Source organism: Carassius carassius, chromosome 47 (assembly GCF_963082965.1).
Source record: "Carassius carassius chromosome 47, fCarCar2.1, whole genome shotgun sequence".
NCBI classification, from domain to species: domain Eukaryota; kingdom Metazoa; phylum Chordata; class Actinopteri; order Cypriniformes; family Cyprinidae; genus Carassius; species Carassius carassius.
Genome location: NC_081801.1, coordinates 7134427 through 7278605, shown reverse-complemented (window position 1 = coordinate 7278605; position 144179 = coordinate 7134427). Strand labels below are relative to the sequence as shown.

At 37.0% G+C, this 144179-nt stretch overlaps 5 protein-coding genes across 8 annotated transcripts; all 5 read left to right on the top strand.

The window, feature by feature from the left end:
* Positions 1–34275: 34275 nt before the first annotated feature.
* Positions 34276–104910, top strand: LOC132130735 (matrix metalloproteinase-17-like). The gene is made up of 10 exons (XM_059542528.1): positions 34276–34780; positions 70311–70443; positions 70631–70766; positions 79236–79522; positions 88120–88296; positions 97790–97892; positions 99260–99342; positions 100000–100152; positions 100858–101115; positions 104291–104910. Exons 1-10 carry the CDS (start codon positions 34640–34642, stop codon positions 104611–104613), a joined length of 1794 nt encoding a protein of 597 aa, XP_059398511.1. The 5' UTR covers positions 34276–34639; the 3' UTR covers positions 104614–104910.
* A 5343-nt stretch (positions 104911–110253) lies between these two features.
* Positions 110254–130424, top strand: LOC132130179 (serine/threonine-protein kinase ULK1-like). Of its 4 annotated transcripts, none has more exons than XM_059541861.1 (28): positions 110254–110885; positions 111266–111358; positions 111451–111492; positions 114717–114749; positions 115209–115245; positions 116269–116442; positions 116839–116912; positions 116993–117094; positions 117259–117317; positions 117411–117493; positions 117631–117681; positions 119843–119931; positions 120984–121152; positions 121290–121350; positions 121951–122040; positions 122493–122624; positions 123326–123468; positions 123598–123675; positions 123884–124113; positions 127114–127244; positions 127543–127658; positions 127921–128043; positions 128124–128293; positions 128388–128566; positions 128769–128887; positions 129283–129440; positions 129593–129728; positions 129812–130424. In XM_059541861.1, exons 1-28 carry the CDS (start codon positions 110796–110798, stop codon positions 129865–129867), a joined length of 3018 nt encoding a protein of 1005 aa, XP_059397844.1. In that variant the 5' UTR covers positions 110254–110795; the 3' UTR covers positions 129868–130424. The 4 variants fall into 4 exon arrangements, with proteins under 4 accessions (XP_059397844.1, XP_059397842.1, XP_059397843.1 ...); XM_059541859.1 differs by having other exon boundaries at positions 128121–128293; XM_059541860.1 differs by having other exon boundaries at positions 110255–110885; positions 122490–122624.
* A 2538-nt stretch (positions 130425–132962) lies between these two features.
* LOC132130096 (pseudouridylate synthase 1 homolog) lies at positions 132963–135847 on the top strand. Its single transcript, XM_059541750.1, has 6 exons — positions 132963–133271; positions 133350–133582; positions 133661–133798; positions 134191–134293; positions 134810–135495; positions 135708–135847. Exons 2-6 carry the CDS (start codon positions 133391–133393, stop codon positions 135738–135740), a joined length of 1152 nt encoding a protein of 383 aa, XP_059397733.1. The 5' UTR covers positions 132963–133271; positions 133350–133390; the 3' UTR covers positions 135741–135847.
* A 542-nt stretch (positions 135848–136389) lies between these two features.
* Positions 136390–141359, top strand: LOC132130079 (nucleolar complex protein 4 homolog). Its single transcript, XM_059541710.1, has 15 exons — positions 136390–136643; positions 136749–136869; positions 137141–137247; positions 138101–138202; positions 138291–138440; positions 138597–138699; positions 138778–138812; positions 138895–138945; positions 139174–139285; positions 139371–139431; positions 139523–139633; positions 139740–139903; positions 140686–140768; positions 140905–141018; positions 141130–141359. The coding sequence occupies exons 1-15, from the start codon at positions 136503–136505 to the stop codon at positions 141244–141246; spliced, it is 1572 nt and encodes a 523-aa protein (XP_059397693.1). The 5' UTR covers positions 136390–136502; the 3' UTR covers positions 141247–141359.
* A 421-nt stretch (positions 141360–141780) lies between these two features.
* On the top strand, positions 141781–143294 carry LOC132130560 (14 kDa phosphohistidine phosphatase-like). Its single transcript, XM_059542304.1, has 3 exons — positions 141781–142025; positions 142428–142555; positions 142642–143294. The coding sequence occupies exons 1-3, from the start codon at positions 141809–141811 to the stop codon at positions 142732–142734; spliced, it is 438 nt and encodes a 145-aa protein (XP_059398287.1). The 5' UTR covers positions 141781–141808; the 3' UTR covers positions 142735–143294.
* The last annotated feature ends 885 nt before the right edge of the window (positions 143295–144179 follow it).

The window sequence follows — 144179 nt, the reverse complement described above, 5'->3', positions numbered from 1 at the left end:
ATCTTTTGAAACCATTATTCCTCGAGTCATCCACCCCACAGAGAGAAGAGAAACGAGTTGATTAATCACTGCGGAGATGAAGTGAGTTTGCAGTGTCTGAAAGAGTGAAGTGCACAAGTGTGAAGATTTACAAGAGTGATTTATGCACAAGTGTGGTGAGATCAAATGACTGCGTTTCCTCTGAAACTTTGATGGATGAATATTGACTTGTGACTGTGAAGATTCCTTCAAATTGATCTGTCTAAGCTGTGTCCAGGTTCCCACTCGAGTGGACGGTGTGGAGGGAAAGAGCTCAACGCACTCAGAGTATCACACTCCACGAGCACTGTCTCTCACGTCCACGAAAGTCCAGTCTCACAAACTCTCCAAACGACGCCGCCCCGCTACGCACGGAACGAGGGCAGAGGCGGGTAAATTACCAAAGTCTTGTATCACTTGTTATTGCCTGATCCACCGTTATTGTCTGTCCCTCAGAAGAGGTGAGGAAGCTGCTGTCATTCGATCGGCTGTTCTATGAACACGTCCACAAGCCGAGTCTGAGCATCGTCACTGTCTGTCCCTCAGAAGAAGTGAGTTTGCAGTGTCCGAAAGAGTGAAGTGCACAAGTGTGAAGATTTACAAGAGCAATTTATGCACAAGTGTGGTGAGAATCAAACGACTGCGTTTCTTCTGAAACTTTGATGGATGAATATTGACTTATGACTGTGAAGATTCCTTCAAATCGATCTGTCTAAGCTGTGTCCAGGTTCCCACTCGAGTGTACGGTGTGGAGGGAAAGAGCTTAACGCACTCCGAGTATCACGCTCCACGAGCACTGTCTCTCATGTCCACGATAGTCCAGTCTCACAAACTCTCCAAACGACGCCGCTCCGCTACGCACGGAACGAGAGCAGAGGCGGGTAAATTACCAAAGTCTTGTATCACTTGTTATTGCCTGATCCACCGTTATTGTCTGTCCCTCAGAAGAGGTGGGGAAGCTGCTGTTCATTCGATCGGCTGTCCTAAGAACATCTTCACGTGCTGAATACTTACCTGCTCTGTCCGTGGGGAAAGCTGAAGGCGAGAAGAAGCCTCTGTCCATCCTACAAGAACTTTCTGACAAGACGAAAAGACGAGAAGAAGCCATTGTCCCACCCATGAGCCAGTAGAGAAGAGAAATATCCCTTGCCCCCTCAGTTCCTCTTCCCAAACCGGGTTCCAGCCACAAACATTCTCAGCACTGTTTTTATTGTTTTAAATTAATAAAAACTTACCTTTTAAAAGCCATTCTGTTGTCTGCCTCTTGGTGCCCTCTGGTGTGTGCTCCTCCGGAGTGTGGTAATTGTCCCTCGGCCCTAACATCGGTTACACAGACACATTTGTGTTTAAGTAAGTGTGTCCCCAAGGTCCTTTACTTCACAAAGGGTTGATTCAAGTGGGGAGGCTTCTTAAATCCTTGTAAATCCATTCCTGGCACTGAGACTTTCCGCTCTTTTTTTTTTTTTTTTTTAAACACCTGAAACATTGTTGGATGAAACCGCTGGATGAAGTAGCTCTCCTCTAAGTGCTATATTTCTCTCTGTCTCTCCCTCACCCCTGTCTTGTTTATAGAAGTGCTATTAGTCTGTAGCTAGTTCAAGTCTGGAAAGCAACATTTGTCCAATGCTAATCTGGAGGAGGGAGATTTGTTGAGGAATTATGGACTTGTAAACAAGTCATCTTATACAGCTCAAGGACTTTGGCTGTACAGTGTCAATAGACTTGCCCAGTTAGCTGAGCTACACTCAAATATATTTAGGCCTACATTTAAGATTTATGCATTTGAATTGCATATCAAATTACATCAATTTATACACTTTTAACAATCTAATCAATTTAATGTCATGCATATTTGTCAGTCAAACATAAGACAGGTAAGATTTATGTACTCAATAAATCAGGACATATAATTATTTGAATCTATTTTTTAATAATTTGTTTTCAAATGCATTTTTTATTTGCTTAGAATTAGCATACATCTGTTCATTGTGGGGGAAAAAATAACATTTATGAAGTTGAAAAGTATGAACATGGTCAAAATATGTAGAATAGGCAGGATTAAATTAAGATATCTGAGATTGAAACAAATTTCTATATCCCATCTATTTCAAATCTATATTGATAGGAGATTCATATGCAATTAAAATGTATAAATTTTAAATTTGTCTAAATTGTTTTGAGTGTACCTCACATCCATTAAAGGGACATAAATAAAGGAAATAAAACATTTGGCCATTTACCATCGTGTCGTTCCAATTCTGAATTATTTATTCTTTCTCTGTAAAACACAAAAGTTATTTAATTACATGAAGGCGAGCAATATTTTTCTGTAAAATGCTTTAAACATCAACTTTTTTTTCTCTTTCTCTCTAAAACCACTCGGAAACACTTAAATAGATTTTAGCATTTGGTGCATTATTAAGATATTACATTTATGATGCATTGCCATTGTATTCAATTGAACTTGTTTTGGAACTACATGAGGCTGGGTAAATGATGGCAGCTTTTTAGTTTTTGGGTGAACTGTCCCTTTAAACATGGACATCTGCTACAGTGAAGGTTAATGATGGCTGCTGGCACTGCCCACCTCACTAGATTGAGGATTCCATTAAATGCCCCCGTCCAAACGCCATACTCATAAATTCTTCTACCCAATGTGCCCAGCGTGCTGCTAAATGTCATTTTAACACATGATCTTGCGGTAGAGGGCCATGTAACGTGAAAGGGGAGAATGTGAGGCTCCAGACGCCTGTGGAACAAGCCGTCTGGTCGCCCTGTGAAAAAATCCCAATCAAAACAAATGGGCTTCAGTTTGCACCTTTCTAATTATCCTCTTATGAATACGAACAAGTGTTTGCCTCCACGGGGTATGCAGAATTGCAGCGAGGTGGCATATCTACTTGCTTTTCTGTTAATTTCTTTGTTTCTGTCATTAACTTCTCACAGCGTCCTGAAAGGATGTTTTCAATCTTGAATTCCTTGTGTTTCTTGTGTAATGAGAGAAAAGAGCATTTAACAGGGTTCGATCCCATTCTTGAGCTTGAGCTGCTGCACTCTGATTTCGCTCTCTTCAGCGCTGCATGTTCAGACTGATTGAACCCTGTGAGAGTGAGCGATTGCCTGGAGCTTTGTTGCGCCTTCTTTCACAGCCCTACAGGCGGATGCTCACTGGAGAAGGTGACCCATGAGATTTCATAGGCTTTTTAAATTCTCTGAACTAGAGCTGACTGAGGAGGACTTTTAAAAAGTAATATCCCTCTCCATTTCTCACATGTCTTCCACTTTGGAGTTTGCAGTACAGTGTATGTAAAAAGGGAGGCCCTGTTCCAAATGGCATAATTAATGTGGGCTTGTTGTCTCATGGCTTTCTTGCAGCCATGGGAACGCAGGGTGATGTAAAATCAAGTCTAAAGTCTTTGAATTGAGTCAAAGTCAAGTTTTAAGTCTTTCAAGGACAAGTTTAAAGTCAAGTCCCAAGTTTTTTTTCTTTTTAGAATACATTGTAATATTGGTGCATCCTTAATAAAACTTTAGGTCAATACTGATAAGCTGACAGCTGATTTTATGTTGGCTGATAACTTACAAATGCCTGATGTTACAATCTATTTTTTCTAAATAAATAAAAAATTAAACAGAAAATAGAATTAGTTGTTCCCATAGCGAATTTAGACATTATAACTATGAATATTATTTTTGAGATGTAATAAAGATTGCTTTTATCAGTGATATTAAATTGTGATTGCTAACATTTTAAATAAGGTCTGATTTGTTAACATTAGTAAATGCATTTTTAGCAGTAACTGACAACGAGCAATACAAGCGTTTAAACTTTAATGTTTGGTAATAATTTTGTTTGTGTTCGTAAAGTTAACATGCGACACTTGATTTTATAAAATGTATTAGTAAATGTAAAATGAACATTAAGAAGAATATATTCTATAGAAGCATTGTTCATTTGTTTTCATGTTAACCGATGTAATTAATTAGTTAACAAATGGAATCTTATTGTGAAGTGCTGTCTTAGTGATTTTAGAGTAATTTAAAATGCAAGGGGAACATAATTTTGTTCCAAAAAATAAATGTATCTAAGTGCAAAGGAAATATAAATGTAAAAAATAGAGCAAATGACTGATACCTGATATACAGGTAACAGTTATTTCTTTATAGAACAGAGTTTTTTCGAAGAATGTAAGGATAGAGTTCATTCCTGCACAGAGGTGATCAGTTCGAGCTTCACTGAGAATGACACAGAAGGTGCAAAAACTTTATAAAACACAAATTATCTTGTTTTATTTCCCAGGACAAGATTATTGCTCTTTTTTTTTTACAAGCTTAGCTTGCTAAGGTTTTGTATGTTGAATAAAACTGATGTAAGATAGACATTGCTGAGGTCATGTAAGTGAACCCTTGACATTTTAACCTCAGAGCGTATAGTGATTTTGCAGCTGCCCTGTATTTTTACACAGTCTGATGAAGATCTCAGACTTGGATAACAATCCACTCTCGTCGGCCACTTTTTACGAAATTATCTGGTGTTAAAAGACACCAAACCTGCTTATAAAAGGAAGAAAAACTGAAGTAAACCAATTGATCATGGGCGGCAAAGTAATCTCTAGAGTGAGCTGCAGTTTTTGAGACGAGATGTGATAGCGACATGATTACAATGTGTCGAGGAGTGTAATTTACCTGCGGTGTGTGCCATTGTGTTTGTCCTGTGGTAAACACCCACCCTTTATCAAGTAGAATAATGGCCTCATCAGTTCTCGTCTTTCTCGCCACTGCACAAGCATGAATATGTCTTACTCTATGGAGCAGATAGCAGGGGAAGATGTGGCATCATTTCACTCAGAGAGGGGCATGTGATGAGGCATGTTCGGCATTTCGAAATCATGCATCTCCCCCATGAGACTGCATTGAGCTCACCTTCGGGCACTGCCACTATCAAAAATAATTTTCCTTTATCTTCGTAACATAGGGAAGCTGCTGATAGATCCATTCATGTTCCAAACTGAATATATAACCGCTTCGTACTCCACCTAATTGGCTTCCACATTTATGCTGAAGGGGGCTTAGATACATAATAATTTTCAAATAATGTTTCCCGTTATGTTTGCCCTTTCATTTTCATTTTCCCTTTCTCTTACACCCTGTCAGATTTCTCTCCCATTCTGTCTTGGTATCTTTTTCTCACTTGCACACAAATTAGCACAATTCCACAGTCAGATTTCAGATGTTCCCAGCGTCCTCAATGGACTTTTGGTGTCCATATGGCTGATGGAACTGAAGTGGTCAGACTCCACTTCGTTTAATAGCTCACTGTGTTTTGTTGTGTAGTGTTCAAGTGTTTAAGAAGATATTCCCTTTAGGACTCAACTGGACTCGCAGATTTTTGTTCGAAATGTTTATTTGACCTTATTGGTTTATAGTTTCTATTCATGTATAAGTGTTGCTCTGTGAGATTTCGTTTTAAAGGGATAGGCCACCCAAAAATTTTTATTAAAGTAATTGTTTGTTTACCCTGCTAATGTATTGTTAGTTTTAGAATTAGTTTTGGTTTGTTTCCTTTAGGGCTGTCGAAGTTAACACACAATCTGGTATGATTTATAAATATTTAATTGCATTCAGTTTCTCAGAACAGTCTAGAATCATTGCTAACTAGTGGTGTACTAATCTTATATATTCACCATTAAAAAAAGAAATCCTTTCAAATATAATTATAATTTTTTTTTAAAAATCCCAATTTTTGAAACGACATGAGTGAGTAAATGATGACAGAATTTTCATTTTTGGTTGAACTAATCCTTTAACAACATTTCATTCCTGTCAGGAGACTACTCCAGTATACCAAAGCAAACCTCTATCTTTCATTTTGTTCTGATATTTCCTCTCGAACCCAAGTCTTACTTTAAATAAATAAATACATATGAAGGGTCAGGACTTCCTGCTGACTGCCAGGGCTAATCAGCACCACTGCCTCTCTGTCAGTCAACTCTGTATTGGGTTTGTAACAGCATAATCCTTTTACGCTAATGCAAAGGATAACGGGAAAAAATAGCAGCGTTGTGACATTGAAGCCAGACAGGCTCTTGTTTTCACAGTATAATTGGCATTGAGTTGAGGTTCCATTCATAATGCTTTATTGTGTGACAGCGGTTTTGGAATATGCATTCCTAGTGACTGTTAAAACAGGCACCAAGAGACATTTTAGAACCTGTTCATAAGTTACAGAGAGGAACCAGTGAAGCAGAGTGAAACTGAAATTAATGTTTCTCTGCAGAGGAGCAACCGAGGCCATATCAGTGCAGGAAGGGCCTGTCATTTAACAGGCCTCGTCGTCTTTAATTAGAATCTGCCCCTCAAAATTTGCTTGAATTTCTGGCTAAACATACAACCGGTTGCTCTGTGCATGAAACTTGGGTCCAACATGGACTTTCCTGAGATGCATGTGTATTCAGAGGTTTCTCTGGCATGTGCTTTGGATGTTTTGGGAGGCATGCATGTAGACACATGTGAACAGGGAATTGAGTTCAGCATAAATTGTGCCCCATACAGCACAGGGGCATGAACTTTGGTACTTGTCTTGTAGTCCGAACCGCTGAAGCCTTTGATCCATTGATTTGATTACACAACACTAGTTATGCAGTGGTATATATCTGTACATGTGTCATGGATGTTCTGGTTTTCATCTGTCATATATTTGTAACTTTTTATTTATTTTCATTTTTAATAATATTGTGGTAAAATCTTAAGATTAACCCTGAATGGCAAGCAGAAGCAAAGTTAAATATGTTCAGTTCCTTTACATGTCAATCAGATGGTCTGTTCAGTTAAGTAGGGGGGTTTTGTCCTTACCTTATAAGTTACCTTAGTATTTGGGTTTATGCTAGGGATGTTTTTTAAAGAGATTTAGACATCAGCTCAGACACTTTTGGTTGTTTTTCATTTTTAAAGTTTGGCACATTGGACAGCATGGACTACAGCAGACAGAGAAATTGATCTGCTTTTCTTTCTTCAAAAAGCGTCAGCTTTGAGATGCATTGGGACTCTGGGACTGACCATTGTTTAACGCTTTTTCCTGAGCAGCTTTGAGGGGTGTGCTGCCCACCATCTCTCAGCGCCCAAAGTCCCACAAAACAGCTCCATTGTTCACTGCATTCTAAACCTGTCCATATCCCCAAACGAAATTCCATTTGGCTTTGTGGATGAAGTATGTGTAGCCACTTGTGACTTTTTTAAACCAGGCTTAGATGGATCAGTTCCCTCTATAAAAAGACCAGCTAACAGTAAATTACTCTCCAACACACATGGACAAAAACTCATCTGAAGAGCTTGAAATGATCACAAATGTTTCCAGACTCAAACTTCTTGTTGCACTGAATGTGAGTTTTCAGTGAAAATGCAATTTCATTCATCCTGGTTTCATCTCAAACAACAACTTTTTGTAGCTGTATGCTGTAGAATTATTTGTTACTCAATCTGTCTAATTAGCACATAACGGCTACACTTTACACATTTTTTTTTATTATCTTTGGTTTTGAAATCTAAACCTTAGGTTATTGTTAGATTGAATACAAGCCTTAGCATAAATGTTTAGCATCTATGTAACCACACATTAAATTAAGCTGGTTTCTATCTCTCTAGGAGAAGGATTTTTTATTATTACTATATTATTTATTTATTTGCTGCCCTCCCCAGATACTTAGGAACTCAATTTTCTGTCAGTCTTTTAAAGAATCTTTGTCTTCTGTCTTATATGCCACACTTGAATGCATTTTGGGTCTTTGCTCCCCTAAGAGGAAAGAGCAAAGGAAGGACTGACTGGGCATTAAGTTGCTTCCTCAGTGCTCAAAGAACAGCCTAATTTTTAAATTTATCATGGGACTGATGCCTCCTCCTACTTCCCCAATGACTCTAGTATCCGAAGGCATGAACAGACTGCAAGGCCTGAATGAGATGTGATGTTATGCACAATGTTGCAATTGTTACCCACTGCTTGATCTTCAGTCAGATGCTGTTTCAGTATTGACATAACATTTGATTACCGGTTAAAAAGGAGTTGATGTAAAACCCCAGGAACTGCATGCATGGATTTATTTTAGCGACAATTATACCAGACATGATGTGTGCAGACGTTTCAAAGCTGTTAGACAGTGAAGACATCCTATACCTGTCTCCAAGGACGTGTCTGCATTATTCTCCTCTTATTCCTCCTGCAGAAATCTGGTAGTCTGAAGGAATTCAGGGAAATAGATAATATCAAGAAAAACATCATATGACACTCACATACGTGTGCACTTGAAACTGGGCATTTGCTGTCAACCTTTTTCTAGTGTTAAGCAATCAGCTTATATTTTTTAATTGCTAATGCAATCAAAACATAATGGGCAGAATGTGAGTTTATATTAACATGAGCCCTATTGCGTCTTTCAATCCTCAAGAGAACAGAGGCTATTAAACTGGTCCTGAAAGAGAGCTGATGTGCCAGTAATGCACATCAGTTTTGGTAATGGATAGATGGATATTGGCCACAGGGGGAGAAAGTTGTAGTGATTATTTGTGGCAGCATTATAGTCAATTCTAAAGTCACTCGATGTATTTCAGCCATGCGTTTTAAGTTTTTAAAAGATGGATCAAGATTCAGATGGCAGTCATAGGAGGCTTGGCTGAAATGCTATTAGGCATTGTCAGCCACACAGTGGCTCAGACCAATGTTTGCAGGCTTATGCAGACATTCCCACATTTAATTTGAGAGAATGCCATCTTATGAAGCAAAAGGGACTCTGTTGGCAGCTTCTTCAAATTCTTGGAGAAATTATGACCGTGACAAGTTATCAATCCTCTCTTTCTCACTCCTGTAATGATAGCACTCAGTTGGATTGGATTTTAGCCAAATCCTCCTCCTGATCCTATTGATTTACCAGACTGCTTTAATTGCAGAGAGGTACTTTTAAAGTCAGAGAGCAAATAGCTTATATATTTTTTATTTTATTTTAATTCTTGTATATAATATTTGTTCTTTCTTGAATTTGATGGCTGAAAGGCATCTTTTTCCACATGTGCAAAGATTTTTTTAGATTCCACAAGTTAAAAAGGCTGTGAAAATGAGAAGCTGATCATTTTGCTTTGAAGCAGATTTTTGATTACTCTGATTTTAATGTTATGTGATGTTGCAGTGAAAGGAGTTAGTTTTATGTGAGTAGTTAAGTGTTTACACTTGTTTACTACAGTAGTGATTGTGACTGTGAGTGCTCCTCTTTAATGCAGATGAATGTGAAGAGTGGCAGGGCTGATGAAGAGCACTACACTTTGTAAATGCAGAATTAAATATAAATATACAAAAAATTAAATATATATATACAGTACAGACCAAAAGTCTGGACACACCTTTTCATTCAAAGAATTTTCTTAATTTTCCTGACTATGAAAATTGTATAGTCACACTGAAGGCATCAAAACTATGAATTAACACATGTGGAATTATATATGGAATTATATATATAACAAAAAAGTGTGAAACAACTGAAAATATATCATATTGTAGGTTCTTCAAAGTAGCCACCTTTTGCTTTGATTACTGCTTTGCACACTCTTGGCATTCTCTTGATGAGCTTCAAGAGGTAGTCACCTGAAATGGTCTTCCAACAGTCTTGAAGGAGTTCCCCGAGAGATGCTTAGCACTTGTTGGCCCTTTTGCCTTCTGTCTGCGGTCCAGCTCACCCCTAAACCATCTCGATTGGGTTCAGGTCCGGTGACTGTGGAGGCCAGGTCATCTGGCACAGCACCCCATCACTCTCCTTCTTGGTCAAATAGCCCTTGATGACTTCAGTGTGACTCTACAATTTTCATAGTCATGAAAATAAAGAAAACTCTTTGAATGAGAAGGTGTGTCCAAACTTTTAGTCTGTACTGTATGTATATATATTATTTCAGTTAAGAAAATGTTGGTTGCTTTGTAATTCTGTAAATTAGGAATGATATTTTCTCTGCCACACCCATATTATCTGTTTGCGTTTTGACTTTTGATTATGTTTTTGTTAAGCAGGTCGTGTCATCATGATTTTCCTGTGTTTTTTCTACTGCATCACTGTTCTTTAATTTGATGTATAGCTGCTCTTGACAAAGCTGCCATCGTAATCCTATCCACCGACCACACAGCCAATTATACAGATTGTTCATCATTAATTTGCTGGATATGGCTCAATGGCCCCTTGCCTTTGGGTGCAGATTAAGAGATATCCATCCAAGAAAATGTCAGTAGATTCCTTTTTGATTAAAGTGGGTGGTTTTCATTTGCTTATGAAGAAGTGCTCCCTGTCCTTTGTGTATGGTATTAATGGGTCAATTCAACGTGATCTCATGAGAATACGTGTGTATTTTTACGTTAAATGTGGTTCTACCACACGTACATTTACTTACGTTTTCATGCACATAAAAACGTACAACTTAGACGTATTTATAGCAGTAAAACGTACAAATACTTACGTGTTAGCAGCTAAAAAAACGTAAATAATCTAACGTAAAGTGTGAATTTCTATGAATTCCCATGTATTAATATTAAAATCGTGGCTTTAATGATTTAAATCTGTTGTATTTAATTGTCATATCAATAAATGTTTTTATTGAATTTATTGAAAGCAGTTTACTCATCTACTTAATAGGAAATAACATTTCTGTGCATGCTGCAAACCATAGATACACAAAAGCACAGCATAAAATTACAAATCACATCCATTTTATTTGTTTGCTGTACTCCATATCTTTAGAATCTGTTTGCAAGGAACATATCCATATCAATCGATCTTCCTCTTCATTCTCAGCAACAGCGTCCGTCACAATCAAAGCCCGCGCTCGTTATGATTCGAATTTGAAAATAGCGCCAGTGCACCACAGGAACGTTACGACATGGTTTATGGCACTAATATCGAACTCTCATTGGTTCTCACATAATTCGTCACAGATTGCGACATGTCGTGTTTCAGTTGATAGACATTTGAAATCAGTACTGCTACTGCGCCAGTGCGCCTTCACGGAGAGAAGACAGATTCATAATTTCACGGATTAATAAATTAAATTCTGCTCTGTACCCTATAAAAACTATTACCTCCAGAGAGGACTGCGACTGGAACTCATTATCATTTGAACTACTTTTGGTACCACTTTTTATATTTTTTCGAAAAAAATAAATGATTAACATTGTTTGTTTGTCTGTTATTTGTTTATTTATAACAGTAACGTTATGTAGTTTTAAGAAATGGTTATGGGTAGGTTTAGGGGTAGGTGTAAGATTAACGTTAGTGGCTCAAAATAACCTTTTAATATATTTTTACTAAAATTGTGTTTTATTATGTTTTATTCTTTTAACATTCTGTATAAAATGGGTAGGTTTAGGTTCGGGTGAGGTATAGGGATCTTACATTTATCCAAAAAAAATATAAAAAGGGAAAATATACATAAATATTTAAAAAATTATTCCGATACGCATTGAAAAGCAGCTTCATGAGCAAATTTGTATGGATAACTGACTGGTCAGAGAACACGTTCTATCTGTACGTATTTGAGGTTGTTTTTACGTAAATTTCGATGCGTATCGAACCTGTAATTACGTCAAGATAATACGTAAATGACACTGTATATACTTAAAGGTACATACGTATTGGACAGTTTTAATTTACATCTAAATATGTACGTTTTGATTGTGAGATCAGGCTGGTCAATTTGGCCCCCTGGGCCTTTATTACACCACTAAAATATGAGTATTTTAATAGATCAGATTTTCTGCTTGTTTTCTCTTTTTCTCTCATTGTCCTCATTTTTCTTTATCATCTTTTTTATATATATAAATGATTTCTGTTGTTTACACAGTATTATACTGTTGATCTCAACAGTTTCTTGCTGTATAAGCTGTGTACAGTGTGTTACTGTAGATTTGGTTGTTTTCACAGTATTATATTGTATTAACAGTTGAGTACTGTGTACATGGTTGACAGTATGTTACTGTAGAATTGCAATGCATTCTGGGAAATTATAAATTACTGTAAATCAAAATACAGCAGTGCAAACTGACCGCGAAAAACACCACACAGAATTTCGCAGGTAAAACTGGTATTCCTACATAAAAAAAACATTCAGGACTGGGTGCTATGCATTAACACTTAATTTCTGTCAGTGGGGGTTGCAAGAGAACACATTTGAAAGAGTTTTTCCTGTAATGTCGGAAACATCGTCTTCCCTGCGACCTGGAAACGTGCTTCATCTGGTGAGTAATACATATTAATATTTTCATACATACAGACATTCTAGCTAATATATTTAATGTTAGTTTAGAATAGCTGACCTTTATTTCGATATTCAAGGTTTATACTCAACATTTTACTAGTGTATGTGTACAGTACTCTTTAATGTAGTCTGCGACATGTTACTGTAAATTTAAATACAGCAATACGAAATGACCGCGAAAAACAACCACAAACTGCCATTCTGTGAAGAACGCAACTTTGAGGGCGCCTTCGCCTCGCGATGCTGTCTGTAAAGTTCGCCGTAAATATCTTGTAAGTGAAAAATCTTTTTTTTTTTTTTTATACAAACCAAAATGTCAGTAATAGCGTTAATGTTCGTTTAGAAGAAGTGCCCATGGCGTTGATGTTAACAGGGGTAACGTAACGTTAGTGAACATCGGTCCTGAGAGCTTGAGTTTTTCTTCAGCCCTAATCAAACACACCTGAACAAGATAAGCAAGGTCTGAAGGGTTACTACAAAGCTACAGACAGGTGAGTTTTAATTAGGATTGGATCTGAACTCTGCTCGCCACCCCGTTCTATATCATCATCTTCGGAATACATATTACGTTATTTTTGATTCAATCCGATGGCTCAGTGAGGGCCCTATAGGCAACGTCATTGAACTTCTCAAGATCCATAAAGGTTTTTAAAACATATTTAAAACAGTTCATGTGAGTTCAGTGGTTCAATCTTAATATTATAGAGCGACGATAAATCTTTTTGTGCGCCTAAAAATACAACGACTTTTCAACAATATTTAGTGATGGGCGATTTCAAAACACTGCTTCAAATCTTTTGTTTCGAATCAGTGATTTGAATCGCGTGTCAAAATGCCAAACTGCTGAAATCACGTGACCTTGAGCTCAGAATCACTGATTCGAAACAAAAGATTCAAGTTCAATGTTCAATGTCGTTGCTGTCTATAGAGGCCTCACTGAGCCATCGTATTTAATAAAAAATATCTTAATCTGTGTTCCGAGGATGAACAAAGGTCTTACGGGTCTAGAGCGACATGAGGGTGAGTAATAAACCCTTTAACACCAGGCGAGAGGGATGTTATTAGGTTCATGAGACTCCATCTTGAAAAAAAAAGATCAGACGACTAGGGTCCAACAAATTTCACTTCCTTCACACACTTTTGTTACAAATTCATTTCCACTAGTAACACCAACGGGCTTTTGCATAAATGAATGTTTAGAGCTTATCCCTTATTGTGTCATGACTTATTAGAGATGATGCTACATATTGTGATCACAAATCTTTTTATTTTTTTTTGTATTTACAGGTTTCTTGTCAGGATAAATCCTGAAAATTCGAAATGCAGTTCTGAGTTCCAGGTGAGCAGAGAGAGCGGGAGGATTGTTGGGAGGAAAATCACAGCCTTAAACCCACAAGTTTCATCTTTCATCGGGGAGTTTGCACAATATGACTGGCAGAATCATTAAGGTAAGAGTAATAATAGGGGTGTGCAAAGGAGCCAATATCTGTAGTAATCTCAGAATTATTTGTCTGAATTTGTATTTAAAAAAATCTTTAAAATGGTGGAAAAGGCCAGAAATAACCAAATGTTTGTGGAAAAAATGAGATGTCTGTTTAAAAATGTAATTCTGTTCCCTTCACAGTTTTCATTTAACAAATATGCTTTTTATTACTCACAGAATTTATATATTTATTTTAAATTCTAATTGTAACATTTCTTTAAACAAGTAAAACAATACCTGATTTCTAAAAGACACACCGAAACAGTAGTGGGGTTATTTGATTTGCAGGTGTGCTGTGCTCATTTCATTCATGGAGTTAACACTCATTTGTGTTTCATAGGGCTGATTGAAATGGACAAAAATTATCTTGATAAAATGTTTCATATCAGTCATATCATATCAGTTTATATATATTCATTAAATGTCTTTCCTGAGGTAAGTGTAAAATTGCTTGACATTATTGCTTTCTGTTTTGGCAACAAGATACATCACAATGCGAATTACTTTTTAACGGATTAGTTCACTTTCAACTGAAAATAAACACCGTCTGAGATATATTAATGAATATCCTGACGAATCCAAATTTATCCCATCATTTAAAGGTGTTGATAATGTGAGGTTTTTGATGATTAGTTGTATGTTTGGCCTCAACGATTGATTTGTGCTTATCATTTCTTGCAGGATTATCAGAAGTGTGACTTTTTCCATATGACACCAGCCCTCCTCACTTGGCCTTCATCCTCACCTTCTTTCTTTGTTCTATTGTGTTGTGTAAGTTTGTATTTTAACTATTAATTTTTGCATGAATTGTTCACTGATTTTAATTACTAATTATAAATTTAGTCGTGTTTAAAAACAGATTTTTATTGTTGCATTATGTCACAGTTATTAAACTTTTTAATTATAAATTGTTCTTTAGTCTTGTTTTTAAAACATATTTTAATGTTGTATTTTATGCTATTCTTATTACTAATGTATTGTTCTGTTTTTTTTAAATAAATTTTTAGTTAGTCTTGTTTTTAAAAAACATTTTATTGTTGTATTATATTCTATTGTTACTAATGTATTGTTCTGTGATTTTAATGATTTATCATAAATTGTTGGTGTTTTAATTTGTTAGTTAGATTTTTGTCATTATTTTTTTTTACTAATGTATTGTTTAAAATGTTTAAATAAACTGTTTTGTGCAATTAAAGCTTCAATTGTTCTTTTTCCTATTTCCCATCAGCAGTTGAAATGGCACTTTTACAGGTTTTCTACAAATTCTAAACGTTATACAGTAGCACTATAAAAAAATTTAAATAACATTTCATAACTGTATAATACTATGCAGTATTATTAAAAATCAACAGTATAATACTGTACTTTGAAATGGTAAAAATTATCCAAATATTCTCTTTTAAGGAGAGGGGGAAAACTTGTTTTGGTATTGTATTTGCCCAGAATATTTTATCATTCTTTAGGGATATATTATATTATATTATATTATATTATATTATATTATATTATATTATATTATATTATATTATATTATATTATATTATATTATATTATATTAATTATATTAGTACTTAAACATACACATTTATTAGTTCAATAATTTAATATACATGATTAAATAAAGTATCTTATTTAATAACAAATGTAATGTTATAAATAATTTATTTCAATAGAGATTCCATACATTGCTTTTATTAATCTTGATTCATCAAGATCACAAATATATATAATAATAAAATAATAATAATAATAATAATGGCCTCCATTCTGTTGTAGGATACGGTCCTAATCTTGAATTAATCAGCATTTTATATTTATGAACATGATTTGTCAAATCTTCAGTTTGATAATGAAATCATTGCACATGCAGTTGGAGTCCAGTTAAATTGCCGCCATTCTTTAAGTTCCCCAAATGTTTAAACCTTTTTTTCCCTTCTTCTTCTTATCTGTGCAGGAGCCGCATCAGAAGTGTTCGGCCGGCAGAGGAACATTGCTCATTTTCAGTACAGTGACGTTTTCAATTGGTCCACTTCTCAAGAAGGCTTGTTTGTGAAACTTCCATTATATTTGCCACTGAAGCCATCTGTTTGCGTCCCATGGCGCTCTGATGAAAATGATCAAATTAGAGATCAGCGAGTAACAATACTAGCATGTGAATCTAGTGGCTGTGCCAGATTCTAACCTTCTTCTTTTTTAGGTTTGTCATGGAAACCTGTTTGAAGAGAGAAAATGATAACAGAAATACAATGGCAAATGCCATAAGTCAAGCGCAGCTGTCTTGTTAGGCGTCTGGCACCAGAAAACCTGCCAGACAGTATGTGTAGATGTGATGTCACAATGAATGTTGGAAAGAGAAACCCATGTGACTGCTACAAATCAGCAGCTTGGATATACACATTGTGTCACCACCAATCTGGAAGATAGATCCACACTAACGTTTTGAGTTTTGTCACACAGATTTCTTGTCATTGTAAAATTGTATGACGACTTCTTTGGGAAGGGATTACTTAATATCCCATCTTTGTACTCTTCAACATAACACATGGGGAGGAGCGCCTCATCTAAAACTAAGCGCCTGGCAAGGGAATATCTGTATCTGCTCTCTCTTTTCATGTGGAAAATTACATGGCATCTTAAATGGTAAAGTCAGAGTCTGAGGAAAGCGCTTGCCAAACGTTGAAAGATCTTCGACTTCTCTTCATTGCACATTGGTGTTATCTCACTACACACAAAATCTGGGGCAGAACCGAGCACCACATGTGGCATGGTTAATTCAGGCAACCATGTTCCTGTATTTGTGTGCTGAGTTAAAGAGCTGTGACTTTGGGTATAATTCACTAATTATTGCATAGAAGTTGCATACGTTTTATGTACATTTTAAAATAATCAATTTATGTATAACATCATATATCATTTAAAAAACTATTGACAAGTAAGGTATGTACTTATGTGTGCAGAAAAGACTGATCAATCATTTTGTTACATTGAAATAAGATATTGTAGGGTAACTTGCTTGTTCATATTAAAATTAAGTATATGTAAAACATTTTCTTTTTTTGGCATGCATACTTAATTTTGTCCTGAATTTATCAATGAATCTTGATTTTTGTGTTTGCAAACAGGCTTCATGCACAAAAGTGCACATCGGCATGCCAAAGAGACTGGAGAACATGAAGGCTTGCTGAAAATAAGACAGGCCCAAGGCCCTTTTCCCTTCTCCTATTTTTTAATCATGAAGGCAACAGTGACTCGGTAATCAAGGGAAAAGCACCAGGCCTCTTTACCGCAAAGATCCAATGGCTAATTATTGGAGTGCTTTGAAAGGGTTAGCCGTCAGACCATAGGGATCCATAAATCAGACTTCCCTCCCGCTTGCTTTCCTTACAGATCCAGTGTCAGTATGGATGCAAAGAGGCCAGCACACCCTAAACTTGCCACTCGTTCACATGGACTGACACGTAAAACACAGCTGAGCCCATACCTATTAGCAGAATGGATTTAGGGAGACAAAGAAGGGCGATGCTGCAAGGAAAAGGAAGCCCAGAGGAGGGAAGAAGAATCTAGAGAGGGCACTAATGTTCTTTTAGGCCTCCAATACTCAGTGAAGGTCAGCAAATGTTTCCAACACTAAAAGGGGGGAAAAGGGAGCCAAACGAAGAAAGAAAAAAAGTACTGTACAGAGCTGGAGTGGCGGCCCCAGCTTGTCAGTGAAGCAAGAGAGATAATCCAGTTAAAATGAGAAATGTGAATGTCAGTGCCTCTCCATTTGTCTACATTAATCCATTGGTAGATCCATGAGCACTAATGGTTAAAGTGATAAGGATTGATATTTTTAAGCTCCAGTAAAGCTACCAGATGCACTTGCGATATCGACAGAATGTTTTGTCGCTTTGCCTAAACCAGTAACAATTTTGAATCCCTTTAAAAATGTGAAGGGTCATGAGCTCATCGCTGGCTAAGTATAGATGCATATTTCAGACCTCAGAGTGTTGTCTATTGGGTGTTGAATGGGAAAGCTCACTGATCTGGCATGGTGACCGGTCTTTGTCAAGTTTCACACAAACTGCGGCATGACATGTTGAAAGCTTCCCACTAAGGGATCCTTCAACCTTTCAACTCTGTATACCTTCCACACTGAGACTCTCTTGCCCTTTTTCCACAACAGCTAGTCCTAGTAGTCCTAATGAAACAATTCAGGGAACTTCCGCCCAAAACTGAATTTAAAATGCCTGTTAAATTACATTTAAACTCCTGAATTTGAAATGAGGTAGCAAACAAAATGCAGAGTTTAATATAGAAAAGCATAATTTAAATAACTTGAAATTCAAAAAACAAATTTAATTTAAGCCACAACTTTTTACTAGAAAAGCCAAATACAAATTCCAAATGTTGGATTGAAGTATTGTTTGAAGGTTTTGAAAAATGTAAGTTTTGCATAGCTGCTCCAGGCACTTTATCCATATAAGATTAAAAGTAGTCTTTAAGTGACATGCCTTGAAGACTGGAATAATAGCTGCTGAAAATTCAGCTTTGACATCACATAATTTACACATTTAACTATATTAAAATAGAAAGTTATTTTAAATTAAAAACAATATAACTGTTTTTACTTTGTTTTTGATCAAACAAAATTCAACTTTGTAGACTTACCTAACCCAAACTTTTGAACATTAGTGAAAATAAATTTGGCTGTTAAAAATGTGTTTCTCAGTTTGTATGGCTTGTGAATGAAGACTATTATGTGGAGTATTTATTTATGGACCGGTTATGTGGTAACATGGGCTTTGAAAAAGAATACCCAAAAACCAATAATATTTAGATGAAAACAGTTTATTCCTAAAATCAGTAGGAAATAATAGCTGATTAACAAAGGTGTAGAAGCACCTAACTCTGATTGTAAGCCTAAAACAGATATTTCCTGAGAAGTCTCAATTCTGATTGGTTGATTGGAATGTTGTTCCAGGATCAACAAGGATGTTGATCCAGGAACATGTTGTACTTGGTGAAATCATGCTCGCCGTCTCTAAACTGTGTGTGTCACTTGTGACAGGGTGTGTGATTTGAAACCTAAGATTTGCAAGAATATCTGTTGCCTCTTCTTCTGTGGCTCTGAAACGGCAGGATGGAGAATGCCGTAAATCGAAAAAAATATCAGGTACTGATACAAAATTTATCATAATATAAAGAAAAAGTGAAATCTGAATTGCTTTTTGCTTCTTCTGTTTTTTATTATTTATGTTACAAAGATTGAAAAAGGTTTTGCCCTTTGACATTTAATACTACATTACTGTGGAATTTCAAATAATTGAAGTAATGTGCAATGTGTGATGAGTAAAAAGCAGGTTGTAATTTCTAAATGGTTGTCACACTGTGAAAAGGTCTTAAAGTGAGTCTTTCAGCCATCTGTTGCATTGCCTTTGACATTTAAGCTCAGATACTGGCTTTGAGTATTTTTGTGAACCTTAAATAGTGTTCTCTAGCACACTGTCCTTAAGAAACACACTCTTATTGTGCCATTTCTTAAGGGTTGAATTGCTGGAGAAAGGTTTTGGGCACAGGGCAATGGAACCTAATTGATAAAAGAAATTGTGTGATAAAAAAATGGCCCATGGCCCAATTCCCAATAGTTGGACAACACAGTGTTCCATGTCACAGTGGAATGTAATTGTTTTTTGTTCTATGAACAGAGTTCTAAAAGGGAACTTCAAACTAGATTTGATCTTTTGAATGATGCTTATCCGTAAAAAAAAAAAAAACTCATCGTCATGATGCTAGGGTGTTCCAGTTGGGTCCCATTTGTTATAGTATCTGAGGTATTCCGAATGGTGGAGAGTGCATTGCTGTATTGTTTCTAGGACATTTTTAGTGGTTTTTAGTTAGTCACTTTTACTAGCACAAGTGTAAAGAGCACACCCTCAAGTCTATTGAAGTTTTTTGCTAATTTTATCATCCGCCAGATCCTTAAATAATCTAAATCCACTTAGAAAAGTAATAGCACAACTTTCTACAAGCCACAAGATTTGGGGGGTATTCATGTCTGTTGCACAAATGATGCATGGTGAGTTGCGTGCCAATGTTTTAAACTTGTAAGAACACTGTTCAATGCTTCTATATTGATGTAATTCATTTCAGAGCACTTTCCAGATGTGCAGTTGGATGCAATGAAGACACACTTGCATACTGAGTCTCAGAGTGGAGCCTAAAAATGCTCTAGTGGCCTTTTTGTTTATACATACAGACTTTTGTTTATACATACTCGCCACCGATATGGAGAGTTTGTTGAATGTGACATAAACACAGATGATTCCAGACCCAGCTGAGTGACCCACATTTCGAGCTGATGAATTTCACTCAATTACATGAGCCAGAATTTTGTTTTTATAATGAGAATCTCTCCTTTTTCTGCGCTGCTTGATATCTCTAAGCTCCCGCTCACTGACACTGTAATTGTTTTGTTAAACTGCAACAGGAGACTGGCACAAGTCTCCCTTGAAGAAAACCATGTAATTCAGTTTCTGCGACCGGGAGCTTTGATCGGCCGGCCATGCTACCATGTCTTCAAAGCCTCAGATTTGCAAAACCGGTCTCTGCAGGGGACTTTCTGCTATTACAAGCTCATCAGCATATGTAGCCTGGACTGAGACATATCTTCATTTAAGCCCATGTGGGATTCTGCCACCATAGATCGTGTTGGTGCTTCACTGCTTTTAATGTTACTATACTTTGATGGGAAGCACTTTGGTTCCCAGGAAACGTAGCTGCTGAAGTCTGTTTTGTAGTTCATATCCTCGGGGAATGAATTCAGAAAGTTTATGCATGAAGTCATTCAGTTCAAATGGTCTCAGACATGTGTTGGTTACTCTGTGAATGCAATATTTTGTCAAACAGGAGCTTGTGTGCTTGCAAAAATAAATAAATATTTACATAATTGAGGGTTTCAAATGCATAATCCCTTTCCAAAGTCTTATTTTGCTGCAGAATGTTTGAATATAATGAAAACATTTTAAACATTTTATAATAGCATTTAGTACTGCATTTTGAGGCAACGCTATTGATACTTTCTATGGTTTTATACGTTGACATGTTTTAGATTTAGACCTGGATAAGTTAGCCTTATATATATTAAATTTTTTGATAAATATAAGTTGTGTTTGGGTAAGGTACAGTAAATATTAAGATATTAAGATAATTATAAAGATGACATAATATTTTAGCTTTTTATATAATTTTTATTATAATGTTTATATTTGTAACTAAACTAACATTCTGTCTGTCTGTCTGCCTGCTTTGACCACCATCAGATCAGACTAATCTCAGGAATTGCATAGCATGCGATATGAGATGGATACAGTTTGATACCGTTTTTTTAATTGAAAATCCTGGGGTTAGCGATAATTACTGTATCTATTCAATGTGAAAAAAAGTACACACTGCTCTTTTTGTATTCGCTATTTTCTAACAAAGCGACGGAAAACACTGGTCAGGCATCTTAATTTGTGCACTGTTCCTGGTGACTTTGACCGGGAAACCTCTAATTAATTAAAACTGCTGTGCACTGAGGTTTTAATTAGGGTGGCCAGTATGTGGCAGTGATCTAAAACATAGCTCCAGCCACTGGTTCATTACTGAAAATAATTGTGTCGCTTCCAGAGCGTTGCGGCCAGAGCCAGTCTGCCTTTCTAAATGTGAAAGAGTAGAAACTTGCTGGAAAAAAAAGGGGTGTGTTAGGATGGTAACAAATGGTTCCAGGTGCTTTCTTGTCAGCATAGTGAGACGATTTCCACACAAGCACGGTGTGAGATGTGGGTCGGCACACTGCCAATGATCCTGTCACCCTCATTCCGCACTGGGAATAAAATAATCCGTAAGCAAGTGACAGGGTCTGGGCTGGTTTAACGAGCTTAGAGCAACCTTACAGAAGCAGGTTGATGTCAAGCATATAAAAGAAAGGAGAGCGGCAGAGAGGTAGAAGTAATAATGGTTTGAATTAGTAGAGCCCATCCTTCTTCCAGACTCTCTGTGCCAAAACTGATATAATTATCCACCTCCTCACCCATCTCCTCCCAGTGCACACCTCCCCGCTTGCTTTTTTGTCTTTTTTTTTTTACGCACCTTCCTCTGATTAGTGTCACACTAAGGAAGCTATATAGCAGTAATTAGCTGAGCTGCTAAAATGCTTTTAACCCCACAAGCTTTCTCAGAGCATTGGTCCTAATATTAAATTAGGTTAATTGGTGTGCTATTAATTATTATTAATTAATGCTATTCACTTTGTGGCCGCATTCTAACCCCCAGGCCATTATATTCACTGTAAAACGAATGTGTATGAAATGAATGCAGATTTATTTCATCATGTATTTACGTCTCACTCACAGGCAGCGCCCCGCTGATGGGTTCTAGTAATGATGCGACATTTGCAGCTGAAATTACCGCATGTGTTTCGGGATGTGGGGTGGTGAATGGCGCAGACTTTACCATCAATTCCCAAGATGCATTTGTTTCCCGCATCTCCTGTGGTGAGCCTGTTTGTTATATGTCAGGCTTGTAACACCATCCTGCTGCTACAGAGCCAGAGCAGTGTTAAGCACCACATGCACAATGCACATGCAGACAAATCTCACTGTACTGAAATTGGAAACAATATGTGCTTATCCTATAAGGGAATTCTAGAGGAACTGTAGCGTGTGCCTAGAATGCGATTACACTTCAAATACATGGATGTCGGCGGAGAACAATCAGTCCATTTGATGACTTTAGCTGAAATGAAAGCTACATATATTACAGCAGACTACAAGAAAAGGGCAACAAGTGCCTTTTTTCTTGATATCCCTCTTTCTTACATTTTCAAAGGCATCACATATGCAAAATAAGGACATATCTACTCTGTTTGCATGTCTGCCATCTCAAATGACTTTTAGTATGTAAGATTGCCTCCAGGGTTGCCCATCAGTTTAATCAGACAAACAGTTGTTTTGTTTCATAAGATGGTACTGGTCAACATTTTATAATCCACAAGTCAACAAAGAGATGTAATATTCAGATCGAAAAGCAACAATCTTGAACAAACCCTTAAAATAATTCAGAGTTGTATAGAGTAATATTATCCTCAAGTGGAACTGAATCCATGGTCACAGCACATTACCTCTCCATTCATCATATTTAATGTTCACAATTTAACAAATATGCCTGCAGTTTAAAATGATTAATTAGATTATTAATCAACATCACAATCAGTGAGAGGTTTATTTGGCGGATTGAATTAATCTTTCGAACAATTATAGCTTTTCACACCATCAGTGCATAGCTTGCTTAATGCAGGTAATATAGTTTTTAATCTCCAGTTTTTTCAGCTAAATGGAGTTTTTTTTAGTAAGAGGGCTGATGTAGATTATAAAGTCTGCAAGAAATTAGATTTGTCATTATGCAAGTCATAACTGAACTTAACTTAACTATGTAATTAAGAACTTTAAAAGAAACATTATTTTAAACCCTAAATCTTCATGTGTTGGCATTCATATTTGTTTCCAGCTTTAAATGCAAAGCAATTCATATTTTCTATTTAATAAAAATAATTTTTGCAATTTTTACAGTAAAATTCTAATTTTTTTGTCCAGTTTAGTCTAATATATTTTTAGTTTATATGATTTGGTAACTAAACTGACACGTCTTTACAATATAATTTTTTACATTGTTTTTCAGTCAAAATTAATATTAGTTCATCAAGTAAATTTATAGATGCATGATTTTTTATTTTCTTTCTTTTTCTTTTGTTGGTTGAGAGAAAATCACTTATCGACGAGGAAAACCTGAATAACTGCAGTCTTGATGTTTACTTGTGTGACACAGTAAGGGGGTCAAAAACTAGTTAGCTACATAACAATGTTTTTCACCACAGCAGTCTTGTTTTTCTCACCTCTACCACATGTCTAAACCAATGTACTGTAAGAACTTTTTAAGTATTGTTTGAATGTTTACTATTTAGAAAGCTACTTACAATACATTAACCACCTTAAGTACCTTGCTCAGATATAATTGTGATGGGATTCACGTCACATATTGACTCCACAACAATAGCTTTACTGGCCCATCACTATGTTGCTATCATACTAGGTAACCTTAATGCTTTGAACAGTTATTCCAGATGTAATGTACTAGCCGCTATAGGCCTGTTATCAGAGGTGAACTACAGGAGATATAGTGACAGAGGAGAATGGAAAAGGTCTAAGCAACCATAAAACAGGAGTCTGGCACAGTTTGAACCTCCCATCATCTACAAGCCAGTATCGCGAAGACAAATGTGTCTGATCAAATCTGCCTCAGCTGACATGCTCAAGCCCTTTTAATTTCCTTTCTTTGATTTGAAATACACAAACTCATCAAGATAGAAGGAGCTTGAAAAAGGCTCATAAATGCAATTAAGTTAAAATGGTCTGTATCCAAATTGGCTCGCTCGAACATTGATGTGTGGTCAGTGGTGAGTTTTTTGTATTAATGTTTTGTTCTTTCTGAATTGTAAGTAGGTTTATAGTTAAGGTTGCACTATAGAAAATAAATTACAATCATTAAATGTTTATGGAAAGAAAAAAAAAAAGATTTGAGAATTAGATTTTTCTGAATTGTATAGTGCTGTTTGGTAATGATGTCAATTTGAAGTTCAATCTGGATAGATAATATAGACTTTAAAAAAGTATATTAAAAAAGTCAGTGTTTCCAATTCAACATGAACATTTGCAGCCTATTTCACTTCTGTAAAGTGCTCTATTTCTGTATTTCATGGATCTTTTATCCATCAGCAACTGATTGAATTGTGTAAAGTGGATCGTATGTGATGTGTGGAACCTCCTTTAAACACGACACATACAGACCACTTCACACAATGTGGGAAAAAAAAAACATTAAAAAAAGAAAGTCCCTTCAGTAGGATTTTGCTAAACATTAAAACATATAAAAGTTTGCAAAATATGCAAAATTACTTTTTTTTTTTTTTTTGGATTCAAGAATAAAATTAGGTCTGTTATTAAACATAATCAAAGACTCTTTGGCGTTTTGTTCTAAACCAATTGCACAGTCATTCCCAGTCCTAAAAATGTTGCTAACAAGTTTCTACAACAGTTGTACAGTATGTCTACACTGTAAAACCCGACAAGTTAACTTAACTCAAACCGTTTGAGTAAACCGATTGCCTTGACTGTAATACCCGACAAGTAAATTTAACTCAAACGGTTTGAGTAAACAGATATCCTTAAGTTATGTTAACTCAAACCATTTGAGGAAACCGATTGCCTTAAACCGTTTAAGTTGAAAAAACTCACAGTTATGAGTACTCTGAACTTAATTCAGTTGAGTTCACTGAAAGAAGATATACATTGCAATTAAGTAATTAAGTGATTAATTGAGTGATAATTGAGCTTTAGTGATGAACACCTGCTGTTAACAAACAGAATTACTGAAGAAAAGAGAGAAAGGAAATACAGCTGACTTCAGACACAGCCTCACTCAAACCTGACAAGTTATGTTAACTCAAACCGTTTGAGGAAACCGATTGCCTTAAACCATTTAAGTTGAAAAAACTAACAGTTATGAATACTCTGAACTTAATTCAGTTGAGTTCACTGAAAGAAGATGTACATTGCAATTAAGATTACCTAAGTGCTGATTGTTAATTAGTGATGAACAGCTGCTGTTAACAAACAGAATCACTGAAGAAAAGAGAAACACAAGAACTACTACAACTGACTTCAGACACAGTCTTAGATGAAATCAACTGAAATAAAATACATGAAATCTCTCAAGATCTGATTAAACAACCCCACAAACAGCATCACCAGCTCCACTCATTAATAACCAGACTGACTTTATTTCTGTCAGACGTCTACAGAAGATCTTATTGAGAATGAACTAAGGTTTAGATGTTGATTTATTGTTTCATTTGAAGTAACCATGTTAGAGATCAGTGTTTGCTTTAGTTGGGCTCTTAACCCTTTACTTTTGTCTTTGCGTTTTCTCTGGCTGTTATAGCCGTGTGTTTCTAAAACACATTTGTTGTAACTCAAAAGCCCAGAAAAAATGCCATCAGGTGTTAACCTGTACCTAGGTGTAGGTTGTTATACTTTATATTGGTGATGATAATTATTCATTATTATTCACAATTATTGAGCCGTACGGAGTCTTATCTTTGATGAAGTAGGTGTAGTGTAATTTGTAGAAGTGGTTCTAGTAAAAAATGACACTAAGAGCCAGTGGTTCTGTGATAATCAGTTAATATAAAAATGACTTTCTAAACATTTTGTACACATACATTTTTCTTCTATGCCAGTAGTTGGTCAAACACAGACATTAATAATCAGAATATGAACCTCTACAATGGTGATGAAAAAAAACATGCTGCAATGCATGCTGGGTACTATTGAAGTACAGAACTCATCCATGGCTCCCAGCATGCTCTGCAGCATTTTTTTTAATGGTCACCATTGTTGAGGTTCATATGCTGATTATTGATGTCTGTGTGTGACTAATTGACACCATAGAAGTCCAAACTGTTTGGAAAGTCTTTGTATTATCTGATTATCACAGAACCACTGGCTCTTAGCATCCATTTACTATAATCAATAAAAAATTACACAACACCTATTTCATCAGAGATTAGACTCCAAGCAGTACAATAATTGATGATTATCATCACCAATATAAAGTATAACAACATACACCTAGGTACAGGTTGGCACCTGATGGCATTTCTTCTGGGCTTTTGAATTACAACAAATGTGTTTTAGAAACACATGGTTATAACAGCCAGAGAAAACACAAAGACAGAAGTATAGGGTTAAGAGCCCAACTAAAGCTAACACTGATCTCTAACATGGTTACTTCAAATGAAAAAATAAATCAAAATCTAAACCTTAGTTCATTCTCAATAAGATCTTCTGTAGACGTCTGACAGAAATAAAGTCAGTCTGGTTATTAATAAGTGCAGCTGGTGATGCTGTTTGTGGGGTTGTTTAATCAGATCTTGAGAGATTTCATGTATTTTATTTCAGTTGATTTCATCTAAGGCTGTGTCTGAAGTCAGTTGTAGTAGTTCTTATGTTTCTCTTTTCTTCAGTGATTCTGTTTGTTAACAGCAGCTGTTCATCACTAATGCTCAATCAGCACTTAGTTAATCACTTTATTACTTGAATGCAAAGTTTCAAAACTTACATGGTTTAAATCAAGGCAATCTGTTTACTCAAACGGTTTGAGTTAAGTTAACTTGTCGGGTTTTACAGTGTAGCATGTCAACTCACATCATTGGTGTAGTCCATATTTAGCCAATTATGATTTTAAACTACACAGCATTCAGCAACATTCACGTAACATTCACGTAACACATACATTTTAGAACAAAACAGGAAGTTTCCATCCACACAGAGGCCTTTGTTAGATTTAAACTTTGATGATTTAAACTTCTTGCGTCCTTTCACATGTTCAAGATCTGAAGTTGTTCCTGCAGGTAAAGGGGCAGGTCCATTGTCATGAGGTATTCTTTTCCCTTACTGCCATGCCGTCTCTCACTGTCCTCTCTCTTAGTGACGTAAGAAGTGTCACTAAACTGAAAAAGGCCTCTATCAATTGCTGATGGAATATGTATACATATATATATATATATATTCCATCAGCAATTGATTAAATTGTGGAAAGTGATCCATGTGTGATGTGTGTGGAAGGGAGGAGTTCAAGTGAAAGGGATTGATGATGTCATCCAAAAAAGAAAAGTCATTTTAGTTGGAAATTACATAGGAAAATAGGGTATCAGATTTGTTTGATTTGATAAAAGTATAATCATATTCATGTAGATATTTGTGCATTTTAAATGTCTATTTAATAAAAAGGCATTTTTGGCAAGTGGGTCTCTGGATGAGGTCATGCTGAAACTAAAAACAAAATTAGTGCAATACTTCAAATCCTTAAAACTTTTTAAAATCACTTTTTTTTAACCCCTCTGCCCTAAGAAGCACATGATAAAGTATCTCCTAGTAATATAATAAAGAAGCAATTTCTTTGTGTGTGTGATGTTTATCTTCCGAATTATCTAAAATGATGCCATTTTCTCATTTGTTGACAGTATTGGAATGGGCATATTCAAGTACAAATATTAATATACAAGTATTGGAGTGACATATTATGCATCAATGAGACATGTGGGCTGTCCCTTTAAGTTTCACTGTGCTTATTTTTTTTTACTTTCATAGGGCAGTTTCGATTTATTTTCTATGCCACAAAACATCTCTTTGTCCTTGAGCTGTTTGCTGTAGCACTCATTTCTCTCTCTCTCTCGTTCCATTTTAACACCCATTCAGCCACAGGAAGAGATTAATTAATGCCCAGGTGACATTTCTGTCTGTTTGTTTGTGTTTTTTACACTGTAATCTTAACCTGTCTAGCGGGATTGCCCATTAGGCTTCTACTGGAGCTGTGGATTAGGCTGTCTGTGCTTCAGGATGAAAATGCTGTGCATGGAAAATATAGAGCAAACCAAGATGAGCCTATGAAAAAATTTGTAATGTGCTGCAGTAAGAAGCACAGAATTATAATTTTATATAAGAATAGATGTATATATCTAATATAAGACGGATTACAGACTTTCCCTTGGAGCAATGACATTTTAGATTTAAATGAATATGGCTGCTTTGTTGCCTATCCAGTTGAGTTTCATGTGTAGAAGCAGAAGAATCCACACAACAATTCCTGCTGTTTTTAGTTCTTTTGTAGTTCTTTAACTGTCATTCTTTAAGTGCAACTGCTCAGTTACTGTACAAGCTTTTGTTTTTATCTATGCATTCTTTATGTCTTACTAAAGAACACATATTGAATTGTTCTCTCTCTTTTCTCTTTCTTTTCTCTTTCTTTCATCAGCCAAATCAAACTCCAGCAGTGCGTAACATTAAGAATCTTTCAATAGAGTTTCAGAAAGGTCTCTACATTTTAAATCCTGAGTATAGCTTGCACAAGAACTTTATACTGTCTTTGTTCAGAAGAGGAAACTCTTCCTATGTATCCTCCACTGAAGACGTCAGATGATTAACAGTCTGTGTTGAATTTACACCTGATTTTAAACTAAATAGGCTAAATGTAGCAATGGATATGCTGTAGTTCTCTGTGTGATTGTTTGTTTATCCAAGCCATTGTTTGCATTGTTATTTTGAATTAATTATTAGCAAGGAAAGTCACCAAGCAGATGGTGCGATTTCTAGTCATTTGTTGATATGACATTTCTCCATATCCATCACAAAGCCCATCTCTGTCCAAAGCATTAGTTACTTTTTATAGTCATGAACAAATATTAATCTTTCACATTCACCGATTTAGATATTTGTTTCTTTACTGGATTTAATATTTATTTATTTAGCAGGCATTACAATCTGGCTATAGTACAGACATATAAAAATTTGACTCTAGGATTTGAAGAAGCATATAATTGGTTAAACCCAAGGTTTTGATGTCTTGTTCATAAATTAAAAAACCTGCTCTATCTGTTTTTGGATGAGGATCTGCTGACTGGCACAGGCTGAAAGAAAAGGAGCAAGTTGTTGGAGTCAAAAAAAAAGGTTGCCTAAGGTCTATTTATTTAGACTATTGTTGCCTTTTTCAATAGCTTTATAAAGTCATGCCAATAAACCCAGAACTTGCATTCATGCAGTAATTCCAGAAATGGCAATAAAATGGTGTTTAAAAAACTATTTGAGAGTCTCTTTTTAGATCTGTATACATGCAATTACATTTTAATAAATAGCGCTTGTTTTGATCATAAACTATTCAGTGTTTGAATCTGTTGAGGAGCGATCTGATGATTAAATTCAAAAAGACACTAAGTGGTACCCAGATACTGATATTGCTAAAAAAAAAAAAAAAAAAGTCTCTTGGTACAGAATCCGAATCCCAACAAGTCGGTTATTTAGAATTTTCTCTGCAAAATTTGTGTAGTTTTTTCCATTTTCAGGGGTTGTACTTTAACAAACTTCTCCTAGAAATTTATTCTGATCAACACCGAAGTTGGTCAGTGTAATTTAAAGGACTTTGCAATGTTAAATTGCAAAGATCTTGAGTTTTCATTAAAGGGTGTGGCCTGACAAATTTCAATCTTTCGCCATGAATATGGAAGTTGCTATAACTCAGACATAAAATGTCCACTCTGACCCAAACTTCACATGTTAGATAAGACTTCTGCCCTGAACAGATCTGCATTCCCATATTCAATTATACAATATTTAAGTCGTGACATAAACATGTTACCCTGTGTTGCATTGTAAGCACTCCAGATTAGTACAGTTATGATGATCATGCCTTTGAAACGCTGATGTGCTTGCCATGCTGTCTTTTGAAATTTAATTATAATGAGCTTGAGAGAAAAAAACTGCTTTGTATTTTAGAGGTACAGACTTTGCAGGCAAAGGAGTTTAATTCTGGCAAAATTATACCTTGTGTATGTTTAATAAGCTGTCAGTGCACTCCTCTGAATCTGCACTAGTACAATTTGATCCTGTCGCTCTTTAAAGACAAAGTCGAATACATTCCTGTTTAACCAACTGATTGGTTGGTCAATTTAATCATTAACCGAAAAGGTAATATATAGAATTACTGATTTGTTTAATCAAGAGTAGCAATACAATTTTTGCATCTGTAATGCCTTTGACTTACTTAGTTGTACTGTAGTTTAAAAGATGCTTGATATTGAGTAATACTATTGATTTGACTGCACTGAAATCAGATGAGAATAAAACCTGAACTGAACTGAGTTGGATGATGGAACTGTTGTCTTCTGTAGAGCTGCTTTATAGCCAGTTAGAATTAGTTTCAAAATTGATGAATTTTGCAAGATCGACACTTACTGAACTGAATAGAATTAACATTGAACTGACTTGTGCTGCTGAATAATAATAATAATAATACATTTTATTTAAAGGCATCTTTCAGAGCACTAAAGGACACCATACAGTTGAGTGATGATAATAGAATCAAGACAACAAACAACAAATATTACACTAAATAATTTAAAATTGATCAGAGAAAGCTAGTGAGTTTTAAGACATGATTTAAAAGTAGTCAGACAGTCATTTTCTCGTATAGATTGTGGAAGAGAATTCCAGAAATTAGGAGCAGCACACCTAAATGCCGTAGACCCCATAGTGGCTAAATGAACAAAAGGTACAACAAGGGAAACAGATGAAGAAGATATGAGAGTATGCTTCGGGATGTAAATATGAAGCAAATCAGAGAGATATTGTGGTGCACAATTATGAAGAGCTTTAAAAGTGAGAATCGGAGTGATATGCTGGATGGAGGAGGTTCTAGTAATTATACGGGCAGCTGAGTTCTGGACCAATTGAAGTTTGTGAAGGATGTTGTAAGGTAGCCCAAAGAGAAGAGAGTTACAGTAACCAATGCGCAAGGAAACTAGAGCATGTACAAGAATAGTTGTGGAATTTGGTTTGAGAAATGGATGAAGGTGGCTGATGTTCCATAAATGGAGATACGCAGACCGAGTAATATTGTTCACGTGCTTTTCAAAAGATAAAGAACTATCGAGGACCACTCCCAGACTTTTAACCTGATGGGGAGATTACAGAGTTACAGTATCAAAAGAAAGTGAAAAACTGTTGGATTTTGACAAATTAGATTTGTTACCAAAAAGGAGAACTTCTGTTTTGTCAATATTCAGCTTGAGCAAGTTACACGAAAACCATGATTTAATCTCTTCTTAGCAGCCCAAAAGAAAGGAATAAAGAAGGGTAGAATTTGGCTTAGAAGACAAATAAAGCCGGGTGTCATCAGCATAGCAATGAAAACTGATGCCACATTTCCTAAAAATGTTACCAAGGGGTAATAAATAAAAAATAAATAAAAGAGGGCCCAAAACAGAGCCTTGAGGAACATCAGCTGTAACAGGTGAAACATATGATCAAAAATGTTTAAATTGAACAAATTGAGTGCGCCCAGAGAGATAAGATCTGAACTAAGAGGGACACCAGAACTTGAGGAATGACAACACTTGACTTCTATGGAGTTGCTTATAACTGAATTGAACTTACACAGAAATTGCTAAATTTATCTGAATCAACAGTGAACTGGCTTGAGCTGAATAATGACACTATTGTATTTTTAGAACTGTTTTACAGGAGAATTTGAATGTCACAAAATAAGTTTGCATCATTGGTCCTGTTTTTTTTTTATTATTATTATTAATTTTTTTTTGCTCTGAAGCCGCTTTAAAAATTTCTGTATTGTACAAAGCACTAGAAATAAAGGTGACTTGGCTTCTACAGTGTCAAAATTGTCCGATTTTAAAAGATTTTTAAACATTCAATCCTATATCACATGTATCATGAATGTTGATTAGGTTCTTTTCTTGTGACAGCAGGCTAAAAGGCTCTCTAGAATTTTAATAATCCCATTAGGCAGTGAAGGCATTGTTGTGGGCTTTCTTTGAAAAGAGAACCTTATTTAACCTATCCATCCATCATCTGTTTAGCTGTGAGATGAATAGAATTTAATGTGATTTGTACTATTCTTTAATTTATCTTTGACTCATCACATTGACAAAAGGTGGCTTAATGTTGGCCCAGTGCTGTTGCTTGAATTCACAGGGCCCAGGAAATCTTCAGACCCAAAGAGCCCCACTTGTCACAGGTCCATGCAACCGTGAACAGCAAAATTTAATTTATTACATGCCTCAGAAAGACAATTAGGCATTCTACATTTAAAATATGCAAAATCAGATACGTCCATCACTGTTTCTCTCTTTGTAAGCAATATACATGGAAGGAGGCGTTCCATTAAAGCTGATGTCAACAGAATGAAGTACACTAAGTTAACTTTTTTCCCCAAAGTGTAAGCTCAGCAGTCTTTTCAAAACGCCAAGTCTAAAGCCGGTAATCACTGGACGCCTGCGCAAAGGTAGGTTATTCATTTGAATAAGAACCCTTGATAAACTTCATCTGGATTTTCCTTGACAGATGTTTTGTTTTGCAGCGCAACAGTGCAGTTGATTAACCACATGTGAAGGAGAAGCTGTCACACACTTGACACTAGTGATCCTCTGTCCTCCCTCTCTCTCTTTCAGTCCTCCATCCCCACACCTTCTCCATTAATCTTTTTATGCCTTCAAACCACCGTCTCTCTTTATGCATTACATCCCCACATGCCAGTCTCCGTTACATGGTGTTTTTCAGTCAACAGATCTGCTCCACCACTGTTGTCCTTCATTACCTGAGGCCAGTGGCTTATATTTCATGTCTTTGCATTACATTTCAGTGTTGTGTCCCTTGAAATGTGCTTAAAGCTTAAAGCCATAACTCTGTAATGTGCAGGCTTGTGATTAAGTGATAAGAGCCTTTACGACCATAAGTTGTCAGGTGTGCCGTTGCCTATGATGCAAGTTTTACCCTCAGCTTTATTTAGATTATTGACTCGAGTGGAGATTTCTAGCAGCACTGTTTGTTATATGCAACAAAAAGTATCTGTACTTTAAACACATACATAGTGTGATATTTAGAGAAAGATCACACTTACATCATAGTATTTGTGTTACCGTGTAAGCTGTTGTCCTGACTGAATACATCTTGTATTTTATGTACAATGTGATTTTTAGATTTTAGGCCTAGAAACATTATATACAGTGGGACATGGCTGATGGTCATTCTTACCGCCTCATGAAATTGCTTAGCAGTGATTTATCTAATACAGATGACTCAGTTCTTCAGTTTTTATTTCATGTTATATTGACTGGAAATAGAGCTTGTAATTTGGTGTTCTTAATACTTTGTGTTCATTGCAGAAGTTAAAGGAATAGTTCATACAGAAAAATTAAAATAACTTACCCTCTTGTCGTTCCAATTCTGTATGCCTTCTCTTTTTTTGTCTGCAGAACACAAAATAATATATTTTCAAAGAATGTAGATAATCAAATGTTGGTTTCAACGTTTTGGTTAAAAAAAAAAAAAAGATTTCTCAAAATATCCTCTTAAAATCCATTTGATTATTGTTTGTGTATCTGAATAAGTGTCTAATATAGGTTTCTTATGATAAATGGTTATTGTAGGACATCCATCCACGGACCTGTCCAGACTGATATCAGATGTAGAAGTTCCAGCCATCTATCCTCCAGCTGAATGTCCCAGAGACGTGGGTAGATATCAAGTTTATTTCAGAATCTTAAAACAGTAAATGAGCCTACTAAATTATTGGCGTGTATGACAAACTTAATATTCATGAATTACGCCTTCGCATTTAGTGACGTCAAAATTAGAACAACCTGTGAACCCCTGTCTCCAAAGTTTAATTTAAAATTGATTATTATTTTAATTGATTCGAATTTTAATATGCTTTAAAAGTAAACGTGTAATGTAGTACAATTAAAAACGCACAGGTCTATGCCCCCGCTGAGCTCTCCACCTCCCCTCCTCCCATCTGGGAAGTGTACAAGTTCTCCGCGCGCTTACCGCGCATCAGTCCGCTGTGTTCGGCGCTGAGCGCTGCACCTCTTCTCTGACAGTAGCCTACACGCACTGATCTCAAAGGGATTAGGATTGAACGAAAACGTTTGACTTTTGGTTTTTGGGGAGTGAATGCGTACACGTTTCATCTTTGGTAAATCGTGATGACCACTGTGAATGATATTTCGTCTGGAGACAGATTTCTGAGGAGATGTATTTTCCCGTATTGTGTTGTATGTGATGTGTTTCACGTGTTTGCGCACCACAGTGAGATAGTTTGACTTACACGTGTTCCCACGGACCGTTAAATGACCGGGATCCGGCTTTGGGTGATCTATACGATGGATGCAGCGAAAAGAAAGACCGTTGTGTGAGCACTGGGAGCGGGGACAATATGAAGTCTCTCAGAAAGTGGAATCCCGCCCGGACCATTTGGATTATTTATCCAGAGATGATTCTTTTTCCAGTTCTTTGGTTTTTATCTCTAACTCGGGCGGCCCCGTCTATAACAGCCGAGCAGATGGATATGGGGGTGGTAGGTGCTCTTTCAAGCCTGTCTTCCGACTAATAATTATCGTGTAGGGAAAAGGCGTGAAAGAAAAACCTGTGGCCTGCGGGTATAGATAATTACACGTATTAGACACGGTTTATGAAATCGAAAATATATTCGTACTTATGCTCCCATGCGTCTGAATATACACACATAACGGATTTATTTAATTTTTTTCACAGAAATCAAGTTGTTTCACCCAGGACGATTCAGAACCAGATCGTGCGTAAAGAGTGTTAAAGAAATAGTTCAACCAAAAATGAAACCATGTCATCGTTTACTCACCATCATTTTTTTTTTCAAACCTGTATGACTTTCTGTCACACACAGAAGACTGGCGTTCTCGGTCACCATTCATTGCATTTTTTCTTTCCATATAATGCAAGTGAATGGTAATTTTATGGCTGTCGTTCCTTTTGTGTAGCCTACGGCTGAAGAAAGTCAGTCAGACTAATCTGGAGTAATAAAGGGTGAGAAAAGGCAGAATGGGTGAACTATCACTTTAAAAATCGAGCCGTTCACTTGTGGGTTAATTTCACATTCCTACCCGATTATGTGCGCAGTAGCTATAACTTACATAAACATAGGCTATTTTATTCACATACGCATAGCAATATTCCTCAATAAGACCGACGAGAAAGGTCGTGGATCGTAGTTCTACTAATAGAGTGTCCTGTTCACGCCGGAGAATGTCGATAAAGTTATTATGGCCAGATGTCGAATTGTAGTAGCCCATGTAGAACGCTGTTTTTGTGTTTGTCTGCAATTGGAGCAATAACCAGACTCTTCTCAGGTACTTTCCCCCTCAAACTCACTTTCATTCTGCGCGCGGATTCAGAGATAATCCTTGACGTGACATTTCCATGCGCAACCAGTTTTGGAGAGCGCGTGAACCGTCCACATATTTTCATTTGAAAGACAAGTTGTCTAGAGAAATGCTTTATTTATTGACTAGGATTTTTTTGGCTGATATTTTGCCCATTGTTCAAAGTATATTTAAGTTATTTTTAAAGTATTTATTTGTACATTTCACACTGGCAATTCCTTCAGAAATGTTTATCAGGTAAAATATATACATAAAAAATTGCTTACTCTTAAGTTGCATTCAATCATCCCTTTTTCATCCCTTTTTCATCCCTTTACATATTAAATGGTCATTTGCCCATTTATTTTTTGATGATGCACTTTGCTCACTTTGTATCCTAGGTAAGAAAGCAGCATTTTTAATTTAATTTAAGAGTTTTGTGTATGATGGATAAGTCTAGTGGTACAGTTTTTTTCTTTTTTTTTCATTCATTCATTTTGTGTGCAGAGAGATTTTATTTATTTATTTAAAATAAACCAATCAATATTTACTTGCAACTTTAAATGCCAGATTTGTTTTCCATGCGGAAAAAATTCTAATATGGTGATGGGTATATGCATTTTAAATTTAAATGTAATGGTTTGGAGAATGTGCGATTCAGTTCAACTGACCAAATTCAGAAGCATTGAATTTTAAACTAGAACTTTTTTTCTACAAAAATCATACTTAATAAAAAAAAAAAATTTAATCCTTTCTTCCCCTAAAATTTTAAAATACGTTATGCTTAAAAATCCAAGGTAGTCCATGTCCCCACACTTTAAATGGCCATAAGTTTGTGTTCTTGCATTCATATGTGTTTGGTATCTCGCTTGGCTATACATCAGTAACAAAAGCATTACGTTGTTCTGCTCTGTATTTGATTTTTCTCTTCAAAGAAATAGATTTTCCTAACCAATATCCTTTCATCTTTCATATCCAGTAACTTTCCATGTATTCATAAAGTACTGTACATGTATGTGTATTGATCACTTGTGGTCAGAGTTCCCTTCACTTAAATAACCTCTTGTAGTAGAAACTTTTAGCAGCATCCAGTAGGATTTTCAATTAAGCTCTCAAATGATTGGCAGAGAGTTTAAAGGCTTCTTTTTTAATGACCTTCAAAAATCTAATCTAGCGCATATAAGGAGGCTGTTGATATCTGTCAGCATGCGACACTGCATGCCATCAAATCTGATCATTAAATGTGGCATAGAATCTCTGCAAAGAACAGCTCTCTGTGGCAGCAGCTGATAATAACATGACACATACAAAAACATACAGACACTTCTTTCAGATCACATCTCCCATATCTCCTGCAGTTTCCATATGACTGTAGATGACAGTGTTGTTGTTGTTAACTTTGCACCCAGAACTATCATGCTTGAATGAAGACTAACAGGGTCATGTCCACCTCCAGGGAGACTGGCCATAGCTTTGTGGGCTGTTGGCACAGAAACACTTGACAGTCGCAGATAATGCTTTTAGAGATCTGAAACCCCGAGGTGATGGCACAGATGGTGGGGTATAGTTGGGCTGGGGTGGACGGGTGTTAAATAAGGGAGTCGTGATGGAGGAGATGGCCATGTGGTATGGTTACTGGTTTTAAAACTGTTGCTCGGACTGCACAGAATGGGACAAGTCAGCACAATAATGATTACAAACCCCATGCGACACAGTGGATCTCTCTCAGCATCCCTCCCCTTGAACAGTGGCACTGAAAATTAAAATTTTCCTACTTTTAAAGGGGTCATATGATGTGATTCAAATTTTTCCTTTCTCTTTTGGAGTGTTACAAGCTCTTGGTGCATGAAGAAGATCTGTAAAGTTGCAAAGACTAAAGCCTTAAATCCAAAGAGATATTCTTTATCAAATTTAAGACTTTGCCATGCCCCCTAAACAAGGGGCGTAACTTTGGGTCTACCATTGGGGGGGTTAAACTCGTGGCATATTAATTTATTTATTTATTGAATAATTTTCTTGTGTAAAAGGTAACATGCTAATTTGCATAATTTAATTATGCAATCCCCCCTGTCAAAACAGGTGACTGTATTGGAGCAAACAGCAACTTAAGTTACAATTCAGTGACACTGGTTCTACACAGTCCCTGGCACCCTCTGGCTTTACCTCATAGGACACTGGACAACGAACATCTCAGTGTTTCTCAAACTTTTTCTGCCATTCCCCACTTCGGAGATAGGAAAGGGTTCCGAGCCCCACCTGTCCCCAATCTCCCCAACATAATGTTAATAAACTAGGCTTTAAGTTGAACTGTTAAAATGTATTTTATTAACATCACATTTTAAAAACTTAACATCAAATAACTGCATTAAAAACTTTAAAACAGAGAAAATGAAAGTGCAATTATATTATCACTTTGCATGAAATAAGACTCAAAAGTAGATACAAAAAAATTATAATTGTGTTTGCATTTAGCCTCTGATAACTTAAAATTCAGAAACTGAGAAAATACAAGTGTGGACTGAACCTTAGTTGTGCTTGGATTCATTTTGTCACTTTGCAAACTCCATGCAAATAAATAAATAAATAAATATATTAGAATCATCTCAAATTGAACCGGAGGTGGTATATTCCTAATTCCTAATATTCCTTTTTTAGGTATTTTAATAAGATAGATACCTAAAATACGTTGCAAATACAGCCCAACTAAAGGTGTTTGAACAACAAAACACATCCACTTGCACATATTTGACAATCGGAATATCAGATATATCCTGCTATAGCTAAAAAATTTGTGAAATTAGAATAAAAAAAGGAAATAAAAGCAGATCATCAGTCATTCAGCGCTGACAAGCAATGAATGATTTGTCTCCATGGGAACCACAAAGCGATACTACGATCAATAACGGTCGCCTTGAAAACCTTTTAAACTTACGTTTGAAAAGGTTAAGTAAGGCTTACATTTAAATGTGTTTTTGTTTTGTTTTGAGTGTATGGTGTATGGGGGGTACATTACAGATTATTTAAAATATGATACTGTCTTTCTTGCTGGCAAATGAAATTAATAAAGAAAACGAACAAAAGTATTCATTCTGAATATTTCATATTTATTTTAATCTGAATGATGTGATATTGGGGGGGCTATATTAGTTGGATCTGATTTTTGGGGGGGTCATGACCCCCATAACCCCCCTGCAAATTATGCGCATGCCCCTAAAACGGCTCATTCAAATATGCCCCCACATGTCTACGTCACTATGTGGAAATATTTGCGTAATACCACCCAAATGTTCACGCAAAAAATGAAGGTGTGGTTTCCGCAGTTAGTGTTGAAGCAGCCATGTCAGGGAGATGCTGTGTGTATCTAGGCGGAAGCAAAAGCACTAAATTTGGCCTTCTGAAAGTAGATGCATTTGGGAATCTTTAGTATTACTTACAACAGAACAGCAATGCATCAGAGAGAGAGACAGGGTCACACATTGTAGTCAGATGTCTTAATCGCCTGTGGCTTGTGTACTGCAATCTTCATACAAGCTTCATCACTATGTCTGACACACGACTCTGTTCCCCTTTCGGGCTTGAACTGATGGTAAAACTAAGGACATTATTAACTGTCTTTACATTTATTTTGAAAGATAAAGCTTGCGATTATGGAAAGGGGCGTTACATTTCCGACGAGTGCTTGTAGTGATTGGCCAATCACAATGCACTGGGACTGTTGGCCAATCAGAGCAGACTGTGCTTGTCAGAAAGAGGGACTTTGTAGAAAACATTTGAGAGAGGCGGGACATAGAGTACCTACAATAATGTACAGTATTTGAAAAATAATGTTTTTTTTGAACATTAAAGCATGTCAACATATTCTGTTACACCAAATACATAAAATAATGATCTTTAAAAAAAGCATCATAAGGCCCCTTTAATTGGTTTGTGGTGCATGCTACAAAGGTGTTTCTAGCTTTATTTTGCATTACGTTGTTTTCTGTTTTAAAATCCTCTGAGTCAAACTAATGTAATGTCTTTAACAGGAGCACCAGCTGGACCTATCAATGGATGGCAGCCAAACTGTACCACATATTAGCTCACAAGTCCTGAATGGCACATCATCAACTGAGCCAAAGAGAATCAGCCACCTCTGCTGTCATGAGCCTGTCCATCATTCACAATGTCAATTTGACCAATGTTCTTATTCTCTGGCTCTCAATTCTAATTACCCAGAAAGACTTCAGCATGAGTGGCGTGGGCCTGCGATTGACATCCAAAGCGAGGTGGCTGAAAGCCAGCGTAGACCAACAGCAGAGTAATCAAGAGAAAGGGATGAGTATGAGAGCACAGCCTTGGAGACTCAAAGGGGCCACAGCATTTAGAGAACTGGTAAACATTAAATCAATAGCATTTCTCTTTGGCTAAGACAGACCTGTCTCTCCGGAATAATGTACTGTGAATTGATTTGCAGCTGCAGTAAATCAGGTGATCTACTTTTCGGGAAAAAACTTCCATTAGTCGTACCTGTCAGTTGGAATTGGCTCCATTTTGCATTTCCCCACTGCTCAGACAGATATATAACAATGCAGCGAGTGGTAGTAACTATTCTTGTGCTGGTTGGGCCTGTAGTTTGTTGCATGTCCTACTTTCGACTGTCATTCTGGATTCTGGTGACCTCTGGTCCATTGCCAGGCTTCTGGAATTTGGGATTTGGGATGAGGAGATTATTTCAGGAACAAGGTCTGTGGAGAGGTGGCGGATGTGTGGATGAGAATAGATTTGGCACAAAGAGGCAGCAGAGTAATATGTCGAATTATGCACCTAAACCTCCATGCCAATAGTCATATTTTAGAATGTCTATTAGTCTGCCTAATTAGATTCTCTCACAACCTAGAAGTTACGGTGCACAATTTCCAGGAAATCAGGTTTAAAGTTTGGGAGCCAGAGTTGCTGTCCAACAACAACAACACTGATGTATCTTTTTTCCCAAGCTATCACACTGTTTTTGATTGTGTCCAGCCCAGAGTGGAGAAAAACACTAGGGAGGAATAGAAAAGGATGTAGGCTCATCACTCTCTTCTCGCTCCTATATAATAACCCATTCGAAAGAATCCGTAGATGGTGTTTGTAGATATATAGAGTGTCAGACAGACAGACCTTTAAAGGGCCTCAGACTGTTTCTCACTGGCACCCAGTGCAGCTCATCTTTCAGAGACAAGTATCTTTTAGGCTTTGTGCGTCTTTATGACCCTGTAGCATATCTAGATAACATGAGCAGCAAACTGGATGCAGGGGCAGGCACATGGTTTGCACTCTTTAAAGGGTTAGTTCACCCAATAATCAAAATTATGTAATTAATAACTCACCCTCATGTCGTTCCAAACCAGTGAGACCAGTTTAAGTATTTTAGATTTAGTCAGTCCCTCCATTGAAACTGTGTGTACGGTCTACTGTCCATGTCCAGAAAGGTAAGAAAAACATCTTCAAAGTAGTCCATGTGACATCATAGGGTCAGTTAGAATTTTTTGAAGCATATACATTTTGGTCCAAATTGGTCCAAATCCAAATTGGCAACAACTACAATTTTATTCAGCATTGTCTTCTCTTCCGTGTCTGTTCTGAGAGAGTTCAAAACAAAGCAGTTTGTCACATCCGGTTCGCGAACGAATCATTCGATGTAACTAGATCTTCTTGAACCAGTTCACCAAATTGAGTAATTCATTTACTCAAACAGTACACTGACTGAACTGCTGTGAAGAGAGAACTGAAGATGAACACCGAGCCGAGCCAGATAACGAACAAAAGATTGACTCGTTCTCTAGTCAAGAACCGTTTCTGTCAGACGCGTCCGATTCGAGGACCGATGAGCTGATGATACTACGCATGTGTTGTGTGATTCAGCATGAAGCAGAATGACACGCAGCGCGTCTGAACCGAACTGATTCTTTTGGTGATTGATTCTGAACTGATTCTGTGCTAGTGTTATGTGCAGTGTCTGTGCTAGTGTGAGCGCGGGTAAACCGAAGGCTTCAATAAAGGGCAATCATCGCCAATGACGCCATTACGACAAGCGCAAAAGAACCGGTGAACTGTTTTCTTCAACCGGTTTATTGAATCGAACTGTCCGAGAGAAGTACTGGTGATCCGAAAACCGATGCAACCGGTTCTTGACTCAAGAACGAGTCAATCTTTTGTTTGTTATCTGGCTCGGCTCGGTGTTCATCTTCAGTTCTCTCTTCACAGCAGTTCAGCCAGTGTACTGTTTAAGTACATGAATTACTCTAGGATATTGGTTTGTTTTAACTCAGAGGGAGTGTCAGCCATGTTTCAAACAATTCAGTTCGATTTGGTGAACTGGTTCAAGAAGATCCGATTACATCGAATGATTCGTTCGTGAACCGGATATCATACAATGACATAATTTAGATTTTCGGGTGAACTAACCCTCCTTTAAGAATATAATATATACATATATATACATATAATACTGTGTGTGTGTTTGTGTGTGTCTATATATATATATATATATATATATATATATATGAAATAAGTGTGTGCGTGTGCCTTGTTTGATGAATACAATTTTTTAAAGAACAGTATTTATCTGAAATAGATCAATTTTTTTGGAAAGAAATTACTACTTTTATTTCAAGGAACCATTAAATTAATCAGAAGTGACGGTAAAGACATTTGTAATGTGTTTTTTATAATAAAAAAGCTTTCTATTTCAGATAAATGCTGCTAAAAAAGTGTGCTACCATTTTGTTCACAATGTACACTAACAAAAGAAACACCTAAAGTAGCTAGTCCTCTGTGCACAGTAATGATGTATTTTTGGTATGGGCCCTATGAACATTACCAGCCAGGGTAGTGATTATGCTGAAAGCCTCAATGGATAAACCTCAGGAAATACAGTGCCCTGTAATATGTCAAATGCATGAGGGAATGAAAAGAGCAAGACCCTACACCAGTTGCTAGGTCTGAGCACTAATAGATCAAACTGTGTGGTAAAGGAAGTAAGAAGGATGTACTGTAAATGCACACAATATTACGTGCTTTCCATTGGATTGCATCAATTTCAGCACTTCAGAACCAATGTTGCTAAAGTCCAAATTACTAAAGAAACCCCTACATTAACTCCATGTGCACCCTTGGTCTTATTTTAGCCCGGGGTACCCCTATCCTACCCGAGGCAGGCTGAGATCAAGGATGTCTTTGCCATGGCAGTCTATGCAATCGACTGGTTCTTGCAGTGGTTTTGTGTTGCTTTGGCCTACTCTTTCTCAGATTAAAATAACCCATGTCGAAACAGGCAACTATGAAACAACAGCAACAACAAAGCTTTTCTTAAATTGCTTGCAGAATTGTATAAACTGTTGCTGTGACGTTTATAAGAGAGGTGTTTTTTTTTTTTTTTGTAATTCAACTGCCATCCCCACCATAAACACCTCGGCAAAAGGCCAAGTGATTTTAAATAGCGTCCTGTAGATTTTGGTGGCTTCCCCATTATGGCATCTACTAAGTCTGTTTACTTTCCAGGTCTTTAGAGGCACCCAGCAGTTGCTCCTATGGTTTGTCTCTCATTTGCATATTTTCAGTTTCTAATGAGATGACAGAGCAAGTGTGGAGAAGGGTGGAAAAAAAGGCCTTCTCAGACGCAAAGAGTGCCAGAGAAATCGTTTTGCGAAAGTGAAGTTTTTGATGTGTGCCAAAAAAAAAAAAAGATTCAAGATGTAAAGTTTAAATGACACGGCTCCTTCCACTTCTGTTTACCATGAGAATGGCAGAGAGAAAGAAAGGTATGCCTGAGCAAGTGAAGCCTGTAGATTTAGACAGATTCAGGATGCATGACTGCACCATGGTCAAATAGATAAAGGGCAGTATAATAAGGTATTCATTCTGTTTCACCATGAATTGATGACTTGCCACAGCATAGAATTTTTCTGCAGTTAAAAATGAAATATCAGCATTGTTAGATTTAATAAATGAGGCTTTCATTGAAATTACCTCATGAATACACAGGAGTTTCATGGAGAAACTGAATAAGGGTGCCACCACACCACGATTTATTGATTTGGTATGCTGTTTTGCAAGAACATAGAAAAATAATGCAAGGGTTTGTGAAAGCGACACTCTCTCATGCATCCCAAAGTTGAGTGTGTTCCCATAATGCACCTTTCACAAATTGAGTGTTTTTTTTTTGTCTTTCCTTTGAAGAAATTAGACTTAATTAAACTGGATTTAGGTAAATAACTATATCATACAGCATTGATTTTATACCAGTACTGTCAATTTTATGTCAATGTCGGGTGGTAAAATAAGGAGCAAGTCTTGATCCTTCATCAGTGTGCCCTTGGCAAGGCTCTTAACCTCAGGGAGGTCACCAGTTCTCTGTACAGTCTTTTAGGATAAAAGCTATAACCGTTTTCTTGCTCAACCTTCATTATTTGAGCCATGTTAAATACATGCATGTTATATAAAAATTATCCCCTTCAAATGTCTTTTGTTATGACCTTTTTTTTAAATTATTATTTACTTAAATCCAGTGAGTACAATTTAATGAAAGTGTGGCCAACATAGTTGCGAGAAACCACTTGACATGGCATTTTGATGGAAATCTAACATCTAATAATTTTGAGTGCACAGTGAATGATCAAATTGCTATAGAGCAGCGACTGACCACTTTTTAAGCAGCCTTGGTTTTTGGAATTTTTATTTTTTATTTTATTTGTTATTCATTTTCATAAACATAAAAATGTAAATAAAAAATAAAGCCATTCCAATAAAGTATTCTAATCCATGAACTGGACAAACCCACTCCAAGATGAAACAGCAGTACAGATTTTGTTTTTTACAGAAAGGTATTTAAACTTTATTGGTAAATATTTCAGAGAGTTATGGTAGACTGACGTATGATTTGCAATGAAAACAGTGTGGGAATTCAGCTATTAAACAATGCTGGTGAGGTAAACTTTCTCCTATTGCACCATATATTATTTCTTAATCTCTGAATTCTGAACTGAAAAGGTTGGTTTTGAAAGGTTAATTTTACTATTTATACATCATCACATTGTTCTAAACCTTAATGACTTGATTTATTCTGTGGAACACAAAAGATGATGTTTTAAATAATGTCTCATGTGTTCTTGTCCATACAACGTCAGTGGGGTCCAAAACAACATTAGAACACACTTAAAAAAAATAATAATCATGATTTTCATGGCACAATAACTCTAGAAGTGTTAAGAACAGTATGGAACTGTTTGGCCCTTGGTCGACCTTTTCACAGCATTTGAAAAGGGGAACATGGGACTGCTGTAGGGGTTCTGCTGAAACTTTGTTGTTTCTGAGTTCAATGATGAGTCAGTTGTAGATGAGTCAGGACTGCATGCTGCCTCCTTTGCCATTTAGACGGCATATTGCATAACGTGCCCCAGAGATCTTGAAATCAGTAGTGGAGATGGGAAGATTATCACCATCATAAGGTTTCAAGCAATTTTCAGGTAAACGATAAAAAGTGTCGAATAAATCGAGCATATGTTCAAAAATATGTTTGACGCCCACATTATCTAGCAACAGCTTTGCCATGATGGTATACAGATGGCGGTGGTACTGAAGACACAAGACAGAAATGATTCAAAAGGCATATGTCCATGTCTGCCCCCACTAGCCAATTACACTTGTATTATTTGTCATGAAATTTGCATGTTTCCAAAAAAAAAAAAAAAAACAAGTAATCCCTACAGAGCCCACCAATGAATATAGAGGTAGAATCATTATTGGATATGATTCAGTAGCATTAGTAGCCAAGGAAATAAATTATCACATTCTTCTGTTTGTTTGTTTATCAGGAGCCTCTTGTGGCTGTTCTGAACTTTTTCGGCTACTGGTTTGTCATGTAAATGTCTCGCGGTTGCTAAAAAGAGGGCCTTTGGGCATTTTTTCTGGTAATTTCTTGTCTCGCTTGGATTGCTGTGATGAGTAGTTGAGTCAATGGGGCTGTCTGGAGAGAAAAATTGCTGTTTTAAGTGTGCTTTTATGATAATTTCTGTTTTTAGCATCTCGGGAAGATGAAATACAGAACCATAAGCAACAAATAAAAATTACAGCTCACAGCTGCCAAGCTAAGGTGAATATCTTAACTCTTAACAGTGTTGGGATGTAACAAAGCCAAGTGCACACTAAAAGACTTAGAGTCTTGTTTTCTGAGTTTTTTCTCAGTTCTTTGTAATTTAGTACAAAAACAAAACCAAAGACCCTTTTCAGTGTTGTTTGATGACACATTGTCATGAATAGTCTCCTATTGCTTTGTGCATCAGTTTGTTTGAGGAGCGCTGTGAGCTAGTTCGGAAGAGAATGATCTTGTAATTGAAACAGCTAGTCTGAGATTAGTTGTGCAGTGTGCACAGAATTAAATATAGAAAACAAGTTTGAAATCTGTAGAGCCTGAGACTAGTATGCATACAAAAAAAAAAGTTTTGTAATGAACATGTGCTGCAGGTTGGTTATGATCAATGATTTTTTTCTTGTTAATCTAGAAAGCATTAGATTGGGCAAAAATTTGTGTAACATGAGTCATCGATATTTTGTACCATTTTATAAAAATTTTTTAAATAAAATAAAAATCTATTTTAAATATATATATCTTCTGTCACAAATTAACTCAAAATGGAAATGTAATAATTTATAATTAATTACAATTATTTATATCATCTGCCAGTAGTAGCTGAAGCAGAATTAATATTACTATCAACTAATCTGTTTGTCCAGCGAGCATTCAGTGTAATTTCATATCAACTCTAAGAAATAATATTTTTCTCACAGTGATAGGGCATTAGAGCATGTAATAAGATCAGGAATTATTAAAGGGACATTATCCAGAGGCAGTGACAGAATCAGTGCACAAAACTTTTATGAACTAAACACTAACACAAATTAGTCTAACAAACATGCACACACACTCACGCATACATACATAAAGTAGATTAATGAAACCAGATAATGCAGTTATGGAAAATGAGTCAGTTAACCACCTGAGCAGAAACCATTTTATAACGGGGTTTACATCTTATGCTACACCTCTGTTTCATTTAGTTAAATGTACAATACTTGCATTGGCTTGGCAACTGAACGAGCATCCGGATGCAGTCTCAGAAGAAAATGTTAATGGTTTGAAGGTTTGGAGGTCTTGGAATTACGATCACGTTCTTCCGGGTTTGAAGAGTGATGAACGCTTGTGGTGATTGCGAGTTCTCTTCCTGTTGAAAATTTGCAACATGGCTTGCTGCAACTGTGATGTCCTGCCAGTGTGGAATTTGTTATCTATTAATACAAATTCATAGATAACAAATATAATATAGGTCATATTAACTAGTAGTTCTATCATAAGCATGCATAAAACAGCATACAATACAAAATACAATATACAAGGAAGTAATAATCATACATATTATGTTCTAGAGACGTTCGTTCATAGAAGGTTTTCTATAATTGAATTGGTAAGAGTCCATTTTATATGCATTATGTGTCTTTCCATGGGAAAATGGAGTGAGAGTTGCACTGCTCACATTCCTTTTGAGCAATAAAACTGCAAGTTATAAGTGTCAGTCAAGGCAATATCAAAGTACGGCAGAAACTGTGTATTCAACGTTTCAGCAACAACATATATTTTCTCCAACTCTTTTTATTTGCGAAGGTCATAAATCTTCTGGAAGTGATGTGTGTACAGTGCTCCATGGCAGCTTTATTGGTTTGGTTTGTTGATAGTTATCTTTGTAAATATTAATGTATAACTCAATGCCACTACTGTATATACTACACTACAGTACAGATATAAATTAAATCTGAAGACACAGTTACTATTTAGAGGAGATTGAGACTATGTAACATGGGCATGTTGTCTAAAGGGATGTAACTAGAGATTTTAAAAGATTTTTATTTTACTTTTTTGCATTCACAAACCTTTAATTACTGTATAAGTTTTAGAAATGCCAGCTTGTGTTTTTTGTTTGTTTGTTTGTTTTTATACATTTCACAACTTGATGTCTCAGTTACAATTTTATTTCTCCCAATTGTTCCTCAAAATGCAATATTATTTCTCTAAATTGTGACTGTTGCTCACTTTACAGCATCTCTGTCTTCATCTCTACATATTGACGTTTTATCTTAGAATGTGAATCTTTTTTTTTTTTTTTTTTTTTTTTTTGGTTTTTAAATTTTTAACAGTCAGGAACAGACTTTCATGCTCTAGATATGTTCAGAAATCGACTTCTTAAAAAATAACACCCTGAGAAGTATTCACTGAAGTAAGAAGTATGACAGCCAGTCTACTAGATTCAAGTTCTGAAAACAATCAAATATAAATTTACCCCTTCCCATGTTTTGTAGATGTTGATGTATTTGTTGACATTTAAACGTCATAACATCTTAAACTGTAAAATCACAGACTCTTGTTTCAAATTTCAATTTTTCATTACCTAGCAGAACCTTTGCGGGCTTTTGGTGATTTCATAAACTGATTTTACTATACAGTTGACCTTCTCTGGTCGGGACTCATTTGGTTGACAAAAGCCACATTAGAGAGTATGTTACTTCTCAGGGCGGCCTTCTCATCCATCACCAGTGAACATCTGTGGTTATGCTTTGTTAAAGTGCCCTGCAGCGAGGCCCAATGATTGTGTCACAGGACTCATGAGTCTGGCCCCAGAAAAGATAGGAATTGAGCTAATGAGCTAATTAGCAGTTGTTAGTAGCTCAGGGCCCTGGGATGATTTGTAAGAGAATGGATGAGAATCCCTCTTTTGTTGTGGCACCTCTCTAATGATATGACAGACTTTCCCTGATCACACAGGCTCATCCACAAAAACACTCACCCCCGTTCCGCTGCAATATAGAGGAAATAGACATCTAATTTCATCTGGTTCAAAACGTCTTGCAAGAACTGATTTACTGATTCTGACAAGGACACAAAAGCTATTTTTACGCCTTCATCACTTTATTCAGCTGTGTGTTTATTTATGTTGTTTGGAATAAGCTGAGATATTATTACAAGAATGCAAAAGCAGTCAATTGGCTCTCAATTCCCACAGGACTGATTTAGCAGTGCTGGAAAATTCTCATATAATTCTCCTAAAATGAGTTATTCAAGTAAAAGTAAAAGTTTCCTTGGTTAACGGGGAGTAAATAATTTATAAAATAATATGTCTTATTACATTGTGCATTTCGTATTTATCAGACAGTGACGCAGAGAACAGTGTCCGCATAAAAAGTTGACTGCAACTTTTCATATCTTCCTAGGCATTTTTTCATTTTTATGAATACACATATTCTCCTGTCAAAACTCAGCCTGTTGCCAACATTCCTCAGGTCTGTCGCTTCCTGGCTTTGTATACTGTGTGTGTGTGTGTGTGTGTGTGTGTGTGTGTGTGTGTGTGTGTGTGTGCGCATTAATCTCCATCACAGTGATAAACAGTATATGTCTGACCATGACAGCTGCTCTAGAACTGCATTGGTACCTCACAGATAGTACCACAGCAAAGGTAATATTTTTCTTTTTTCAAATAAATGCTGTCTTTCTATTTATTAATGAAACCTTGAAAAGTATCACTGGAGTAATGGCTAAAAGAGTTGGTTTTCCCCCTTTCAATTCTCAGGAGCTTTATTAAGAGTATATTAGAGAGTTTGTTGGGAGGCATTGTGTATCTGTGTGACTTTTAATAAAAAAAATAAAAAAAAAAATTAAAAAAAAAACACAGTCAGTGCTCTGTTCCAGACATATTCTTTCCTCCATTTGTGAGCTTTGGCTAACTGCCATTTCAGACTGGTGGCCAAAAGGCAGTGTTGGGGAGTAACTAGTTACATGTAACGGCGTTACGTAATTTAATTACAAAATAAATGTAACAGTAATCAGTTACAGTTACTAAGAAAAAATGAGTAATTAAATTACAGTTACTTATGAAAATTGTAACGATTACAAAGAGGATTACATTTGAATATTTACACACATCCACATACATCTTATTTCTTTCCCAAATTGCACTAAGACATATGGCCCATAATCTCCGAGACGCGGAAAACACATTCGAATCCAGTCATAAAAATGGAATTCAGCCTATAACGCGGACACAATATGCAACATTTTGGACGAATAAATCAAAAGTAGGTCAGTACACTTGAATCAAAACCCGATATGGACTGATGTCTGTGAATATTAAGCCGCAAAAAGACTGAATATGAATCCTGCACGTTCTGCGTGTCTGTGGAAATCAGGCGCTGACTGGACATCGGGAGAACCGGGACTATTCCCGGTGGCCTGGCAGACGATTTGGCCTTCTACTTTAATATTGTTATTGTATAATTGCAGGCCGAATATACTAAAGCGATTATTTCCGAATCCGCCATTCGATAATTAAATTTCTAATAAATCATGAATCGGTTAGTCGTGACTGGCAATGGTTGGGCTCGCGCGCTCTCCGCGCCTCCGCCGAACGGTTTGGATCAGACTCAGAGTAATCAATGCGAGAGATAAAGACCGGAGTGAACTGTGTAAGGGCACAGCTGGAGCAGAGAAGCAACACTTCTGTTCAGGGTTTCAGGTGCAGGTCAGTTTCATCTGTAAAGATGCTAATGTAGTTTTGTCTTTGTTTACTTAGTCAAGCAGCAGCAGCACATTGCTCGCAATCACTCAAAATACTGTATAAACGACGTCATTATTATCTATTGTAATGTTACAGTAGTAAGTTAGCAGACAAATCATCATATTTTATCATAGGTTTAGGGGGAGCTAGTGGATACAAGAACACAACCCTTAGGAAAATTAATATAGCCTATGGTATGGCACTAACCGTGGTTTAATTATGGAATTTGTAGTAAAAATAAATACAAGTGGTAATTCATTTGCCAAAAAAACAAAATTGCACTTACAAAACATGGTAAAAGTCAAATAAAAATCTTCAGTATTAAAGTCATGAGGGAGATGGGTGGATAATGGAAGTGAAGGTGCAGTTCAGGAGAGAACTCTTAATTACGTTGCATGTCCCCAACCTAAGGATTCAAATCTTTTTCATGTCAGATCCATACACAAAATAGTGTTTCCATGTTTCAGAATGGGTTGTGGGTGTATGAGTGTGAGATTTTCCAGCCTATTTTTTTTCCCAGTCCGCCCCTCATGGAAATTAATCTCTAGAACAGTCACTTCATGAGCATTTTTTACTTATTTTGAGAAACTATCATCATATCATATACAAAGAGACAGCAGTGTTTCAGAAAGACACCAATGTTTCAGGAGTTTAGTACACAAAATAGGACACATGCTTATTAGATAACCGTATTTGAGTTGATGTATATGCTTTTATTAAACCATTGTTAGATGCAGTTAGATGCCTGTAGTTATGCAAAGATTTGGTTTCAAAAACAGTATCTATAAACTATTTCTTTTGATTTTAAATCTGCTTTGAACTGCAGATCAATCTCTAAGTAAAAGGCAGTACTAAAGTCTGATTGTGTGGTGGATGTGTTCAAATGTGATCATCTTAATTTAAGTGATGAAGGATGGTGAAAGTCTGACAGTATTGAGCACTACTGTAAGGTTAAACCTGCATGGTGTAAAATGGTTGAAGATGATTAACAGTTGCAAATTAACATTCATTAGAAATTTATAAAAGTAATCAAAATGAACTCAAAAGTAATTAGTTACATTACTTTATTAAAGTAATTAAAAAAGTTACACTACTATTACATTTTAAATAGGGTAACTTGTAATCTGTAACCTATTACATTTCCAAAGTAACCTTCCCAACACTGCCAAAAGGGATGCAACTTCAAGTGCTTTTGAAGGCTCGGACTCACTACGGAACTTACATTTAACCACTGTAATAGAAAATTGTTCCAGGATTCAGGATTTGTTTACTTTAAAACCAATGCCGGCTCTTGTTTACCATTTCCCATTGAAAAAAAAAATCCCAATTATTTCATCTCTCCAATCTAACAAAATATTTGATATGAAATATGTTGTTTGAAACTGTATATTAGCGATGGAAATACCTTCTTTCCAACAGAAGCAGACAGATCAAATGCTGTTAACTTCAGCAGGGATTTTCACCCAGAAGTCTTGAAGTATGTGAGTGAACGAGGTGCCCAAGCTTTGTTGAACAACCTCACTCACTCTCTCGCTTATAAAAGATGAGTAGGAATTAGAGAGAATATGTCAAGTGACGGAAGCAGGAAGCTTGGTGAGGAATACCAAAGAAAATAGGCCTAGCTTATTTAAATGTGCATAGCTTGTGCATAGTTGGCTCCTGCACACCACTAAATATGAATTGATTTTCGCTTTGCGCTTGGTGTTCTCTTTGGGGGAAACGTCAAAAACAGTTTTTGTTGAATAAGGCTTTGAAACTCATTAGCCGTAAATGCAGTTGCCTATCGGTGACCCATCAGTGACCCATCAGTAGGGGCTTTTTGCACCGCCGAAACCTTTTCATAGTACCACAACTAATTGTGGAACAACCCACTTTTGGGCTTTTTTATTTTAGTACCGGACTGCCTTTTTCGAAGCCAAATTAGCTCCTATTTAGTCTAACCAGCACAACTGGTACACGCCGTGACGTAAGTAGACATTGTTTGTCCAGACGTGTTCGAAAACGCCTTCACCCACCATGATTTAAAACCCAGTGTAAACATACTGTAAGCATTCTGTCAACTTATTTTGCAAGTATGATGAACAGCAATAAATATACGAACACTGAAGTGCAGGCACTTGTAGCAAATGTAGCACTGCCAGTTGTCGTTGGAGATTCTTAGTCCTCCTTTCCTTTCTTTCAATCACTATTCCCAGTTTTTGACTGAAGATCAGGGATAGAAATTAACTTTTTATTTAACATAGGTGAGTTGAAAAACTTCATCTGACATAGTCCTCTTCACGTTATTTGTATATGTTTATTTATTGGCCATGAAAACTGTATTTGCTTTATTCTGTCTCTGTCAAATCTCTATATTTGTCAACACAGTGTGTGTGTGTGTGTGTGTGTGTGTGTGTGTGTGTGTGTGTGTGTGTGTGTGTGTGTGTGTGTGTGTGTGTGTGTGTGTGTGTGCGTGTGTTTTTATAGCGTCAAGACAAAAATTTAATATGTTTTAGAATTATACTAGTGTAATGTGATAGAACTGCTGCTAACTTTGTCTGTTAATTATGTCCAGACTTTTTAAGTTGGCCATGACAGTGCAGCTCTGGTAAACCTGGATACTCACACAATATGTGCAAAAACACCAGAACGAGGGAGGGACGCATCTGTAACTATATTTACACAAGTACTGGAGTAAACTCCTCCCTCAGGAATTGCAATGGTATCTTGTAACCAATAGCTCATTCACCTAGAAAAGCTGTCCCCATAACAATGGAAGATATAGACAACTTTCCAGGTCAAATAATACTGGATTTTACCTGAAATATTCATGAAAGTGCTTAAAAAAATTCAAGCTTCACATTTAGGCTTTTAAACACTCCAGAATGCTGTCTTGAATAGCATCCATTGTAAGTGCATTACTGTAGCATTTAGTTAGTTAGTTAGTTAGTTATATAGTTAGTTAGTTAGTTTTCTTCTTAAATTATTTTTAACTAACGGCTAAACCATTATTAGTATTAATAGTAATAAATAATAAATCAGTAGAAATAAATTAATAAATATTATTACTATTCATCTATTTTTACTAAGGGCTAATTTATTAGTAGTCTTATTACGTTGTGCATTTCGTATTTATCAGACAGTGACATCTGTCAGTCTAACGCAGAGAACAGTGTCTGCATAAAAAGTTGACTGCAACTTTTCATATCTTCCAAGGCATTTGTTCATTTTTATGAATACACATATTCTGTCAACACTCAGCCTGTTGCCAACATTCCTCAGGTCTGTTGCTTCCTGGCTTTGTATACTGTGTGTGTGTGTGTGTGTGTGTGTGCGCGCATTAATCTCCATCACAGTGATATACAGTATATGTCTAACCAAATTGAGCTTAATGACAAAAATTGTTTCATTTTAGAAGAAATATCTAAGACAAAGTTGATACTTTAATGAAACATGACTGAGATCTCTATTAAGTCTGTTGAGCTTTGAAAGAGCCACATCTGAGAAATATTTGAAGCAGCTTTCAACTTCAGGGTAAGTGAAAGGATAGAGAGGCAGCATTCTGTCAATTCAAAGTACAGCCACGAGTAAAGCGTAAGTGTTCGGGGGCAGATGGATACAGTACTCTACTACAACCTTTAGGTAAAAAAAATATATATCTCGTTGTACTATATACTTTTGTAATATACATTTACTATTGCCCTGTAAACATGAATTTGAATGAATTATTTGACTTAATTTTGTTCTGTGAGTTAAATTTGCAGGCTAGTCAAATATGCAATGAATATCAAAACTAAAACTAACTTTACCTGCGCTGGAGCAGTCGGCTCCCTAAAGCTCTCAAGGTACATACAACGATCAGCATGCGTAGCACAAACAAAGCCAAAACCCGGATATTTAAGGCAATATAGAAAACCTGGCTAGGAAATATCTGGGAATAAGAGCACATATGATCACCCTTTTTTGTGGGAAATGTGTGGAATTCAGCTAAATGGAGCCTAGCCTAGGAACACTATACATCAAACTCATAATCAAATTAACAAAGTATTAAAAAAAATTGCAAGGATCATTTAAAATAGATTAATTCTGCTCAAATATCTGAAATGTGTTTTTTTTTCTTAGAAAAGAATGTTCTGAATTTTATTACAGTAGACCAAGTGCCAATATGTATATTTGTTATTTCACATCTTAGATTATGATCTAGTGCTTAAAGGGAAAAAATAGATGGCACAGATTTAACACTTTAGAGATTTCATCTCTAAGGACTTTGCCTTTAAAATCACATATCAGAGCGAGTTTCTGTGTGTATTTACTCATATAAATTAAGTTCATTACAAAAGATTATTTGTTTTACTTTTAAATATTCTCAGTTAATGATTGATTCAACCTGGTCTCATGAGAAAATTACTATTTTACAAGTAGTTTTGCATGAATCTGATTTGATTTATACAAAAATTTGACACCAGTTTGCCACAGCATCAAATACTCACTAATTGCCACCAGAGCCTGTTGGTTTATTCATAAACATATGCTAACATTTCAGCTTTGATATGAGGATGAATAAATAATGACTTTTATTTTTGGGTGAACTATTCTTCCTAACATTTTGGAAATGTTTCCTTGTCGCTGTCGCATTAGCTTGTGCTTTCATGTGGTAATAATCAGAGACAGTTTAAGGAAGACACATGCCACTCAATGAAAAATGAATGGGAGTAAGTGCAATGCACAACACAGCAGCTTCAGGGAAGTTTTTTATTAAAAAACTAATATTGTTGGTGAAAGATTCATATGGTCTTTCTTATTCCAGAACATGCGTGTACAGTACCCAACCTGAAAAATGCCTGATGTGAGCTAGAAGAAGCTAAATAATGAAAAGACTGGGCTCCAAAAGTCAGAGAGCACTTAGCATTTGGTATTTTTTGAATTTAAAATATTTTTTATTACCAATTATAATTATCAGCATAATAATTTGAGTGAAAAGTTTAATTGAAAAATTAACATAAACCCACTTTTGGAACCTTTGTTTTTAAGAGTGTTGTCGCTAATTTACTGGATTGGTGACCAGTAATAATTGTATTTATTTTACTTGTTTATTCTAAATCTTTAAACTTTCCTGTTTAATTTGAGGTTAAAATTACATTTGAAATCCCATGTTTTCAATCTCAGCGTTTTGGACGCCACTATATGTTACTGAAATGTATAAGCTTGGCAGGAGATTTCTTCTTTTACCTTATTTGTGCCACCTATCCAGTGCAAGGAATGGACTGACTTGCTTAAAGGGATTTTGTTGTAGTCAAAGCAATGTGCTATCATACTGTGCTCAAAAAGTGTCAAAATGTTGCCTCCCTCTCAGCTTGAGTTACAGCAAAGTCAGAGCCCAAGGAGACGTATCGATCTTGTGTACACAGTTGCTGTCATGCACAGATGCAGTAAAGATGTGTTGTTTTTTCATGTTATTGATACATTGCTCTGTAGATGATTACACAGACACAGACACACACACACACACACACACAAAAGACGTTGTTATTCTATCCTTGCAACGCTCGATTAATATATAACATGGCAGGATGTTAGACACAATTCCTTTGTGTTGGTGTCATAGGTGGTCTGTGTCTGAGAGATGATTGTTTGCTGTCCCTTGATTGTGTATTAACTCAGTTCTGAATGCTTGAAGTTGTTACTGTATTGATTTATCTGGCATGTTTGTTTATGTTGCCACTGCGATGCCATTCTGAATATGGATGAAGAGCGAATTGCAGGTAGCTCAGCTTTATCTCTCTGTCTTTCACTCACTCGCTCTCCCTCTCCTAATCTTTCAGCTTAATCATTGCAGCTCATGAAGTTCAGCAAATATTTCAACAGCAAACTGAATTTCTTAGCCTATACGTCTTTGTGTGTTTATGCACTTGGTTGTGTAAAACAGCGCTTGAGTTTACAATTGGCTCTGGAATTCTGCAAGTGGATAAAACCGGCTTTTTTTCTCTTTGACCCTTCCGCTTGTTTACAATCTCCCAATCCTCTCTTGGTAGATTGAACTGGGCATTGTGATAGATGGATGGCTGGGTTTCCATTCTCTGCTTCAGCTGTGATGTTGCCCAAATCCTTCCTTTCCCCTTACCCTCTTGATTACACACTTTCATCAGCCACAGTGGGACAAGCTAATATTTTTATCTGGATGGAGAAAAGCAGCTAAATCTTTGGTCATGTACACTACCAGCCAAATGTAAGGACACACTTGACAAAATTAGTTTTTTGTGAACTTAAAAATGGTTACATGCATGACATTGTTTTTGCTGAATTATACACTCAGCCTACAAATTCATTTCATTACAACTAAACTTATAGTAAATTTCTGTGTGTTTTGCATTCATTCGTTTTCGGATTTAATACTGACAACAGAAAAAAAAAAAATTCAGCTTGAATTCAGCTTGAATTTTAAGTTTTACAATTTGAGTTGTAAAAAGCATAAGCCGCTTGAATATTCGATTTTCATGATACGACCATTTTTGCTGATTGGTCAACCAAAGGTCATAACCCCGGCCATCATCAGTTTTTTTCAGGTCTGTGCAACAGAATTATCATCATCGGTTTCTATAGTTGTGTGATTTCTTAAAGCATTTATTTCAACTACATATATTTTTAAATTAAACAACCAGACTAACAATGGCTTAATTATTATTTTTTAAATTGCTTTTCCATTTTATCTGATTGAAAAAGGCGCCTTTTCATATTTTTATACTTTCGATATCAAATCAAAAAGTGAATGAGCACAATGTACACAAACCCCCTAATTTTATTTTATATTATATTAATTCATTTTATTTTTAAATGATAAGACGAACCCTTTAGACAGTGAAGGTAAAGCAGCTAACGAATGTCCAGAATCTGTTAAAAAAGTATCCCTGGATGCAATTTCCATTGTCCAGATGGATATTACAATGGATAAAACGTGGCAGCTTTTAATAAATCTAAAATAAGATAGTTTTGATTTGTTTAACATTGGCCCAATAATGTGGAAAATAGTCCAAACTTTTGACTGATGGTCTTACTTGCCATTGATCAGACACTTTTAATCCAAAGCGAGACTCTCTGCTGAGCCAATCAGTCCTGTTGGAGTGAAGTGAGGTTAAGTGCATGAGTCAAATGTGCTTTAACAGGAAAGTGGGGTCAGAAAGGATCCATTTCTTTAAACACTCCTATGTGGAGTTGATCCTGCCTTTATGGTTACAAATACCATTCTATTTTTTATAAAACAGTTTCCTTTTGGCATCTGCAATAATGTGTCTCAACCAAATGACGGCTTCTAGATGTCATTCTCAGAAGTATGACATGAAGTCAACTCTTGAGTAATGTTCAGTTGGGATGGGGCCTTGGATTTCTGCTTCATACTTTCTGTAATCCCAGGAGCTGGTATCAGGAGAGGAATGGAGGTAATATTTGGATAGCCTCACCAAGGATTTAGTCGCAATTTCTTGTTTTGTAATCCTACATAAATCTTATGCAGGATAACAGTGGGCCAAAAAAAAATGCTTTGGCACTTTGCCTCTGTTGAAAAGCAAATTTGATTAATCTTAAAATCCCTGTTCTTTTTAATTTTATATTAATTGCACACTTTTTTTTGAGGAATTACGTGTCTCAAAATGGCCCACAGGGTTTTTTTTAAGGATTAGATGAAGACCTTTCAGTTCAAACATTTTAGAGATAACATTTACTTGAAAAGGAACATAATCTTCAGCTTGAGTTACTATGAAACTGCTTTTTTTTCTAAGATTTTAGATACTTTTGATAGACAGGTGCCAGTTTATGATATATACAATATTTGCCTGTGTGCTACTGTATTACTGTATATTTATGTATTTTTGAGCTATATATAAAATAATGACATTACAACATTAATAATAAGAAATGTTTCTTGATTTCTGAAGGATCATGTGAGACTGAAGATGGGAGTAATGACTGCTGAAAACTCAACTTTGCATCACCAAAATAAATTTAAAGATATATTAAATTAGAAAACAGTTATTTTAAATTGTAATATTTCACAATATTACTATTTTTACTGTATTTCTGATCAAATAAATGCACCCATGGTAAGCATAAGAGACATTTAAAAAGTATATATTAACCTAAAGATATAAATATAATAAATATAATCATTCATACATAATATTATATATTAAAAATATATTGAGCATTTATAAAATATGCTCAATACATAATTAAATAATAATAAAAACATAAATAGTAATCTCAGTTTGTGGGGTCGTGACCCCAAGGTTAAGAACCATGACCTGTGTGCTTCTGGCAGGTCTGCAGAAGTCACTGTAATGGAACTTTGTAGATTGAATATATCGCTCATCATCCACTTTCCCTGACATTTAGCTCTGTAAACAAGCTTTATTCACTGCATCCATGAGCAGACACGATGACAAGCCTGACAGGGATGTCAGTGTCTGGGGAGATCCCGACTAATGACTCACTTCCTCTCAGAATGATGCATGAAGTGGCTTTGTCAGATGAGTCTGTTGACTGGACACAGTTCTCTGGGATGTGCTGCTGTGTGTTTAGATGCTGCCCATCAGTCAGAGACAATTGCACTCTTCATAGGAGAGATGCAGCTGACTGACCGCTGTGATTCTCTCCATGGGGACCGTGCGGAGCACAAGGGAAGTGTCCTGCCATTTGACTCTTCTGCTTGACCTTTCGGAGCTCTGTATGAAAGCTCCCCCTGTGACGACAGCTCTACCCAAACTTAATTATGGCAATCATGTGATAATGTGGGTATTTTAATCATCAGATGCTCTTTAATCAGAAGGTGAATGGGTGAGATGGTGGTCAAAAACAGCTAATTTTAGTTTCTCCCTCTCTCTATCTTTCAGTTGGCAAAGCACTCAAATAATGTAAAAAAGGAAACAAAAAAAAAAGGTGCCAGTAATGTTAGTTTTAAAAACAGAAAGAAAAGAAAAAAGACTGAATTTGTTAAGAACTTTGTAGTATGTTGGTGGTTTCTAATAAGGGATTCATTCTGGGTGGTTTCTAGGTTGCTGGAAATCTGATTACATGTGTTTATAAATGAGGCCCGCAGGAAAACTGATTGCTTTGGTGTTCATGTGGTCGCTAGGCAGTTGTGAGTAGTTACTAGCAACATGCCATTGCTGTTGCTGGGGCAGTCTGGGTGGTTGTTAAGGCATAGCTATGGTGTTATTAATTTGCTTAAAGAGTTAGTTCACCCAAAAATGAAAATTAGGCTGTGTTTTACTCACCCCCGCGGCATCCTAGGTGTATATGACTTTTTTTTTCTTCAGACGAATCCAGTCAGAGTTATATTAAAAATAGTCTTTGGTTTTTCAAGCTCTATCATTGCAGTGAGCGGGTGTTGCATTGCTTCAGTCCAAAAGAAGTTAAATAAAAAACGCTATTTTATTTAAATAAGGGCATCTTTTTTCATTTTTGGGTAAACTAACCCTTTACTAATAAAATAAACATTCAACACAACATCAACCAACACTAGGAAACAGGACTATTCTCTCTCTCTCTATCTTAGTTGGGTACAGGCGTAGCACTGTTGTTTAATAGAAAATGCTGATTTAAATAAAATGTCTGCTCAAAATGTCCATCTGTAAAAAAGCAAACGCCAATGGCTCTCATTCACTAATAATTGTGCACAAGTGCACTAATATGAGCAGAAACAGTACTCATACAGAATCCTCTAAACAGGTGCTTATGCAAATTATTTGAATTTCCACACAACCCTTCCTCTACAGGTATGAATGAGGAGAAAAGAGCTGGTCAGATCCGCTACATGGGTGACTTAATTGTGATACCTCTTAAGACACCTCATTTTAACAAAATTCTAATAAAACATTACATATAAATGAATATTTCAATGAAAAAAAATCCAAGATGGCAGATGAGGTATTAAAATTACAACCCGATCTCACTGCATTTTGTACATTTTGCACGAGGTGGCTTATTCGTACGAATTCGTACGACCACACTCGTACAAATAAATATGATTTTTGCCAAATCGTACATATTTTACAAGTTGCACAATTCATATGAATTTGTACGAATGACCTACACCTAACCCCGGCCTTGGGGTTTAGAAAAATCGTATAAAATCACACGAGTGAGGTCGTACAAATTCGTAAGAATAAGCCACCTCGTAAAATACGTACGAATTGGTCGTGAGATAGCGTTGTAAAATTAACATTTAATTCAAGAGTGATGAGCAACAACAAAAACATTTATACTTTTGTCCATCGTCATGCGTGGTTAGCTTAGCAACATCTTCATGTCAAACTATTGAATTCATCTGTGAGCTAATCAAAAGTGTGTCAAAGGCTGTAATAGACCTATTTCTGCATGAAATGTTCGCATACAGGTTTTACGCACAGATATGAATGAGATGAATGAAACGGAGGGAGAAAATGAACCATTTTCCTTTATTTTGTTGTATTTAGTGTATCATACACAGTTTTAGATTACACAGATGAGATTTGGCAGCACATGAGTTTGGAACTATAATGAGAAAAAGAATGGAAAAGAATGAAATAGAGATATAGGGATTACCACACGACAACATGTGTTTGCTCTGTTCTGCTGCAAACTCAGTGTAACTTTAGAGGATTAAGTCTTATGGCAGTTCCACTTGTGCAGCACTAGATAAGCCCTCGACCTTTGACCTGTGACATTTAGAAGGTTTGATCCTCATAGCCCCAGTAAGGGGATTGGTTATTGCCTTTGAACTTATGTTTTTTTGCTGTTATCTGATGTGAATCTGAATCTGAATCTGAATTAATGAATAACATCCCATCTAAAATACCTGTAAAGAGGTTTTTCTTTCACCATTTACTAATAAACTCTTTTGTTGTGGCTCCAGTTAGTTCCAGTCATCTACTGTAAAAAAAAGATATATGTTTATTGAATAAATGTGTTAACACTGTTAAACAAATGGGTTAACAAGTCTTAAACACATATCCACTGAATAATAATAATAATAAAAAATACATCGCTCTGAATTTGTTAGTAAATTTCACAAATAATTACAAAGAAATGGTAACTCATTGAATTTAATTTGTAAAGACTGAATAGTATTTTCTTGTAAGACATACGCCAATAATCTTTGTTTTATGTACAGTATACCCGTAAAAAGTTTGGAAACATTACTATTTTTAAATATTTTTAAGAAAATCTCTTTTGCTCACCAGGGCTGCATTTATGTGCTCAAAATACATTAATCAGTAACATTTACATTTAATCATTTAGCAGACGCTTTCATCCAAAGCGACTTACAAATGAGAACAATAAAAGCAGTCAGGTCAACAAGAGAACAACAACAGTATACAAGTGCCATGACAAGTCCCAGTTAGTCTAGTAACGAACGCATAGCCAGGGTGGTTTTATTTTTATTTTTATGAAAGACAATAAAACAAAAAGTGTTAGTATTAGTGACCCCCGTCCCACCCGCCCCTGCAAGCCACTCAAAAAAATCTGACATCACATGATACAATAACTTCTTGTGAATTTAACCGTTTATTAACTGCTGTCAAGCCCTTAGTTGTTTTCTCTTTCGGCTCACACACATACACACACAAACACCGTAAAGAATCTCACACACTACCATAAACAAAAAAACACTCTAGATAACGGCATTCTAAGGCGTTATATAAAGCCAGCGCACCTCCACTGCTAGATTTAGTTTTTTGTTGTATTTTTAAGATGGTGAATTAAATACTTTTAAAAAAGGGGCAGGGCTGCCAGCCATTCTAACCAATCACAATAGCCACAATAACAGAAGCAAAACATTCCAGCCCGGTCCCGAAGTCCCAAGCTCACACATATGGATAGCCCCTGTCTTGCTCCATTCCTAATGTAATTAGAGTATAACAAAAAACTAAAGAAAAAGAAGGTATCATACTTATGATTTGCTTTATCATACAGCATTGATCAGTACTGCGTGAGAATTAGTGTGTCTTATCCAAACATCTCCGGGAGCGAATGATGTCCTTGTTGTTGTTAAAAGAAAAGTAACAGTAATATTGTGAAATAGTATTTCAATGTAAAATAACTGTTTTCCATTTTAATCTAGATTTTTGTTATAATTTATTCCTGTGATGCAAAGCTGAATTTTCTGCATAATTACTCTTCAGTCTTCAGTGTCACGTGATCTTTCAGAAATCATTCTCATAAATTCTAATAAATCATTCTAAAGCACAACTTAGAAAAAATATCGGCAAAGGAGAAGTGCTCACTAACACAGATTATACAGATTTGTGTATTACAGATACAGTATTTGAGGGAAATTGGACTTTTGTGTACATAAAAATATTCTTATATCTTTGAGGTCAACTCATGAAAAATGGGGGCAAAAACAAAAGTGTTGCATTTATAGTTTTGTTTATGTGTGTGTGTGTATATATACATACATACAATGTATGCATTTGACAACCCTACAAACAAATTATGCTAAAATGTAATCTTCGCGTTCCAAGCCTTTAACCACTCAATAAAATATCTCCTTGTGAAAAGACCTTTCATTCATATTGCCACTGACTGACGTCCCGGACTATTAGCCTCTCTGCAGCCGGTATGAGTACCGGTATGTTAACCTTTCTCGGGGTGGCATAATGATCCCTGACACCTCATCGGGGGTGAGGAGGAACACAGAGCCAGAGCTGACTGCAGGACACTGGAGAGAATTCTTCAAGTTAGATCAGGGCTATAGATCTGTATAGTAAACATCCTCTGTGCAACCAAAAGACTGGAAATGGCTTTGATACACACACAGAGCTGGGACTCGCTTGACACGTACTGTACATGCTCCTCAAAGTGTAAACACCTGCGCTGAGTTTATTTTCAGTTTTGCACAGCATTGTCTGAGTTTATCAATTCTCCTCTCGTATTCTATGAAGGTTTAATATCACTTTGACCATTCTTACCTCCCTGTGCTAAAGAATTTAGAGGCTTTTGGATTTCATGTGAAGGAAAGCCACACTGTTCTCACTAGCTTTCCACTGGTTCATAGTGAGACTGATAACATGCTTGAGGATTCTGAGCACCGCTGAACACTGCCCTTCACTGCTGAACACACTCAGTCATCATCACCTCTGGACGGCCAGGGTTGGTCCATCTTTTCCGGCCCCTTGGAGCACAGAGATGCGCTTGATCAAAGTCAGCAACCCTGACTGAGTTGAGCTTTTGGAAAATGTGGCTCAGTAAAGCCTGCAACTGCAGAGTCTGTGACATCTTTTTAGGTCACTCATAACCATTAAAGGCTGTAAAATGACAATCATCTGTAAATGTAAGAGTCACATGGCAGATAGTGTGTGTGCTCGGACAAATTTGGACTTTCAGCCTCCTTTCAGTCTTATCATCTATCCAGTGTGTGCGTGCGTGTGTGTGTGCAACACTGTGATATTAAAAACATGACTGAACACAAGTGAACTGAAAGATTGAAATACGATGAACCTTATTTCATTAAGGCATATAGCTGAAGATATTAAAGACATTAAGATTTCTGTTATTATCTTGGGAATATTGTTAATAAAAAAGAATTTAGCACATTTCTATAATGATAGGATTCACTTTAGGGATGGGACGGTATGAAAATTTAATATCACGATTATAGTGACTAAAATTATCACGATTATCAATATTATCACGGTTTTGTTGAAACGAGATGAAAGTGTTCAAAAATAGTTGATGCTCACACTGAAAACATTTCAGCAAGTTTTATATTTAATAATCAACAAACAACTAATAAAACAAGCAACTCTATGCACTTAATTTAAAGAAAGATTAAATTCTGTGGCATTTCCTTCCTTACAATGAAAAGTGTAGAAGCATAGAAAAGCATAGAAAAGTCACTGACTTTCGCCATTCCTTCTCGAAAAAAAAAACAAAAAAAACATTGTGCGCTGCGCTTGCGTCAGACTGTTGCTGGCTGGACATGATTTAATAGTGAGTTATTAAAACCGCGATAATCAAACACGGTTTTAATGATAATTCATTTTTAAACGATATTACTAACCTTCAGCACATTTTATCACGGTTATCAATAAAACCGGTTATCGTCCCATCCCTAATTCACTTTAAACACACATTGTTCTTGACAGCTTAAGGAACAAGTATTATAACTGTTCAGCAATAATTTATTAAGATTAAGTGCATTAATATTTAAGTGCATTAATATTACAATTACAATTGAATAAATATTACATTTACTCTCAGTTGTTATTAAATCACTTTGTACACTGTCTTGTATTAAATGTATTATTATAATCAAGACATTCATAATGTAAACTTAAATGATATTATTTGAAAGGGATATTTACATTCTTATTGATAAAGTTATAAAGAAATATTACATTTTGTTTAAAAATGAAACACTTAAGTCAAGCATTTTAAACACTACACTTGAATTTAGGCATCACAACATCAGTACAGTATTAAAAATTGATATTTAATTTGAAATTCGATTGAAATTGAACAATCTCATTAAATCATTAATGTTTTTAAGATTGACTTCAAGTGAGTATTAGATGATGGCAAAGCTAATTAATGTAAAAATAAACTTGCAAAAAAGATATTGATATCACATATGATATCACATGATAGATTTAAAGTAGTTTATTATCACTGCCTTAATGATATTTATTATTTCTGTTTCAATGTCTTTTACTAACTGCATGATTTGTATTTTCCAAGAACTGTAAATTTCTGCCATATGGACATTACTGTGACATATTCACCTCTCATAATAAATTACTCTTAACTGTAATGTAGACACATGCATCTCTAGTAAAGCTGCTTTGAAATGATATATATTGTGAAAAGTGGTATACAAATAAACATGAATTGAATTAGAATAATAATGCTGATATGTACAACAAAAGATGATATTAGTAAGCCCTCTTAATTATCACACAGCAAGTTGTCCTTCTCTGGAACAGTGGGTGCACTTGTACTTGTTTTTGGATATCTGTGCTGCTAATAACAGCATGTGACTGTTAGTGCGAGTAGTGTCTGTATCTGTGTGTGTATGTGTGTGATATGAGATACTGAGTATACACAGTGGTTCGTCATGCATCAATATGTCAGCCAGCGGGAAAAAAGCTCTCACAAAGAGAGTAAGCCTCTTCTCCATACTTTTAAACAGCTGCACAGTGTGTCAATATACAAATTATGTCAGCTGGTAGAGAGGAGGGAAACGGAGTAGACAGCAGTCAGCGTAGCATAGCGCCACATAGCTGAAGAAGGTCATGATTTATCAACCCATGATATGACAGCTTGTTAATAGTTGTTAATGCAGTCTTGTACTTTTAAGCTATAGGTGAGGTTTTCTATTGTGATTTATTAGAAAATCACATAGTTTATAAAATTACATTTTGTAAAGTATAGTTTTATGTCCAAATGTATTATAATCTGTAAAACTGGATAGCAGGATTGGGATTGGCCTTCAGTTCTTGTTTGATCAAATACATTTTTTGGGAAATCTTATATTGGATATAACTGTGAATAGAATTGAGTTGATATGAATTTAATTTTAAGAGTTTTTTTTAATAAGCATTATTTATCTAAAGTGTTCCTATTTTATTATTCTATTGCGTTGTATTCTGGTTTTATAGCTTGATAATACGAGCATTTGCTCACTCTTTCTATTCTTCGGAGCCGTTGCAGCGTCTCTTTTGGAGAAGCAGCACTCCAGTCACCTCTCAATCTCCTCCTTGTTGGATCTATGGCATAAGCAGCAGTTTCTGAGAGTGAGAGTACCCATGGGTGCTTCAACAGTGATCACTGAGAGCAAATTTTCATCCTAAAAGAGCAATTTCTCTAAAAGAGCTTCAAAGGTAGATTTGTGTGTTAACAACATGTCTTTCCATCTGTGCCCTTCTGGTTGTTGTTTGTGGATGGTTTATGAAATTTTTGTGAGGACATGGCTAGCGGCACATTGAGCTTGTGGCTTGTGTTCTTATTTTAAAGAAAGACAGCAAGTCACCTCAGCTGTTTTCTGCTCTTTTACTTCAAGGTATGGGACCTCAATGACATGCACTGATGGAGAGCAAGGAGATGTTGCGGGAACAGTTTCACCGGATAAATTCCCGTGGACCTCTCATTCCTCTTCCTCTTTTTCAGTAGAGTTTCTGGGTGAGTTTGAGAACCTGCCTCAGTGCAGGTTTGATCTCTCATTCAGAGCTCATGATAAAGATGAGTCCTCTATCCTAGCATCGGAAGACAGGTCTGACTGATCGAGAGCAGATGACTCTACTGAACTGGCACTTCTGGATGCTGTGTGTCAGTCTGATTCTGACATTGATATGGCAGCCTTTCTTACCCGGGCAGCAGAGAGTGCCAGGCTTGAGTGGACTCCTCCACCCTGTCCGGGGCTCTCTCGGTTGGACGGTTCTTGGAGTCCGAGTTCCTTTCTTCCTGGAAGTGTACTAGGAGCCAATAAAACCGTGGAAGGCACTTTTCTGCTATAACATGATATACTGGTCCCGCTGTTCTCACCACCTTTGACGGCAGTTCAAGGAAAGTATATACATAGGTCCCCAGATGGAGAAAGCGATTGCGGTGCATTCAGAGCTGTGTATGCTCTACACGGCTTGGCTGTCCTGCAGGTGTTTAGGCCAGGGTCTGCACAAGGGTGGTCCCAACCTGGAGCCTGCAGGAACTGTGTCTGGTGACTGACTATGGCCTCTGGGCTACGGAGTTCACGACTCAGGCCCTGGGGAGGGCGATGTCAACATTAGTGGTCCAGAAGCACCACCTGGGGCACAACATGACAGGGATGCGGGTTCTGAGAAAGTGTGCTTTCTTGACACCCCCATTTTCCAGGTTGATCTCTTTGGCAACACTATCAGAGAATTTGCCCATCAATTCTCCATGATCAGCAAGTGGGCAGAAATATTCTGCATCAGCTTGGGTCGGGTTCTATCAGTAAAACAGAAATTCATTCTTTGCTGGGTCACACTACTCATACAGTGTTTCTGGCCATTGGTACCACGATGGCCAGGCACTGAAATTCAGCATCAAAGCCTGTCCGGACGCAGTCTTCTGCCTCCTTACATTTTTATGCACCAGGTCTGATCTAGGGCCTGAGTGGACTGAGTGTGCGTTCTTGAGTGCTAAACTCATTTAATGTCTGTTTCATTCATAATGAATGCCAGAGAGCGCTTTAGCACGGAAACTCCAAATATGCATCACAGAAGTAATAGAACACATGGCATTCCAGGAAATCCCTAATATGGACAAAGGTATCAAGCTGTCACTGTGACTGAATTAAAAGAAGCTAGAAATGTATGAACTGATTAAGAATGAAGACAATAAACCTACAACAATATATTGTCTATTTGTGTTCTTTACACCATCTCTAGTATTTTAATAATACTAAAGTACATTTATAATGCAGTGCTAATTGACATAGCCTTTATTGCAGTACAGAATATACTTTGTGCCTCTTTCTGTAAGAAGAAACTACATCAGATCAGAAAATGAAATTATTTCAAAACACTCGACTGATGTTGTGGAGTAAAATCATGTTATAATGTTTTCAACAGCAGGTTTATAAACACTTCTCATTAACTTTGAGAGGATGTTTGGAGTGTGGTACTTAATCAGATGCACGGGATAAGTGACTCAAACTCACAGCGCTTGCAGAGAAGAGCAGCATTTACTACTGTCGCTGTGCATATATTTATTTCATTAAAAATAGCCTTTGTGATTCAATGATCGCATCAAGCCAAATTGCGATTTCAGTTTGATTTCGATTAATCATTCAGCCCTAGCTACAATGTATAACCAAGATGATTTTACAGTGAGGAAATGTTGGCGTTATATTCGCACTTATAGCTAGAATATATATATATATATATATATATTTAATTACTAAATATTGACTCATGATTCTGTAATGACAAAATATTGTCTTATTCTGATTTATTAGATTAAATGTTGGGTTATATATTTATGCAAGTGCTCCATGTGGTTGACCTGGTCGCCGTGATTCTGCCAAGTAAGACATGTTCCTGGATCAACATCATTTGATGATCCTGGATCAACATTATTTTCCAAAAATATAGACTTAACCCAATCCCTACCCCTAAACCTAACCCTACCCATAATTTATTACTTAAATCAGTGGGAAATGATAACTGATTACCAAGGGGGTAGAAGCACCTACCCCTGATTGTAAGCCTAAAACAGATATTTCTTGAAAAGTTATATCTCAATTCTGATTTGTTGATTGGAATGTTGTTCCAGGTGTTGATCCAGGAACATGTTGTACTTGGTGAAATCACACTCGCCTGGTTGACCCACTCAACCGCATGCACCTTAGACACTACTTTTATTTTTCTGAGTCGTCCAGTGAGTGTAGCACTCCATAAGCACACTGCATACTTAGAAGTGATTGAAGCACCTTAATTCTTAACTACTCTCTAGCCTTGTTACGGTTAAGTGTGGTAGAACTTGATTGCAGAGCATAGAGTTTAGCTTCAAGAAGTGAACACTCGCATCACCTCCTCATTCTTTTCCTGGGTTAGTGAATAAGCTACGTGATGCATAGTCATGTATGGTATCCCATACTCAGAATTTTTGCTCTGAATTTAACCAATCCAAGTGCACACACACAGCAGTGAACACACACAGCAGTGAGAAGTGAATACAAACACACTGTAAACACACACCCGGAGCAGTGAGCAGCCATTTTTGCTACATCAGCCCAGGGGAGCAGTTGGGGGTTCCCTTCTCAAGGGTCTCACCTCAGTCGTGGTATTGAAGGTGGACGAGAGTGCTGTACATTCACTCCCACCACCTACAATTCCTGCCAGTATTCTGACTCTCTAACCATTAGGCGATGACTGCCCCAATATTGGCACTTAAAGGAAAAGCCTTCATCATCATAATACCTTAAGTCAATCAGCTTTGACGTTTTTAATCAATCTCTTTTGCTCTCATAATTAATGTAGCCATGATGGCATTTTTCTAAAAGATGAAGGTGGCATGATTAATCAAGTGAGAACGCTTTCAGAGATCATACATTTTAATGAACCATATTACAGTGTCTAGTGTTGTTTTTTAGCACAATGCTATTTGAAATTTAATCCATACTCAGTTTCCAACAGTTTGCCCGCAGGTCTGAGATGCCATGCGGCTGAGATGTCTCCATGCTCTGTTAAGATTGCTGTGCTAGCACAAAACAACTTCATTAATTGAATCGGTTAAACTGTGAGGAGATGATCCCAGTTATTGATCTGACTGACAAACAGCATTAAAATTCAACATAGTCTGGTTTTTATTGCACAACAATAGAGAAAAAAACAGGCTGGATTGTGTCTGAATCTTTGATATTGCCCTCATTTTCCAACTCAAATCAATACCTCTTAATAGTCATTCAGCACAATCACAATATTCATCAATGTCAAGTAGATGAGCTGCAGAGTTGAGTTAAAGTGACTGGGTGCTGGAAGGGGTGGTGATTTTCTCTTTAAAGTCTGTGGTGGTGATTTCAAGAAGTTTGATCAATTACTCTTTTATTATTTCTGTATTTTTTTTTATAAGACAAACCAACTAATACTATAAAATATTACAAAATTCAACAATCCAACAAAAGCTGAAGTCACTTACTGAAGGATGATGGGATTTATTAACTGCTTTTTGTTAGTTAATGCGATTTACAAATGACTGACAGGGTGAAAAGTGAAATTGAGGACATCGGAAAATCCATGATTCCCAATGAAAATAGTTTTCCCAAGAAAACGCTTGAAAGTTTTTTAATCACAGTAAAACTGATGAAGCACCTGGGATATTTCTTAATAACTTGCCAGTTTTTCATGTTAGAATAAGTGCGTCTGAGGAAATTGCTACATCTGCTCAGAACAAAGTAGTTTTTGAAATGTTTGTTTATTTAATTGAGATAGTGTGAAAAGAAAACAAACCTATAGATTAATATATACGATTTTTCTTTATATATTGCAAGTGTAATATACTATACAGCATAGAAGGAAACATTTTGCTGCCAGGTAGCTGTCAGAAATCTACAATTTTAGTGAAAGTGCCTACTAATTTTGATCAAAATGATCTTCACAACACCTGTTTTCTACCATAGGATTGGCTGAGCAAGTTTGGCTATCTCCGGCCCCCTGATCCTGTGAATGGACAATTACAGACTAAGGAGGCTTTGACGATTGCCATCAAAGCCATGCAGAGGTTCGGAGGCCTGAAAGAAACCGGAGTGCTAGGTTTGTGCATGTTTTATTTTCATAATAAAACTCTGGCCCACGTTGTCCTTGGTTTTTGTCTGTCTAGTTTTAAGAGTTACCACCATTGTAATTCAGATTTCAACAGATCCAAAAAAACATCACACTATCTGCATTTTGCAATTATATTTGGATCTGAATTCATGTGTGCTTGTATGTTTCCCTGCAGACCAAGCAACCTTGGGCTTAATGAAGACCCCTCGTTGCTCGCTGCCAGATATGTCAGAGCCGGATATATCAGCAGGGAGACGAAAGCGAGCGCTAGCTCCTCAGAATAAATGGAATAAGAGGCATCTTTCCTGGAGGTATATTCATTTTGTTTGAGTGATTCCTGTCAGACAGCTATACATGTCATAGATGTATTTGGTACATATGAATTCCATACTTTAATTAAAACCTCAGTGGTAGTTAGAGCTGATGGAAAGAAACCGAATTAGTGAGGCAACAAAATCTTGGCCAGGGCTGAAAATTCTGAACACACTAGGCTGAAAGCTGAGAATGGCATTTTAGGGCAATTAGGCTTAAATCTTTTAGTGGCTGGAATGTTGATGCATCCCTAAAAATATTTTTTATTTATATTTTGATTTCATAACTAGAAAATATTAGGGTATTTTCTTATTTTTGCTAGAAAATAAGACAATATTCTGATTTATATTGAAATATAAAACATTGTAGCTAAATGTATAGCTCGAAAATATTGGTTTATATTCTGAATTATATTCTGACTTTATGGCTAGAAAAAAATAGGGATATTTTCAGATTTTACAGCAAGAGAATATTGGGTAATATTCTTATTTTATGACTAGACAATATTGTGTTTTTTCCAATCCTATAGTTGGAACATATTGGCTTTTATTCTGAATTCATAGCTAAACATATTGGGTTTTATTCAGATTTTATAGCTAGAAAATGTTGGGTTGTTATTTGGCTACAAAATTTGGACTCTTATTTCTTAGCTAGAAAATATTGGGTTATATTCTTATTTTTGTTAGAAATAAGAATATTCATATTTTTTATAGATAGAAAATATTGGGTTATATTTTGACTTTAGTTAGAAGATATTGGCTAATATTGTGACTTTTCAGCGTTACAGAATTTATAGAGAAAAATGTTGGGTTATATTCTGATTTATAGTCTAATTTTGATTACTAGACAATGCTTTGTAGATTCTTATTTAGAAAATATTTGGTTATATTCTGGTTTTATACCTTGAAAATATTGGTTTATATAGTGTGTTTTTTTTAACAAGGTTTGATTACTGATTTTGTAAGTAAGAAATAATGTGTTGAATTCTAGATAATACTGGGTTATGATCTTATAGTATAATATGTTCTGATGTTATTGGTATAGAGTATTGGAGGTGAGTGTCCGAAAGCCCTCAACACAGAATCTTCCAATTTCCATTACTGAAACTTTCCAATATGCCAGTGGTTTGTGAGGCTCTGTTTTGATGACATATTAACATTGTGAATGTCTCTTTCCTTGAAATGTGTGTTTATGTTGTGTGTGTAATATTGGGCTTTGTTTACAGACAGTTGTCTTGGGTTTTAAACCATGTTCTTCCCTGTTTCTTATTACAGAAACCCACTGTGATCTCACATTGTCTGTGTTGTCAATCACACAGGCTTACACTCATCCCACTCACCTTACCTATAGTGTGAAATAAAACCCTGCTACTACCTGTTGTGTTTCAATTGGTAATACATCAAAGTTTAGGCATGTTTGTAAGTTGTAGGTTTATTTCATGACCTGGTAAATTAGATCTCTGTGGACGTTGGCTGGGAAATCTATTGCAATGCGATCTGTACAGCATTTTGACTAAGGAACATGTCTAATACATTTTTTTGGTGGATCATCTAGATATGTTTTATAATTTATTGGAGATGATTCAGCACTTATCTGAATGGCTTCAACAGTTCAGCATTTCCTGACACATATATATATATATATATATAACTTACGAAATACCTTAATGAGTGCTGTTTTCTTTCCTGAGCTCCTATTAAAGCAAAGTTGAGGTGGCAAAGTACTTATCTTTTTTTTTCTTTAAAACAATTTTAAAAAGAAAAGTGATTGCAGCAGTATAAATGATCCATATTCCCAAAAGTTTCCCAATTCCTAAAAGAGATGCATTTTAAATATGTATATATTAGTTAAATATGTATATATCAGCATATAGTTTACCTTAAAGCTAATAAACATGGCCTAACCAGAACAAAGCTCTCAAATGTTTAGCTCCAACACACATTGCAATATAATAACACCCACAAATCTTAGTGGAAGTTGCCTCTCTGGTGTTTGAAAAGTGATGACTGTGTGAACTAGGGTTAAATTGCCGTGGCAGAAATGAAAGAGCTTTGAAGGCGTGATCTTTGTCCTTCATATGCTGGTACACAGTCATCTGCTTGTAAAGTGTAAAGCAATTGTTTTGTCTTGTTGATGTATATTTCTGGTCTTTTCTCACACTTTGTGTTTTTTAAATCATCACAAAGGTTACTCCCACAGGAATCTGTGGGTCTTCACCATGTTATTATTCTCTGTGATGAGGTTAAAAGAAAAGTTTACTCAAGTTCACTCGTTTTCCAAACCCGAATGAGGTTTACGAGTTATTGCTGAGGGCAAGATTTTCAGTGTATAATCAATCAAATTTTGGTATATCACCAAGCAAATGAATATATGCTTTTTTTTCTTCTTTTTTTTTCGAATAAATCAAAAAGCATTCATGTTGCTCAAACAGTTAAGCATGGTGCTAGCATCGCCATGGTCTTAAGTTTGATTCTCAGACAATTCATGAACTGATAAAATATATACTCTGAGCCGGACACACCCGGACAGCTGCTGCAACAATTGGTTTGCATAACCAAAGAATTTCTGCACAAACTGTACGAAACCATCTCAGGGAAGCTCATCAGCATGCTCGTCATCCTCATCTGGATCTCGACCTGACTGCAGTTCATCATCGTTACGGACTTGAGTGGGCAAATGCTCACATTCGATGGCGATTGGCACTTTGGAGAGGTGTTCTCTTCATGGATGAATCCCTGTTTTCACTGTACAGGGCAGATAGCAGACAAAAAAAGTTAAGCTTTTTTTTATATAATATTATCTCTCAAATATTGTTCACAAATATTTCTTGTATGGCATCGTGTGGGTGAGCGGTTTTCTGATGTCGACATTGTGGATCTAGTGGCCCATGATGGCGGTAGGGTTATGTTATGGATAACGAACATAGGTGCATTTTATTGATGGCATTTTGAATGCACAGAGACACTGTGACGAGATCCTGAGGCCCATTGTTGTGCCATTCATCCACGACCATCAGCTCATGTTGCAGTATGATAATGCACGGCCCCATGTTGCAAGGATCTGTACACAATTCCTGGAAGTTGAAAACATCCCAATGTCTTGCATGGCCAGCATACTCACCGGACATGTCACCCATTGAGCATGTTTGGGATGCTCTGGATCGGCGTATACGACGGAGTGTTCCAGTTCCTGCCAATATCCAGCAACTTCGCACAGCAATTGAAATGGAGTGGACCAACATGCTGTCTAATCAGCATCTTGATATGCCCCACCTGTGAGGTGGATGGATTATCTCGGCAAAGGAGAAGTGCTTGCTAAAACAGATTTAGACAGATTTGTGAACAATATTTGAGATATAATATAATATAAAAATAGCTTAACTTTTTTTGTGTTCCACTGAAAAAGGTAAGCATACAGATTTGGAACAACATGAGGGAAATAATGAGAAATTATTTTGAGTTGAACTATTAAATGCAGAGACATTTCTGTCATCCTAGAACTCATTCAGATGAGTTGTGAACATCTTCAACATACAACCAGATGGTCCGGGATAAATTCCTCAAGAAATCTGACCTCACAGACATGCAGCTTAATAAACGTTTGGCTTTCTGACTCAAAAGAGTAATTCGAGAGTTTGACCAGCGGCGATTGCTTTAAGACTACACAGGAAGCATGGCATCCCCTAAAATGTATGTTTTTTTTTATGAACAAAATATTCAAAATATGCATTTATACATTCTAAATATCACTCTGGGTACATTTCAATACTGTAGTGGATAAAAGTGATATATTACACAACACTGTCATGCTGGCCTTTGAAGATAATTTTATGTGATGAGTGTGACTCATTTAGTCATTATATAAACATCATATAGTGATTGTTAAGAGATACAGATGGAGATAGAAGTTTGCTGTAATATTTAGTTTAGCATTTATAATCTCGTTTTTGACCTATTTACATTTGTAATATTGCAATTCACTGCTTAGTTGTTTGAAAAGCAGCTTTTTTGGAGCAACATTGTGTAGGCCTATTATTTTAGATGCTGAAGTCATATATTTGAATGTACCTACGCATTTTGCACTTTGATAACTTATATCTGTGCTTCATTCCATTTCTTAGTCTGTTGCTCTTAGATTTTGGATTATTTTTGTGTGACCTTAATTTTTGCTTAAATCTGCCTTCATTGTGTTTTTGAGTTTGAGCAGACCCCGCCGTGTGATCTCTACAGAGCACTGGCTGGGGTGAAATGACTCCTATAACGGAGCTGGGAGAACTCCAGTTCCCGTACAATTCATCTCAGGAGCTTTGCACCCTGGTTCAGTTGTAGTGACAGAGGTGCACCGTTACACAGCCGAGAGGCCGGTCACTTTAATAAAGCCAATGATAGCTTGTTTTAGAAGCAGTGTTAAAAGGCCTTTCCAAGACTATTGAAAAGTGTGTCAGGAAAGAGACAGACAGGAAGGGAGAAAGACTATGATGGATTCTGTGTAATTATTGCACTGTACCATCTTATAGGTTTGTGTGAGGAGAGATCTTTTAAAACAGGCTTGGGAAAGAGAAGAGTTGATAAGAGCAAAATATACCGACAGTATGAAACTATGAGCTTTGATCAGCACAGGATGACAGGTTCTGGCCTTTTTATACGCATCAAGATTCTTAAGGGAAGCAATTGTTTCTACTGTTATATTGCAGATGATATCTAAACATCCTTAAATATTCATTTACACACAGCAAAATGTGTAAGATAGTAGAATTTTACTATCCCTATTCCATTGCAAAAGTTTTTTTCCTCCTAGTTTTTTTGTTGCATTGATGTCTTGTTAAAAAAGCTGCCTTCTTTTAACAAAAGGGATTTTTAAAAATGAAATGACTGAAGAAGGCAGCACATAGATAGATTGATAGATAGATACAGTGTACAAGTCACATGGTCCACTTTTATGACTTTTTTTTCAGTCACTATACGTTTGTATGGATATTGAGATTTTTTTAAAATATCATTACAGAAAGTCATATAAATTCTGAATGACATGAGAGTGAGTAAAAGCTGACAGATTTTTTTACTCTGGGTGAACAATACCCTTAAGTTTCTGAAGAAAAAAAATTTAAGTTTCTTTTCCTAAAGTATTTCTATTTTTCAGACAGTTTACTAGTCTAGACAGTTGGATGGTCTCTCAGTGAACGCTGATGAATAGATGATTGATCGGCCTGTAAGAATGCAGGTTCAGAGGTCCAGCTGTCTACATATGTATTCAGAGCATCAGTCACAAGCTGAGACGTCCTCTCATCATGACTCCATCACTCCACGTTAGACCCTCACCATTCTCTAGGGCCACCGCCTGCTCGGTAACACTCTCATTAATTACCCAAATAGATTAGAAGTGATTGCTTTGAAGACAATATGTTTTCCCCCCAGACTCACATTGTGTGTATCTGGGGTTGATTTCTAAAGCTGATTAGTATAGAGAGCAGTGTGAAATGGCTTTATGATAAGCATCTCTTTCCTCACCACCCTCCATTACTCCCATCACATTTCTGTCTATCAAACCCCTTGACGCTTCTAATTCTTTCCACGCTGGATGAAAATGGGAACATCTCTCACAATAGCCCAGTACGCTTTGGGCGATACCCAATGAGAGTGTGAAGGAGCTGTTGTGTGATTTCACTATCATTGGCATCTATAAGTGTTCAGTTGAGCATCTAGCCCAGATGCTGCCACACAATGAGGGCGGAGGTTGTAAATCATTATGCTGTAGTTTAGCCAGATAATCCCACCCATGTCCAAAGGACTCAAATGACGATAATCCACCAGGGTTGGATTTCTTTTCATCCCTCACGTGCCTGTTTGATTAGGGAGAGTAACTAAAAACCATATCAGTGAAACAGGCCGAGGGGATCTTTAAAGCGATAGTGCACCCGAAATTAAAAATACTGTTTTCATTTATTTATCCAAAATCTGCCTGACTCACTTTCTTCTGGGGAAAAAAAGAATAATCAGAAATAATACAAAAATACTAAAGCAAAATAATTTGAGGTATTTTTTAACATGCAGGGTTGTGTGATAAATGAAGACAGAAACTTTCAAGCTTCAAAACGGATGCAGAAGCTTCATAACATTGGTCTGATATGATTTGTACATTATATTCCAAGTTTTCTGAAGTCGAACGATAGCTTTGTGTGAGAAACAGATCAAATGCAAGTCACTAATCACCCTATAATCTTGTGTGATTTAATTCAAGAACTATATTGGTTGATTCATGGATCAATTGATTAACAAAGAAAAGGACTCAAAGGAATGATTAATTCATGAATTGGACATTGCTTAAAAAAAAAAAAAAGATGAATGCTCCAAGATAGTTATAAAGATTTTCAGTGAATAACAGATTAAATTTCTGTATGATTTCAAATTTTAAAGAGACTATTTTTAGGAATCGTTCCTTTAAAACCCCTTTCTGGCTGTGTGCTGTTGGCACCTAGATGTGATTGATTTGATATGCGATTAACACCATACAGTAAATGTCCTGTCTGGACCACTGATCTGCAGGGGTCAGACCCGCTGTGAGATTTACCAAGGAACAGAGGAAATGAGTTCTTTTGAACTTGTTCGCCCTGATTTTTATTTGTCATTTTCTCTCTTTCATCTCTTTTTCTCTCTATTTCATCCCTTTCCCCTCTTGTCTGTCTAATCAGTCTCGTATCACATGGAGACAAAGAAGGGGGATTGTGACTGAAAATTAAACTTCAACGTTTGAGCGTTTACATACTGCTGGGATGGCCAATCTTCCCAGAGGCACTTTTTCAGGCTTATAGGTTAGCTGCCACTGCTAGTGCCTGTATAATAACCAGACGACATAAAGTAAAAAACAGCCTTGATTATTTTTCAATTTATGCTGGCCATCTATTGAAACCCTGCTGAGGGCACATTATAGCGAAGATTGATGGAAAATTGAACTAGAAATTCATACCTCCTTCCATAGCTCCCTACATTTTCATGTGATCTCATATTAGGGTCATCATACTTTGGCTAGGACAGACTGAACTTATTGCATGTAAGCCTGTTCTGACAGGAAATCTCAGGGAAACAGAATAGATTGCGTAAGAATAAAAAAAAGAAATGCACTAATTAAATAATTGGGAAAAAATTGCCGGACCACCAGAAAAGTCTGCTATCCTAAATTTATTTTACCTATTAAAAAAAAAATTTAAAAGAAGAAAAAAAAGACATGCTAAAATATTTAATTATATGCATGTTTATTTTCTTCCTTACTGTTAACTTGAAAATTATAAGAAAAAATATATATAATGTATTTCACAAAATTATATGAATTTTTCAAACAAAAATGTAATACTTCATTTAATAAATAAATATATTTTACATAACTGTTAGAATTATTTATAGTAGTTATACTTATTTTTAATCGCACACGCATAATGTAAAAATATTTTTATATTATAATATAAAATAATAAACATTTATATTATCTAAAATATTATTATATATTTGCTCTGTCTATATCTTACACACATTTCCTGCTGGCCCTTTGTGACACATAACCTAGACTACAATTATCTCTGTCACTATCCTGGAGGTCCCTGCTTAATGATGATATTTTAAATTTGCCATGAGTCTCAAGTGGTTCTAGGCTGAACATGAGCACAGATTTGACACCATTTCACCTGAAATTCCCTTTCATACTTTGGATTTTTATTCTTTGCTGTGTGTGCAGTGCTTAGGATGTTTACTGCATTTCTGGCACAAGTCAAGCAGAAGAGCAATGGGGTGATATGAATTCATGTACAAACCATGGGAGAATGTTAGCACACAAAGAGGTCACTTAGCTCATTGGAAATGCAGCTAGGAGCAGCACTGACCTTGGCACTACTGTGTGTCTCCTGCCTTTTCTTTTGAACCAACACACTGTAAACTCAACCGTTATCACATGTACCGCTATAGAGCTTGACAGAATCTACATATTGACAACCGGTGCGAATATTCTACCAGCACCCAAAGTCCCCTAATAACTCCGCTGGAAGAGTCAGTGTTCTGTAAATGTAATAGAATACCAGAACCGGCTCTCTGAAATTAATTTCTCATCTATCTGTCTCTGTACATTGAAAGAGGGCCGAAATTGCCCTTGGAGGAAGTGATTACCATGATTGTAGGGTGTTGTGGACCTCCAAATCACCCTTGTTTCTGAAATACATTGAGTGAAAGAAAAACGAGGGAAAAGGGGAAGAAGATGTTTTGTAATCCCTAAATGTATAACTGTTGAACTAACCTTTGAGTTAAAAAGTGTCGCGAGACAGGCTTTCTGACCCATTTTCGACAGCCTCCTGAATGTCTTGTCCTATTTATACGTTCAAAGCAGTGTTGAATCTATCTTCTAGCACTGCTGGTGGTCTTACAAAAGGATTCTTGTCTATTTCAAGTAAATGTTTCAAACATGAACTCATGTATTTGCTCTCACAGGGTAAGGACGTTTCCAAAGGAGTCAGCTTCGCTGGGCCGGGACATGGTGCGGGCGCTTATGTACTACGCCCTGAAAGTGTGGAGTGACATCGCTCCTCTCAACTTTCATGAGGTGGCGGGAAATGAGGCAGATATTCAGATTGACTTCACTAAAGCTGACCATAATGACGGATACCCTTTCGATGGACCCGGTGGCACAGTAGCCCACGCATTCTTTCCCGGAGAACGATTCACAGCGGGTGACACACACTTTGATGATGATGAAGCCTGGACCTTCAGATCGCCAGGTAAGACAGCATGACATATATAAATGAGCAGCAATGCATGTTGCGTTGTTTGTTGTGTTCAGCCAAAGAGCTCTTTATCTATTTCAAATAAATGAATTACTTTATTTTTTTTAATTCACTGGCCAAAAAGCTGATTCATTTGAAAAAAAAAAAAAGTTCTCAGTTCTGTTCAAACATTTGGAGTCAGTAAGATTTTCAAATGTTTTTGAAAAAAGTCTCTTTTTTTTTTTACCAAGGCTTCATTTATTTGATCAAAAATACAGTAAAAACAGTATTATTGGGAAATATTATTTCAGTTTAAAAAAACATATAATTATTAAAATAAATAAAATATTAAAATAACATTTTAATATATTTTTTAATAGAATTTAGTCATTTATGGCAAAGCTGAATTTTCAGTTGCAATTACTCCTGTATTTGGAGTCACATGATGTTTCAGCAATTATTCAAATATGCAGATTTGCTGCTCAAAAAAACATTTCTTATTATTATCAATGTTAAAAACAGTTGTGCTGCTTTATGTTTTTTGTGAAGGCCATAATATTTTTTTCTCCAGGATTTTTTGATGAACAAAACGTTGAAAAGAACAGCATTTATTTAAAATTTAAATGTTTTGCAACAGTGTAAAAGGTTTTACTTTCACTTTTGATTAACTGAATGTGTCCTTGTGGAATAAAAGTAATAATTTCTTCAAAAAACAAAATCAAAACTGATCTTACTGATCCCAAAGCAGCAGTTTAAAAAAATTTAAAAAAAGCAAATTTAAGGATATATATCAAAATAAATAAATCAAAATTATAGTACAAAAATAGTATATGGGTTTTAATATATAACCGTTGAGAAATGATTGACAGGTAAAGATTGTTCCTGATTGGCTAATGGTCTAACTGGCTAAAAGAGTGCTGTCCACCCCTGTAGCTCCTTTTATTTTTTTGTCTCAGACTGTCACAGAGACAAGGTGTGATTTCTCAGGACATCTTTTTTCTGTCAGGTAATTGAGACATTTTGTGTGCAGTACTCCAAAACTGGATCCTGAGCCAATGTGGCAGAGCCTGTCTGAAAGCAACAGACGCTGTTGTCTCAGTTCCTCACTCTTGGGGACATAACCAGACTTGACCATCTCCAAGATGCACCACCTAGGTAGCCAGAGTTGCACAAGTTTGCCGAGAGGCTGTGTTAACCAAGAGGCTATTAATTAGCATGGGTGCAGGTGGGTTTCCTTTTACCCCATCGTGCCCAGTCAGTGTGAACTCTGTTTGAATTGGTTCAAACGACCCTTTGCATCCCTACTCTACTCTCTTGTGGCTATGGGCCATATGCTCATGGACAGCCGTAGAGTCTGCCCCAATTAGGTCCCCAATCAGACGAGCAGCTGTTTGCTCCATCCTTTGGCAGGTGCTGATGTAATATGAGAAAGAGAAATGGGGAGGGAAAGGCCTACTTAAAAATCACAAGCCTTTCACGACCCACTTACACCATCTCGACATACACAGCTGAGCGTCAGACCCACTCCTCCACTTCTTTGTGTGTGCTCAACTGACCCTTCATCAAAACACTGCCATTTCCATGTTTCTGCTTCATTAGCTGTCCATCTAATGACCACCTGCACCCGGACCTCCCATATGCTCATCAATTATTCCTAACTCGTCATCACCAGTCATTATTTATAATGCGGCTTTGTAACAAGCCCAAGATTTCAGGCAAAAATGTCTGTGTTATTTTGGGCTTTCCATCTGCCCTCTAAGATTGTCCAACAAGACTATCCTCATTTTTTGACTTTTTATATAAATGCCAGACTTTATGTTGTACTCTAATTTTTTTTCGCATCAGTCAACACTTCATACCCATAACAAGCCAAAAAAAAAAACAAATCTGATTTTTGCTTTGTCTTTAGGGGGCATGGAGTTTAGGTACACATAAATAATAATTTATATGTGATACACATGAAATATATGTTAAAATGCTTTATTACATAATAATTTATTGTTATATATCAGTAGCCATTACTCCAGTCTTCAGTGTGACATGATCCTCCAGAAATCATTCTAATATGATGATTTGATGATTTGGTTATTATCAATGTTGAAAACAATTTTGCTGCTTAATATGTTTTGTGGAAAGTGTGATACATTTTTTTCTGTATTATTTGATGTATAAAAGTTCAAAAGAACAGCATTTATTTGAAATAGAAATATATTTTTTTCATTATAAATGTCTTTTTTAATGTTTAATGTACCATTTCTTGATAAAAGTATTAATTTCTTAAGAAAACCTTGCTGACGGCAAACTTTTGAACAGTAGTAAATATGCATTCAGCCACACACACACACACACACACACATACAAAAAAAAAGGAAAGAAAATAAAGAAACCTTTAATCGTAACTTAGCAGATAAACAATGTATAGGCCATTTTTTCAGTAACAAGTATGTATGTTTTGTGGTTTGACCGCTTGTCTAAATCTTTGACTAGGCATAGAGAAACTGTATAATAAACATCACACTTTTTCTGTCTTTCAGTTTGTGCAGTTTAAGTGACGAAACATGGAGTAATACTAAAATAAAGAGCTGGATGTATTGTTTCAAAAGTGAGAAAGAACTTGTTATTAAGCGGTAGGCAGAATGTGAAACAGAATTTAGTAGTTTACAGCATGGGGCCCGCCAAAGGATGTAAATAATTAATGTGATCCTTATAATAACACACACACAACCTCCTTCTGCTGCGAACGAAACTTCCACATGTCTACAGATGATAGTTAAAAACATGCCTGCGATTTCAGTTTTATTATTGAGTTTCAGTGCTATTTGTATCAAAATCCTACAATATTTAATTAAAATGTCATCTTAAATCATTAAGTAACAGAATTTTTTTTTACATTTTCACAATAAAAACAATTATTTTGAAGACGCAGAGCCTCACATTTATCAAGACTATGAATGTTTAATGCTCAGATGATTGAACTCCTCAAAAAAAACAAGCTTTATCATGCAAACGTGCTTCCCTTTCCCTGTTTCTTTTCCCCTCCAGCTCAGTCTGGAAACTGTGAGCATATTGTTTTTGACACAACAAGAACTTTCTCTTTGAGGGAACAGAGGAAAGAAACAGGAAAGAGGAAGTTCTGCTGTGTGTAGAGTATAATTAACTCTTAATGGAGACTTGACAGTATCCAAACTGCTCCGTTTTTAGACTGTGGCTATCCTCATACTTGTTGCACAGCAGTTGAGGCGTCCCGTTTTCCCATGGGTCATAAGAGTGGAATCGCAGGAGTGTCTCTGTTGTTATGACAGCTGGCAGATTGCTTTTATTAATTATTCCTTCACTGGCTGCTTACTAATACAGACTGATTGCTGTGGCCAAAACAAAAGGCTCATTAAGCAGGTTGTTTTTTATAAACTTTTCGCAATTTGGCCCATGCCCGTGATTCACTATTGTATTTAATGTCTATGTGCGTGTTGTTCACGTTTATTTGTGTGTATGACAAAATGAGGCAGAAGACCCTGGTCCATTATCGTCCATTTAAGCGAGCCGCCAGTCATTAGCAATGACTATTGTTGATTTCCTTTCTGCAAGCACACTGCGAGAGAAAGAGAGAGAGAGAGCGCGCGTTTTACCTTTAAGAAATCATCAATTTCCTGCCAGTGCTTTACCGACTTTAACGGATTAGTTCCATCAAAAATGAAAATTGTTTACTCACCCTCATGTCCTTCAAAACTAGTAGGCTATTTTCTTTTGTCATTCTTTCTTTCTTTCTTTTTTTTGTATAACACAAAAGGAGAAATTTTGATGAATTATATTGGCTACAGAGGTGGGTAGAGTACACAAAAACTGTACTCAAGTAAAAGTAAATGTACTTCTAGAAATATTTACTCAAGTAAAAGTAAAAGTACTAGTCTTGAATAGTTACTTGAGTAAGAGTAAAAGAGTATCGGATAAAAAATCTACTCAAGTAGTTAGTTACTAGTTACTTTGAGTCATATATACTGAGCCTATTTTTGTTTAGATATATAGATAAAATGTATGTAATGTATGTGTGTGTGTATAAATGTATATATTTCATCAGCCTTTACTCCAATTTATGTAATTTATTATAAAACCCTGTCTGTTTACTTAAGTAACAGATATAGGTGTCATGCCATAACATATTTTTAATACGACTGACTTTATATTAAATGTGAATTTAACATTGAAAGTTAATGTGATATAAATATTGCTACTAATCTTTCATTGTTCAGAAAGAGATCAAATAACATTTACATTATTAAAGATAATTTTCACTGACAGTCTAGATTTCAATCACTCTCAGAAACTCCCATTAAAATCACTGAAACTGTTAACACTGTGAAATCAATCTTAATTAAAGATTCGTACACACATCTGCACTTTGTTGTTTCTGACGAGAGAATTCGCCAGAAAGAGGTAGGCCTATTCAGTCAGTGAGCGAGTGAAGGAAGCACCGGCATTTTAGCGATGACTCATCTGAACGCCTCTGATTGGCCAATGCTTTAATAAGCTCAAAAGAATCATGTGTGATTTGTTATAATGCGCAGTGCTGTAAAAACACATCTATCTCTGGCTCAGCGCCAGCAAGCAATCACAGATCTGAATTTAGCAGCTGATGATATGACTTGCTAAACGTACTCGCACCGGTGTGATTGTATTAAAATTAATAAAATCTTAATCGGCTATTTTTTGTCTTTTGGAAGCTGCATTCAACTTGACTCCCCTCTGTTATAAGCCACACACGTACAACAAACTAATGTTACAGTGGTATCGTGTACAGTAATCGAATGTAGCCCAGGTTATTACCTGTTAAACAGTAGACAGCACACGCGGTGTTCATCTAATAAGGATCTCCATCGCAAGCAAATAATCTTTGCAGATTTGCTTTCAATTCAGTGCAGTTCCATAGCCCCGTTTTCAACGCTGCTGATGTTCTTAAACGTTACAACTCTGAGTGAACCACTTCAGATGCTCAGCGCGTGCGGCAGGGAACTGAACGACTCATTCAAACTGATTCATGAACCAATTCACTCATTTGCCAATTGGTTTGATCAAGCCTTTGAACAGAATTGACTCAAAAGAATGAATCATTCGCGCATGGGCATCGCTCATTGCCCAGAGAAAAGTAGACAGCGCGTTTGGAATAAACTGAAGCATTTATAACATTTATTGCTTTAAGATAAAGTAACGAGAGGAGCGTCGCCCACAGTAACGAAGTAAAAGTACACATTTTTCCCCCAAAATTTACTCAAGTAAGAGTATAAAGTACCCATCTTTAAATATACTCCGAAAAGTATTAGTTACCCCCAAAAATTACTCAAGTAAATGTAACGAAGTAAATGTAATTCGTTACTACCCACCTCTGATTGGCTATTCTTTTACATGCAGTCGAAATATATGGGAGCTGAAGGTTTCGAGATTAACAAAGGACATAAAAACACAAAAATATAATATAAAAGTAGTTAATTTAACTTTTCCGCTTTATTTCAAATCTTTTGAATCCATATCACAGTACTGAGTTAGTTTAACTTCAGAACCAGATCCGTTTGATTCATGAATAAACCATTCAGACTTGTTTTGTGAACTGGATAAACAATTCTTTGAAAAGATGTTGAAAAGTTAGTTGAACTCAAAAACTGAACACTTTACTTAAAGCTTTTATGTATGATGCATTATAAAATGTTATTAAAGGGTATATAATTATTCATAATATGCGTTGTAATACATTATATCTTGTCAGAAATAATTATAACTGAATTTAAAAGGCATTGTGTAACACTGAATTGATAAGTGTTGAAAACTGTGGTTACAATTATTCATTACATTGTACAATACATAATAAAGTACATTACCGGACATAATTAATGCATTAGAACTACTTTTATAATGCATTATGCATAAAGGCTTTAAGTAAAGTGTTACTCTGAATTTATTAACGAATCATTCAGGCCTGATTATTAACTGATGTATTTAAAAGATCAAAAGACTCAAAAAGAATGATTCAGTCTAAGAAATTCACAATTAAGAGTTGTGAAGAATTCAATTGAATAAGCACATTCGGATACAGAGTTTTCATATTTTGGAAGATTTTAAAAATTCTTATGTATGTGATATGTGTGTTGTATTGTGCTTTTGCATCTTTTTGAAGCTTGAAAGCCACCACAATTTATGGCAAAAAGAGCAACCAATAAAAAACAAGAAAGAAACTCATGCAGGACATGAGGGTGAGTAATTGATGACAGCTTTTCAGTTTTTGGGTGAATACAGCTGTTGCTAACCAAACGTGGGGTAAAACTCATCAGTCATGAATCTTCCTCTAAGTGTGGCTTAAAGGGACAGTGCAGCCAAAAATAAAATGTCTGACATCTATTACTCACCCTCATGTCCTTCTAAATAAAAAGTGATTCTCCTTTTAAAGGAATAGTTCATCCAAAAATTTCACCCACAGCCTATCCAAGTTGTAGATGAGTGAGTTTCTTCATCAGAACAGATTTGGAGAAATTTAGCATTGCGTCACTTGCTCACCAGTGAATGGGTGCCGTCAGAATGAGAGTCCAAACAGCTGATCAAAACATCACAATTATCCACACAACTCTAGTCCATCAGTTAAAGTCTTGTGAAGTTAAAAAGCTGTGTGTTTGTAAGAAACAAATCCATCATTAAGGCATTTAAACTTTAAACTGTGGCTTCTTGCCACAAGAAAATGTCCTTTCCCTGTTGTCCTCTTGCATCAAAATCCACTAACATATTTTTTTAGAACTGTTTTGGATTGTTTTCACTTGTACACTTGATTTGTGCATATTTTTCTCCTCATATGACAAGCCAACTTTTTCACTGAAGAAAGCAATATTATGGATAAAGGACTCGGAAACAACAGTTACAACTCAAAAACATCTTTATAGATATATATTTTTAACAAGTAGCTGTTTGCTTTACAATTGATCAAGTGGAGTGTTGTGGATTATTGTGATGTGTTTATCAGTTGTTTGGACTCTCATTCTGACGGCACCCATTCACATGCAGAGAATCCATTGGCAAGTGACGTAATGCTACATTTCTCCAAATCTGTTCTGATGAAGAAACAAACTCTTTTAAATCTTGGATGACGTGAGCACATTTTCAGTAAATGTGTGTTGCACAAGTTGCACAAATGAATTAAAGTCATATGGGTTTGAAGTGACATGAGGGTGAGTAAATAATGACAGGATGTTCATTTTCAGCTCTGCCGTTCTTTTAAAAAGACGCACGGTTTGAGTTTATGCCTGCACTGTGACTTTACTCATCAAGTGAAAATCTCCCATGTCTGGGCTCCTTTTGTTTTGTGTATTCTTTCAAGTGCATTACGCTAATGCAAAAAGCAGGTACCCACATGAGGGAGTAGAGCCTCCGTTAGTGATACACAGCTGCTTTTAAGTCGTAATGAGCAAGTCATTGATTTAATCCTCTGTTTTGCTCAGAGGAGCTTGCATTCTGCTTTTACAAACCTGCTGCGTAAGGCAACTTCATGCGTCTTGGCATTTTCACAGTTTGTAGAGCTCGAGGTCCTATTCTGTCTGTCTATAGATCTCTTCCTGTCTGTTTGTCTCTCTCTTCATTCCAACAAATCCGATGACAATTTCCTGGCTCTGGCTGCATTTTTGTTGCCATCCCTAGGGGCCATTTAACAGAAAAGTGTGAATGTTTTTACGGCTGGCTGCATCGTGTGGATCTGTCTGTGTACTAAAGCGAGATAATGAAAAAGGTGAGTAAGGTTTAATTGCACAGTCCTCCCTGTCAATCACCAGCTCATTGTGTTGAAAATGACAATGTTGGTGGACGTCCTGAACTATTCACAATATAATCACCATGATTTCCAGGACATAATTGCACTGGATTTCTTCATCCTCATGAAAAAGCTGTTTGGTGTATAATAGGACAGAAATATCACAAAAGAAATCCGTTTTCAGTTTGACTTAGATTACATGAAGAGCAAACTGCTGAGGTCTTCTGCTTCTCAGATTGTTCTCCCCGTGTGTTTCTCAATATTTTCTCAAATTGTGCTCATATTTGCAGTCAGACATTGCATCAAATTATGTGGGATTTCATGAATAAATAATGAATAAAATATATTTATTTGTAGACTAATGTATTACTATCTGTAAACTAATATATGGAAAATATTAGTACTCACCAATAAAATGCTGTTAAATGTGTTAATTCAAAGTGAAATATAAAACTATGGCCAGCAATAAAATAAAAATAATTTGTGAATTATTTAATAATTAAAATAAGGTAATTATTATTTGTCACTTAAAAAAACATTTTTAATAAATAATTTTTTTTTTTTTTTTTTTTTACATATTCCACCCTTTTTTTCTCAAATGCATGGTGTTCTTTGGAAATGTATTTAATTGAAAAAATATATATTAATTTATTTTTACACCGCTTTTCTCTCAACATTCTTGCAAACCTTTTAGCGCCAGCTTGGTGTCTGGGTTTCTCCGGACCCCAGTTTAAAAAAAACTCTGATATAAGCAATACTTTATTCCTCTGGTTTGTTATTATGCAGAAAAGGCTTTTTTTCTTTAACATTTCATTATTCTGTCTTTTCTCATTAGATTCTCATGGAATGGATCTTTTCGCAGTGGCAGTGCATGAGTTTGGCCATGCCATAGGGCTAGCACACACTTCTGCCCTTGAGTCTATCATGCGCCCTTACTACCAGGGGCCAGTGGGCGACCCGCTCAAATACAACCTCCCGTACGAAGACAAGATTCGTGTCTGGCAACTTTACGGTAAGAAAGTCCACCCTGTACCTCCTTCCTCTCCATCAGTTAGCTGAAAACAGGCGCTGTGGCAGATTGGCAGACTGTGTGAGCTGAGATCTTCAACCAAATGTGGACACCCTGCTATCACTGTTTAAATCTCTGATGCCTTGGCATTGTTGGAGAAGCAAAAAGTGACAAGTAGCAACAACAGTCTTTCTGCAAGTCATACTGACAGATAGATTCTGTAATCTGTCAACAGTAAACACACAAGGATGACACTAAGAATGAGTTGTGCCTGCTGATAGTGCAGTTAAATGCAATGTCTGCGTTATTTTATTACTATATTCACTAAATGTAAATCAGGTGCCACAAATATGCCAGCAAAATCTTCATAACACAGTTTCATGAATTCTTATCTTGTGCATCTATTCTGATTGCACAGATATGGATTAAGCAGCCATTTTATTTAATGTATTTAGTAGAACCAATTGAAATTGAAAAATGTTTAGTTGCCAAGAGTGCAAAATTAAACCCAGTTTTTAAACATTATTATTATATTTTATTATTTTAATATATGTATTAAATACATGTTCCTGTAGCTCAATTGGTAGAGCATTGCGCTATCAAGGTTGGGGGTTCGATTCCCCGGGATCACATGATAGGTAAAAATTGAAAGCCTGAATGCACTGTCAGATGCTTTGGATAAAAGCGTCTGCTAAATGCATAAACTTAATTTAATTTTTAATGTATTATATGCCTTTATATTGTATTTTGTTATTTTAATGTATTTATTAGGTTTAATATTTTATTTTATTTATTATATTGTATGTTAATAAATACAATAATATTTTTTATTATATTTAAATCCAATGAATATTATATTCATTATATTCAGACATCATTATTATCATTATATTCATTCATACATGTGCCAATCACTGTTGTTTTACTATCATTGAGATACTAATATAGATTTTATTATTATTTAGAAATAGTTTTTTTATTTAATGTTTATTTTCATTTTTGTTAACGTTTTAGTGCATTTTATTTTTGGTAATTATTATTATTATTTTAATATTCAAATTCAATTCAAATTTATTTGTATGGGAAATGCTGCTTTGGCAACTAGCTGAACAAAAAAAAAGTTTACTTTTTAATTTTATTTTATTTCAGTTAACAAATAGTACCTAGGTACTGACAAACGTTTTAATGTTTTTAGTTCTAGCTAACTATAATAACCCTGTCAAGATGTATTGCTGAAATAACAATATATTGTACTATTGTAATATAATCCCCTATGTGCTTTAGTTACTTATTATTATTGAGTTATTATTAGTTATTTAATAAGTTAATTAGTTTTTTTAGTGTATTTCGTTTGTTTTAGTCAGTTGTTATGGAAAGAGTGCATCCATGTTACTTTCAGTATTTATCCTCCATCACTTCCCACTCACACCACCTTGTTTTAAACTGAAGTGCCCAATTTTAATTTGGAGTGATTGGCACGGCATGCACCCTCTGCAGGCTGCCCTTATCTGTGATCACACCAGGCAAATAACAGGCCCCATACAAGGGACGCAGAGAGCAGAAGTGATTTGGTTTGTATAGGGGCACTATTGATTTAATTATATGGCAGTGTTGAGCCAGGCCAGGAGCATAGGGATTAATTGGTCGTAACCATGATTTGGAACGTGCCAATCAACATGCAGAATGCCGAACGGTACTGCAAACACACATGGTGGGAAGCAAAGAGATAGAGTGATGGTTATGTCACGGCCGCTGATACAGGAAACCAGAAGATAGAACCAATTGCAGGTAAGTCATTTATTAAAGGGTAAACCAAAGGGGTAAACAGTCCAGGCAGGGTCAAAACCAGAATATCGAACATAAACAAGACACGAAGACAAGGCAAAGCAAGGCAAGAAGCGACGGACATGAATAACTATACGACATTAAACAAGGACTCCGTAACACAGACTCAGACAGACCGGGTATAAATACACAGAAGGATAATGAGGGAACAGGAGACAGGTGGGGAACAATCAATTACTAACAAGGAGGAAGGTGACCAAATAAGGGAACAGGAAGTGATAAGGTGACAGACACCGTGAGAAAGGGGGACATCTAGTGGAAACCCAGGGACACAACCCAGACACTGTGACAGTACCCCCCCTCTACGGAGCGGCTCCACGACAGACACAAAACAGAGACCAGGAGGGAGGCGGACAGGTGGAGGCTCAGGGGGAGGGACGGAGGGCCAGAAAAAAAAAAATCATGGGGAACAGATACCAGAAGTGTAGACACAAAACAGAGAGACCAGGAGGGAGGAGGACCGGAGGAGGTTCAGGGGGAGGGACGGAGGGCCAGGCTCACAGAGAGGAACAGGAACAGGAGTGAACACAAAAACAAAAAACAACATGAAGCCCCTCCAGGGCGGGGCAGAAGACCACACCGTCCATGTGGTGGAGACTGGAGTCCCCCAGGGCGGAGCAGAGGACCACCACAACCGTGTGGTCAGGGCGGAAGCCTCCCAGGGCGGAGCAGAAGACCACCTCAACCGTGTGGTCAGGACGGAAGCCCCCCAGGGTGGAGCAGAAGACCACCACGTCCTTGTGGACGAAGCCAGAGTCCTCCAGGGCGGAGCGGAAGACCCCCACAACCGTGTGGTCAGGGCGGAAGGCCCCCAGGGCGGAGCAGAAGACCACCACAGCCATGTGGTCAGGACCAGAGCCCCCCAAGGCGGAGCAGACCTCTGTGCAGCTGGATCAATGGGACAACAAAACTCTGGTAATCCCCTGGTGTCCTTACTGGACTCCAGAAGATTGGTGCTGGCCTGACACTGCTCATGAAGATCATTGGTGACTTGCATTTGCTCATGAAGATCAATGGTGACTTGCCTTTGCTCATGAAGATCAATGGTGACTTGCCTTTGTTCATGAAGATCAGAGGTGACTTGCCTTTGTTCATGAAGATCAGAGGTGACTTGCCTTTGTTCATGAAGATCAGAGGTGACTTGACTCAGTCCTTGAAGACCACCGGTGACTTGACTCAGTCCTTGAAGACCACCGGTGACTTGACTCAGTCCTTGAAGATCACCGGTGACTTGACTCAGTCCTTGGAGATCACCGGTGACTTGACTTGACTCTGAAAGGTCAACGGTGACCAGCCCTGACTCTGGAGGATCAGCGGTGACCAGCCCTGACTCTGGAGGATCAGCGGTGACCAGCCCTGACTCTGGAGGATCAGCGGTGACTAGCCCTGACTCTGGAGGATCAGCGGTGACTAGCCCTGACTCTGGAGGATCAGCGGTGACTAGCCCTGACTCTGGAGGATCAGCGGTGACTAGCCCTGACTCTGGAGGATCAGCGGTGACTAGCCCTGACTCTGGAGGATCAGCGGTGACTAGCCCTGACTCTGGAGGATCAGCGGTGACTAGCCCTGACTCTGGAGGATCAGCGGTGACTAGCCCTGACTCTGGAGGATCAGCGGTGACTAGCCCTGACTCTGGAGGATCAGCGGTGACTAGCCCTGACTCTGGAGGATCAGCGGTGACTAGCCCTGACTCTGGAGAGTTCACTGGCACCTGACTCGACTCTGGAGAGTTCACTGGCACCTGACTCGACTCTGGAGAGTTCACTGGCACCTGACTCGACTCTGGAGAGTTCACTGGCACCTGACCCGACTCTGGAGAGTTCACTGGCACCTGACTCGACTCTGGAGAGTTCACTGGCACCTGACTCGACTCCGGAGGGTCAACTGGCACCTGACTCGACTCCGGAGGGTCAACTGGCACCTGACTCGACTCCGGAGGGTCAACTGTAACCTGACTAGACTCCGGAGGGTCAACTGAGACTCTCATCCTGTGCAACGGCGCTGGGCAAGCAGCCATCTTGGGCCATGACTCTGGACAGGCGGCCCTCTTGTACTGTGGTGCTGGGCTGGCGGCCATCTTGTACTGTGGCGCTGAACCGGTGGCCAATTTGGGCATTGGCGCTGGGCTGGCGGCCATCCTGTACTGTGGCGCTGGACCGGTGGCCAATCTGGGCATTGGCGCTGGGTTAGCGGCCATCTTGTGCTGTGGCGCTTGGCTGACGGCCATCTGGTGCTGTGGCGCTAGGCTGACGGCCATCTTGGGTTGTGGAGCTGAACCGGTGGCCAATTTGGGCATTGGCGCTGGGCTGGCGGCCATCTTGGGCTGTGGTGCTGGAACGGTGGCCAATTTGGGCATTGGCGCTGGGTTAGCGGCCACCTTGTGCTGTGGTGCTGGACCGGTGGCCAATTTGGGCTGTGGCGCTGAACCGGTGGCCAATTTGGGCATTGGCGCTGGGCTGGCGGCCATCTTGGGCTGTGGCGCTGGAAAAGTGGTCAATTTGGGCATTGGCGCTGGGTTAGCGGCCATCTTGTGCTGTGGCGCTTGGCTGTTAGCCATCCTGGGCAGTGGTGCTGGACTGGTGGCCATCTTGGGTTGTGGCGCTTGGCTGGTTGCCATCCTGGGCAGTGGTGCTGGGCTGACGACCACCCCGCCGGAAGAGACCGAAGTGGCTGGGGCATCCCACCGAAGCCGATGCTGCAGGTAGCGCACGAATTCCCAGAATTCCAGTGTCTCTAACTGCGCCATCTCCTCATGAGACACTGGATCATCCAGCCCGCCATTGAAATAGTCCTTGAGGGCCGCATCGTTGTAGCCCATGCCCTCGGCCAGGGACCAGAACACCTGAGCCAGGGCACCCACTTCATTGCCCTCTTGGCGGAGGGTGATCAACCGAAGGTACTTGGTTCGCCGCTCCGCCATCTTGGCTGGGGAACGGAAAAATGACATACCACTGGTTCCTAGTGTGACGGAGTCCTTCTGTCACTGTCACGGCCGCTGATACAGGAAACCAGAAGATAGAACCAATTGCAGGTAAGTCATTTATTAAAGGGTAAACCAAAGAGGTAAACAGTCCAGGCAGGGTCAAAACCAGAATATCGAACATAAACAAGACACGAAGACAAGGCAAAGCAAGGCAAGAAGCGACGGACATGAATAACTATAGGACATTAAACAAGGACTCCGTAACACAGACTCAGACAGACCGGGTATAAATACACAGAAGGATAATGAGGGAACAGGAGACAGGTGGGGAACAATCAATTACTAACAAGGAGGAAGGTGACCAAATAAGGGAACAGGAAGTGATAAGGTGACAGACACCGTGAGAAAGGGGGACATCTAGTGGAAACCCAGGGACACAACCCAGACACTGTGACAGGTTATGGATAGGGAAATGAAATACTCTTAGTGTTGCAGCCAGTCGCTGACGCGCTCAAACATAATTCCTCGAGTCCGTTTCATTCCATTGAAGTTTTTTATTGCATGTCATGTGAATAATTGTACCTGAATTTCCAGTGGTTTTATTGTCTTACCGTACAGCAAGGAGGGTGATGGAGCTTTCAATGAATAATCCAAAATTGGTTACGGGATAAATGAGCGGTCAAAGAAAATATACGGCTGCACCTCGCTAGCCACGACAAATCACTTTCAAAAAACCTGAGCTCCGTCTTAGATTGAACCCATAAAATAGGTGCTGCAGTCACCTGTTTGCTGGTGGGCGGGTTCAGTAACGCACGCCTCCATGTTGCACTCATAGAAAAGCAAAACCAAAGCAATATTAAAGCAAGAAAATCTGAATATAAACAAATGTAACATAACCACACCAAACTATTGTTAACAAAACACATTATTATCATAATTCAACTCAAACCATAATAAAGCAAGCAAGTATGGCTCCAACAGGATAGAAGGATCAAGATGGGCTCAAAGACAAACAGTTAGTTCCAGGAGCTCTGGAACTCAGAGTAGTAATGCAGGTGAATGTGGGCCATATAATATATCCATGTGTAGTTTCAGCAGTTTAATGAGTGTGCACATTAAATACCACTGCTTTTTAATTAATAAGTGACGTGACATTCAGCCAAGTATGGTGACCCATACTCAGAATTCGTGCTCTGCATTTAACCCATCCAAAGTGCACACACACAGAGCAGTGAACACACACACACTGTGAACACACACGGAGCAGTGGGCAGCCATTTATGCTGCGGGGCCTGGGGAGCAGTTGGGGGTTCAATGCCTTGCTCAAGGGCACCTAAGACGTGGTATTGCCAGCCCAAGATTTGAACCCACAACCCTAGGGTTAGGAGTCAAACTCTCTAACCACTAGGCCATGACTTCCCCCAACACTTATTAACACCTTATGTGCTGCTGAGATTGATTTTACTGTCTTTATTTTAATAATAGTATTTCATAGTTAACTCTGCTTGTCGGATTGATCTCTTGAGAAAAAGATCCCAGTAATCTCAGGTGTCTTCTTGTATGTTTCATCTCAATATTGCCTCAAGTTGTGCTCTGACATTTCAATATGAACTGAACTAAATAGTCTCCAAAGGCCAAATTATCCCAGCCATGGGCATTGGCGCTGGGTTAGCGGCCATCTTGTGCTGTGGCGCTTGGCTGACGGCCATCTGGTGCTGTGGCGCTAGGCTGACGGCCATCTTGGGTTGTGGAGCTGAACCGGTGGCCAATTTGGGCATTGGCGCTGGGCTGGCGGCCATCTTGGGCTGTGGTGCTGGAACGGTGGCCAATTTGGGCATTGGCGCTGGGTTAGCGGCCACCTTGTGCTGTGGTGCTGGACCGGTGGCCAATTTGGGCTGTGGCGCTGAACCGGTGGCCAATTTGGGCATTGGCGCTGGGCTGGCGGCCATCTTGGGCTGTGGCGCTGGAAAAGTGGTCAATTTGGGCATTGGCGCTGGGTTAGCGGCCATCTTGTGCTGTGGCGCTTGGCTGTTAGCCATCCTGGGCAGTGGTGCTGGACTGGTGGCCATCTTGGGTTGTGGCGCTTGGCTGGTTGCCATCCTGGGCAGTGGTGCTGGGCTGACGACCACCCCGCCGGAAGAGACCGAAGTGGCTGGGGCATCCCACCGAAGCCGATGCTGCAGGTAGCGCACGAATTCCCAGAATTCCAGTGTCTCTAACTGCGCCATCTCCTCATGAGACACTGGATCATCCAGCCCGCCATTGAAATAGTCCTTGAGGGCCGCATCGTTGTAGCCCATGCCCTCGGCCAGGGACCAGAACACCTGAGCCAGGGCACCCACTTCATTGCCCTCTTGGCGGAGGGTGATCAACCGAAGGTACTTGGTTCGCCGCTCCGCCATCTTGGCTGGGGAACGGAAAAATGACATACCACTGGTTCCTAGTGTGACGGAGTCCTTCTGTCACTGTCACGGCCGCTGATACAGGAAACCAGAAGATAGAACCAATTGCAGGTAAGTCATTTATTAAAGGGTAAACCAAAGAGGTAAACAGTCCAGGCAGGGTCAAAACCAGAATATCGAACATAAACAAGACACGAAGACAAGGCAAAGCAAGGCAAGAAGCGACGGACATGAATAACTATAGGACATTAAACAAGGACTCCGTAACACAGACTCAGACAGACCGGGTATAAATACACAGAAGGATAATGAGGGAACAGGAGACAGGTGGGGAACAATCAATTACTAACAAGGAGGAAGGTGACCAAATAAGGGAACAGGAAGTGATAAGGTGACAGACACCGTGAGAAAGGGGGACATCTAGTGGAAACCCAGGGACACAACCCAGACACTGTGACAGGTTATGGATAGGGAAATGAAATACTCTTAGTGTTGCAGCCAGTCGCTGACGCGCTCAAACATAATTCCTCGAGTCCGTTTCATTCCATTGAAGTTTTTTATTGCATGTCATGTGAATAATTGTACCTGAATTTCCAGTGGTTTTATTGTCTTACCGTACAGCAAGGAGGGTGATGGAGCTTTCAATGAATAATCCAAAATTGGTTACGGGATAAATGAGCGGTCAAAGAAAATATACGGCTGCACCTCGCTAGCCACGACAAATCACTTTCAAAAAACCTGAGCTCCGTCTTAGATTGAACCCATAAAATAGGTGCTGCAGTCACCTGTTTGCTGGTGGGCGGGTTCAGTAACGCACGCCTCCATGTTGCACTCATAGAAAAGCAAAACCAAAGCAATATTAAAGCAAGAAAATCTGAATATAAACAAATGTAACATAACCACACCAAACTATTGTTAACAAAACACATTATTATCATAATTCAACTCAAACCATAATAAAGCAAGCAAGTATGGCTCCAACAGGATAGAAGGATCAAGATGGGCTCAAAGACAAACAGTTAGTTCCAGGAGCTCTGGAACTCAGAGTAGTAATGCAGGTGAATGTGGGCCATATAATATATCCATGTGTAGTTTCAGCAGTTTAATGAGTGTGCACATTAAATACCACTGCTTTTTAATTAATAAGTGACGTGACATTCAGCCAAGTATGGTGACCCATACTCAGAATTCGTGCTCTGCATTTAACCCATCCAAAGTGCACACACACAGAGCAGTGAACACACACACACTGTGAACACACACGGAGCAGTGGGCAGCCATTTATGCTGCGGGGCCTGGGGAGCAGTTGGGGGTTCAATGCCTTGCTCAAGGGCACCTAAGACGTGGTATTGCCAGCCCAAGATTTGAACCCACAACCCTAGGGTTAGGAGTCAAACTCTCTAACCACTAGGCCATGACTTCCCCCAACACTTATTAACACCTTATGTGCTGCTGAGATTGATTTTACTGTCTTTATTTTAATAATAGTATTTCATAGTTAACTCTGCTTGTCGGATTGATCTCTTGAGAAAAAGATCCCAGTAATCTCAGGTGTCTTCTTGTATGTTTCATCTCAATATTGCCTCAAGTTGTGCTCTGACATTTCAATATGAACTGAACTAAATAGTCTCCAAAGGCCAAATTATCCCAGCCATGCTATCCACACTGATTTTATAGCTCGATTCTCTTCCTGTATTATATATCAGCAGTTGATATACGGTAACAGTCTCATTTGTGTCTCCTTTTTAAAGAGGAGTATCTGATACAAAGTTAAGTAAAAAATACGACATAACTGAAAACTAAGAAAAAGTCATAGTTTCATAATTAATATTTGATTAATTCATAATTAAATCATATATATATGATTTATGTTGCATGCATGTTTTTAAGGCCAAATTTTGTTTATACGTTATCATATGATTATAAAACCTGTTAAGTGTTAACCAGACACAAACTATATATATATATATATATATATATTTTTTTTTTTTTTCTTTAAGCTTTTAAAATTACCCAGACAGGATTCTTTGAAAATATTTTTTTTTTTGACTGCATTTTGTTGGTTTTTAAACTTTGTGCTCATCAGCTTAGTTTTATTTTTACTGGCACATCATTACTCATACATTTTATCTGTCTTATGTGGCAATGCAATAGGTCTGCAAAACTCATTTTTCTGAGTCTGGCTGTTTTCTCTAACTTTGAGTGATTATTTGAGTGTCATAAAGTTTTTCCAAAATTAAAGACTGTACTTAGTGTGTGCTCCTCTCAGAAATGAGGCGATTTTATGCTTTTGTGTAAGTTGAACTATAGCCTTGTGTTTTATCAGGTGTTCGGGAGTCCGTATCGCACACGATGCAGCCAGATGACCCCTCTCAAACGGCCGAACCTCCCGTCCTGCTTGACCTCCCCAAAAACAGATCCACAATACCGTGAGTCAACAAGCATGCACCCACAAAACCCCCTCTCCTCTGGCCAGCGTGTCTTGAATATTTTGAATCGTAGACGTAGCAGTCTATCATATAGAAAGAGAGTATGTATGGACTTCATAATGTGCATGCAACTGCACTCAACCTTCCTGAAGCAAATACCAGGATGACACAAATTACAGAATCAATTCCTGACTCCTAGTAAGCAAGCATTTAGCTACTCTGAGAGCATCGTGCACCTCTCTATTTCTCCATCTTGATGGCAGACGTGTGAGACAGGAAGGTTTTGTTTGACCAAGGTCAGTAATAAATATAGCATTACTCTCAGAGAGCTCATCTAATAAACTGTGAATGAAGATCTTTGTTAATAAAGTGTCAGATGAGTTCCAGCTCACAAAAGCAGCTCTGTGACCATAATTGCTCCATCATTAGCATCCCAGTCACGTTAAAGTGTTAAGTAAGTCATTAGCCGAGGGGATAACGCATTCAGAGATTCTGTTGCAAGTTGGTTATAACAGCTTTATTGATTTGCCCAATCTTAAACCAAGCTCATAATAAGGACTGGTTGCAAATAGCCATAGCTAGCCAAAAATATTCATATGCAGATTTATGGTAAAAGTGCTAATGCTTTCAAAAAAGCACTGATGGCTTGTGCTAATTCAGAACTGGATATTTAAATGGTGGCGTAAGAAAGAAGTGCATATTTTAGAGAACCAGAAAAATGTGTCAGCTGTAGTATACACTATTTTATTTTATATTTTAATTTTTATATATTTTTTATTAGTGTATTTTCGATTACATTTACTTTCTATTTTGTTTATATTTTTATCATTCAATTTGTATTTATTTATTTATTTATTTTCTATTTATTTTTTTATTTAATTTTTCCTTTTGCTTTTATTTGTTTTAAATAACTTTATTTTATTTTATTTATATATATATATATATATATATATATATATATATATATATATATATATATATATATATATATATATATATATGTATATATGTATGTATATATGTATGTATATATATATATATAGCCAGAAGGAGTAGTTAAGACATCTACCAGTAGGCCACGTAAACCAACTAAATCATGACTCTTCGGCTATTTTCAAAATCGTTGACTCTGGATCATGTAATTATTCAAAATTACACAGCATTGAACTTCTTTATTGCATTGAGGCTGCATGACCACCTCAAGGTGTGCATAAATTTGAAATAATTCAGTGGTCTGTCGTCAATTATTCCTTCCATAATCAATGATTTACACAAACACTTCTACTGGTGAAAGTCTTTTGCTCTTGTGAAACAATTTGTTTTAAGTTTATCCATTTCATTTCTTTTCTCTTGTAATTTTTTCACAGACCTGACCATGATGCCCCAGACAGATGCACTAGTTACTTTGATGCAGTAGCCCAGATTCGAGGGGAGGCCTTCTTTTTCAAAGGTAAGAGCACCCTGAATTCCACAGTGAACTCAATAGCCATAGCAATAGACCAAGTATAAAGTAAATATCTTGCATTGTTAAAATAAAATGAATGTAATAAAAAAAAGCATAATTGGATGAGATATGGTTAAAACTGATAACTAAGATGATATTAAGATATTAATAACTGATATTAAGATACAATATATATTGAGTTTATTTTTGAAACCTGTTTAATTATCCCATTTGAATTAAGTTAAAAGTTTAAGCATGAACATTTGAATAAAATAAAATATTAAAAATAAATACATTTTCAAACTAAGGACTTCAAATCAGTTTTGTGGACACACACACACACACACATAAAAAAAAATGTATTTTTTTTTTATCATGAATTAGAATTTCTTGAACTTGGACTGCTGTGAAATTGTATTGGTTTCCTGTTTGGTCATGAAGGTGCTGTCTGCAGACAACTGCTATCTGCATTTTGATATATTATCATTTGTGCAGTGTATTTGCTTGGCTGGTTCTGACCGTCCTCCACACTGCACCCGGGCATGCACACATTCCACGCTTTATTAATCACTGTCCCTTAAACATCATATGATAGCACATAATTACACCATAAGCATAAACACACCAATAACCACACATTCTTATTGTCAAACCTCTCGTCAGGGAAGTATTTTTGGCGTCTGACGCGTGAGAAGCATCTGGTGTCATTAAGGCCAGCTCAGATCCATCGTTTCTGGAGGGGGTTGCCTGTTAATCTGGACAGCGTGGATGCTGTATACGAGAGACCTGGAGACCATAAGATAGTGTTCTTTAAAGGTAAATACCTGGATTTCACCTTTTATTAAGTTAATATTTAATGTCACCCTTCAATATAACCTTTACTTTAATTATTACTCATACATCTTGACTGGTTTGTCAGAATTTCAAATCCTTAAGTATAAAACTCTGGCACATAACTCACCCTTAACTGAATGAGTGCAACTCCTTAGCATTGTGGTGTCGAGAGTTTTGCACAACACATTAACTTCAGAAAATGTCCAAATCTAGTTTTACACTGTGATTTTTTTTGCCGGGGGCAGTCAGTAATCAGAGGTAATTCCACAGTTAAAGAGATCAAGAACATCTATCAAAAGCTCTTTAAAATGATTTTGTGCAATATTTCAAAAAGACCCTCTGATAATGTAGTTAATTCCAAACATTTTAAGCAAAATGCTCCCTAGGGCGTAAACACTCACTCGAAGAAAAAAAATGTAAATTATTGGATTTCTCAAGTTATGTAAATGTCATTTTTAATAAGAGCTAGACTATAAAGCAAACAATGTCCTTCAGAGATATAATGCGAGAGTGTTTTGAAGTCGTATCTCAAATCCAATTTCAGCACCAAAGCAAGCAGGTAAACAGAACTTGTTATGTATATTTAGAGCATTTAAATGTATTTCACAGCAGGTCTGGGTTTTCTAATATGGTCTGCTGGTAGCCTACAGTTTCCCACCTCACAATAAGTCATTCTAAATTCTTTAGGTGGGAAATATTGGGTGTTCAAGGACAATAATGTTGAAGAGGGCTACCCACGGGCTGTCACTGACTTTGGACTGCCTACGGAAGGAGTGGATGCAGTATTTGTCTGGTTGCACAATGAGAAGACTTACTTCTTCAAGGACAACCGTTACTGGCGCTATGATGACCATCTGCGACACATGGACCTCGGCTACCCAAAAGATACGGCGCTGTGGAAAGGGATCCCACCTCAACTGGATGATGCCATGCGGTGGTCTGACAGTAAGTATTGTGAATCGTACAATGTCTCTTGAATTTTAAGCAACTCTCCTGGATGTTATCCTTGAAAGCTATAAAAAAAAATTAATCGTTTTCCTTCCCGGATAAAAAGGCCGACATGAATTTTCATTCTTGTCTAGGTTGCATACCGGTTTGCTTTTGAACTAGTGAAGTGACATTCAGCCAAGTATGGTGACCCATACTCAGAATTTGTGCTCTGCATTTAACCCATCCGAAGTGCACACACACAGAGCAGTGAACACACACACACACACTGTGAGCACACACCCGGAGCAGTGGGCAGCCATTTATGCTGCGGCGCCCGGGGAGCAGTTGGGGGTTCGATGCCTTGCTCAAGGGCATCTAAGTCGTGGTATTGACGGTGGAGAGAGAACTGTACATGCAATCCCTGCCGGCCCGAGACTCGAACTCACAACCCTTCGATTGTGAGTCCGATTCGCTAACCACTAGGCCACGACTTCCCCAAACTAGGTGGAGGACAGCACAGCCAAAAACTTTTGTCTGCAGAAAAAAAAGGTAACGACACAAAACATTAAAGACAAGTAATTTAGAGCATGTCTATTAACTTTAAGACTGTTGATATGTTCTTAAAAGTTGACAAAATCAGCTTTTTGTAGTATCATTTTGGAAAATGGAACAAAATGTTGGTGTACGCAGATGTCCAATAAAATGTCTTGCCACCTAAATAATTAATACTGTGTATAAATGCCCCAAAATAGCAATAGCAAATCAGTTTTTTTTTTTTTTTTTTTCCAGTGACATATAAAAAAGCTGTTAGGTGATTTTAAACATTTAGCACCTCGGCATGTGTTATTTTAGTAATATTTATACTATTATTTATAGTGTTTATTAATATTGGGAATCGGATTTTATTCTTATATTTTCAGTTTTCATATTTGTTTCATTTTTATTTAGTGATTTTATGTTCTTTTATCTTTTTAAATGAGTTTTGGTGTTTTGTAATATTTTTATTTAGCTTTATTTTATTTCTGTTTTATTTTTTTGTAATATTAAGTCTTCTTTTTCTTTAACTATTATTTCAGTTTGTTGACGTGACAAGATTTCTAATTTTCTTTTTTTTTCAGATATATTTCAATTAACAAACTTTTTTTGTTATTATCAAAACACTTTTAATAGTTTTGGTTAACAATAACAACACTGTTCTGCATGCTCTCAGCTTCCAGTTTCAATTAAAAACTCAGTAAAGAAAACTAGGCTTATCAAGAAAATAAAAATCCTTATAATAGCCACTTTCCTCTTAAAATTAATTAAAATTAACTATTATCTTCTATCATGTTCAGTACATATTCAGTAACATCTCAAAAATGGGTCTTTAATGCTGTATATGTAATTCAAAGGGATTGTGCACAGTTTTACGACCCTGATTCCTCTTGGAAGATATGATTGTATTTAGGTGGAGAGGATGTTAGCCAGGCAGGTGTTTGATTGTGTGGTTGTCATAGCAGCAGTTTTGAGGTCTATGTGAGCAGAATTGAGAAAGGGGCATAATGTCCTGTCATGCCTAATGCATGGCATTGTGTCTAATGCACAGTGAGCTCCTTGTGTCCTCTAAAATGAAGAACAGACATTTTTAATTCTGTGGTGGAACGAATCAAGCCTGTGTTAAATAAAAGCAATGCTTGCAAAGCACATAGCCCAAGTACTTTCATGTAAAAACACACATATATGTTCTGTTTTTTCCTTAGTCAATTTTTTTTTTTTTTACAAATGGCAAGTTTTAGGACACATTTAATTTTTGTTTGTGCTGTTTTTTGCACATTGCTCATTCACACACAAGCATAGTTTTAGGCTACAATTGACACAAGATATTTTCCCATGTGGTTCCTCTGTAAGCATAGTGTGGGGCAGGGAAGGTGTTTCATCAGGTGTTGTCCTCTGAGGCTGTGCCAACCCCACAGGAAGAGCTCTGAACGAGGAGTGAGAGCAGGCCACAGTGACAGTCCCTGGCCTCCGAGGGAGGGAAAGGGTATCAGCCTGAAGAGGTGCTGGCAACAGAATCCTCTTCAAATAGTCAGCACTGAAAGCCAATTTCACCTGCAGAGTGAGACAGAGAGAGATAGTAAAGCTCTTTTTCAGATGGGACAAATGCAAGCATTAGGCTGAACCTGAGGAACAGGCTTTCATCAAGTTGCGAAATGTGGTGATATCCATTGGTGATTCTAGACTCTATCTAGAGGGCTATTGTCTCGTGTCTTATTCTCCGTAAAACAATTCATTGAAAATGAATGAATAAATGAATGAATAGGTGGCCTCTTAAAAAAAATCAGAATCTTAATAGTTATTCAGAGACACTGGAGCCAGAGGTGGAACATTCTGTAGAATGAAATCTATGGACGTTGGATCTTGTATAGCCACGGATATATTCTTCCATCTCGATAACCCAGTGTGTCTCTATTGAATTTCTTAAACTTGATTTAGCAAATCTCTTGCAAAGCAAGGCTCTTTTCCAAAGCAATGCGATTCTTCAAATAATGATCTTTAGTCTCTAATTCTGAGCCAAAGTCCTCAGGATCCTTAAGAAAATTGCCTCACAATCTTGAAAGGAAAATGAACTGGTAATTGCTTGATTATCAGTCAACTTATTCATGTAGGCAAAATTGGACCTAATCCAAAAAAAGGAAAAAGGATAAACACCGATGGCAGCAGAAAAACAGAAATCCAATAAGTAAAAAAATATGAAAAACTTCTGTGCCAATTGAGTAAAACAGAAAATATAATTGGGTGCCTAGATTCGATAAATAGAGAAAAAAAATACAAAAAGAAAAAAGGAATCCACACAACAAACAAAATACAAAGATCAAGGTCCTTTGAACAAAAATATCGTTTTTGTCAGCCAATCAGTTCTTAAACAACTACGAATGTAAAACAGACCATCTGTATCCACAGACTACAGACTTGAGAAGCACTGACCAAATCATATTCGACTACAGTATTACTGGGGGTCAAGCCCCCCAAGGCTCAAATTCTAGTATTTCCCAGGGTGGTCTCAAAACTGGAAATAGAGTTGACAAAAGCCGCAGAGGGAAAAGTGAAACCATAATAATGTGTATGCCAGATGAAAGCAAGTCTGAAAAATCCATTCTACGCATCAACCTGCATTTTATTTCTTGGTATTTTTCACTTTCTCTCTTCCCAGGAGCATCATATTTCTTTAAGGGAAAGGAGTACTGGCGTGTGGCAGGCAGTGATATGGAGGTTGAAGCGGGTTATCCGCGTCCCATCGGCAAGGACTGGCTGATGTGCACAGAAATGCAGTCGGACTCCCCGGAGATGCAGAACAACTCAAACACAAGGCTTCACGGGCAGCACCACGCAGACCATGCAGAAAATGGCTATGAGGTGTGTTCCTGCACTTCGGACTCAGCCTCCCCATTGGGGACGCGACTGACCTTCTCGCCCACCTGGGTTTTAGCGCCGCTCTGGACACTCACACTCGTTCTCTCCTCTGCTCCTCTCTGATAAGTGCAGAGCCACAGGCCTGTACTGAAAAAGACTCCAGGAGCAGAACATACAGCAGCCTGTGGGTAAAGAGAGTGTTAAAATGCTCTGGAAAAGCCTTTTGACAGCACCGGACTGATGGAAAGTCCTCAGCACTTCAGTAAAGAGAGGGATTAGATCACATTCACATTTTCTTTTTCTTTTTCTGTTCTTTTTTTTTTTGGGGGGGGGGGGGGGGTGATACTTTCTGTTTATGTTTTTTATAGAGAATGGAAATTCTATTATTACTATTATTATTATTATTATTATTATTATTGGTGATAGCTATTGCTTATCTGAACAAAGGGTGAAAAATGAGAAAAATTGCTGCAGATTAGCCATCAGGCTATCCAAAATGTAGTTGAGTTTGTTTCTTCATCGGAACAGATTTGCATAACTTTAGCGTTACATCACTTACTCACCAATGGATACTCTGCAGTCAATGGGTGGCATCCAAACTGCTGAAAAAAACGTCATAATAATCCACAATTAATCTATATATCTCCAGTCCATGAATTAACATATTTTAATGTAGTGTAAATCTGTGTGTTTGTAAGAAACAAAGACATTAAATGATGGACTGGACTCTCATTCTGACAGCACCCATTCACTGCAGAAGAATCTATTGGTGAGCAAAGTGATGTAATGTTAAGTTTCTACAAATCTATTCTGATGAAGAAACAAGTTAAATTACATCTTTGATGGCCTGAGGGTGAGAAAATATTTCCTTTAAAAAGTTGTTCCTTTAAACCCAAGTATTAAACTTCTACGCATAATTTATCTCACACCTTTTGTGCTACAGATATGAACGATATCTTAAATCATGCCGCTCATCGAAGTGTGCTGTTAATTTATCAGACCTACCACTTCACCTGACAGACAATAAAACAACCGAAAAAATCCTGCAGAAGGGTTATGAGCCATATTTAGGATCCAAACTATCATAAAGACTATCAAAAAGTCTTGGAATGCATCCATAAGTAACCCTTGCAACCCATCGTGCCAGTGTGATTTCCACAAACAAGCATCAATATTTTTATTATAAAAAGTAAAAATGTATTATTATTATTATTATGATTATTCAAAACATAAGAATATTCTTTAGCAGATTAATTTCATTATTTTGTGTTTCAGAATATATCTATATCAAGAGATTACAGTAACCAGCTTTCTGAGGCATATCCAGAGAGGGCCAGTAACAGAAGATAATGATGATAATGATAGCGATAGTAATAATAATGCTGATATCGGGAAGGCAGCAGAAATCTTATGAATAGGGCTTCCGGCTGGCTGCAGTTCATAGGCATCATGGGATACCATGAGCCACAAGCTAATAACCTTCCTGCGCTTCAAGTGCTTTAAGAAATCCTGTCACTCATCTTTATTGGCACCTTTTCGACTTGTTTCTTACTAAAAGCGTAATCCTTTACTAATTCTACGGGTTCCTTATTGTAACCGTCTTCTCGTTCTCTCTGATCCACCATAAGACTGCCTTGTTCTAAAGAATTCTATTTAATCTCATCTTCAGTACCCACCGTTTTAGTAAAATCATCACTCTAAAGCAATGACATTTATTTATGATAGCAATCGACTGTATTTCTGGAAATAAACACCACTGTTGTGTTGTTTATCAAGGTCCTGAATGAAACTGGATTCACAATGCCTGGATCACCACAACTAGAACATTTAGTTATACAATTATTTTTGTCTCGTTACAGTCTTTCCACAGTCAGAGAGGGTTATGAGAAATAATTCAACAAGACTGGGAGGATGTTTAACTCATATCCTGGGCTACTGAAAGTGCACTATGATTATATATGTAAAGAAAAGCTTATATACTATATATAAATACATATACATATATATTTCAGGTAAAAAAAATAAACTTCTATGGCAGTTGAAAAAACAAAACAAAAAAACAATGTACATTCTGAGCTGTCTTTTATAAGGTGAAATATTTTTGTAGAAAAATAAAGAAGAATGAGCAAACTTGCGTGATGAGTGCTGTAATTTCATGTCACACTGAGACTAAAAGCGAGCTCCACGCTGCTTTCCCCCCACAGACATGACGGCTGCTGTCACGCGACGGCGGGAGCGCGTTCACGCCGCTGTTCTGTGCACCACATTCACCCAGAGATGCCAAAATAACATCACGCCACCAATCACAATTGTATCAGCAGCACCCAGAGCTCTGTTGGTATGATGTTCCTGTTTGTTTATGTGCAGACATCCTACATGTATTCTGCCTTAACTTTGTTATTTTGTGCCTGCCTTACTGTAAATCAAGGACAACGCATATATATGTCACAGTGTGTATGGAGACTAACCGTCGCCTTGGAAACGAGCCCACTCCGCGCCATGTATGGGAAAACCTGTAGACGTTGTTGTGAGTGTGCACGAGCGTGTGCATGTGTGTAGGCTATCTGTGTGTGGGTGCCAATACAAAGATGTTTTAAAAAGTGCTGAAAGTAAGACCAATGACTCTGAATAATGTGCTGCTAGTTACCTTCCGATGGCGATAACAGAAATACTTTGAGCGGTAAAATGTTTCATCAAAGGTTCCAGCGTCTGCCTGGAGACCGTCAGAGCCCAAGCAGACAGAGAGCGCATGTTCCAGTCACTGAAACTACATTTATTCAGCTCAGGGACTGTGTGCGGGATACTGTGAAGTACCGAGTGAAATTTAAATAGGTTTTTTAAAGGTGAAAACATGGTCAGGCTGATTCTACGCACATGCTTGAGTGAAATCAAGAGGGCGGAATTGTAGTCCTATAGAAAACCTATAGCTGGTTTATCGTGTCGACCAGAGTTGGACAAAAATCAAAATTGAGAAAAACTGTCTATCTATCCATCCATCTATCTACATCATGTCTGTCTATTGCTTTCAGATAGGGTGTTTATCTATCTGTTTATCTGTCTATCAACTGCTTTCAGACAGGGTGTATCTGTCTGTCTATCTATAAACTTTTTTTTTATCCTTTTTTGCATTTCAATTCATTTTAATTCTGCTTCAGTTCTGAATGGCGCACAACCCTGATGTCGAAGCATGTCTCATCATCTTTTTACACAATAAAATATAAACCTCTCTGCCAAAGCAACACCAGCCCCCTCTTCCTCACTCCTCCAGTGGTTGTTGGCATAGACTCAGGGTGTTTTGAACACACTGTATGACAATTACAAGCAGTAGAGTGTCGCTGGTTCCTCACTGGTGCTGTTTGATTTTGGAAAGAGCCACAGCAGGGGAATTCACCAGATGGTTCAGGCAGAACCAATCCATTCCCTTCTGGGCCGATGTAATTCACGAAGCCACTGTATATAAGGCAAACCAAGAGCACACAGAGCTCAGGGTCTGTGCTGGTATTGATAGTGGTGATTATAGACAGTTTCAGCAGGCGGTCATGAAGAGTCACCCACCTGCATGTCTCAGTTCTCAACTGACAGTTCCTGATAACCTTTTGGATCTTACACCAAAGACTCGGGGGCTGCGAGTGATGGTTTGTTTGTCACAAGTTAAGCTCCTCCACAGTTCCTTTTGATAACCTGGCAGGGGACTCATGTGAACACTATGATTTACAAGCTCAGAGGTCTTTCAATTTGGAGTGGCAGCACTTTGATCTCCACAGTACATCTGCAACATTACTTGCCTACTGCTCTGCCTGCTAGCCTCATTGACACAGGAGAGATCTGGCATCTATAACATCGATTTATCTCCAAACGTAATTTCCCATCATGTTCAGCTGAAGCCCTTTTCTCTGGTGCAAAGTGACTGATCGTGAAAGACCTTTGAGTACAAACAATTTGACTGGACTGGATCCCTAAATTTGAACAAACACGGCAGTTGTTGAGATCAGGAGCAACAAGAGTGAAATTTGCAATTTTATGGTTTTCACTATCTTGTGAACTGCCAGCACCTGCCTTTCCACTCCATACAGAGAAATAGCCAAGCATAACAGATGCAAACATTGAAGAATTATAAGTAAGCTTGTTGAAATAGGTCACAATGCATGATGCTAAATGTCCCCAGACCGATTCCAGCTGCCAAACTGTGCTTATGCTTTGAAGATGCTGTTGTCCTCAAGGCTCAGAGTCTTCTGCAAGCCTGCAGCGTCCTCTTGTGGTAGAATTTAAAACACTTTAACCCACATGTTCTGGCTGTACGATCTATGCTGGATAAAAGTATTACATTCTTTAAAATTTTGAATGGTAGTGAGTGCTATGGTATTTATATGGTAGTCCAAGATGCTCCAAAGAATACCAAGGAAGTACCATGCTAAATGTCCAAACAAATATGGCATTACCATGCTACTGTGTCCAAATACATGGTGCATAATGCATTTAGCTGTATAGTGTTTAATTTTGTTTTCATTAACATACCCTGAAGATAATGTTGCACTTTGCTTTCATGCCATATTGTATACTTGCTATGACTTTCTAATAAAGCAAAAACTTATCCTATGTATTCAGTTCCATTTCTGTGTTATTTGCAGTGAATGCACGGCTCTCTTTCATTGCAGGTAGAGTAAAAAATGAGGAAGGTCATTTCTTTCAACTGCTTGTTTTCAGAGACTATCTTTTTCCTAGTATTCAATAAAATGTCTGTATGAAATTCGCAGACTGTTTCAACAAATTTCAGAAACACATAGAAACACTGTTGTGTTTCCTATGTGTGTGTGTGTGTGTGTGTGTGTGTGTGTGTGTGTGTGTGTGTGTGTGTGTGTGTGAGAGGGAGAGAGAGAGAGAGAGAGAGAGAGAGAGAGAGAGAAGAGTTCAGATGCAAAAGCCTCTAAGTGCCATCTGAAATTTTCTTCTAAAATTATTATTTTTATCAGGCTCCTATGTTTAGTTTCAATGATTTTACTTTAATGACAATGTATAGGTCCTTTTCTATGCCATTAAAGTGAAATAAATGTAGGAGCCTGATAAAAAATGCTCATTTTAGATGAAATTTTCAAACAGCACTTAGAGGCTTTTACATCTGAATTCTTCAATATATATATACTGGAAAAAAGTATTGATTAATCAAATTATTTTTAACTTTTAAATGTTTTAAACAACTTTGTCATACACTAAAAAGTTTAATTTTGCTATTCCAAACTACTCCACATGACGGCAGCGGAAGTACTCTATTATACAGAATAACTACACTTCGAAAATATGGTTATTAAAATATTTCCAAAGTTTCGAATTAACTAGGCTATTTTAAAATTCTATAAACATAAGATGAACTGCTATTTGCTTGTTTTCGTTGCAGTTTTGCTGTTATCACAGTGTTTTTGCTGTGTTTTTCTGAATTAACTCTTTTCAATATCCTTGTCAGTTTGAGTCGTTTTCAGTGTTGTTGTTGTTTTCAGTAAAAAATATTAAAACCTCTAAAGTGTTACTAATTTACTGTTGAAGTGAATTCAGTATAATGTCTAAGTCCTGCATTTCTGTCAAGCATTGTTCCTGCATTGTTCTGTCAAGTAAACCCATTGACAGAACAACCCGGCTGCTTTGCAGTCTACTAATATTAATACAAATACAAAATTATCAACGAAGTTTCCATCTCATTCATGATTTCAGGTTAGTTTGCTTTGTTTATTTTCGTGTTACTGTGACGCGCCCGTGACAGCGCTTCCTTGACGTCAACACCGAGGCTGGTTGAAATGGTGGCGCGCATGCGCAGCGCTGCAGACCTCGACTAAATTAAGGTCTTTGTTGAGACCAATATACATTATACAAATCTTGCTCAAGCTTTTCAGATATCTCATGGATATTTGGTGAAAACACAACCATGTTACATACAGTGGCGAGCCTGATGTAACCACGAACGAACGAGAGGATGTTAGCAGAGTTGACAGCATCGGATGTATATAAACCCATCGCTAGCGTTTTAAGGTAGTATATTTTTAGCGTAGCTCGATTTTATTTATTTACCAGATACGACAAGCCGACATGGGAAACTGTCATGATGAAAAGAAGTAGATCTCTTCACCTCCGGGATATCATGAAAGAGGAGAGGAGTATTTATATGGAAAGGCTGCCCATGGCACGCAGAAGTGGGGTTCAACTTTCCAACAGCCTCGTCCAGACGGTGGAGAAGAGGGAAGCAGAAAGAGGATATTTGTGGGCCAGCTTTATTTCACATAAATAGTCAATCTGCAATATTTGGGATCAGGTGGGATATGGAGACCGTTGGGAAATTCGAGTTCAGTAGGAAGGACCTTGTAGGACACGGTGCCTTCGCTGTGGTATTCAAAGGCAGACATCGAGAGGTGAGAAAATATTTAAAAATGTATATTGCATTGTTTCCGTCTGCATGCATTGGTGTCATTGTGTATTATATAAATATACTAGTTGCAGGACTGACATACCACCTTAAAGCCTCGAGCACCACAGATGGAGGCTAGAATCAGAGATTAGATGTCCAGTAGTATTATTGGGCGATATGGAATGCATGAAAACCCATTACATAATTCATTCTCAAGCTTTAAATGTGTAATTTTCCTTTTTAGATATGACCGTTAATCAGAGATCGTGAAACGATAGATCTGACAATAGGCATGGACGGGCATGTCTATGATCAGATATGTTTTAATACAATATTGACTACAAGATGATTATGGTTAACAACTAAAGTCATTAAACTTTTCAGAAGCATGATTGGGAAGTTGCAGTCAAATGCATAAACAAGAAGAACTTGGCCAAATCTCAGACTCTTCTGGGGAAGGAGATCAAGATATTAAAGGTACGTTTTGTTTGTATTGGCAGTTCGTTGTATTTCCAGAACATAATAATAAAATATTTGTGTGCATATGAATTCTCATTTGTTTTCTTTAGGAACTGAAACATGAGAACATTGTTGCATTGCATGACTTCCAGGTAGGTTGATTTGTCCATGGAATTACTCTGCAGATAGGATGGACAGTTTTCAATGCAATCGTCTAGTGAAAGTGGTTTTGTTACTCCTTCAGATAGTATTAAATAAAAAATATTTTACTAGGTATTATGGGCTAAAAAAAAGTTCAAATTTATGTTTTACCATCCCTAAGGCTGTTTCATGGCTTCCTTTGCATTGATTGGTTAAAAACAGTCACATGTTCTTCTATTGTTTTAATAGCTCTGTTGCAGGGCATTGTGGGTATTGGAGTCTTGGTTACAGATTTACATCTTATTATATACTAAGACCTTAAGATTGCAAAGTTTATATTAATGTGTAATTCTGAGAACTTAAAAAAATATACAGTATAAGATACAAATATATATAATTTTTAACACCAGAAAAATTTATTTTTTACTCACTCGATTCTGCATTCAGAGTTCATTGGCACTTAGTAAAAGCCTTTCTTGCAACGGTGCAAGTGAAACCTGTGCAGCCAGACTGGAGAAATGGTTTCATTGAAATGTTGACATGTTTTTATGAACATAGAACATAGAAGTTATGAACATAATTTTATATTAGTTGATTTTTAAAATGATATTTATATATATATATATATATATATATATATAATAAGCCGAAGTTTAAAAGAATTAAGTTTAGAGTTGCTTCAGCTCATAATTTACCACCACATGCTTCTCTGATCTGACCTCTTCTCACATCTCCTGAATAGTCACATTTCTTTCTGCTGTGGTGTTGACTGTCTGTGAATTGAATGGCATTAAAGTTCAAGTAGTTCTGTCTCTGTGAGCTGCTTGGCCTCTTTCCACATGTGACAAACTTGTGCTTTTTTGTGCGGGATGAACCTTGCAAGTGTTAATCTGGACATCTTTTTCTTTCAAACACAGAAACAAGCTTTTGAGCAGAGCTGTTTTAGTGTACTGGGGCCATTTAGTTAGAAACATAATTACTTTTAAAAATTAAAGTTCTTTATTGGCATCTATGGTTCCATAAAGAAAACTTTAACATCCATGGAAACTTCTTATTTAGATTTTTACAATGTTCTTCACACTGAGAAAAAAGCTGGTTCTTTTAAGAATTGTTCACTGAAAGGTTCTTTGGGGAACCAAAAATGGTTCTTCTATGGCATTGCTGTAAAAAACAAAAACATTAGCAACCTTTATAAAAATGTATAGATAACTCTGCGTTAAAATGGGTTCTCAACAGGTTCAGTAACATTTTAGGTCAACTATCAAGTGCAAAATATAAGGGTTGCGTTTGAAACCGGCTGAGCAATAAAGCAATTGTGTAAAAAATTAAAAATAACAAAAAGTCCTCTCCAGAACCAGTTTAGTAGGGTCTCCACTGCCTCTGTGGTTAAATTCAACATGACAGATCTCACAGGTCTGCTGTGATCATAAGCAAAGCTTACTTTATCACCCACATAACCATCAATCATCTAGGCACCAAGTTGTCTGTGAGTGATGTTGAGCCTGTTGGATTTTCCCAACAGAATTGCCAAGCTCGTTCAAGCACTAGTTGTCATTAAACAGCGATGTTTGACATAGTTTCAATCTGACTGCACATCCGGCAAGAGACTCCTCAGTGTCAGAAAGTAAAACTTCGGCAACGCTGAGTCAGCAGCATATGCTAGTCACGGATCAGTCGATTCGGCTGATTGGTGGAGGCGGACACCAGAAAGGGGGAGGTCATCTGTTGCTAAGTGATAGGGTCATTCCAAGTGGGCTACTCTGTATTTTTTTCTATAGGCCTCTGGAAAATAACAGGATTATGGGGCCATAAAAGCTGACCTGAAAGCAAACGCAACCTGTCCTCTCTGATACTGATTGTCTGGATAGTTGAATATTTAATTTTTTGGCCTTTTGGCGTGGTTTTAAGAAGATATCATGCATTTGTTTTGTTTTTTGTCAGTTCGTATGTATTGAGGACAGTCCTGTTCTACTATCTGGTGTGTGTGTGTGTGTGTGTGTGTGTGTGTGTGTGTGTGTATACATATGTTAATCATTGCCCTAGAGCCTATTGACTATTGCTGCTTAGTAATTGTCTGTATAAGGAGCAACAGTTTCAAAAGCATTATCTAAAACAACATTTTTATTGGCATCACACTTCACCATAAATTAAAATTGTTATCATTTATTTGTTCCAAACCTGTATGGATTGCTTTCTTCTGTGGAAAAGAAGATATTTTGAAAAAATGTTTCAGTGGAAGACAGTGATCACCTGGAATGTGTTACACAGAAGAGAGATGTATAAATTTTTTAGCATATATTTTTAAAATGTATAATACATTTTACAATCGTTTACAATAGATAAAACTATCATAACATAAAATAACATAAAATAAATTATACATGAATAAAATTCTGCATGTTTATTTTTTTTACATTCAGACTACCTTTGCTTTTCATCTAACACTCATTCTAGTTAATATTTGATCTGATCTTTCAAATTATTTCAGAACACAAATATGAAATCTTAAAGAGACCAAATCTCAAAAAAATGAATATTAATCTTCATTAAGTTACTTTGTAATATTGTGATGACTAAATTAATTTGTAGCAAATTAAATGAATTTGCGAAAACTATTTGATTTTAGTTTGTCTTAATTAAAAAAAATCTTTCAGTCTCTAATTCTGTTAGCAAAATAGCATAGAAGTCTAATATTATATTGGTTAATCTCTACTCAACTCATTGTTACATTTTAGCAGAAAACTTGTTTTACACTCTAGCAACCACTCTACGTGCACTAAAACATGCTAGCATTGTGGTTAGCATTTCTCATATTTAATGTTATCAGCAGTATCTGTACTTTCTTGTGCTTGATTGAAGTTCAGTGCCCTGCGCTGTGGCTGCCTTGAATAAAAATCTGTTGCATGATTGAACTTTGAAAACATACAGTGCTAATGAAGCCTGTGACCTCTGCCCTCCCACTGGCCTTTATTAGCCCATTATGTCCCAGCGCAGAGAATACACACTCAAGCCATTTGGGGATTAGTGTCAGCCCACCACATTTACAGTTGCACACAAATAAGCTGTTAACACTGTTTCCAATGCCCTCTGTAAACATATTCCCACTCAAGTCTCAGCATGATATGTTATGCATAGATCCTTTGAATATTTTTATTAAAGAAAATGAATTCATTTACCGTCTCGGCCACCTTTCTGTCCCAGTGCTGAATCTAATTATTCATGTGTTTTTTTCTAGGAAACGGCAAGCTCTGTGTACCTAGTGATGGAGGTAAGTGGGCCTGTTTTCCCAGTGTCTTTTGTTGTTGATCTTGTCTGTCTTTTATCTGGTAATGCCTGCAATTAGCCATATCTTGAGGCCAGTGGAAGACAGCTGCACAACATCCTTAGAGAGAAACAGACCTGAATTCAGGTTGTTTAGTGTGACACAGTAAGGATTTGTAAAGTTGTTCCAGTTGCTATGAACCTCAGTGTCCTGCAGATGCCACACCACCATGTCAGTTTTCAGAAAAGCTCCATGGAAAGTGAATGGGGCCACTGGGAAGCCCATCAGTGGTGCACAAAGGAAAATAAAGGCCCTTCTTTACTGAGTGACTCGTTTTAATATGCATCTGAATTGTCTCTCTCTGTGCAGCGAACTAAGCCCCATTCAGATGCAGGTTTTGTCATACAGCATTGTGTGGTGCTCTTTTTCATAATACAAAGATCAATGTTCTTTCTTTAACTGCAGTACTGCAATGGGGGAGATCTGGCTGACTACTTGCACTGTAAGTGGGACATTTCATTTATCATGCATTGACCCCTTTTTTATTTTTGTTGTAGATTCTCAGTAAACCAGCCTCCTTTGTTAATTTACGTGTTCGCTCCTAATACATCATTTGTGTTTGATTGATTAAATTCTGATTTGACAGAGTAGGGTTGGGAAGATAATTAGATAATTGTGTAGGGTTTACGTGATGAAAAAACGTGATATCAGTTTATATTAAAAGCATGCAAAGCCAAACTCAGAAAGTTAGGCCAGAAGAGTCTGGGTTGTGTATTTATTTACATATGTTTTTTAAACCCATTTTAATTTATAATGAATTACTATGCGGCTCTATCTTAGTTGATATGCATTGCACTTTGGAAAAATTCACTTTGTGAATTTGCCTGTAAAACTGGTTACAAGTTGTTACATTGACTCTATATAGCATAAACAGTGCAGAGTCAAGGCCAGGTGATATAATATAAATCGTTATCTCTTTTTTGATGGTATGCTGTTTATGAATTTGAGCTGAAATGACTTAAATGTTAATGGATTTTTGTAAATGGGATTGACTTTTCAATGCAAGACATAAATTCATTAACAATCTAGTTTAATGTTAAGATACACTACCATTCAAATGTCAGGGGTCAGTAAGATTAAAAAATATATATATATATTTTTATTAAGCAAAGATACATTGAATTAAATTGATCAAAAGTGATAGTAAAGACTTTAATCATATGTTGTTATTTTGAACTTTCTGTTCATACCATGAATACCATTTAATAATAAGAAGAAATGTTTTTGAGCATCAAATAAGCATGTTAGAATGATTTCTGAAGGATCACATGACACTGAAGTTATGGCTGCTGAAAATGCAGCTTAGCTAGTACAGAAATAAATTACCTTTTAAAATATATTACAATAGAAAACTTTAAACAGTTTTAACAGATTGACTTAAATCTTCATAAATATATTTTAAACATTTGATAGCTATATGTTGCCCAGCCCCAGTGAAATCATCTTTACTCTTATGCTGTTTTAGCTAAGGGCACTTTAAGTGAAGACACCATCCGAGTATTCCTGCAGCAGATCGCAGGGGCCATGAGGGTCCTTCAGGCCAAAGGGATCATCCACAGAGACCTGAAACCCCAGAACATCCTGTTGTCCCATCCTGCAGGCCGAAAGTCCCACTCCAACAACACCTGCATTAAGATAGGTGTGTGCACCAGTGTTTTTGCATCTGTTGTATTGTTTTTGCATCCTCGACTTTCAAAGCATTAGAAACTCTAGATTCCACATTCATATATTCAAGGAGTTCTGGCATTTGCAGATCAAGCCTGATTTGTAACCTTCTAGATGCATTATGCTTGAGGATTTGACTTTAAATGGCCTCTAAATCTATCTCAGATCGACTGACAAACTAGACTGCAAATTGATTGGCTTTAGGCCAGTGATTTCATTGTTCAGTGATATGAAAATATATCCCTGTAATAAAACAATATATTGACTTCTAAAATCACTCTTTATAAACCAATCTAAAACTAATTTGCCATTACCCAGAGTGCATTGCTTCACCAGCATTGATTCTAAGATCTTATTTTGATCTCCTCAGCTGACTTTGGCTTCGCACGGTACCTCCAGAACAACATGATGGCCGCCACACTCTGTGGGTCCCCCATGTACATGGTATGAATTGTACATTTCCTTCTCAGACTTTACATACGTATGCATCATTGTGATTATAACTCTGAAATGCTATTCACCAGGCACCTGAGGTTATCATGTCACAGAACTACGATGCCAAGGCTGACCTGTGGAGTATAGGGACCATTGTGTTTCAGTGCCTGACTGGAAAGGCTCCTTTTCAGGTGTGTACCATTCTGGCACTTCGAGTAAATTATATAGTTGTCATTTTTAAGTGTGAGATATGATTAGGAACTTTGTCCTGCCATTAGAAATTTATTTTTATTGTTGTTTTTTTATTTTTTATTTTTGTGCTATGTTAATATTGTTATGATTGTCCATCCATCAGGCCAGCAGTCCCCAGGACCTCAGATTGTTTTATGAGAAAAATAAAACTCTTAGCCCAAAGTAAGTGCATCTCTTATTGAGTCTAATAGCTAATGATACTATTCTGCTAAACAATGTGTAAAAGTCGCTCTCTTTCCTGCTCACTCTCTACAGCATTCCCAGAGAAACTTCCAGCCATCTCAGACAGCTGCTGCTTGGCCTCCTGCAGAGAAATCATAAGGACCGTATGGACTTTGGTCAGTATCCTGAGTGTGTATGCCCACTAGATGATGAGGCAGTGTTTGTTATTTATAAGTTTAGTTTTGGCAATGACTTTCATTAATTCATTGTACAATCTTCTTAAGCTGATTGTGAAATCTTTGTGTTTTTGTAGATGAATTTTTCAGACACCCTTTCTTGGAGGCAAGCTCCTCTATGAAGAAGTGTGAGTTATTACACTGGCATTTAAAACAATGTTTTGACTTATTATTTATAATATATTTAAGCTGTTTTATTTTCTATCAGGTTAGCATTCTTCCTACTGAAATTTGGTTTAATACCCTCTGTTCTATCAATAAATATTAAATAAACATCCAAATTAAACTGACAAAATATAATAAAATAAGTAATATATATATTTATAACAATTGCGACATAAAATAATGATAAATATTGTTAAATAATTTTTAAAGGCCAAGCACGGAAGGTGCTGTTGCCCCTCTGTTGCATCCATAATTTTTCTCCGTCTTATTATTTTTCCCCAATAGGAGTCTATGGGAGCCCTATGAACTGTTTATAGGAAAATGATGAAATTTGGCACACTTGTGGTGATGGCCATTAATAGTGAAATTACCAACTTTGAGGCCCCTCGGACCAACTCTATAACGCCACCACCAGTACAAAAATTTACTTTTCCCCTTTGCTTTGAAACTTAGTACACCTGATTTCTCATGCTGTTCACATTCAATAGCTTATATTAAGCTATTTTGAAAAGTACAGTATTCCGTTTATTTTTTATTTTTTCACTACTTTCTTAAAATTCTTATGAAATTCTTATGAAAATGGGCTCAGATGATCTTCAGACAGAGCCGCACAGAAATGACTGAACAGAAAATTGATATTCATCTTTGTTAAAAAGATGTGGTGTAGCGAACTTAACAATGTTGACCCAGAATTGGTTCGGAGGCTGTATCTTGGCCAAACATTGATCAATTAAAACGAAACTTCATACACTTCATCAGCACCATGATCTGAGGGTCCATGCCAAAGTTGGGAACAGCACCATCTATGGGTCATGAGATACCAAAAAATTACTTTTTTTGCTTTGAAAATCATGATTGTGGTGTCACCAATACCAGTTTTGCCAGGATCAGATGAACTGCCTTATAGCCATTTTGAAATTTGTCATAAATTGGAGTATCATCGACATTGTGTACTGAAGGTGTTCTGAAGTTTAAATACAATGCCATCTAATTTTCCAGAGATATAAGGATTTTTGCTAAATATGCTTATTGCTTTTGAAAGCATTGTCCAAATTTTGTTTTCTCTGTGTCAGTAAATTCCTTGGCTTATGCCTAGTCTGATTATATCTCACTTTTTCCCACATTTTGTTTGACTGCTATTTTGAAGTAAATTTAAAGTTTTTCACTACTCCTCCCACAAATTTTGTCCAATTTTGTTCAAACCCTGAGCAGGTGATCTTTGGACCAAGCTGCATAGAAATAACTAAACAGATTTTTGATATCTCCAACCTTTCCTGAGAAATACATTAAGCGTGGTAATTTTGTAATTTAAAACATGCTAAGCAGTTGCCATTCTATGTAATGCGACTCTTCAGCAATCAGATTAACTGTAAAATATGTTAGTATAATAACATACTTTAGCATGCTAATCTGGTCGACATGCCAAGTAATGCGATCATACTTGCACTGAAAGCTCTCCTCAGCAGCCTGATGAGTTTCCACTGACTGAATGGCTCACTCTGCTGAGCTGCAGGCCCCGAATCTTCCAGGTCGTGGGTTCGAATCCAGTGTGGCTCATAACATGTGGCACACTTATATACAAAATTTTTTTGTGCTTTTGAGATGCACATTGTGGAGCTTTTGACCATTCGGTGTGATGTGCATGTAAGTGCTTGTAGTGGCTTGCTGCACCTTCAGTGCTTGGCCCCAAATTGCTGCTTTCAGCTATATTTTCTTACAGTATCTCTTATAACATGGTTGAATGACTGAAAAAAAAAAAACTTTTACAATTTGTGTAACCGTTGAGAACATGAAATGAGATCCCACCAAAAGGGTCAACATGGTGTTTTGGTTATTTGTTTATTTATTTATTGGGTTACAAAATGTGGGACACAGCTAAATATTTTTATTTTATTAATCCATTTAATAAAAATTAGGTCATGTTATTTTTTACTACAATGATTTGAATATAAACTAAGTAGATGTCGAAATGATGACACTATATGATTGTAATTGTAGGATAGAGTTGAGAAGGTTGAGAAGATCTGCTTAAAGTCATCGGACATCATAGTGTACTGTATATATGGAACGTACCATCCATCTTAAAGTATATTATATGTGTGCATGTCTGTGTATTCTTCCCAGCTGCTCCAGTGACTGTGACTTGCTTTCCCAACTCGGCCTCTGCAAGCTCATGCAGCAGTTCATCAACTTCACACCTGGCCTCTCCTCCTGTAAGTGTGTGTCTGTTCATGTCCAAGTAATTCTTTTGTAAAATCAATGGTGGCTCATTGCACAGATAAGTGCTGGAGTGTCAGGTGTTTGTCACAAATCAAGAAAGATAAATAAGCACAGCAGCCAGCTGCCTTCTCGAACAAAGATGCACTCTCTTAACATTTTATGGTGGCTTGTAACACTGATCACTGGTAGGAGCCATATGTTAATCAGCTCTGTATTTTGTGGTTTTTATGGGTCTCATGGTATCAGAATGCTGTATAAAGGTCGGTGCTTTAGAAGCAAAGAAATCATACTGTCACATTTCCATTACTACTGTTCAAAAGTCTAGGGTGAAGAAAGATTTTTTTAATGTTTTTTTTTTTTTTTATCTCACCAAGGCTGCATTTATTTGATCAAAAATACAGTAAAACAATAATATTGGGAACTTTTATTACAATTTCAACTTTTTTGCTTAATATTTTTGTAGAAACCATGATACCATTTTGTTCCAGAATTTTTTTTTTTGATTAATAGAAAGTTCAAAAGAACAGCATTTATTTGAAATTTATTTCAAAATTATTTCAAAATTTATTTCAAACATAAATAATTTATTATTATTTATGTTTTTTTTTTTTTTTTTTGATAACAATTTAATGTTCATTTCAGTTATCAATTTAAGTAGTAATGGCTTTCAAAACATTTTTTGCAGAACTAGATATTAATGATTCACTATGTAACTAGTCCTGACTATGTAATTAGGGGAAGTCATGGCCTAGTGGTTAGAGAGTTTGACTCCTAACCCTAAGGTTGTGGGTTCAAGTCTCGGGCTGGCAATACCACGACTGAGGTGACCTTGAGCAAGGCACCGAACCCCCAACTGCTCCCCGGGCACCGCAGCATAAATGGCAGCCCAATGATCTGGGTGTGTGTGTGTGTGTGTTCACTGCTGTGTGTGTGTGCACTTTGGATTGGGTTAAATACAGAGCACGAATTCTGAGTATGGGTCACCATACTTGGCTGTATGTCTAGTCACTCACTCTCAGGACTCGTCCACTTTTATATTTTGTAGCAATCCCTTGCAGAGATCCAGCAGGTCCGTGCAAAGGCATTAGCCTCCCCTACCCAGGATTCTTCAGGATACCTGCTGAAGGACTCGGGAGGTGGCGGAGGTGGCAGCAGTAGCAAGAACTCGTCCTGTGACACTGATGATTTTGTCATGGTTCCATCTCATTTCCCCAGTAAGCCTGCAAGAACTTTGTCCTGCTGGCTATTTTATTGCCTTTCCTTCTCCTCAATTAAAAAAACATTGTGACTGCCCTGTTAAAGTGGAATGCTGGGTATTTATCATCTTTTTTCCCTCTGTCTGTCTTTTTAGATGAGCTTACTTGTGACATGCCAACAGGAAAGGTTCTCCAAGACAGTTTGATGTATAGTGGGTAAGAGCTCACTTTAACAGTTTACAGAAAAAAAAAATCTGATTTGTTTACAGACAATAAAAATCTGTTTCCTGCTTGACTATAAAAGTTAATCTGTCATTTGCATACTAGTAAAAAGTTTATTATGACAATAGCATAGGCAAGGTTATGGGTTTGATTCCTAAGGACAGACATTTTAATACAAAAGCCACCTCCAGTTTTATAAATGTAGATGTTAACTATAATAATACCTACAGTTTGCACTGCTGCTGTGGTGCTCATGTAGCTGAAGCAAATTTGAACCAGGCTTGCAACATGATTCTCCAGAAATCATTGTAATATACTCATTTGGTTTTCAAAAACATTATTATTCATGCTGAAAACAGCTGTGCTGATTAATATTTTTGTGGAAAGCACATTTTTTTCAGGATTTTTTGATGAATAGAAAGTTCAAAAGAACAGTATTTATTTTAAATAACATAAATTAAAATTGTAAAGGCTGTGTGCTCTTTACAGCTTGCATAATTACTTTATTCAGTTTGATATGGTTAAATGGGGTAAATTTCCCCAGCAGTGCATGAGTCCACTGTTATAACGTTCTCCATCTCTGTCCTGCTTTAGGAGTTCTCTTCTGGCATCTGGAAGTCAGTGCAGTCAAGGAAAAACCCCGCCACGCTCTCCCTCCTACAGCAGTACTCCAGGACCCAGCGGGTAAGAACACAGCCAGACGAATGTACGGCACTAAAAAATGACTAACAAAATGACCTTTTCAGGGCATTTCAGCTGTTTGCTTTCAAGCAGATAGAGATGAGTCATGATAGTCATGGAATTATGTTTTTTATTTTATATGTATGTATTTGGTTTCTGGGTCAGTGAAGTTCAAGGCCTTTGCCACAAAGGATATGAGTCGTAGATTGGCACGAGGATTGCATCTATGATGAGCACAGATTGTCCTGTTCTCCTTCATTATTAAATATGGCACAGCCACACACAACATGCAGCCTCTGCTTCTGCCTGTTTCATAGTTCCCATCCCATCCAGAAATGTCCTGTGAGATTTGAAAGGTTTTTATTTAATTGATCGGGTGCTGAAAGCTTTCTGTCTGTCTTAATTGCTCCATATCTTTGACTCTCGTCTTTTTATTTCCGCCTCATTCTCAGCAGGCCGAGTGAGTTTTCTGGGAGTAACTGTGGCAACTATGGGCAGTCTGTACCCATTCCAGTCCCCACACAGATTCACAACTACCAGCGCATGGAGCTAAACCTCCAGTTCCCAGGTCAAGAGGGCTCTCCACAGTGAGTGAAAGCACATTCTTAATATTTCCTCCTTGAAATTCAAGAATTGGCTTTTTAATTCACTTAGCCATGCTCCACAGGAATTTGAAAATGAATTTGAGTATAATGAATTTGGAATGGCAAGCAGAGACACTTACTGAATTTTTATTTCAAAGAAGGACAACACATTTAAACAACAGAGACAAAGTTTTGCAGCAAAATCTAAATAACTGCATCATTAATTATGCTTTCATAGGGCTGGGAGATAAATGATAACTATCACCCAGCCTTATGAAAGCCAACCCAACCCAATTATCCATACATGATTTACCTCAAAACTATAAAAGGAGTTCATTATAATGTTCATGCGCCAAACAGCGCAACAGATTAAGCTATAGCGTTAGTGCATTTATAAGAAATGTATTTAGACAATAAACATGTTACATTTTTACCATGGTATTTATGTGCTATATGTGTGGTTTTAACTGTGGTTATCTTGATTTAAAAGTATGCTACTATGGAAGACCAGTGACTAATATTAGTAAAATGGTCAGCATAATTACATTTCACCATATAAAAATGAGGTTATAACAATTTTTGCAAACATAAATTTACATCTGAATTTTTATTCAGTTCAATTGGAATTTAAAGGCATTTATTTAATTAAATTGTATTTTTCGCTATTTTTTCTTTCCTTCTTTCTGTCTTTTTTTCTTTTGCAGGTCTGGCACGGTCCAGAGGTGTGGTAGCGGGAGTTTTCTGGCCTGTGGAAGGACCGGGCCTTCTCCTCCTCAGTCTGGTTCTGCTCTCACTTCCCGCAGGCTGTCTACAGGAGGCACAAAACCCTTCCAGCTCTCTCCACAGGGTAAGTGCCGCTTTCTTCTGCCCAAATCCCTAGTCATGCCACTGTAGCTAAAGATGATTGAAGAACCCTTGTGTTTCTAAATGAACTCTCTGGCTCTCTCCTTCTCTGCTTTTGCTTTTGTCTCAAAAGTGGGCACAATTCCTGAGTTGCCAGGCCAAGTTTGCCCAGTGAGTGCAGAAACGAGTCACAGGGGCTCTCGGGGTGGAGGTAAAATCATTCTTCCTCTGTTTCCATAGGTTTTTTTTTTTTTTTTTAGTGGGACATCAGTATTTCATAGCCCAATTACTTTAGCTTTTGTAAATGTTGCAGGTCAAGAAAGTTGGGAAACAATGCTTTCCTCTTTTCCCAGATTGTGAATGTTGAATTAGTTTTTATTTAGATCCCTCTTGAACTCTTCCTGTCTGTATCTTCTTAGAAACCAAGGCTCGGCCACAGCAGCAGGGTCTGGGCACTCGGCTCAACAGCGCCCCCTGTTTGCTGGAGGCGGCTGGTGGGTGCAGACAGAAGATCAGAAAGCAGCATTCAGACCCGGTGGTGGCCCCTCAGGGAAACGTGATGCCCTATAGGACCCTGCACTCCTCACCCAGGCTCAGTGAACTTATGCAACGCAACCCCCTACCAACCATCCTGGGTTCTCCTTCCAGAGTAAGATTTCATTCTGTCTGTTTGTATTAGTGCTGGGTGGTATACCGGTTCATACCGAAAACCGGTGTATATTTTCATTTATGATGTTAATTTTTAATATACCGCCATACCGATGTATTTAATCACTCAACATTCGGAATGAACATTATGCTGCGCCGCGGCCGCGCGACACTGTTTCAGACGGACCCTTTACAATGTTGCACTTCTAAGCAGTGACTGCGAGGCGTGGTGAGGGTAAACACAGCAGTGCTCTGGTGTTACGTTATAATGCCTGTTTCACACATAGTCCATCTGCAGTGTGTATTAACGGATTCCAGCTGCACAAGGTTGCGGTCCATCAGTGCGTTCAAGGAGCGGTGCGTCTGCAGCAGTGCAGCGAGTGTTTACGTAGGCTACTGAGTCTATTTTTGCTGTGCTGCAGGCGCTGAATTAAAGTGATAGCGCGTTGTTCGTGGGAAAAAATGAACATGGATTGACATGGAAACGCAGTCATTTCACAATAAATGTGTACTAATTAAAGCCTACTGTGTTTCACACGCAACACATGGGTTTTTGGCTAGGTTTAATACAAGAAAAAAAGCACTTTTAGATAAACAAGGAAAACAATATATATGTTCACTTTTATGGAAGCAGAAAAACCCGTGGGATTGCTTGTGATAAAGATTTAAATATAAAATGCAAGAGAAAGTTTCTGTCTGTGGTGTTTTAATTTTAAATATTTTAACAAGAAAAGTCATAGGCTAATTATTGTGTTTAAATGTTTTTCCGCTTGCTTGAGCAGCTTATTATACAAACCTAGAAGTAAAATGCATAAATAATGCGTTGTTTATATTTATTGAGTTTAAACTAATGTCTATATGAAAGATTGTTACTGTTCTGTGATTTAAAAAAAAAAAAAAAAATATATATATATATATATATATATATATATATATATATAATTCTTTATTTATTTTTTTTTTTTTTTACATAATATGAAATCAAAACAATGAACAAATGTTGTGGACTAAACAGACGTTGATCAGTAGTGGACTGCAAACACATCCTGTGTGAAAGCACAATGAGTCCGTGCACTGCAGGCAGAGTATGTGTGAAACAAGAGTGAAAAAGAGGAGCCGGGTCTGTTGTTTGGAGGTTTTTTTGTTTCCAAAAATCCGACGTCGACCAAACATCCATTTTATGCAAATGCTGTCGGGCCAAAATTGTCGCCAAAGGTGGCAACATGAGCAATTTGCTCCAGCACCTTAGCCGCAAGCATGTTTTGGAATATCAACCAGCAGAAAATGCAAAAAAAAAAACGAAACACCACAAACCAGAAAACGGCATAATTTTGAAAAAAAAACATGATTTAAATTTTTGGTCAAACCGCCTAGCACTAGTTTGTATGTTCATGAGCTCTCAGTCTAAACTGTTATATCAGCATAAGAACAGATGTTATGTATAACATAATATATATGTATATGTATATATGTATGTGTGTGTGTTATGTAATTGTTCATATATCAATTAAAATACTTATATTCTAGTCTATAACTCCACCCCAAACTTCCCTCTGCCCTGTATCTTGCTCTCTCATTGGCTGCAGGTCATTGCCGATGTATTTTTCAGTCAGAAATCAACTGCACACAGCATGATTGTGAATCACCAACAGCTCCAGATATTTAGCATGCCAAATGTTTTGTGGGTGTCGGCAACGTGCCGGCTATTACCTCAGATAGCCTCTAATGATAATTCACACTGCATGATTGTCACTCACGTGAACAAGCACCTATTTGCCTTTATTTCGGGCATTTGTCTGTGATTTCGCAAAACCTTTCGGCGAGTGAAAAATCAGGCTAAAACTGTACAGTGTGAACTCGGCATTATGCTCACTAAGGCCCCGATCAGACAGAATGTGTGTTTTGCAGTGAGAGGCACCTTTTTTAAAACAAATTTCTACTGGCAGTGAGCATATATGTGCCCTGTGCGCCTCGTGTTTTAGCCGCCTGCTGTGCCTCATGTTTTTTAGTAAAAAAAAAAAAAAAAGTAAACTGAGCAGAAAAGCGCCATTGTTTCCCTTGTCCAATCGAATGAATGGAGAGGTGGGCCTTCCGTTGGGCTGACAAAAGTTGCTGTTGCTTGGACACTGAAACCAACCAAGCAGCAACCTCCCGCTTTCTCTTGTGAAGCCCATACGGAAGTGACTTAAACAGTCATTCGTCAACTGGCTGCAAAAGGGAGTCATTCCCATAGACTCCCCATGTTAAAATGCCCAACTTCACAGCAGAAAAAAAAACATGTTAACAGCCTGGTGCAAAAAAATTATTTAGGTTTATAAAGCTAATTTTGCCCTTCATGACAACTATGAGGGGGGTGAATTTTTTTATAACTCATCCGTTTAAATTATATTAAGCCTTAAAGTTATGCATTATTAAGGGCGTGGCCACTTGAGTGACAGGTGGATTGCCGCTGCAGTCACCGCTGTCGAGCTAAGTGGGTGTGGCTTCAGTAACCAGCTCCCACCTTTTTGCCCATTTTCGATTATCCGGGAGCGACGCGCGGTGACGCGCTGCCAAGATGGCGACGGCCGCCTCTGCCCACTTTTGGCTTCAAAAATGCTCTTCGGAAACCAATGGGTGATGTCCATGTTTTTATACAGTCTATGCTAGCAAAATAAAAAACCTCACATTTTCAGACCTGAAAAATGTGTTCTGTCTGATCGGGGACTAAGGATGCATTTATTTGATCAAAAATACAGTAAAAACACTTAATATTGTGAAATATTATTGTTTTTTGTTTTAATATATTTTAAAAAGCAATTTATTCCTGTGATGGCCTGTTTATTTGATATTAAAATCTATTATAACATAATAAATGTCTTTAGTGCCATTTTTGACATGCATTCTTATGAAATAAAAGTACTTATTTAAAAATTATTAGTTTTTTTTAATGCTGGTGTGAGTTCTGTCTGATAAATGCAAACAAATAATGTAAAAATATAATTTCCTTTCTCCATCCCAGGCCATGCCACCATTTGAGTTTCCCAGGCCCCCAAGTTCCCCAAACATGGTCACATTTCTGACCCACCAGGGCCTCAGACCAGCTCAGGGAGAGGCTAGTTACCAGCCTGAAGAGAAGAAAGGCTTTGGGAGGTATGTGAAGAAGAATTGAATGGTTTTTTGCTCCTCTTCAAACCCCAGTAATCAGTTTCGCTGTCTACATGGGCAGCACTGTGAACAAAGTGAACCTCTTTGTAAACAAACTTAAGAACCTCTTAAGTTACAATGACGCTCTTCAAAAAGCTGGTCAGTTCTCTTAGTTTTGAAATGGAGCCCTGGATTCAAGCTGATACAACCACCCCTGTCCTTTGCATTCCTTCTTGCTTTTATTTTTTCTCCTCTTTTGCTTTCTCTTTTATAATCTTCTTCACTCTTTTTCTTGTCGGGGCAGGTCTCAGAGTGTAGGCCGCCTATCTGATGTGTTGTTGATGGCGGCGTTTGGGGGGCAGAGAGGAGAAAGAGGCAGCATGGACAATCTCAATTCTGACAGAGCCATAGACATCACAGGTGAGTTCAACTTTTTATTATCATTTTACTATATTTAAGAATGTGATCACAGAAATACATTTTAAAGCTGATTTTTTTTTTATCAGTCATAACTTCAGTCTTCAGTGTCACATGATTCTTCAGAATTCTAATAGGTTGATTTGGCGCTCAAAAAACATTTCTTATTTTCAATGTTGAAAACAGTTGTTATTATAACATTTTATTTTTAATGTTAAGTTATATACAGTTTTCACATAACAAACTCTTGTTTTTCTGCTCACAGCACCACCTGGTGGTGGAGGCTTCGTGGTGGGCTCAGGTAGCCCTGCTCGAGTGGTGTTCACCGTGGGTTCTCCTCCCAGTGGAGGAACACCTCCTCAGAGTTGTCGCTCAAGGAAGTTCTCCGGTGAATTATTTTGTATTATTATTATTAACTTTGATCCTTCTAGGTAGCACTGACCTGAACCCCTCTGTGTCTCACAGCAGGCTCTTCAAGCTCCATTAGTCCAGTAGGGTCGCTCACCAGCCGCTACCCACAAACAGGAATTTGCATGGACGGCTATGAGGGGTCCTTAAGTCCCCGCTATGGTTTCACTGATCCCATTTCAGCAGTGACTTTTGAAGCCCCTGAACTACCAGAGGAGACCCTAATGGAGGTAAGCAAGCACCAAAATGCGGCATTACTTTTTGATAGAGTCATGTTAGCAAGTTTATGTTTGAGTCGAATGCCACACTCTCTCTCCACCACAGCGAGAACACACAGAGACTCTGCGCAGGCTCCGGTTCATGCTGGACTTTGCTTGCTGTGTGGTGGAGGTGGCAGGAGCCCGGGGTGGAGAGGCTACCCAGGCCAACCTCTCTTCCACCAGCCTGCTCCAGCAGCAGAGCTTGGTTGCCGACCAGATCAGCTCTCTGAGTCGAGAGTGGAGGTGAGGAGACATCTGCTCATTGCTAATCTCTCCAGCAAAGGATGACAGTTGCTGTTTAATATGCACATGTTGACAGCAGGACAGTGTCATTAGTGTTGTATAATAACCTGCAACTTTAATGTCCACTAAAACAGAAATAAAAAGGTCTATAGTTAGGTTCTGTGTTGAGTGGTGTTAAATATGTGCATTTATTTTGTATCAGTTATGCAGAACAGTTGGTGCTTTACATGAAGATCGCAGAGCTTCTGTCATCTTCACTACACACAGCCATGGAAGGCATCAAGCAGGGAAAACTCTACCCCTCAACCACCGTCAAACAAGGTCAACAGTTCAGACACACTTTCTTCTCACCACGATAGTATAGCACAACAGTGACCATCCATAGTTCCCATGTATTTACGCAACAGGCATCAAAAATGTATTGAAAAATGTTTTAAAGTATTTGTAAAAAAAAAACAAAAAACAGTTAATGTACACATGATATGCAGGTAAGCAAATAAAATATTTGTTTACTTTCTTTAGTAAGTGTTTATCTGATGTGTTTGTTTTAATATATCATTATTATATATATTATTTTACATCATCATTTTTTTTTACATTATAACTATAATTAACTTAATTATGAAGCCGAGTTTGGGAAAACCTGGTGTAGAGAGAATGACCCAGAGCTCTTTATGGGATTAAGATATATTTATAACTTTTTTTTTTTTCTCCAGTGGTCAGAAGGCTGAATGACTTGTATAAGTCCAGTGTGATGTCCTGCCGTTCTCTGAGTGCTCAGCTGGAGCGATTCTTCTCCCGTAAACACAAACTCATGGACCACATCAACAGCATCACCGCAGAGAAGCTCCTCTTTAGCCACTCTGTACAGATGGTAAATAGCCTAACAAAATCAGGAATGTTCGAAATTGTGACTTCCAGGCTTTTATGCTCGGCTGTAAAATATTTCTCACCTTGTATTAACACGTTTTATTCAACAAATTTTAGTTTATAAAAATGTATTTAGGATGTGGCCTGGTCTTACAGGTACAGGCGGCTGCTCTAGATGAGATGTTTCATCAGGGGGAAGTATCGGTTCAGCGTTACCATAAGGCCTTGCTGCTCATGGAGGGTCTGTGTCTCCTCCTCACAGAACAGGCTGACATCCTCAGCATTAACAAGTGTGAGTAATACAGTAGCACGTTTTCTCATTTAAGATTCTCTTTTTAAGATCATTAACATAACCAGTGTGATGTTTACCTACAGGTAAGCAATGCATCGAACGCCGTCTCACCGCCTTGCAGTCGGGTCTCTGTGTGTAAAGCCTCTCCACCACGCTGCCGTTACACCGTCAAGATTCCCGTTCCTCCCTTGAGCAACTTTCTCCATCTTTTTCATTTCCAGCTTTCTAAAGTGCTGTGGAGGAGAGAACGGCCCTCTTATTGGACCAAGTTATTGACAGCTGATGTCGTAATGGTGGAGAGATGCAAAGTTGTGTTGCCACTTTACAAAATCGTAGGCACAGAAGGACAGAATAATACCTGTGTCTGTATTCAAGATGAAACCTGTTTCCACAATTATTCTCTCACCGAGTTTAAAGTGTAGTACAAACATGTTTCTCTGTGCACATGCTGGCTCAAATAGGCTTGCTTGTGCGTTATAAATGGGTTGTGCAATCTGAATTAATCTCAGATGACGTTTATCCATCTCAGAACATCAGTTTCTTATTTTTTTCTTAGTTTGCAGTCAGAGATCTGCCCATTCACTATGTAAGCTAGCAGAGAGACATTAGGAAACACTTTTAAGATTATTACTAGTGATTTACTAGTGGATTTAGGCATGATTTGAAGTTGAAGTCATTTTGGTTGGTTGGTTGAATTCCAAATATCCAGTTGGAAGAAATGATCTCTGAATGAATGTTGCAGAGCAGCAAAATGGCGATTTTGTGCACCATGTCAATGTTGTAAGAGGCCCAAGTACTCCCTCACTGGGGAGATTAATCAGAAATTCAGTGACCAAATTACAAGCCATTCAAAAAAAAAAAAAAAAGTAATTTTGCCAGTTATTTAAAAGACATTCTCATTGAAGCAACTGTATAAAGCCAGCGATTTCATTTGTAGCACTTTAGTGAATGTTTACCAAGAAAGAGCATGTGAGATCCCTTTTTCCTCCTTTAAAATGTCTAGGAAATCAATACTGTGTGCGGTGTTTAGACATCTCTTATGACCTGTTCAGTTCCTTCTGTTTTAAAATAGCTATTATTGTGTTTGGCAATCATTTGTCTGAATGTAGTTTGGCTTTTTTAAGTTAGTCAATTTAGGGCAAGACATAAAGTTACTGCGCCACAACAGAGAATTTTAGCTGTTATTTGGTCCAAATATTATGCCAAAAAAAGATCATTAGTGCATTTCCTAGATAATGGTGGTATTCATGTTGGCCTGCTCAATATTAGGTTGGCATTGTTGTTGGCATCAAAAATGACAGAATTTAAAAGGAACTCTTGATTATACCTCTTATTGGAATCATATGTGTGCCCTGATAATCAGTCCTGTTCCTGATTTCCATCTAGATTAAACTGAGAATTTAATGCCCATTTTTAGTGTTTGTTCTAAGGACAGAATGTACTTCCTTTTGGGTCGTGCATGCATAGTTGTTTCTGTTGTTCATGTGAGCTGTGTATAATCTAAAGCAGGTATATAAAAGACAGGTCTTAAGATAGTAGTCAAATCTAGCTTGCACTGTTTGAGGACTTTTTTTTTTTAGGTGAGACATTCAAAATCAGGTGTGATCACATTTCCTTACTTTCTCTGTAGAGTTATACGTTGTGGTTTTTAGCCTTATTTCGATTGTGTTGTATATGAACCGTGTGTTTATGTGCTGAATATATTTAAAACATTTTTAAAATGTGCCTTTGAAGAAAAAAGCAAAAACTTAAACACTGAAAAAAATATTTTGCTCTGTTGAATTTCCTTTCTTTTTGTACATTGTCAGTATGGAGTGAGTGAGTGTTTTGACTGGGTTAAGATGCAGTGGGATTGATTAAGTTTGCTACACTTTTTTATGTGCATGTGAATGTATTTGTGTGTTTAGGTATCGTACATACTAGTTTTCTTTGAATAAACTGCGGTTTATTTGTGCTTTTTTAACTGCATAAAATAAAACTCCATCAAATGTTAATCGTCGCCTAAATGGCTATTCAGTGCAACACTTTAAATCACTATGTTTGGTCGTCTGACTTAAGCATCACTTTGGCATTGATCTGCAGACACTAAAACTTGCAACGTGTGAGCTCAGCAGTTCTGTATCTGACGTCCTAATATTGTTCTCCATTAATAAAGACATACGTCTGTTTTACCTTGATCTCTCAGTATCATGTGTACATTTAGATTGTAAATTATTGGTTTAAAACTTGTACATTTAACAAACGCATTGAGATTTGCTTTCCGTCACCCTCTCCCCACCAAAGATATGAACGTTCCCAATTGTGACTGGTGTTAAACATTTGCAGTTGTTTGTTCTGTAAAAAGACCTGTACACACTCTTTAGTGTCTATATAATATGTAAATTTTTGCTTTAAACAGTACAGCACCAATAAAAGAGGAAAAACTGAAATAAATTGCCTAATTTTTGGTTTTAAACTCCCTTTACCTTTGAGGCTTTGGGAGAATGAAATGTTGTCTGTGATCTGTAGTCTGATAAATATTTCAAATAATTTTTTTTTTAATTAACAGTTTATATAAGAATTTTACATTTATATTTTTCATTTAGATGTATTTGTTATTAATTTCTATATTACATTTCATACATTTTAATTGAATAAATAATATAAATATATATCATTTTAATATATTATATATTAATTTATATAAACAAAAATATTAAGTATATTTAACATCATTAAATTGTTATTAAATAACAAAAATATTTAAATATGATTACTGGATTTATATATATATATATATATATATATATATATATATATATATATATATATATATATATATATAAAATTATAAATATTAATTGTAATTATGTAAAATGAATATATGTATTAATATGATTAACTGTAAATCAGGGTTATTATAATCAACTAAAACAAACTGAAATTAAAACCATAAAAAAATTGTTCCTTAAAATAACAAACTGAATTAAATCAAAGTTAATGCAAACTATATAGACATGTAAAAAACACGACAAAATTACTAAAACCTTAACTAAAATAAAAATGTTAAATATAAAAATATTTTTAATATATTAATAATCTCACATATAAATAATAAATATACACATATCTCAGTGATACTACAGTTGGGGAAACTTGTAAAATGGTAAAAAAAAAAAAAAAAAAAACATGTCTCATCCTCTTAGTCACTTTTTATTTTGAAAACCTGGCAACCCGTTTTAGGTCACGCGATATTCGGCGAGATGTGAAAGTTCAGCCACTCCACGTGGGTCTATTCATGGTACAGGGGAATAAATGAGTGTTTTGCGGTGATGATAGATAATACTGCTGTTAAAGATACTCACGAAATGAGTTTTCTGTTCTAATTTCACTTATTGTAGAAAATGGCAGATGATGTAAAAGCAGTCGAGCTGGTTTTGTTTAAAAGGCACTGGTGAGATCCTCACTGAAGAGAGTGATGAGATCTGGATGAGATGCTGAGGTGCTGTCGGATCATTCAGATTTTATCACGTCACACATTTATTCCAGCTCTTAAAAACAAAGGTGGGTTCCTTAACAATGCGTTCTGCTGTAAAGTAACCGATGAACGATCATTTAATGTTCGACTGAAATGCTCTTTAGGGTGGCCAGAAGATCCTATATAAAATTCCCGTGGATTTTGCATGTCCTGCAAGATGACTGAGCAGTCAGCAGACACTCAAATCAATGCTTTAAAGAGACCAGCAGATGATACACTCGCTGAGACCGAGCATGAAGAAAAGAAGCTTAAAACAGACCAGGAGGAGAGGAAATACCCCAAGAAAAAGGTGGCCCTGCTGATGGCATATTCAGGCAAAGGCTATTATGGGATGCAGGTGAGTTCTGATGATGCAGTATAGTGATTTATATGTTGCTGTGTGGTCCAAGCATTAATACTTGTCCTGTGCATTCAGAGAAATGCAAAGAACTCTCAGTTCAGGACCATTGAGGATGAACTGGTCACTGCTCTTGTGAGAGCCAGATGTATTCCAGAGGGCCATGGAGATGACATGAAGAAGATGTCTTTCCAACGGTGTGCACGGACGGATAAGGTGAACTTGGTGCTCAGTTACTCACATGTTCTCCTATGAGAGATCAAAAACAAGCTGCCTTTTTCATAGTGAGTGCTATTTGTTATAGTTAACTGAAACTACATCTAAAACTATAAAAAAATAAAATAAAAAAAATCACTTGAAATTTAAATATATTATTTTAAATAAAATAAGATACATGTAAAAACCATAAATGTATTTTAATCTATTTATATCCTTCCTGCTTTGAAAAAAAAAATACATAAAAAAAGGTTTTTTTTTTTTAAGAAAGTCAAAATTAAAGTAATAATAATTTTTTTTTTTTTTTAAATAAAAATTATTTATTTATTATTGTTGTTGTTGTTATTTAAGAAAAGAGTGTAATTGGTGAGGACTTCTCTTTGCATTACCAGGGTGTATCTGCTGCAGGTCAAGTTGTGTCTCTGAAGGTGTGGATGATTGACAACATCCTGGACAAAATGAATGCACATCTGCCACCTCACATAAGAATTTTAGGTCTGACCTTAAGGTTTTTTATTTACAATTTTCCTGTTCAATTACAGTATTATTGATAGTATTATTAATGTTATTAATCAAATATTAGTGTTATTTATATACTGTTATTGTATTTATGAAAATTTTGAACCCACTTTTATTGTTATATTTTCAGTTTCCATTTTAGTCTTAGCAATTTGTATTGCTTTTGTACATTTGTAAAAAAAAAAATATATATATATATATATATATATATATATATATATTAAAGCTTTCTATTTAGCTTTTACACATTTTTATTTAAGTTCTGGTTTTAGTTATTTTAATACTTAAGCTTAAACTTATTTTATTTGAGTTAGTTGGCAAGACCGATTTCTAATTTTCAATTTTGGTAAGTTTACATTTTTATCTATTTTTTTTTTTTTTTTTTATCTTATTTCAGTTAACAAAACTATTTCATTTCGGTTAACAAAACAAGCTTTTAATAGTGTAAGTTAACAATAAGAACTCTTCATTTAAATCTTTTCAAACTTGCAGGTTACAAAAGAGTCACAGGAGGCTTCAATTCCAAAAACAACTGCGACGCCAGAACGTATTCCTACATGCTTCCCACTGTTTCTTTCTCCCCAAAGGACTGTAACCAGGAGGACACGTCATTCCGTCTGAGTTCAGAGACCCTTCAGAAGGTCAACCGATTATTTGGCCTGTATAAAGGAACCCACAACTTCCACAACTTCACATCGCAAAAAGGTCCACGGGACCCCAGTGCCAAACGTTACATCACCCACATGTCCTGCGGAGAACCGTTTGTGAGACAGGAAGCTGAGTTTGCCGTCATCACAGTTAGAGGCCAGAGCTTCATGATGCACCAGATCCGGAAGATGATCGGTCTCGTGATCGCTGTGGTTAAAGGATATGTGGATGAAGGGGTGATCGAGAGGAGCTGGGGAGAGGACAAAGTTGACGTTCCAAAGGCTCCTGGGCTGGGGTTGGTGCTGGAGAGGGTGCACTTTGACCGCTACAACAAACGCTTTGGAGGAGATGGCATCCATGAGACTCTGGAATGGACTGAGGAAGAAGAAGCCATCGCTGCTTTTAAGCACGAGCACATTTATCCCAGCATTGTAGAGACTGAGCTCCATGAGAAGTCCATGGTGAACTGGATGGCTACACTATATATCCATGATTTTGAAGCCACGGCCACAGGAAACCAAGAGTGCAAAGTGGGTAATATTTGACTGGGTTGTTTAAAGTAATGATGCTAATATAATTAATAATTTATATATATATATATGTGTGTGTGTGTGTGTGTGTGTGTGTGTGTAAATTAGAGTGTAAATTAGAATAACATTTTCATGAAAGAAAATTTTTATTCTGCCCTGTTGTGTATGGATTGAACATGAATTATAAACACTATATTTAATTATTTTTTCAGGATGATGACGAAGATGGAAATTTATCTGACTGAATCACTAAGAAGCAGACTTCTGTTGTGTTTAATCTTTTATTTTGGTTTTTGCTTGTGTGCTAACATTAATTTTCAATGATTCTGAAATAAAAATATGGTTTTGTTAAGGCTTGTTGCAGTTTTCCTTTAAACACTTTCCGTTAAACAGTGTTGATGTCTATTATGCAAGAAAGTGTACTGTTCAGTTGTTAGACCATTTTTTTCTAATGGATTTTTACTGTTTTATAAATGAGTTATACTTTTCTGTATTATAAATATTTGGTGCTTTAGGCAGTGTTTTGTCCAAACCACTGTGGCTTAAAAAAAGTTTTTATTTACTTATTGTTTTTATTTTTGTTTGTTTTTTTTGTCTCACTCGAGACACTAGAAAGTGCCATCTTTTAAATGTAATACATTCCTGAATATGTCCTTCACCTGAAACCAAAGCCTCTGAAATATGGAAATCACTCGGTAATGACAAATCGTTCTGATTGGTCCAGCTTAATTCGTATCATGGGACGACTGTCTGACACATGCTTGAATCAGCGCTCTTGACACGTGACCATTATAATGATATTGAAAAGTTTAATTGGAAAAAAATTGAAAGCACAGAGTGAAAAGTTGTAAAAGTTGAATTGTTGTCTAATTTCGTCTTAACTGACACCGGCTTCATTCAATTCTACCAGCTTATTATTCCTTTTCCGCGGTAAAACACCAGCTGGCCACTAGAGGCGCCCTCATCCTTTGGCATGAACCCAGCAACACATTTTTAGTGAAACAATCATGGCGCCGTCCACGGAAAGCAACGTGAAAGGAGAAAACAGTCAGGTTTCATATAAGAAAGATATAAATACTAAAACAGATCGTGTACTTCAAAACAAGAAACACGCTAACGACATATTCGACATCATTGAATTTTTGCAGGTATGTGATCTTGTTTCATAGTGAACTCTAATGAATTACACACCTAATAATGTTTGGGTCTATCAATCACTCAATAAAACATACCATTTTTCTTCTTCCTTGCAGTCCGAAAAGGATAAAGAAATAATTTTCGCCAGCAATGCTTGCAGTAAGATTTTCTGTCAGTTGTTCTACAGAGGAGATCTTTATGTTGGTGATCTGCCGGAAGAAGAAGACCTCGTGAATGGTAAATTACTGCATCTTAAGACCATTCAGTAAACAAGTTTAATGTATTAGACTGACATCTGACTGTGTATTTTACCAAGAGGAACACTTACATAGGACACATTGCATATATGATTATTACATATTGTAGATGAAAAACCAGCTATCAAGTTATGAGCTTAAATGCACCGCATTTATTTATTATTTGTTTGTTTAATTTTTTCTTAGATCTATATAATTTTTTTGCAGTCAAATCAAATCTAAAAAGTAAACTTAAACGGTTCAATTTTCAGGTGATCGCAGTGCTGAAGAGAAGTACCAAATATTCATGAGACACCGTTACAGCAGCTGTGTGGAACTTCTGCTGGAAAATATAGGCCATAAAGCTTTCCAAGTGAAGGTGAGTGAATTTTGTGGGTGATTAGTGGGTGTTAATTTATCTAACATGATGGTTTATATTTTAGACACGTGGTCTTTAATGTACTTGACATATACGGTAGATTGGAATATAAACAACTATAACAGTCAGATATTCAATAAAATTATTCAGTAAAATAAGTGTTGATTTAATATTATTTATATACCAATAACATTTAACTCACTCATTTTTATATGTTCAGATTTTATTTTCATTTAAGTATTATTAATAATAATAATAATATTATTTTTATTTATAGATTTAATTTAATGCCAGTTGTAGTAATTTTAGTACTTCTACTTTCATTTTTTTTATTTTTGTTTTGGCAGTTATTATGTGCATTTTTGTAGTTTTAATTATTCCATTTTTATATTTTTATTTTAGTAAATTTGGAATGTGCTTTTTTTAAAATATTCATTTATAGCTTTACTTTTGTCAGTTTTAATAATTTTAGTACATTCATTTTCAGTTGTTTTGTTTGTTTCGTAATTTTATGTGCCTTTTTTAAACAAACACACACAGATGTGTTATATATATATTATATATATATTTATGTATTATATATATATATATATATATTAGTTTTAATTTTAGCACTTAACTTAACTTAAGCTTACTTAATTTAGTTAGTTGACCAGATAACAAGTCTAATTATTTAGTTTTAACCTTAAGGTTTTCATCTAATATTTACATTTTATTTTATTTCAGATTCATTTCTATTACTGAAACAGGTTTACTTTTAGTTAACAATAACAGCTCTGTAAAAACTTGGGACACTCCCATATCTGATAAATGTCAGTGTATGATTTATGTTTATTTTTTTCATATTTTCCAGGAGACGTCTCTGTGTGCACTGATGAAGTTTGTTGCAGCAGAAGGCAAACACCCTCTCCAGAATCTTGATGAGCACTTTAACTTTCCCAGGGAGCTCTTACAGGTAGGTTTTTCTTTACAACTACAGACACTGACATGTGTTGCACACTGAAGTCATATAGGAAAAAAGCTTATCCCTCTCATGTGCACAGACCGTGGTGGAGCATCTCCTCTCAGAGAAAGAAGACATGTCACTGCTCATCTCCAGGTTTCAAGAGTTTTTGGAGATGGACGATGTGCGCTACTACGTCATGAGTTCAGTGCGAGACAACATTTACAGAGTCATGGCCAGAAACAAAAAGGTCAGTGTGGTTGTGTTTACATTGTCAGTTTTGTGTAATTTTTTAAAATGTAAATTTTTTATTTTTTTCTGTAAATTTATGCTTATTTAGTTTTGCATATTTATTCTGTATTACCAGTTTTGCAGACTTATTTTTGTAATCAAATCTGTTTTTTAGGCTGTGATTCCTGTATATCAGAATAATGTTTTCACACTCCTCTCAACCATCAACGTACCCAGCGAAGCATCAAAACTGAAAAAATTCCTTGTCAAACAAGAGTGTAAGTTAGCTTAATTACCGCGGTATTGTCCCAATAAAACATTGCCCTTCATAAATACTATTTCTCTCTGCTTTACAGACAAACTTGAAGAATGGAAAGTAGCCAAAGTAAAGGTAAATACTTTATTTTACATTTCTGCATTTATTTCTCCAACGTTCATTCTGAAATTATACATTTATAAATCTTTCCATATAGGAGCATAAACGGGCTTTTGAGCAAATGTGGTTGGTGTTTCTCAAGTTCAAGGTAAAACAACCCTCACTATAATGTCACAGTACACTCCCTGACAAAAATCTTGTCGCTAACTCGACTTCTACTTGATCATTTGGAATCAGAAGTGGCTTATATGAAAGGCAAAGGCCTCTAGATTACGCTTATTTTACCAAAATAAAATCTTATCATGCCTTAGTATTTCATTAGGGCAGAAAGGTCAGACCTTACTCCGGTTTTTAACCGGTCTTTTGGTTTTCATAGTTACCTAGCAACATGTACAAGAAGATCCTGGTCATCCTTCATGAATCCATAATGCCACAGATGAGTGATCCCACACTTTTGATTGACTTCCTGAGCGCTGCCTATGACATTGGTGAGTCCAGAGTGTAAATTATTATTATTCATGACATGATCTGTTAGATGTCTGTAATGCACTTTTCTCTCTCTGTTTGTCTCAGGTGGGGCGATCAGTTTGTTATCTCTGAATGGTTTGTTCATCCTTATCCATGAGCATAATTTGTAAGCATTAAACCATTTCAAAAGGAACGATTTAATATTTTAAGATCCAATATCTTTTTTTTTAAAAGCCTTCTCTGTGTTTGTTGTGTAGGGATTATCCAGATTTTTATAAGAAGCTGTACAGTCTGCTGGATCCCTCTATCTTCCATGTGAAGTACAGAGCACGTTTCTTCCACCTGGCGAACATCTTCCTTTCTTCAACGTAGGTTTACTCTTTACACTTTTATTCTGGGTAAAGATCAATATGAGCATCAGAACATAAATGTTGTGTTTTGTTCTCAAAAATAGTAACCCATTTGCTCTGACAGACATCTGCCAGCTTACCTTGTGGCAGCGTTTGTGAAGCGTTTCGCTCGACTGTCTCTCACAGCGCCACCTACATCTCTCCTCATACTTTTGCCATTCATCTGTAATCTCATCCGCCGGCACCCCTCGTGTAGAGTCCTCATCCACAGACCCTGCACTGCAGAAGGTAAATTATTATTCATTAAAAGGTGCTGTATGTAGGATTGACACCGAGTGGTTGAACTAGGTATTGCAGTCCAAATTCAAAATATTGGAGAGGGCTTTTTTCACCCGGCCCCATCTCCTTAGACTTGATACACACCAACAGGAATGAGCACACATGACAGTGAATGAAATGAAATGCATTGTTTTCTCTGACAACTGGCAACCCGGCGTGCCGAAATACAATTGGGTAAACTAACAGACGGCGGGTTTCACAAACCAAAACAAAGACAGACAATCTGGCCCAGAATGCACATTTTCAAAGGAGAATAACTGACTGTAGCATTGTTTTTCAGATAAACAAATATGTTAACTTAGCATGTTTCTTAAATATCTGCAAACATATTATGGTATTTTTATGCTTTAGTAGAGTCAAAAACTTGCATACAGCACTGTTAAGATGTATACACATTTGTATATACATTTACAAATATGTATATGTACATATTTTATGTATGTATTGTGTGTTAATTTGTATTTATTTATAATTTGTATTATTTATTTATTTGCTTGTTTATTTACAAAAAAAAATATGTATTTATTTGCTATGAGTTGTTGGTTTAAAATATATTGTTTTTATTTTGTTAATTACTGTTTATTCTAACAATGCGTTCATTTATTTATTTTATTATTTTTAGTATAATTATCTTAATTCTAACCAGAGTTTATTAGGTGAAATACAGGAATACTTATCTTTTTTTTCAGCATTAATTCTGAAAAATTGTTCCTGTTAATGTTTTTAATCAGAGCCTTGTGACGACCCGTATGTGATGGAAGAGGAGGATCCTGCTCAGTGTCATGCTCTGGAGAGCAGCCTATGGGAGATCAAGGTAAGCCTCTTCATATTGCTCTTTATTTGATTCTTTCCTTTCTGACATTGACATTCTGACCGACTTACCATCCACAAAGAATTAACCTTTGACTATCTGAAAGGATGTCTATGAAAAAAGGCCAATTTTCTCTTAGACTTTGCAGAAGCATTACCATCCAGATGTGGCCAAGGCTGCTATGAAGATCAATGAGCCACTTACCGAACAAGAGGACGATATCAGTGAGCTGCTAGAGCTCTCCACATTTCAGGTAGTTAGCGAGAATTGGCATTTTGATTATATTTTATAGTTATATTTGCCATAGGTTACAAATATAAAATTGTTAAACTAATCTTTATCCCCTCCACATTTTGTATGGCAGCTAATGGAGCGAGAACTCAAAGCTGAAAGGAAGACGATACCGCTAGAGTTTGATACAGCCACAGAGCTCCTGAAGAGCTCTAGAGAGGTGCTCGGAGTGCACTTTTCTCTAGAGTAACCACTCTTATTTGCAAATATGATCTTTCCAAAATGTGTTGTTTGTATTAAAAAAAGGTTGTGCATCAATTGTCCTTTCCATAGGCTGAAGAAATAAACATTTGCACAAAATGAGCATGTGTTGTGGCCTCTAGTGAGTGTTGATCAGCGTGTAAAACAGCAGTACAAAGAATTAATTTAAAGAATACCATGGTACAAAGTACATGGTAGAATCATTTAGCAGTTATACTAAATCATGTATATTGTTTTTAACACATTGATGGTTAATGTAATGCTACCACAGTTTTATTGTATGGACAGTAACTATTTTTTCTTTTTATTGCTGTAATCTCAGTACTGTATACATTTCCCCTTTTCTTAAACTTTTTCAAATATCAAATAAATCCAAACAGCATACAGTATATAGAAATATGTTTTGCATGAGAACACCATCATACTTGATGTGATTCTGTGTTGTGATTCTGTTCCTTGTGGTTGCCGCTGCATGTACTTATGCTCCGCCCCAGTAGGTGTCGCTAATGTGAATAAGTTCATTCCAGTACGTCAAACCACAGCAGTGGTAAATGAAGTGCTTTTCTGTTGTTGTACTGAACTTCGCTGTAGTATTAGGATTTTTCAGTCCCGCATTTGCAATTATGTCTGCCGAATGTCTCGCTAAAATCCCAGAGGTTGATTTAGATCCCAACGGTGTCTTCAAATACGTCCTCATACGGGTGAACAGCAAAGACGACGATTCATATGTTGATATTGTGAGAGGATACGCATGGGCCGAGTATCATGGTAGGGATTTATTAAAATGTTTGAATGAATGACAGGTGTTAGGGAGAAATGGCATGTTTAGCATATTGAATTGTGATTGGTCTCCTTTGTTCATATTGCTTTGTGATTGGTCTTTTATTTCTTACGATAATTAATAATCTATTTTGCATTTCATTTATTGCTATTAATTTATCTTTCTTCCTTTCTTTCCCTGTATTAGGTTTTCAACTTCTAGCTTTAATTTTACTAACGTTTTTACTGCAGAAAAAGCACTTGGGTTTGTTTAAATACAAATGTGTTTATTTTCATATACTTCTAGATATGTATTACAGGTTTTAGGAAATTTCTCCACACATTTGATAGGAGAACAAACGTTTCTTTGTGTCTAGCTACAAAACCTTCATAACATTGTATCTCCTCCAGCTGATATCTATGACCATGTGGCTGAAGAACTGGAGAGAGGTGGAGGACTGGATTGTGAATGTCTCGGAGGTGGAAGAATCAAACATGACAGTGCTGCAAAAAAGATCCACGTCTACGGTTATTCTGTGGTTTGTACACATGATGCTCCAGTGTTATACGATATACATTCCTTAAATTAGTTCCTTTAGTTGAACCATTTCCTCTTATTTTTCAGGGATTTGGGAAAGCGAATCATTCTGTTTCCACAGAGAAGTTAAAAACCCATTACCCAGACTATGAGGTGACCTGGGCAGACGAAGGGTATTGAATGGGTTGCATGGGATAAATGACAGCTGCGAATAAGGACACTATTTCAAACTGAACTTCTTAACGTAGCTTTCAAGTCTTGATGTGCCAAGGCTGAGAAAGTACAGAACTTGAATACATTTCTGAGATGGATGGATGGATGGATGGGACGTTACTCCAAAACTAGAAAGGTCATACTCATGTCTGATTGGTTTTTAATTTAATGTGTAGATTAACACATGGCAGCAAACAAAGATAAAGTTTATTTACTAGTTTATTTTATACTCCTTTATGTCCACTGGTCTTTAAATATGATGAAATAAAACAGGTTATCTACTTAGTCCAAACCATAAAAAGTTATATAGTGCAATGTTGACATCCTGAAATGATAATAAAGTCCAGAGAAGTATTCTTTGAAATTCCCAGAACCACTTATTTGTAATTAATTTAAGTTGGAAGAAATGTATGGATGTACTGTTATCTTGCAATATCTTGGTAAGGTAGATTACTGTGCTTAACTACAAAATATAAATTGTGACTTAATGATTTCTAAAGCACCATACAATAAAAGTCTTTCTTTCATTATCTGTCTCGGCTCGGTGTTCATCTTCAGTTCTCTCTTCACAGCAGTTCAGTCAGTGTACAGTGCATGCATTACTCCGGGATATTGGTTTGTTTTAACTCAGAGGGAGTGTCAGCCACATTAAAAAAGTTAACAGCTTAAGTCATTTGTGGATTAATGCTTATTGGAGACGCGAACCGTTTCAAACGATGCAGTTCGATTTGGTGAACTGGTTCAAGAAGAACCGGTTACATTGAATGATTCGTTCGTGATCCGGATATGACAAACTGCTTTGTTTTGAACTTTCCCACAACAGACATGGAAGAGAAGACAATGCTGAATAAAGTCTTAGTTTTTGCTATTTTTTGGACCAAAATGTATTTTCGATGCTTCAAAAAATTCTAACTGACCCTCTGATGTCACATGGACTACTTTGATGATGTTTTTCTTAGCTTTCTGGACATGGAGAGTATACTGTACACACAGTTTCAATGGAGGGACAGAAAGCTCTCGGACTAAATCTAATATATCTTAAACTGTGTTCCGAAGATAAACGGAGGTCTCACTGGTTTGGAACGACATGAGAGTGAGTTATTAATTACATAATTTTGATTATTGGGTGAACTAACCCTTTAACTTCTTCAAACAAGTTGTCCAATCCAATCCAATGGCATTTAATATATATATATATATATATATATATATGTGTGTGTGTTAAGAGATTTTGTGGTATCAGTTGTTTGGGTTCTTCATGGACATCACTGAGAAAGATAACTAGTGGATGGTCTTTCAACTTCTCTCTATTACAGCATAACAGGTTCCAAAAGAATCCACTAAATTCTTGTAACTATGCCATGCATTTTTTTTTTTTTTTTTTGAGGTGTTAAGTGTTATTAATTGCTGTC

Coding starts and splice junctions, on each gene's coding strand:
- LOC132130735 (XM_059542528.1), top strand. CDS start 34,640: ATGAAGTCTCTCAGAAAGTGGAATCCCGCCCGGACCATTTGGATTATT. Junction 79,523..88,119: donor CTGGACCTTCAGATCGCCAG/GTAAGACAGCAT, acceptor TTTTCTCATTAG/ATTCTCATGGAATGGATCTT. Junction 100,153..100,857: donor TAAGATAGTGTTCTTTAAAG/GTAAATACCTGG, acceptor TAAATTCTTTAG/GTGGGAAATATTGGGTGTTC.
- LOC132130179 (XM_059541858.1), top strand. CDS start 110,796: ATGGAGACCGTTGGGAAATTCGAGTTCAGTAGGAAGGACCTTGTAGGA. Junction 110,886..111,265: donor TCAAAGGCAGACATCGAGAG/GTGAGAAAATAT, acceptor TAAACTTTTCAG/AAGCATGATTGGGAAGTTGC. Junction 121,351..121,950: donor GACAGTTTGATGTATAGTGG/GTAAGAGCTCAC, acceptor GTCCTGCTTTAG/GAGTTCTCTTCTGGCATCTG.
- LOC132130096 (XM_059541750.1), top strand. CDS start 133,391: ATGTCCTGCAAGATGACTGAGCAGTCAGCAGACACTCAAATCAATGCT. Junction 133,799..134,190: donor GGTGTGCACGGACGGATAAG/GTGAACTTGGTG, acceptor TTGCATTACCAG/GGTGTATCTGCTGCAGGTCA. Junction 134,294..134,809: donor ACCTCACATAAGAATTTTAG/GTCTGACCTTAA, acceptor TCAAACTTGCAG/GTTACAAAAGAGTCACAGGA.
- LOC132130079 (XM_059541710.1), top strand. CDS start 136,503: ATGGCGCCGTCCACGGAAAGCAACGTGAAAGGAGAAAACAGTCAGGTT. Junction 136,644..136,748: donor ACATCATTGAATTTTTGCAG/GTATGTGATCTT, acceptor TCTTCCTTGCAG/TCCGAAAAGGATAAAGAAAT. Junction 136,870..137,140: donor AGAAGAAGACCTCGTGAATG/GTAAATTACTGC, acceptor TTCAATTTTCAG/GTGATCGCAGTGCTGAAGAG.
- LOC132130560 (XM_059542304.1), top strand. CDS start 141,809: ATGAAGTGCTTTTCTGTTGTTGTACTGAACTTCGCTGTAGTATTAGGA. Junction 142,026..142,427: donor CGCATGGGCCGAGTATCATG/GTAGGGATTTAT, acceptor TATCTCCTCCAG/CTGATATCTATGACCATGTG. Junction 142,556..142,641: donor ACGTCTACGGTTATTCTGTG/GTTTGTACACAT, acceptor CTTATTTTTCAG/GGATTTGGGAAAGCGAATCA.